Below are 144,179 nucleotides of genomic sequence, written 5' to 3'. Positions count from 1 at the left end.
AATAATTCTATTGTATACAAATATACATTGGAAAAACCAGATACTTTGCGCTTGCTCAAAACAAAAATACAAGCCAATTGAAAAGGATTTCAGTATAGTTTTAGATACCTTCCAACTTCACTGTAAGTAGGAATCTTGACATGTTTAAAGCTGTTTAGATACTACTCGTTCATTTTACATAAGCTTATATGATAATCTTTGCTTATACTTAACATTGAGTCTTTCTCTTGTACCACTTTAGATTCTTTTCCCAAGTATCCACTAGTTTTCAAAACCAATTTGGTTAAAAAGTGTTCATTATTCCATACACATCCTCTAAATGGACCAATAAATCAGCATGTTTCTTCATTTACAAGATAACTGCAAAATTCCCTATTCATTCATATATTAGATTTGCAAGCCACAAACATATGGTGCCTATGTAATGCTGTTTATTTTAAGAGATAGCCTTGCTGTCAAAGAGATCTGGGGAGTAGGACAAATACATAAAACAATACACCGAGATAAAGAGAGTGGATTACAAATCAGTACTCAAGGAGAACTCAAGTTTTGTTTGAGAGCCATAGAATTCACAAGCTAATACTTCCGTTAAAGCTGCTACTTTAAGCTTTTTCAGCAAGCGATTTGCTCAACTATCCCATTTCAAAGCAACAGACTACTACCTATACACCAAACATTCACAAATGGTAGGCTTGGGAGAGGGTGGTTTGGTAAAGCCAAGTATGCTGATGGGCAGGTTGAGCAGACCTATTTCAGGCTGGGATGCACTGCCTGGATCGGAGTGTGGTGGTGCAAGAGTAAAGCATATGCCTGCAAGCAGCAGATTAGAGTGTGTGTGTTAGGTGTGTTGTCTGCAACCATAGTTTAAACCAGGGGTGGGGAAACTTTTTTTGGTTGGTGGCCACTGACCCACAGAAAAGTCAGTTGGGGCCACACACAAGTGAGAAGCAAAGTAAAAAGCCCTGACTTAGAAGAAAGATACTCCCCACAATCCCCTTGCACATGAGAGTCTGGGGGGCCCAAGCTAGTAAATTTTGGGGTGCTGGAGTGCCAGCACAGGCTCCCCAATGCTAAGCCTCAGGGACCTGATTCAGGCAAGTGAGGGGCCATATCCGGTCCCCAGGCCTAAGGTTCCCACCCTTGATTTAAACAATTATTTTAAAGTAAGTGATCAGGAAAAAAAACCCACATAAAAATGCTGAGCCCAGAGTTGTTTACTTTATATCTCAGTGGAGAGTCACTGATATGAGTGAACTATCATCTGAACGTCAACTGCAGCCATATTCCACCTCCAGCTTGTTTCAGGGGAGTTGTGAGAGGAGACTGGGAAGCAACATTTGGCCCTAAGTTTGTGCAACAGCAAGATGGAATAGAAAACCCTAATCAATGGCCGCTGTGGTACAGAAGAAATTGATGCTGTGATCCCTCAACTCAGGGAGTCCAAGCTATGCTCTAATAATATTTACCTCTCACTAAGAAGGGTAAATTGGAGGAAAAATGAGACACTTCTAAGCTCCACCCACTAACCAATTTCACCACTTCACATGCCAAAATGAGACATTGCTCAGAATTGTGCTAATTTTCATAATCTAATAGCCCCTCTATTTTCTTCATGCTCTGATCATCAGTGATATGACTGAAAATTTAAATACCAGCATTGATAATCACTGCACACAGGGCATGTCAGCGACTGGTCATCCCAGAGGTGTCCCCTCACAGCAAAATGCAACAACTCCACCCCACTTCCTTGAGACCTTGTGCAGTAGCATTACTCTCCAGCCGCATCACACTCATAGCTCCATCCCCACTTGCAGGATAAATAGCACAGAAGGAGTGGTGTCTCCCCAACCTAAAGTCATGAACAGAAGATCCTTCTCTCCACCTGGGTTCATCTTCAGTCCCACACTACAAACAGGTGAGAGAGTAAACAGAGCATGAATTCTACCACCTTTCCTGGGCTCAGCTCTCTACAGGCTCTATAGAGCTCTTCCCCTTTCTTATTACAGAGCATTGCCTCTTAGGAACTGGTCCTTCTAGGAGAAAACCCGATCAAGCTGTAAACCCTCCCTACTTCATCTCGAGAGTCTTTCTACTTTTCTTTCTCTTCCCCAGCTAGACCGATATCCCCTTCTGTCTGACAGAGTCAGGCATTTAGGCATCTACTTCAGGACTTCCTTCTACCTCAATTGCCCTCTCCCTACATGGCTAGCCACAGGAAACATCTTCCTTCTGATACCTCTCCTATCAACTGATTTATCAGCTGAGCTCTCTTCAGCCTTTTAGAGAAATCACCCAGTTTCTTCCCAGCTGAGCCTACTCATTGCCGCAAACCAGATAATCCCCAGCTGACCAGTATCAGCTGGGAAGAGATTGTTGACCATCACAGGTGTGGCTGTGCCCAGTTTAGCCTTAACGGGCTAGCAAGCCTACAACAGACAGTTCATACCTCTCTGGTATAGGTGCAGACACCAGCTGCAACGGTTACATCTTTGGAAGCTGAGATTCTAGTGGACTAGTTGGAAACATGAGAACATGAGGGAGGAGGGCACAGTGAGCTCTTTTGTTTAGTCTCATTTCAAGTCCTTCTTGTACTGACCTGTGGAGACTCTTGGACCTGCTCTCACTCCCACTGAAGTCTGAGGCTGTGTCTACATTGGCATGACTTTGCGCAAAAACATGCTGCCTGTCTACACGGGCTGGGAGTTCTTGTGCAAGAACACTGATGTTCTAATGTGTGAAATCAGTGCTTCTTGCGCAAGAACTATGATGCTCCCGCTCAGGAATAAGCCCTCTTGCACAACTGTTCTCGTGCAAGAGGCCAGTGTAGACAGGCAACATGAATTTCTTGCGCAAGAAAGCCCGATGGCTAAAATGGCCATCGGAGCTTTCTTGTGCAAGAGAGCGTCTACGCTGGCACGGATGCTTTTGCGTAAAGGCACATCTCTTGCGCAAAAGCACATGCCAGTGTAGACACCCTCTTGCGCAAATACTTTAAGGCAAAAACTCTTGCGTTAAAAGTATTTGTGCAAAGTCTTGCCAATGTAGACGTAGCCTGAGAGTTTTGTTGCGGAGTTCAGTGGAAGCAGGAATGGGCCTTAGACTGGCAATCTTTCTTGAGTGTTTTCAAAGAAAGAAATGAATTTCACATCTCGTAGGCCACTCAGCTGCAAGTAAAGAATTACAGTCTGCAATAGTGTCAAGTGGAGTGATATATAGCCTGAGTGGTCACTAAAATTCCTAGCCAAACACACTTTCCTTGATTTTTCCTTCTGTGAATGACTGTGGCCTGAGCATGCTCAGTAACATTGTTGAAGCTGGCTGCCCTCACTCTGCCCTCTCTCCTCCTGCAGGCTAGGACCACTCTTGATTAAAAGAATGTAATTGTCATAAATGTAAGTGTGATGAGTTAGAGTCCAGACATATGCCTGTGTTATCCCTGCCCTATATCTGGGGTGCCTTATAATGCTTTGCAAAAGTACCTTCTCCCTGGGCTCTGTCCTAGAGTGTGTGGGCAACAAATTTATGGTCCAGTTGGGTGCCTTTTTGCCAGAGTGCTAAGAATTGGGAAAAGGAGGGGGTGCCTAAATGAATAGGGTTATGCCAGTAGCCCATGGAGCGGTAAAGATGGGCACCCTGGTGTGTAACAGAATTGTGTACGGGTAACACATGGTGCATTGCTCTTTGCATCAACACAAGCAGTCTTGGTGAGTGTGTAAAGCACAGATGCAAGTAGCCAACTATGCACACACATGAGCAATATACAGACTACAGTATGATGGCTTTATGCTCATGTAAACTGTGTTGACCAACATTTGTAGTGTAGACTTGGTCATATAAAAGGTGCATAGGTTAGATTACAACAGTAGAGCTAAATCAGTACAATTCTGCTAGTGTGGACACCGTTATGCTTATGCCAGTATAGCTTATTCCCAAGGAGAAAGTGGAATAAGAGATGCCCATATAATGCATACTAACTACTTATATTAATGACATCCTCAGTATAGCATGCATGATAAACTTATAGGGCTAGGTCTTCACTGCAGGCTTCTTGTGCAAGAACTTTTTGTGCAAGAGTTCTTACACAAGTGTGCATCCACACTGCCATGTGCTTTTGCGCAAGAGATGTGCTTTTGCACAAGAGTGTCCATGCAGTGTGAATGCTCTCTTATGCAAGAAAGCTCTGATGGCCATTTTAGCCATAAGGGTTTCTTGCGCAAGAAACCCCTGTTGCCCATCCACACTGCCTTCTTGCACAAGAGCTCTTTCGCAAGAGGTCTTATTCCTCATGGGGAGAGGACTAACTCTTGCGCAAGAAGCCCTCTTTTCCAATGTTTTACTGTAAATTTACTTGTGTAAGAATGCACGTGCAGTGTAGACGCTCCGCAAGTTTTTGCGCAAGGGCTGTTCTTGTGCAAAAAGCCTGCAGTGTAGATGTAACCAAATAGGGTTTTATTTACCAGTAACTGAAATAGTGATAGTGGCACAAAACCTGTAGGTTCTAGTGTTTATTAACACTTTGGCTACATCTACACTGCAGGCTTTTTGCACAAGAACGGCTGTTCTTTCACAAAAACTTACGAAGCGTCTACACTGCACGCGTGTTCTTGAGCAAATAAATTTACAGTAAAGCATCAGAAAAAAGGCCTTCTTGCACAAGAGTTATTCCTCTCCCCACGAGGAATAAGCCCTCTTGAGCAAGAGCTCTTGGGCAAGAAGGCAGTGTGGACGGGCAACAGGGGTTTCTTGCACAATAAACCCCTATGACTAAAATGGCCATTAGAGCTTTCTTGCACAAGAGAGCGTTCACACTGCCATGGACACTCTTGAGCAAAAGCACACGGCAGTATGGACACGCTCTTGTGCAAGACCTTTTGCACAAGAGCTCTTGCACAAAACAGTTCTTTGTGATCCTCAGATGAAAGTAGCTATTAAGGTAAAAAATATGAACATCTCTTTGAGTTCTCAGGCAACTGTTGGCTGTGACAGCTATGAATCATAGCAGTAAACAAGCATTGGGTCTCTGCTGGAATCTGGAGGAAATGGCTTACTGAAGGTTATTTTTCCTGTGCAGTTTTCATTACATTGTTGACATTAGAGTATATTTAGATTTGTGGCAGTGTCCTGTCTTCTCTCCCTCTCCTCCCAAGTGGATAATGAGTTTGAACTCACATGATGTGAGTGATCAATGATCAGATTTGAAAGGAGCTGTACAGTCACTGCTAAAAATAAACCCTACATTCGCTTGCGGAAATACAGAAGTGAAACCTGGCTTATTTATAGTGGGAACTACAGCAGCCCAGCGTCTCTCTTGAAAGGCTGATTGTTAGACTGTCTAGGGCAGCAACAGCAGCAGTTCAGTGGGCATCATTCCTGCCTCTTCCCCTCTAATCTGAATATTTCTCTTTGATTTGTAGCATCCCACTGCGACTCTGCCTTGCGGATCAGGTAGGGTTATTCTGACATCAGCAAGCAAGATAGTTTGGAACCATGAAGGGCACGAAGGCAAAAGGTAGCAGTGTGGAAAGGAATACGTCACAGCTCAGCAGCCAGTCTTTGTATCAAACTTCACTGCAAGTGCTGTGCAAGTGAATGAGGCAAAGCATATTTTCTCCGCAGGCTTGAATTTAAAGAGGCGGCCGAGGAGAGACTGGTAAAATAAATGACTCCAGCTCTGCTTCAACACACAGGTTCTGGCAATCAGCATTCATTTCAGCAAATCAACAATGTTTGTGGTGAACAGAATGTGGAGGCAGTGTGTGTTGTAAATTCACGTACTCCCTCAAGGGTACCTCACTGGGCAGGGAAGCTGCTTTGAATCACTCAGTATTTTTGATGTGATAATATTTTTAGCATTTTTTTATATCCAGCATAGCCTGATTATAGAGCCAGCGGGCTCCATGGTGAATTTGTCTAGAATGCAACTATTTATTCAATAAAAACGATGAGGAGCCCTGTGGCACCTTAAAATCGAACAGATTTATATGGATGTCAGCTTGCATGGGTAAAACTCACTAAGCCCTGCCCCCCTCTTCCCCCGGGAGACCAGCTTGGTGTTGTATGGACCTGGCACCCTTGGAACAAAGGAAGGATAAGGAGGGGCCAAATGTAAGGAGGTTGGGGGGAGGCTCCTTATACCCTGGGCCCCCCAACCTCCTTACATTCTGGGTTTTACACATGAAATCTTATGCCAAATAAATCTGTTAGTCTTTCAGGTGCTATAGGATTTCTCATTGTTTTTTCAGGTACAGACTAACATGGCTACCCCTCTGAGACTGTTCATATTACAGGTTGAACCTCTCTAAACTGGGAGTCTCTGGTCTAGCAACATCCATGTCCTGACAGGGACTGCAGGCTGCTGTGGTGGGGCTGGCGGGGTCAGGATCCCAGCATTGCAGCAGGCTATCAGTGGACAGGAGTCCAGGGAGCCAGCAGGGTAGCAGGGCCAGTCACAGGAGGGGGGCTGGCAGGGAGGCCAGAGGCTGGGCCAGAAGGAGCCAGGCTGAAGCTAGAAATGGACCCCCCCAGTCCAGCAAAATACCTTATTCAGGACCAGGGAGGTCCAACCTGTATAGTAAGGTACCCAATTAGTAGAGCCTTGTGTGGATACGAAATTGGTATCCATGTCCGCAGCCATATCCACAAAAATGAGCCACAGATACCCTGCAGATATAAAGTGGATAGCCGCAAATTTGCAGGGCTCTACCAATTAGGATTCTCAAGCCTGTATTTTAGGCATAATCATGTAGACCTAAAAGTAGCTGTAGATCTGGACACTCCAGCAAAAGCTGGGCAACACTGGAAAGGCGTTCCAGCTAAAGTCCTACCCCTCGGATCACTCTCTTAAGTGCTAGAGAGGCTCAAAGCCTCAAGCCACTACCACTGGGGCCATGTTTCTCTTTTCTACTTTGCTTCAGGCTCTCTGAAATATACTAGAACCATAACAGTTTGCCTTTAGAATGCACCAGACTGTATCCTAATAGCTGGTCTTTTACAATGGTTCCCAGACTACAATCCTCCCAGCCCTTCTTCCCCAACCCCGAGAACAATTACTCAGTCCAAAGCGCTACTAAAGGGCAATCAAGCCAAGCAGCCTTGTGAGAAACTAATGTGTTGTGTTGGAGGTTCAGCTTGCTTGCCAGCATCTATGACATTTGGAATTAGAGCTGTGAGTCAGGCTAGACAAATGGTCGTGCCACCTACTACTTTTCCATAACTAGGTTTTACAGTTAGAGAAAACAGTCCTTGTCCAGCTTGCCAGGAAAATAATGAAGGGAGAAAAAACAAAATAACCTCCTTTGGCAGGTTTCTTGAGCTTGAGAAACAGTTTCCTGGATGACTTTTCCTTGATTCTTGTTTTGAGAGATGAAAAGGAAGCCCAACTGCGGAAGAGATTTCCAGCTGGCAATGTATAATGTCAGTGCTACAACAGAGCTTTGCCAGTAATCAGGGAATAATACAGCTTTAGGGTAATAAATAAACTATTAATTGGGGACATAGCGTACCCTGACACATTCGGCAGCATGTTATCTATTTATTTTTTGTCAAGGTGTGAGGCATGGGGGAAATGAGAATTCCTTTTTCATTCTCCATTCATAGAATCCTAGGATTGGAAGAGACCTCAGGAGGTCATCGAGTCCAACCCCCTGCTAAAAGCAGGACCAATCCCAGCTAGATCATCCCAGCCGGGGCTTTCTCAAGCTGGGACTTAAAAGCCTCTAGAGATGGAGATCCCTCCACTTCCCATGGTAAACCATTCCAGTGCTTCACCACCCACCTAATGAAATGGTTTTTCCTAATATCCAACCTAGACCTCCCCCACTGCAACTTGAGACCATTGCTCCACATGCTGTCACCACTGAAAACACCCTCGCGCCATCCTCTTTGAAATCCCCCTTCAGGAAGTTGAAGGCTGCTATCAAATCCCCCCTCACTCTTCTCTGCCATAGCCTAAATAAGCCCAAATCCCTCGGCCTTTCCTTGTAAGTCATGTGCTCCAACCTCCTAATCATTTTGGTTGCCCTCCACTTGACCCTCTCCAATGCATCCGCATCCTTTCTGTAATGAGGGGGAGAGGGGCAGCAGAATTGGAAGCAATACTCCAGATGTGGCCTCACCAATGCCAAATAAGAGGAATAATCACTTCTCTAGATCTGCTGGCAGTGCTCCTACTAATGCACCCCATTATGCTGTTAAACCCTGTTGACTCATACCCAACTTCTCATTCACTGATATCCCCAGGTTCTTTTCTGCAGAACTGCTGTTTAGCCAGTCGGTCCTCAGCCTGTAACAATGTTTGGGATTCTTCCGTCCCAAGTGCAGGACTCTGCACTTGTCCTTGTTGAACCTCATCAGATTTCTTTTGGCCTAATCCTCCAATTTGACTAAGTCACTCTGGACCCTATCCCTTCCCTCCAACGTATCTACCTCTCCTCTAGCTCAATGTCATCTGCAAACTTGCTGTGGGTGCAATCCATCCCCTCCTCTAAGTCTGTAAAAACGAATACAGTGCACTGTGAATTGTACTTCATTGTGTCTAGAATTAGGTCTGGTCCACAGTCAATGGGATCCTCTCTTCCTTCAATGGCTTTTGGATCATGCCCATAATCCCCAGACACTGGGATTTCAGTCTAAATTCTTCTTTTAGACTTACATTAGCCATGTCTAATGGCAGATGTGAACAACTGGAAACTGACTCACTAGGAAGCTTTGGGCAAGTTGCAAAAGCTTTAAAAAGGGTCCAGTAATTTGATACTCTTATTTGGAATGCACCGGCTTGAGACAGCTTGAACCTGATTTTCCCAGAGTGCTGCTCATTCTAAGTACGCATCAACATCAGCGCAGAATTGCTCTGTTCCCCATAACATTTAATCCAGAGGTGTCAAGGTGGGTATTAAAAAACTTGAGGCACCCATAATTGGTGGGCACTGGAAGAAATGTAGGTCTTAATCTCTATACTTCAGTTTACTAATCTGTATAATAGAGATAATGCTTCCTTACTGCACAATGGTAATTTATGTTTGCAAAGTGCATTGAAAATGGAAGGCTTTGCATAAGTGTGAACAGAAGTTCATGGTTCATGCTTCGGCAAAACAGTTTTGCAAACTGGCTAGAGCTAAGTCCAGCAGGCTCTGTACAGGCAATAATGCAGCCGTCCTTTCTTAACCCCCCTGAAGTAGTTACCAAGAGGTGTCTTGTCTTTAGTCACGGTTTCATTTCCTGTTTGTTTTGCCTAACAGACTGGGTTAACAGCATACAGTCGGACAGGGTTCACTCTTAACAACAGCTAGACAGTCAGGGTATGCCTACATTACCCTCCTAGTTCGAACTAGGAGGGTAGTGTAGACATACGCTCACACAGCAACTATAGTAGAGCTTAATTCATATACAGCAGCCCCACATCCTTCACAATCATAACATAAAACTGTCCATATCAGAACAGACCTGTGGCCTATCTAACCTAGCTTCCAGTCTCTAACAATACCCAGCGCTGGATGTTTCCAAGGACGGCTCAGTCCCAACAGTGCAACTAACTGTGCAAGTCTCTGCACTCGGAAGGCCTATTTCTTACAGATACCAAGCTACAGGGAGGTTAGCTCCTGGGCTATTGTAAATGCTCCATTGGCCTTAATGGATTGAATCATGCCACCGGTGGATCTGACCCTGAATAGGCAACATTCTCTTCTTAGGGACATGCAGCGAGCCATCGTGAACAGTCTTACACACCTTACAACCATTTTATGAGCAACTGGCTACTAAGGGCATTAACTATAAAACACGAGAAGACTTACCTGGAGTTGCTTGAGTCCTTCAGGCAGGGGGCTGGCAGTGTGGGAGGTGCAGGAGCCAGGCAAGGGCTTGGAGGCTCAAGGGCAGGAGGCCAAGGGTGAGAGAGGTGAGGGAGTCAGGGCTGGGGAGTGAGGAGGGACTGAGGACAGGGGTGCAGGATCCAGGGGAGGAGGTTGGTGGGGAGCTCAGAGGAGGGGGGCTCAGGGATGCCAGCTTTTTCCTGGGATAGGAAGAACCACGCACCCAGCCTTCCAGCTTCTCCTTAGGGCCAGCCTGGAGTGGGGAGAGCCAGCCCAGTGCATCCACCCACTGGCTTATTTCTGGGGCAAGCCCAGCATGGGGAGGGCTGTGCACTCTGCCCACTGGCTTCTCTGCGGGACGGGGGAATGCACACCTCGCCCACTGGCTTCTCCCCAGAGCCAGACCAGGGCAGCAGGGGCTGCACAGGAGCCAGCAGCTGCTCCTCAAGGGCAGGACAGGGTGGCAAGGCCCATGCTGCCAGCCAGCGGCTGCTTGCTGGGGCTCTTGCTACCCTCCTGTGATCATTCATGAGTATAACTATCCCCTGTGCTTCCTACCCACTTGTGTTGATGCATGAGAATAACTGACCCTACTCGCCTTTCCCTTTCCACTTGATATGAAACAGTTGGATTCATGCACATCCCATTGTCCTGGCATAACCAAACCCTGACCTTGCTTTAAGGTATGATAAGAGGAAGCTGCATGCCAGATTTGGTGGTCCTAGCTCTTACCATTTAGGAGACGTTCTTAAACAAACAGATTCATGGACAGATGGACAGGCAGACAGAGGCACCTTGTGTTAAAACTATAGATCACAACTGTCAATAGAACAGTTGGCTAAGTTTGCCTGCTTGTTGGTTTCTTCTAGCCACGGTAATAGCCTTAGTTATAATCTGTTGCTTTTTTCTTCACTACACTTTCAGGCTAAGAAAGCATCTTCAATATTTATGTTTTAGCCAATAATAATGGTATGTTTACTTCTCTCAGAACTAACTGTCAATCATTTTCTTCTATGTCTGGATACTGCTCAACACACAAATCAAATGACAGGTAATTACTTGTCTGTTTTTAGTACATTTATATAAGAATCCTACGCTGTCTGTAGGAGTTCCCTAAGATGTGCCAGCATACTGGTTATTATTTTCCATCAGCATTTTCCTCTCCCAGCTCCATGGAGTTTCTCAATTTGCACAAGACTCGTGTATGCTGTGCTTGTTTTATGGGTGACATTCGCACTGGTGGCAGATGTTTTGCTGGAGGCACAAATGCAGACTAAAGCATAAAAATGTACAGAGCAGTAAACCAAAGAGGTTTGCTCTTACTCTGAGTGTCAATAGAATGTTCAGTTTGAAGGCAGCCATAGCATTATGTTGTACTGCGATCCTTTGAAATTCCCAAGCGAAGCCATGTTGGGCCAGGGTAGCACTTAGAAGGCCTTAAACGTGCTAGAGAATTTGTTCATGGCTTGGCAGTGGCATTTTCCCCTCTAAATCAATATTGAACCAACTGTCTGGGTCCCACCAAGGGTAGTCAGGACCAAGAGTCAGAGCAGGGGCATATCTAGCAGAAGTCAAGGTGTTTATCACCAGGTCCAGATCAGGGTTGATAGCAAGGATCCAAGCCAGAGTCAGGGTTCAGGGTCTGAGTCAGGAAACAAAGTCCAAATCAAGATGAGGTGAAGCCAGGAATTCCAGAGCAAGGAGCAGGACTGGTTATACAAATACTTCTTGATGTGCCCCTTGGTATTATATAGGGCAGGGCGCCAATCAGGAGCTAGGGGGCTGCTATCTGTCAAAGCCGTGAGGTGGAACTTCCTATGAGCTGTGTCCACAGCAGGTTGTGGGAGGTGGAGCCCAAGCTGGTTATAGCAGTTGTGGGGCAGCCTAGGGTACGTCTAGACTACCGCGTTTTGTCGACGGAAGTTTTGTCGACAGATACTGTCGACAAAACTTCCGTCGACAAAGAGCATCCAGACACATTGAGTTCTGTCGACAAAGCAAGCTGCTTTGTCGACAGAACTCCGTAGTCTGGACGCAATGTTACAGGCAATAACACCTTCTGTCGACAGAGTTCTGTCGACAGAAGGTGTTATGCCTCGTAAAATGAGGTTTACCAGCGTCGACAAAACTGCTGAGTTCTGTCGACGTTATGTCGACAGAACTCAGCGGTAGTGTAGACGCTGGTATAGTTTTGTCGACAAAAGTCCACTTTTGTCGACAAAACTAGGTAGTCTAGACACACCTCTAGAGACATCAGCACCCTGGTAAATCTACAGATCTAGGTTCTACATCTATAGGGTCTTTCTTCCATGCCTTCATTTGGTGCCAGGAATATTGAATTGCTGACTGGTAGTCTTCCATGATCATCTCATAGCACTTAGACTCATAGACTCTAAGGTCAGAAGGGATCATTATGATCATCTAGTCTGATCCCCTGCACAATGCAGGCCACAGAATCTCACCTACCCACTCCTGGAATAATTCTCTCACCTATCTCTCACATATTGAAGTCCTCAAATGATGGTTTAAAGACCCCAAGATGCAGAGAATCTTCCAGCAAGTGACCCGTGCCCCATGCTACAGAGGAAGGCGAAAAACCTCCAGCGCCACTTCTTGTATTAACCCTGGTGCTCTGATCAAATTTCAGCTTTAGGGTCCTCTCTCTCCAAATTCTTCCTGCAGTTCCAATCATGCTATTTTCATTCAAGTCCTGAAATATACTGTTGTAGGTGATGATAAACATCTGATGCACTTACCCAACATACAACTCCACTAATCTCTGTGGTGCTCATCTGCTTCAGAAAGGGACACATGTAGGGTTCTGATTTTCAACTGAGCTTCAACCTGGCCTCTATTTTGTTTCCCGCCTGCAAATAGTTGTGCTCCTATTTTTGTGCTGACATTAAGTTACCTGTGCAAATCAGGGGTTAGATGTCTAAGAACCATTACTGTCAATACACTGAGAGTATATATTTGGAAATGCCATTCTCTGGAGGTACAAAACTGCTCCCACAAAAACCAGAGGCCATTACTGAAAATCAGACCCAAAGGCTATGTCTAGACTACATTTCTCTTTCGACAGAGGAATGTAAATGAAGGACTTCAAAACTGCAAATGAAGTCCTGATTTACAAATTTTGTGCTTCGTTTGCATAATGGATTCCGATCATTTTTTTTTAAAAAAGGATTTTTTGGGGAAAAAATGCAATCTAGACACTGTTCTTTCAAAAAAACCAAACAAATCTCTTTTTGGAAAGAACCATAATGCCTGAAAAAATGAGGTTTACAGGTTCATTCAAAAAACGTTTTTTTCCCCCCCAAAAGAACCGCGTCTAGACCGTGTTTTTTTTTTTTTTCAAAAAATCCTTTGTCAAAAAAGTGATCGGAATTCATTATGCAAATGAAGTGCAAAATTTGTAAATCAGCACTTCATTTGCAATTTCAAAGTCCTTCGTTCCGTCGAAAGAGGAATGTAGTCTAAATGTAGCCTAAGTGTGTACCATCAGTTAAACACATCAGTGCAGAATGCTGAAGGAAAACATCTGAGAGGGAAAATATAACTGTGCTGGACTCCGGTGACTGAAGAAGGAAGAGAAAACAGTGTTAATCACAAATACTTAAGGAGTCATATTACAAATACCACTATATGATAAATGGGGCTTGTAGCCCTAATGATTTTTAAGATTCCTTACCTACCATAAGACCTTACTTTTAGTTGCTTATAACATTGCCAAACTTCAAAGCTGTAGACTGAAGTTTTCCAAACTGGGTGTCTCCCTCAGAAATTTGGGGAAATTTCAGTCAAAATAGTTCAGCCGTTTCTAAAAAAGATACAAAGGAAAAATACTTTAAAATGTTTTATAATGTTAAAAAAATTGACTTTTCCTTGGCATTTCCTAACTATTGAGTGCTTGACATTGCAAACTCCAGAAAGTTATTTTAAACGTAGTGTTTTTGTATGTGTGTACAATGTAGTATATATTTAAACAGTGTACTAAGTATATCTGCAGATGTTGCATCTCAAAGAAATCTAATTCTTAGTCCTGATGAATAACATTATGTTTGAATAGAAGCCGAGGGATGTTGCAAATAGACATGAGCTAATGGATACAGCATCTTAAAACAAAATATTTCTTTCCTTTGGTGACAGAGCAAAAAATAATCTAATCAGTAAGTGAATCTTTTCTGGATTCCCATGATCAGATTCCCTTTTTAATACCCAGCTCTCTTCAGATTTTAATAGGCCTATATCTCAGGACAGGTTTGACTGAAACTGCTATCTCTCATTTCTTCCCTCTTCCTTTTCTGCTTCTGCTGCCCTGTGACTAGCTTAGTGTTAAGAGATGGGATAGTAACATGAGAGGCAATTCATCACCTCAGGAATAAAAGAAAAAAGCTGGGGGGAATTTGGTGGGAACTCAAAACACTCACTGGCCGGGGGATGAGTGGGCAGCCTACAGCAGTGATTTGCAAAATGACCACCTGAGTCCTGCAGCTAGTGGTCTTTCCTGGATTTAATGGATCAGTTTAGTAGAAGAGCACATTGGGAAAAGCTCCTATAAGAAGGTTAATCCCCAATAAAGAGCTCATTAGTAACCAGGCAGTTCCAGAGAAAGCATCACCTCAGGAATGATATCCACTAGCAAAGAACACATGGGGGGGGGAGGAGTGTTTCTTTTTTCTTTTAAATGTGTTGCTTTTCAATTCCATTCATCTTATATGAATCAATGGGGGCCTCCAATTTACCATCTCTGGGCCATTCATTATTCTGCATACTTCAGCCAGATCCCTGTGGTGCATGGTGACACACTATTATTACATTAAGCACTGCGCCCATCAGTGTGGGAGTCTGTCTAGATTATGGCAGGCCAAAGAAAATCACAGCAGTAGTAGAACATCATTCCATCCTGAAACCAGATTGAAAATTATCCACACAGCACTCTATGGTGCCATTAAGACTTCAGTACCATGGACAGGTCAACTGAGCATGTTACCCAATTGAATAAAGTCAGAGGGCTACCATGGTCCAGATGCAGCAAAACCTGTCTATACTGCTGCTTTAGTGCACTGTAACTTTCTCACTCCGGGGTGTGAAAGAACACGCATCCAAGTGCTGAAAGTTAGTGCTGTAAAGCGCCAGTGTAAACAGCTTCCCAGCTCTGAGAACTCAACTCTCCTTATGCTCTCTCCCAGCACTGCTGCCTCTAGCACACTGCTGCACTAAAGTGGCTGCACTTTAAACTTAAAAGTGTAGACTAAGCCTTAATCATCCACAACAATGGGACTACTCACATAATTAAAATTAAGATTGAGTGCACTGAACTATTGGATAGGAGCCTATAGTATTAGCAATAGTAATCTGAATGATAATGTATTGGTACTAATAGAATTGAATTGTCTAGTTTCTAACTGTCCCTGTGTTATAACATCTTCAAAAGGAGACTAGGAGACGGAAAAGATATACAATATAAAAAGTTTCTCCTAGTTATATGAGGCAAACTAGCTATTATTCAAATATCAAGTATTTGTTGCTTCTATAACTTGATTTGAATTTCTGATGTTGATGACTCCATACATTAGAGTGAACAGTTTATGAGTGTTTTATGCCTTTTTAAGAGGTTAATTCCTTAAATGAATTTCAGTACAGTGGGCTAAAGTCTGCTTGTCTTCATTTCACATTTAGTCCCCTTTAATTCAACAGGAACACCTGCATTTGGGCTTATAAGGACAACCAATGGAGAAAGAAGTCTGATCTACTGGCCAGAGCATAGGAACTCCAGGAACTCCTGAGTGCTAATTCAAAAACTGAAAATAGTTTGTAACCTTTCTGGAAAAGCAGATGTCAATTGTCCCACTAGTAGCTGGTGCACACTGAGAATGAGAAGAGTCTTGCAGCTGAAGTGATAGAGGTCTATGAAGGTCTGCAGATGAACCATGCAAGAGGATCTTATGGCTGGATGTGATACAACTTGTTTTTCCAAGTTTTCTCTTTTTAAAACATGGCTATTGCATTCATACAATGAGAAAGCCTCCTTAAAAACAGGTTTATAGTTCAACACATTATAAGGTATGGAGCAAGAAGCAACCAAGTGCAAGTGTTCTGTGGTTTGGTCATTGTCACACATTTCAATTGCTGGTATCAAATGAAGGCTAGAAGCAAGGTGCTGGGGCCAATAAGGAGTTAAGCAATGGCAAAGATGGTGTAGAACGCCTGGCTTCCTTCATTTTCTGGCAGTTCTGCTTCCTGAAACGGAGCGTAAAGGTTGCCATGCAGTCCAGCAAACAAACTATTACAGCAGCTGACTCTCCCGGGGTGAGAAATGCATGAGTCAGAGGGAGTGCAATCTGCTAGGATTATGAGATGCTTTACTTTTCTGTGTTATGCGGGTAGTAAAAGAGAACATTAAATATTTCAAACAATGGGCTTTCAGAGACAGACGGGATCAAAAATGACCTTGCGCATTCGGATTTCAGATGAGGGCTTCATCTAATGGCTGAAGAGATGTAACCTCCCTAGCAGGAACCTTCTGGGAAATCTGTTCTGAGAGCCCAGACAGATTGTGTGGGTTTCGCTTTTAATGGAAATAACAGAGTAGCGCTTGAGAGTGGTGCTGAATTTCTACAGGTCAGTGTAAATGTGCCCTTGGAGCCTGGTGTGCCTCTTATCTGTTCATCTACACCAAGAGCTAGGGGTGTGATTCTCAGCTCCCGTATGCATATACTCTGACTAGCTGGCAGCAAGCAAACACAAATATAAACAGCAGTGTCACCTCAGGAGTGCCGGTGGCAGCATGCAGCAGCGCAGGCTAACCATCCAGAGTATAATCTGCCTGAAACTGGTGAATGCAGTGATGCTTTCACAGAGCGCCCAGCACTGAGTCACCTTGTTACTCGCCTGTCTCCACCAGGAGAAAGACTTTCTGGTGCAAACCCAAATGTTGACTCCCTGACTCCTCCAGTCTGCTAGCCACCCAGCTGATCTCCGCAAGGCTATACCTGCCCTTATTTTAACTTGTAGGTTAATAGACACCTTCCACTCTCCCACCCTCTGTGAAGTGTTCTGCTGTAGCGTCCGGCCTCTTATCCACTCACTCACAGACATACCGGGTCTTCTCCTCCCTAGGATGTACACACGTTTGAATGGTTCAATCCAGGATCAGCTCTTTCTATAATACCAAAGTACTGAGTTATATTTATAGTGAAAACACTTATGAATGTATCAAAGGTGATGTTATAAGAGCTACTGAGTAAGAATAGAAATAGAAAAGTTATACACAAAACAAAATCACATTCTTTCTAGAGACTAAATTTAACAAGTAACTTCCTGAGACAGGAGGTTACTCTCACCAAAATTTGCTTTACACTTAGGACTGTAAAATCCCATTTAAAATGTTAAACATAACGTTTAGTCAGTCAACTGGAATCCCACAGGCGCAGGGCCCGGCCAAATGGGAGCAGCCCCCAGCTCACAGCATGGCCCTCCCATCATGCTGCGGATTGCTCTGGCCAGGCTGGGCTGAGTCTGCCATACTGCGGGCAAAGCTGCTTAGGCCTGGCCTGCTGCACTGCACTATGGGCATGCAGGGCGTATGGGAGTGCAGGGAGTGGATGAACATGAACCTGCTTCAGCCAGGGGACATGCACCTCTCCTCTGGCTATCCCTGCTGGAGCTTCAGTGCCCATGGACAGGTGCTTCTCACATGGCCCAAGCTGCTGTGGAGAGAGAGGGCGGGAGTAGTCCTCTCTCTCCAGAGCAGCCTGCATAGTGAACTCCTCCTCCCTGCCACACCGCAGAACAATGATTGAAATGAAGCATGGACATTTTCATTTCATTTTCCAAAACCCCAAAATGAATTGAGTTAAGGATCTGAGCAAGGCTGGGTAAATCTTCTGTAAGACTTGTCATCCTTGTTGACATCCTTGTTGCAGCCTGCCCAGTGGCAGACTAGACTCAACATTGATAACATCAGGGAAGGAGGAAGACAGAGACACTTACCTGTTCCTGACCCCAACCCTGACACTTTTGTTCCTGGCTCACTGCTCCTGTTTCCTAAGACTCCTGGTTTCAGGGGGGTCTCTTACACAAGACTAAAGGTAGATAATTTACAATATTTGTATACCTTGCTTTGGTTCTGGGTCTCAACATTATGCCTGTTTTGGGTGTTAAATTACTGAGACCTTCTGCTCTGGCTGCCATAATGGTGTGTGGTAGTGATGACTGGGAGAAGGAAGTAGAAAACTGTCAGCTGTTCCTCCTACTTCCGTCTCCCGGTGTCATGACGGTGCTGTTTTCTGCCACGTGGGAGCCCTTTGAGGAAGAAAGTCTGCACCAGCAAAGGAGGGGTTGTGCAACTCCTGGAGCAGCTTGGTATGGTCAGTGGACCAAGTGGCCACTCTCAGAAATTCCTCTATGGCAGGCTGGTATTGTGTGGGAAGATGTGGAGCAGAAAAGAGTTCAGAGCTGGTCAGTACAGCATGATACTCCAGGTACATATAGAACATAGGGATCTATGTAGCTCAGCTAGGGGTTAGGAAGAAAAGATTTCAGTGCATTGTAGAAACAGGAGTGGAAAAGTACTGAAAGTCATGCCCCGATCCAAGCTCCTTAACGCTGTCCACACTGCAAACTGGCATGGATGTGTATGCAAGCTGCACAGGGCCAGCTCTAGGCACCAGCAAATCAAGCACATTCTTGGGGCAGCACATTTCCAGGTAAGCAGACACCCCCAGAACCTCCATGGTGAAGCCCTGCAGCAGCTCCATCAGCCCCTCCGGGCTGGAGATGCTCATGCCAGGGCTGGGCGGGGTGAAGCAGTGGGAGTGGGGTGCACGACACACGGGGCAGCCGGAGCTGGTGGGAGCCGCAGGGGTCGGACCCCGCCCTGGCCGCTGAGGGAACTGGGAGTGGCGCTGTGGGAGCCCGGGAGGTGGCGGCGGCTGCTCTCAGTTCGCCCACTCAGTGTGGCAGCAGCCCTGGCAGTGACTGTAGCATCCTCACCTCTGCCTCCTCCCCCAGCACCGGGGAGGGGTGGAAACCTCGCCGCATGCATGTGACCTGAGAAACCATGACAACCTCCCACCAGGGTGGGCCTGTGGAGCGCTGAGCACCCCCTACCCTCACCGGGGGCCACCCCCACCGGCTGCCCCCAGCCCTGGGATGCACATGAAAGAGAGGGGAAGGGATCAGACTCCAGGAAGGATGCAGCTTGGATGTCAGACCGGCCCCTGGGAGGGCAAGGGGCTCTCCCGGGTTGGGCAGGGAGGTGGGAGAACAGGTTTGCCCAGACTGGAGAACTAACTAATCCCCAAGGAGATGGGGCCATGGTGCCCCAGCTTTGGCTCTTCCCCCGAACTAGGCATGGCCAGGGCTGCTGCCCCCCAAGGCTTCCCCACAATGGTATAACTGCCACAGGGGAACCCTTTGAGGAGGAAAGCCTGTACCAGCAAAGGAGGGGTTGTGCAACTCCTGGAGCAGGCGAGCTTTGCACCCTGGCCTGTGTAGTAAAGCCATGGTTATACTGCAGGCTTTGGACCATTGAAGTTACTTCAGCATCCATTCACAGAAGTTGGTAATTGGCCCATAGGAGGTTAGGCTGCTAGTATGGGCAATGCATGTACTCACTGGGGTGCTTGCAGCAACTTAAAGTGTGGTGGTCCACGGGTAGGTATCTCAGGGTGTACCGTGCCACCATCCAGAACAATGCCTTTTATGACATTTTTGCAATATTTTGTGGAGGGTAATGACTTGCCCAGGGATTTCTGGAAGATAGGCTCATGCCAGGCCTAGGGCTGACGAACAGCCCCCCCTGCCTGCCCCAGACACACCGCACCTATTTATAGGGCTAAAATGCTGGGACAAAAACAAACGACTTTCTGGTGCTGCCTACCGGCAACAGAGAGAAACACCAAAAAGAATTAGAAAAACTATCTTGTACTTCAAATAAGTATTTTTTCACTCCAAACATTGCTATAGCATTACACATTCTTTTAACGCTAGCCAATTAGCCCGTCATAAGACGGGATTTTCAGGTCTCGTCTCTAAGTCGGTCTTCTCTCCTGAGCCTCCGGGCTACATCTACACTGGCCCCTTTTTCAAAAGGAGCATGCTAATTTTAAACTTCAGAATAGGGAAATCCACGGGGGATTTAAATATCCCCCGCCTGATTTACATAAAGATGTCCACCGCTTTTTTCCGGCTTGACTGGCCCGATCCTCTGGAATAAAGCCCTATTCTGGAGGATCTTATTCCTACTTTGAAGTAGGAATAAGATCCTCCGGAATAGGGCTTTATTCTGGAGGATCAGGCCAGTCTAGACGCTTTTTTCCGGCTTATCTACAAGCCGGAAAAAAGCGGCGGACATCTTTATTTAAATCCCATGGGGGATATTTAAATTCCCCGTGGATTTCCCTATTCTGAAGTTTAAAATTAGCATGCCCCTTTCCGAAAAGGGGCCAGTGTAGACGTAGCCCCGGTGTCTCGCTCTGTCTCTCTCTCAGTTCTCCTCCGCCTCCTGCCTCACTCGGGGGACCACGGAGCCCAAATAGCCGTTTGGGCTCCACATTCCCCGTGCTGCATGGGGAGCATGGAGCCCAAATGATTGCTTGTGCCACTTACTCCCACGTGGCGGCCCAACTGAGTGGCGCAGAAGTCAACCGAGCACCACGGCTGGAGGCAAAGGAGGGTGGGGCAGTGACATTCACAGCCGGGGGGCCCCCTGGAGCTGCTGTCACGCCGCACATCACTGCCCCGCTCCCATTCCCTGCCCGCCGTGGCGTTCAGCTGAATTCTGCACCGCTCAGCCGGGCCTCTGTAGGGGAGCAAGCAGCTGTTTGGGCCCCGCACTCCCCATGCAGCATGGGCCGCTCAGAAGGAACAGCCAGCATTCCCGGCAACACCACTCCCCAGAGGAAACAGCCAGCATTTCAGCGTTACAGACTCTCAGACACTGGGCTACTATATATCTGATTACCAGTATCAGTAGTGAGCGCAGTTTCTCAAAACTGAAATTACTAAAAAATTATTTGAGGTCCACCATGTCTCAAAATCATTTGTCAGGACTTGCATTAATTTCAATTTAAAGTACTATTGCAAAAAAAAAAAATAGATTTTACTGAATTAAGAGACTACGTAAGTATAAAAAACAGAAAAATTCAGTTCATATAAATTTTTAATTTATGAGAACAGGGAGCACCAGAAGACACTAACATTTTTCATTACAGTGTATAGTTGAACCCGAATTGTTTATAATTGTGATTGTTAAAATTAAATGAGTACACTAGTCGAAATTGTTTTATTTCACTAACTACACATTGGTTTTTTTTTTAATTTTAAACAGTCAAAAAAAACCCAACAACAACAAAACATTGCAAAGTGCAAACATATGTAAAAGCCAACCAAAAAAAAAGGGGGGGGGGGGGGGGGGGGGGGGGGGGGGGGGGGGGGGGAGGGTGCAGCCAAAAGATTTTTTGCTTGGGGCCGCAAAAAAAAAAATCTAGACCTGGCCCTGATGCTGCAGCCTTTTGGTTGACATGGTTACAGAGGCATGCTTCAATGTTTATTTACCCCCCATCTCTCCAGCCAATCTCTAGGGCTACTTATCCTCTACTCAACATGAGAAACATGCTTCAGGGGTTTCATTGTGGACAAGGCACTAACACACACATTGACTGTGACTAATGTGGCTCTAGCTCAGAGGCGGGCAAAAGGGCCTCCGTGGGTCAGATCCAGCCCACCAAGCAGGTTCATCTGGCCCTCAGAAGCCCTGCCACTCCCTCAAACCCAGGCCAATTAGGGCCCGGGGGGGGGGGGACATGAAACTTCCTCCCATCTTGAGAGGAGCACGCAGCACTTCAAAGAGGTCACACACTCCCCAGCCCTGATTGGCCTGGGGGCGGGGGAGCTGCACAAAGTTTCCTCTGCCCTGAGAGGAGCCCACAGCATTTCAAAGTGCCGTACGCCCACACAGGGTGGGGGCAGGGCAAAGGAAGCTTCACACAGCTCCCCCGCCCCCAGGTCCTGATTGGCCTGGGGGTAGGGGGAATGCACAAAGCCTCCTCCCACCAAAGTGCCACGTGTTCCTTGCCGGGCAAGAGGAGGCTTCCCGTGCTCCCCGACCCCCAGGCCCTTATTGGCTTGGGTTTGGGGGAGCATGGGAAGCCTATTCCCACCCTGCCAGAGGCAAGGGTGTCTAGTGGGAAGGGGGGGCAAAGGGGCTAGCCCAGAAGCATACTGGCCCTGCCCATATAGGCCCCACCCCTTCTGGGTGGCTGGGGGCCACTTCAAAAATTTTTGAAGTGGCTCCCAGACCAAAAGTATTGCCCACCCCTACTCTAGCTGCACTACGAGCCAGGCATGTGGCTTCCATCCCTGCCCTTGCCCCTGGCAAGCTAGCAGGAGTATAAAGAGCAGCATAGCCAGGGGAGGCCCAGTGTAGCCGTGCCAGATACCGACAGTGATGCTAAGAACCCTCACTGACAACTGCCAAAGGCTTCACTGTTGTGTAGCAGCGTTACAGGGCAACTCACCATAACAGGGCAACTCACCTCCGCTGGACTCTCCTTATTGGCAAGGGGGTGTGGACCTGCTGCTTTCTGCTATCCTAGCTATGTCCCTTTGTACTCTCAGGCCTTGCTTCAGGGCAGCCTGAGAGCTTGCCTGGCCAGAGCTTCCACAGCAATCCTTGCCAATTCTGGTCTAAGTCAGGGAGCCTCTAGCAGGTAGGTCCCTCCTGCTCCCCAGCTAGAGCAAGAGTATCTCTGTCTCCCCACCTCCAGGAGCCTTTATTTATACTGCCCTCAGCTGGGCCCTAATTGGCTAATTCCTGCCACAGCTGCTGGCTGCACAGCCCCAACCCTCTCCTAGGGCTGGGTTTAACCCTTAAAGGGCCAGTACAGAGCAGACTGCCCCCCCCCCCCCCCCCCCGCACCCTTCACAAGCAGCAACTCCTAACAGACCTGACAAACTCACTGCATCTAGCACAAGACTGGCATGACATTCATCCATAACTGATGTCAAGTGCGGTCTCTAATGAAAGCTTGTGTTATACTGATCCTCATAACTAGCTGTGGATGACATTTAAAGAGTTTTGTATGTGTATTTGAAACATATTTTTAAAGTCTAGCACCAAATGTTTCTTGCAGACAGTAGGTCAGAGGTCTAGGGGTGTTAAAATGTAAATGAAACATTGTAAGCCAACATAGCAGAAGCCCAGGTTACGTAGCCCTCGAATCAACAGGAAAGATTCACGTCTGAGAATGAACCACAGATGGCTGCCCTTTTTCTGGAGCAGAAAATGAACATTGGGGAATAAAAGAGGAAGGCAAAAGGACACCCCTTTATCTTGCACCAGAGGGTGAAATTCAGCAACCTGATTAAACTCATGAAAAAGGGATCCCAGCCTGCCCTGGTTGGAAGCACTGTAAAGTAGGGATGTAAAGGGTTAAACCGTTAACCGGTTACCCAGTAAGCCTCACCATTACTGTGACTGGGTTTGCTGGTTGAGGTTTACTGGGTAAGTGGTTAACTAGTGGCCCAGCCAGAGTGGGACAGCCTCCTGCCCACGGTGCAATATGGCAGGCCCAGTTGGGCCAACACAGTATTATTACTTTTTCTCACTATTACTTGTCTCTGCTGCTTTCTTGTGGGGATACAAAAGCTGGTTGAGAACACAGGCTTTGGAGACAAGTTATGCCACCTTGAATGCTCAACTGTAGCAACACTGTGGTGCTTTACAGCAAAATCGTGTTATGCAAGTAGATTGCTCAGCTAATTCCCAAGGACCAGAACATAATGCTTTTTCTCTTTGAACTGGTGGGACCCACAGCTTCCAACAGCAAGCCCATTCTAACAGGAGGGCTGTGGCAGAACCCCAGAGAGGGGGGCATGGGCAGGAACAGGGCTATAGAAGACCTGCTGGATGGGATGGAGAAGAGGAACCATATGCACTTGGATTTTCTCTGAGCAAGACAAGACCGTTCCCTTGTCCAGGAGAAAACTAGTTGATTTTTTTAGAGGAGGAAAGCCCTAATAGGGAATGGGAGCATTCCTTAATGGAGTGGTTAGCAGGGCTAGTGGCTCAATGCAGCATCCACCTGCTGTCAAAACCCCAACTCCAACTTATCAGGTACCTCTTTGTGCCCCTCTGCCACAGGTAGCCACTATGGAGCATGAAACAAAAAACAGGACTATGTAGCACTCTTTAAAGTGCTACATAGTCCTGTTTTTTGTTTCAGCTACACCAGACTAACACGGCTACATTTCTATCACTATGGAGCACGTGTGTCTTCCAGAAATCTCTCTGACTGGAAAAGAGGATGAAGCTAGGTTTTCTGGAATCCAGCCACAGCAGCCAGGAGCAGAACCCAAAATTGTTTGGAGGAGATGTTCCTGCATTTCCTCTAGAGATATTTTCACCCAGTATTCACCCCTTCTGAGATGGAGGAGCAGAAGTGGGCCAAAGGCAATAAATGGTGTGCGGTGTTCATTGTGCTCAAGTTATTTGTGCAAAATGTATAGTTGTTTTGCACAATACTGCAGCAACAATATTTTTCTAGTACATTTATTTTTGCAGTTTTGTTACCGGTGTATACATTACCCCTATTTACTGTGGTTTACTATTATTAATTTTCCTTTGACAATAAAGAACCATCTGCTATCTCATAGTGTTCATGGAGTTTACAATGTATCTGTTTCCCCTCTGGGATGTATGACCTTCCTTTTTGTTTAGATCTCATATAGACCACAAAGGGGGGAATCAGTGCCTTTCTTTGTTAATAGGCATATTGACTGTATAGACAAAACAAAAGAGAGAAGAAGAGAGCAGCGAGCATAGAACAATACACCAACCAGCATCAACAGCAGCTAACAAGTACCAACCTGATAACGCAAAGTGGTTGCCCAGCAATTATTGTCTTACTTAATGTGTGCACTGAGACACATGGAGACAGATAGCAAACATTATTTATAGCCACTCAAAATGGAGGGAAACAATGGAAGGAAGGTCCCTAAGTAGCTAAATATTTTTGCTCATTTACATATGCAGCAGGCACAAGAAAAGGATGATAGGCTATAAGTGTAACCTACACACCTAGGCTACGTCTAGACTGGCATGATTTTCCGCAAATGCTTTTAATGGAAAAGTTTTCCGTTAAAAGCATTTTCAGAAAAGAGCGTCTAGATTGGCATGGATGCTTTTCCGCAAAAGCACTTTTTGTGGAAAAGTGTCTGTGGCCAATCTAGACGCGGTTTTGTGCAAAAAAGCCCCGATCGCCATTTTCGCGATCGGGGCTTTTTTGTGCAAAACAAATCTGAGTTGTCTACACTGGCCCTTTTGCACAAAAGTTTTGCACAAAAGGGACTTTTGCCCGAACGGGAGCAGCATAGTATTTCCGCAAAAAGCACTGATTTCAGACAGTAGGAAGTCAGTGCTTTTGTGGAAATTCAAGTGGCCAGTGTAGACAGCTGGCAAGTTTTTCCGGAAAAGCGGCTGATTTTCTGGAAAAACTGGCCAGTCTAGACACAGCCCTAATGTGGTTCACTGTTCCATGCAGTAGCACTTAGACCACTTACAGCAACAGGGATGGTGTAGACGGAGCTTGGTCCTGCCTTGAGGGCGGGGGGCTGGACTCGATGACTCTCGAGGTCCCTTCCAGTCCTATGATTCTATGATTCTATGATTCTATAACAGATGAGAACAAGAGACCTCTACAGCATGGGCTGAGAGTCAACTGGCTTTTAGTTCAAGTTGTAGAGGCTCCTATACTAAGCTCCAGACGTCCCAGATTCAAATCTGCCTGGTAGTGGTTATATAAGCAAAAGATTGCTATCATCTTCTCCCCCAGCAGTGCTGTGAGGTATGCACATATGGTGTCCTTAATTTCCTTTGCCTACTAGGACCTAGGATCTGCAAGCATATATGCTGGCTCTGGCTGTCTGTAACAGTTCTCAAACCAGATCTGTCCAAGAACAGTCTGCTCTCTGCTCATAAATGTTGTGGAGTATGCAGCATTACAACCGAGCTTTCCATGTTAGCTAAGAAATGTCTGCATGCATCTCCAATGAGCTTGCTTACCAAAGGCTCATTCTTTGACCATACTTCAGCCACTTAGCTTGAACTTGAACTCCCTTTTCCCAGGGTCCTAAACAACACAGTGTGGGTTTCATAAGTCAAGTTATGAGCAGGTATGCAGGGTCTCCCAAAATAACAGTGCAGATACACTACATACAACAATTTTGCTTATGGGGAATAAAGTCCCTATTTCTACCTTCGTGTGCAGTCCTCATCTCATTGGCACCCTCGTCTCATGAACCTTCCTGTGCAATCCATGAGGCCTTGCAGAACAATGGAATACAGAACAGTGGAACCCCTTTTCTGTTCACATTTTCACTTGCCCATCGCAGTGGGGCAAACTGATAGGACATGAGTTCATAAGAACGGCCATGCTGAGTCAGACCAAAGGTCCATCTAGCCCAGTATCCTGTCTTCTGCCAGTGGCCAATGCCAGATGCCACAGAGGGAGTGAACAGAACAGGGAATCATTACATGATCCCTCTTCTGTCATCCATTCCCAGCCTCTGACAGACAGAGGCTAGGGACAGCATTGCTACCCAATCTGGCTAATCCATTGAGGGACCCAACGTCCATGAATTTATCTAGCTCTTTTTTGAACCCTGTTAAAGTCCTGGTCTTCACAACATCCTCTGGCAAAATGAAGAGAGATTACGATTTTCCCTAAAGCTGTTACACAAAGTCCACAGGGGTGGTGAGACTTGCACCCAAGCATCCTATGTCCCAGTCCACTGGCTTAAACACAAGACCATCACCATGTTACCATGATTCATTGGTGGCCCTGCACAGTTTGAAAGTCAATGCCTCGAAATAGCTATTATTTCTGGGACGTTACTTATGCCAACTACCCCTGGGTAAACTACAGTGTTAACCACCTCACAAATCACCACAACCATGACTCCAACAGTGACTTCCCATCTCCAGACTGGTTTGACAATGGACCTATAGTTGTCTGAGGCAACCAGTTCCACAGGGCAATACCAACCCCCTTCCCAAAAGGATGGCTTCCTTGAATGGAATGTGCTGGCATTGAAGATGCAAGCCTCCCACACACTTCCACGCAGGTCCTGTTTCTCATGTGAATGCATCCGATTCACAGTAGTGAATGCATCCGATTGCACAGGTGGAGGGATACAAAATAAAACCCGTTACAATTTTCTGAAACAGTTCCAGACTTGCTTCCCTGTAAAATGTATGGCATATGCCTAATGACTGTGTGTAAACGTTTCATTGGCATTCAGAGCTGGCTTGAGCCATTCCTGCACCCTGGGCAGTGGGCACACGAAGCATGCGCAGCTCCATCCCCTGGCGCACGGCTCATGTGCGGCCCCGCCCCTGGCGTGCTGCGCACCTTACAGCTGCAATTGAGTGTGCGATGCCTGATTGCAACTTTAAGAGGTGCTGCATGGCCTCCAGCCCCGGGCATGCGGCACCTGATGTCAGCTCTAAGGGCGCCGTGTGGCCAGGTGCGTGGTACCCTTTACAGCTGTCATCAGGCACCCCCCATAGGTTGGTGCCCTGGGCAGCTGCCCGGCTAACCCTTAATCTGGCCCAGTTGGCATTTGGTGGGACAGCATCACTCATAAATACAGATGGTACAACATTTTTGGAAGAAAGTTTCCCACTAGGAAATGCTGATGCAATGAACTCAGAAAAAGGAATGGTGTTTAAGCAAAAAGTGATAGTAGGTGGATGGAGGGGAGAGGAGGAAACAGCCAGGCCATGGATAGCTGTGGAAGGGGGCGAAAGGGTAGGTGGGGGAGAGGGGTGGGATGCTGCACTCAGAGGTCCATGCTTGTGTGGCAGCCTGAAGGAGAGGTCCATTTGTTTGCCACACAGGAAGGGGTGTCATGGGAAGGGGAGCTGTGATGTGGTCACTGGTGGCGGAGAGGACGCTGACAGCTGGCATGGGGTTAGCTCCGAGTGCCAGAGCGGGAGGGCATGAGGGCACGTGGAGAGGAGGCACTCAAAGTGGGGCCTCTGTCACCTCAATGTCTCACTGCGGCAATTCACAGTCACTAGCCTGATGTTGTTCTACAATTAAACAAGATTGCAGAGGGGGCAGTCTGTTCCCCAGAGCTGGTTTACTTGGGCCAGAGACTCAATGAGTCGGGCAAGAGGGGGGATTCCCTAGGGCTGTTCAGTGTGGGTATGTCTACACTACCCTCCTATTTCGAAATAGCGGGGTAATGTAGGCATACCGCAATTGCAAATGAAGCCCCGGATTTGAATTTCCCGGGCTTCATTTGCATAAGCCGGTTGCCGCCATTTTTAAATCCCGGCTGGTTCGAACCCCGTGCCGCGCGGCTACACGCGGCACGAACTAGGTAGTTCGAACTAGGGTCCTATTCCGAACTACCGTTACTCCTCGTGGAATGAGGAGTAACGGTAGTTCGAACTAAGAAGCCTAGTTCGAACTACCTAGTTCGTGCCGCGTGTAGCCGCGCGGCACGGGGTTCAAACCAGCCGGGATTTTAAAATGGCGGCGCCTGGCTTATGCAAATGAAGCCCGGGAAATTCAAATCCCGGGCTTCATTTGCAATTGCGGTATGCCTACATTACCCCGCTAGTTCAAAATAGCGGGGTAGTGTAGACATACCCTGTCTGACTGAGGCCAGGGAACAGATGGGTGGACGGAAGGAAATTTCTCTGGTTCTGGCTAGTGACCCGACTGGGGACCAAGGAACAGACAGGTGGCATGGAGGATTCTCTGAGGCTGGCCAGTGACTGACGGGCCAGAGAATGGATAAGGGATTACAGGGGCAGGAAGGGATTCCCTGGGCTGGCCAGTGACTGACACCAGGGAATGAGTGGAGGGTGGGTGATACCCTAGGGCTGGCCAGTGACTGACAGGGAATGGGATGGGGATGCAGGGATTCCCTGGGGCTGGCCAGTTACTGACACCATGGAATGGGGGACGTGCATGGGGCTGGCCAGTGACTGACACCAGGGAAGGGGGGGTGTATGGGGCTGGCCAGTGACTGACACCAGGGAAGGGGGGGTGTATGGGGCTGGCCAGTGAGTGAGTGACACCGGGGAATGGGTGGTGTGCAGGACAGATGCCCTGGGGCTGGCCAGTGACTGACAGCAGGGAATGGGGGGGGGGGGCGGTTGCAGGACAGATGCCCTGGGGCTGGCCAGTGACTGACAGCAGGGAATGGGGTGGGGGGGCGGTTGCAGGACAGATGCCCTGGGGCTGGCCAGTGACTGACACCAGGGAAGGGGGGGTGCATGGGGCTGGCCAGTGACTGACACCAGGGAAGGGGGGGTGCATGGGGCTGGCCAGTGACTGACACCAGGGAAGGGGGGGTGTATGGGGCTGGCCAGTGACTGACACCAGGGAAGGGGGGGTGCATGGGGCTGGCCAGTGACTGACACCAGGGAAGGGGGGGGTGCATGGGGCTGGCCAGTGACTGACACCAGGGAAGGGGGGGTGCATGGGGCTGGGCAGTGACTGACACCAGGGAAGGGGGGGGTGCATGGGGCTGGCCAGTGACTGACACCAGGGAAGGGGGGGGATGCATGGGGCTGGCCAGTGACTGACACCAGGGAAGGGGGGGGTGCATGGGGCTGGCCAGTGACTGACACCAGGGAAGGGGGGGTGCATGGGGCTGGGCAGTGACTGACACCAGGGAAGGGGGGGGGGTGCATGGGGCTGGCCAGTGACTGACACCAGGGAAGGGGGGGGATGCATGGGGCTGGCCAGTGACTGACACCAGGGAAGGGGGGGTGCATGGGGCTGGCCAGTAGTGACCTGCCAGGGGCTGAGAGCTATTGCCGGGCTCTGAGTGGGGCCAGCTGGGTACACCCTGGGGCGACACTCCGCTGCCTTCCCTCCCGCCCTGTCCCCGGCCAGCCCAGCAGCCAGCCGCAAGGGCTTCGCCCAGCCCAGCCGGCACTGGACACGGACACGCGTGTCGCTTCGGCGCAGACGCGCCCCCTGGTGGCCCTAGCGGTGAACGCCGCCGCTGGCCGCAGCCGGGAGGGCGCGTGGCGCGTTCTCCGCTGGCTCCAGCCCGCTCGGGGGAGTGGGCAGAGGAGGCGCCTTGCTCGGAGCAGGCGCTGCTGAAACAGATCCCGAGAGCTGCCCGGGACCGCGTGCGCCCCGGTGCTGCAGCGGGGACGCGTCCCGCGGGCGCCCACTCCCTGATGGCGGAGGAGACGCTGCCGCTCCACCTTGCACGCCCTCTAGGAAGCGACCCTGCAAGAACTTCAAGCCGGGAGCCGTAGGGGCGGAAAGGTGAGTGCCCGGGCTGCCTCCTTCATTGCTGGGGTCCTGCAGAACCTGGCATCGCGTCCTCTGTGTCTCGTACTCGGGTGTGACCCATCCACCGAGCCATTTCCCCCCAAATGCATCCGCGGAGACAACACATTCAGGACACCGGGAGGAACCAGGCACTTACAATCTAGCCGTGTGGATGTACCTCTTTGTATATGCTTATAGATATAGCTCAGAGCACCGGGACTACTGCTATTGTCTTTGAAAACCTGGTCGGTCAGAGGGGGCAGGGGAGAAAGGCTGTTAGAAAAGGGCAACGTGGCTTTTCTTTTCTGCAGTTATAGGGCACCCTAGTGAGCAAAAGTCAGCTCCCCATGGCTAGTTCCCCTGTGTCCTCCTTCTGTCGCAGAGTGGCTTAATTAGCACTCAATTTACAGTTAATGCAAAGTTCAGTGTGGAGAGAATACAGACTGTGTGTGATTTTTATGTGTGTACACAAGGGCAAATCTTGAAAAAGTATTTAGAAGTATGTGCTTCTTATGCATTTGTTTTAACTATGCAGTTGTTTTCATATGCAGATAAAACGCATATGCACACTGTGGGTATGTCCACACCACAGGGGAGATGGAAGCTGCCAGTGTTGATCTTCCAGGGTTTGAATGAGCAGGTCTAGTGAGGAACCTGAGAGGGTGCTCCGGTTGATGCCAGTAGTTCTCCTTCCATGAGGAGTAAGGGATGTCGAAGGAAGAGTGTGCTCCCTTTGACATCCTGCAGTGTGGACAGAGCCGAAAGTCAAGTTAAGATACTTCGACTTCAGCTACGCAATTAATGTAGCTGAAGTTGCATATCTTAATTCAACCTTATCCCATAGTGTAGACATACCCTGTGGAACCACACTCATTCAAGAAAAAATATTGTGTGGACACAGCAGTTTCCTTAACAATAAATGTCTGACATTAAGGTGCTTGAATTTGAGGGTGTAAATTAGAATATGCATAATTCTTTGGCTCTGGATTTGTAATCCACTATATTGGCATGGACATATTTCAGTGAGTGAAACTTCCTAGGAGATTGCTATATCTGAGCATATTAAGTATGAAATGTTGCATGCCTCGGAGATGAAAACTGTGTTGCTGATATCAGATTATCAGTTTTTTTGCCATGAAAAGAGAAATATGGTTTATGTGGGATGCAAGCAAGCAAACAAAACCTGTCAGTTGTGTTGGATAGGAAGGAAGGCACTGATAATGTGAGGAGGAGGATAGGGTGAGGACAGTGAGAAATGCGCTCCCAGGAAGTTTCACTCGCTGCAATATGTCTGTGTCAACAAAGTGGTTTGCTAATCAAGAGCCGAAAGTAGGAGTGTGCATAGTCTAATTTACACCTTCAAGGTCAAGAGGCTAAATGTCACAGATTTACCTGCCCAGGGGTTTGTATGAAGGATGTCTGAATGTTTGTGGGAACAGGGGATAGTTGGCTGTGTGCATGAACAGTCACGCATGAACCCCTGCTACATTAGAAGCTGAAGGCTGTGGTATTGATGGAAAGGTAATTTTCCCATGAGGGCTTAGATTTTGACATAGCTGTTCAGTTAACAGTCAGCTCCTCCTAGACTATTGAAGTGCATGAAATTGGAAAGAACAGCTGTTCTATAGTGGCAATCAGAACTGAAAATGTAAATATCAGTGCCACAGTTATTTGGGGGTTCTTAATTCCTCTTAGTGATCCTTCTAGTACCTACACTGGCACAAGTTCCCTGTGACTTGCACGGCCATTTAATTTACAGGTAAACTTTGAAGTATTGGTTTGAAACAAAAAAATCTTTTTTGGATTCCTGGCCATCCAAGGGACTGTCTTGCTTTCCCAGCACGTGGTATTTTGGCAGCAGAAATCATGTGAGGCAGATTACAGACTGGTGAGGGTCTGGGTCACCCTTGCCTGCAACCTTGGGTTCCTTTCAATGCCTTGCTGCAGTAATACCGCCCTGCACTGTTCACAAACAGCCCCCACTTTGCAGGTCATACCCTGCATGTCTGTGTGTAAGTGCAGCCTGCCTGCCATGCCTGGTCACACTCTGGCTCTCACCATCCTTGGTTCTACTGCAGGGTGACCCCAACACATCCCTCTGCCCTGAATGTCCCTCCAGATCCTGTACTGGCCAGTCTTCTCCAAGACAGTGCAAAGTACTTTAAGTCCAGTATTCTTTAAACAGAGTAAGACTCCTGCTTATTATGTCAAATAGTTATTCAGACACCTCAATGTAAACACACTGGATTAGAAAAAAGCAGTAAAACAGGTTGGTTAACTACAAAGAGAAATTTTGAGCACAAATAATGAGGCATAAAGCCAGAAATGTTTACCAGAAAAATAAAGGGAAGATTTATACTATTACCTACTTAAACAGTATCAGAGTCAAGCAGTTTCTTGCCACATGATTTCAAGTATTTTAGGGTATAACTACACAGCAGCGTTATTTCAGAATAACTTATATTATTCTGAAATAACAAAGAGCACATCTGCACAGCAAGCCATTATTCCAAAATAATGGCAAGCTGGAAGACGTCTTACTCTGACCCCTGTAGCCCTCATTTCAGAAGGAGTAAGGGAAGTCAAAGGAAGCCTTCCTGTTGTGTAGATCTCACCAAAAGTCAATTTAAGGTATTTTGACTTCAGCTATGCAATTGACGTAGCTGAAGTTGTGTAGCTTAATTTGACTTTTCCCCAGCTGTGTAGATGTGCCCTTAGTGACCAAACCCTGTAGGTCAGGACCTGTATGCACGGTGAATATTTCTTTGGTCACTTCAGATGCAGTGAATGGGATGGGAAAGGAGAGAGAGCGAGGAGTGTCTTTGGGGATTTGTCCCTCCTTTTTATAGTTTCAGACCCCCTCTTGACAAACATTTCTAAAAGGGGACTAGGGCATGGAAGAAACATAGAATCATAGAATACTAGGACTGGAAGGGACCTCGAGAGGTCATCGAGTCCAGTCCCCTGCCCTCATGGCAGGACCAAATACTGTCTAGACCATCCCTGATAGACATTTATCTAACCTACTCTTAAATATCTCCAGAGATGGGGATTCCACAACCTCCCTGAGCAATTTATTCCAGTGTTTGATCACCCTGACAGTTAGGAACTTTTTCCTAATGTCCAACCTAAACCTCCCTTGCTGCAGTTTAAGCCCATTGCCTCTTTATCTAATCTCAGAGACCAAGATGAACAAGTTTTCTCCCTCCTCCTTATGACACCCTTTTAGATACCTGAAAACTGCTATCATGTCCCCCCTCAGTCTTCTCTTTTCTAAACTAAACAAACCCAATTCCTTCAGCCTTCCCTCATAGGTCATGTTCTCTAGACCTTTAATCATTCTCGTTGCTCTTCTCTGGACCCTTTCCGATTTTTCCACATCTTTCTTGAAATGCGGTGCCCAGAACTGGACACAATACTCCAATTGAGGCCTAACCAACGCAGAGTAGAGTGGAAGAATGACTTCTCGTGTCTTGCTCACAACACACCTGTTAATACATCCCAGAATCATGTTTGCTTTCTTTGCAACAGCATCACACTGCTGACTCATATTTAACTTGTGGTCCACTATAACCCCTAGATCCCTTTCCAGACCTTCGCTTCCCATTCTGTATGTGTGAAACTGATTGTTCCTTCCTAAGTGGAGCACTTTGCATTTGTCTTTATTAAACTTCATCCTATTTATCTCAGACCATTTCTCCAATTTGTCCAGGTCATTTTGAATTATGACCCTATCCTCCAGATTAGTCGCAATCCCTCCCAGCTTGGTATCATCTGCAAACTTAATAAGCGTACTTTCTATACCAATATCTAAATTGTTGATGAAGATATTGAACAAAGCTGGTCCCAAAACAGACCCTTGCGGAACCCCACTTGTTATGCCTTTCCAGCAGGATTGTGAACCATTAATAACTACTCTCTGAGTACAGTTATCCAGCCAGTTATGCACCCACCTTATAGTAGAAACAGTAGTTCACTGTTTCTTACCTGATTAAGCTTTTTCTGTTTCCCCTCCTGCTTGATTATTTCTGTTTACTGGTTATATGTAAATTATATGCAGACAGGGTTTGCTAACTCCAGTTTGTTCAGGGCTGTGTTGAATAACATCATACCATAAAATCTTATAATGTCACATAGAATGTTGCTTCATTTTTTAATCAGGACAATATTGACCAGTAAATTATGAGTTTTCAGATGATACCTTATGAGACATGCCTTGTACAAAAATAATTACAATAGTTTGGAGGTTATGAATCCAGAGTTATATGCTGTCACACCTAGAGATTCTCCTGTAACTCGGATGGCTGGATTTGGCTAGCTGAATTTATGGAAGGGAATTCTAGCTGCCGTGACATATGTATGTTCTTAGCCTGTGACTGCAATGTCAGCTATGACTCAGCACCAGAGCAGTACATTTCGATTGATCTGCATCAGATTGGTTTGCACTTACACTTTGACGTGGAAACGGAGCAATTCAGCGTTATCAAACTGAAGCAGTTTGAGCTCCAAATCAAAATTGGTGGGAATTTCCATTCTGTGCTAACTTGCAAACGTTCAGTTTTCCATTATGATTCAGAATGAAAATAAGTGTAAAAAATGTCAGAATTTCCTCCTAAATAGCTCTAGCCATAAATGCACATTATGTCACTATTCTGATCACTACTGGGAACCAAACTAGGGAACCTCTCCAAGTAAGAGCATAAACCTCTAGAGCTTGATTTCAAGGACCAAATTCCTTGACTAGGAGCTGTAGCAGATCCATTTTGTCAGTGGCTTGTGCATAGAAGGGGGCACATGCTGAACAATGGGCTATCCAGCCTACTCAAAAAACTCTTCTCGAGTTCCTTGACAATGACTAAGGTGATAATGAGAAAATATTTTACTTGCCTGTCAAATAAGATGACTCGCTGCAGGTGAGTGAGATCTAGCAAGGCTGCTCTAATTCTAAATTTCCATGGCTTTTCCCCCCAGCCTAATGATGTGCTTTTCATTCACAGGAGGGCTTTTAATTTTCATGATGCATGTCAGCCTGTGTGGTACATATCTAACCTTATCGTTGGGATGAGAAGCACCCTCCTGTGAATCGGTAACAATGACACAGGGATGGCAGATTGCTCATGAGGGTGCGTGGGACTTTTTAAGTGAATGAGGCATAATTATAGTTTTCATCTCTTCTTTCTTGGACAGGGAATTAATTTGCTTTGAAGCCTGTAGGTTTTCTTTTTTCTTTTCTGCTCCAGGCCTGCACCCTGGGGGAAGATGCTGATGGACAAAAACGTATCGTCGTTTCCCAACATCTCTTCCACAGCCCTGTCCTTGGTAAGAAGAGAGGGCAACTGGACAGGGGCAGGAACTGGTCTCCGGGAGGTGGCTGTTGGCCTGATACTCACATTTATAGACTTGATCACTCTGTTTGGGAACACGGTGGTTTTTATCTGCCCCGTGGTGGAGAAGAGGCTGCGCACCGCAACTTACATGTTTATTATGTCCTTAGCCATGGCAGATCTCCTTGTTGCTTGTCTGGTCATGCCGTTTAGGTAAGCACCGCTTGTAAGGTAAGACCTGCTTGTAATGCATGTATTTGATGGTACAGTATTTGGTAGCACTTAACGTAGTGGCTACTATGTATAAGGCAAGGGTAATGGTCTAATAGATGGGGGATAGAAATCAGGATGCCTGGGGCCAACCAATCCCAGCTCTGCTACAAACTCACCATGGGTCTCTCACTTCACCTCCCTGTATCTCAGACTCTCTATAATGTACACTCAGGGTATGTCGACGCTGCAGCCTGGCGTTGGCTCTGCTTCAGCTAGCACACTAAAATCAGCAGTGTAGCTGTGGGTAGCACTAGCAGCTGTATACATACCAGTGGGGTCCGAACAGATTTGCACTCAGCCAGCTCCCATCTGAAGTGTAGATGTACTCTTGTTCCCTCAGGGACCAGTTTGGTGTTCCTTGCGAGCATACGGAAACCACTGGAGGCAATGGGAGTTTTGAGTGTTCAAGGAAAACGTGATCAGGCTCTCAGCTAAGTCCTGTCTTGAATTTAATAATGATAATATTTCCATTAAGATAAAGGTATTGGATCAGATTGTTTCCTTATTTACACTCATGTAAATTGGGAGCAAGTCAACTGAATTCCACTCAGTGGAGTCTGAAACCAGTATCAAACCAGTGGGAGAAAAAAAACCTGAGCCTTTATATTCGAGAAACCCATATAACGCCTGGATTTTTAACCTGACATACTTTAAAAATTATATCATCTTGTCCTATTTTTATCCCAGTCATTCCCTCTTTCATATTACTTCTACCCCAATCCAAACAGCACTAAAGGAGTGGAGTGGCGTTCTTGAAAAATAAATGCTTTACCTCCATTGGCAGACTAGAACATTTTCTGTTATTTTCAGCTATCTGAATCCGCTTGTGATTTATAAACTGAAAACTGAAAAAAAACCTGTTGTGTTGAAAACTTTTGAGAAGACAGAAGTGACCAGGATTATGTTTCAGGATTGCTTTCCTTTATTATTGCATCCTCACTACACTTTCACTGGTGAAAACAAATTTATGGCTAAAATTATTAACATGAGGATGAAAATACTAAGGAGGGATTAGACCAATTATTTAGACCTTTTAGTCTGGATTCACCACTACACTCTGCCTGTATTGCTCTCTCGTGATGCAAAATGGCCATAAAACCCAGTTAAACCATCTGGTTAAACAATTCACATCTGCTTCCAGACATCAGAGCATTGAAAAGCTGCCAAAGTCTACAAGTGAATCTGGCCCTTCTCCATAAGTTTAAACCCTGATGTATAAGAAGTAAGGCAACTATGTTAAAATAATGTGGATCTGAATGGATTTCCAAGCAAAGAGTGAGCGACAGTTTGAGTGGAAGCCTATTAATTGTCAGAGGAAAACAAAAACAGTGTGAGAAGAGAGTTAAAGTTACCCTTTCCAACAGCATTAATAGACTGTCATAGTAACTCAGAAAAATCTCAGTTCAGGTTCCAACTACAGCTGTTAGCAACATTTTCTGTAATCTGTTTCATCCAAGCTTCAAAGGTGCCACAAAACTTTAATCAGGAAGGTTTTGGGGCATAGGGGGATGAGTGAGTGTGATTCTACCGGGAGGTTAGCATACTTGGGAGTGGGAGGTGGGAGACCAAGGGTCAAGTTCTTGCTCTAACTAATTTAGAGTGCTCTGGGATGAAAAATTGGGCTCTAAATCTGGCAGAGGGGGGACGTTAACTCAGGGCTTCCTTGTTCTAGGCCAGTGGTCCCCAACCTTTCAAGGTTGCCGGGCACCAGGGGGCGGGGCCGTTCGCCCGCCGGGCGCCAGGGGGCGGGGACACTTGCGCCCCAGGGGCGGCCCCCCCCATAGCCGCATGCCCGGGGGCGCCCCCCCCATAGCCGCATGCCCGGGGCGGCGCTCCCCCCGCCATACGCCGCGCGCCCGGGGCCGGCGGTCCCCCCGCCATGCGCCACGCGCCTAGGGCTGGCGCTCCCCCCGCCATGCGCCCGGTGCCAGGCCAGCCCCGAGCACCTGGCGGGCGCATGGAAATGCCCCCGCGGGCGCCATGGCGCCCGCGGGCACCGTGTTGGGGACCATGGTTCTAGGCCATTACCAGGATCAACATGCTTCTGTTTTCATGCAGATGTTCAACAATTTGGGTTTCCTTCTAAGGCAGGACATAATCAAATTTCAAAACCTTGACTATTGCCACAAAATGCAATGGTCATCCTCTGGTCAGCTCTTCTTACAGACTCATCACTGCCACCACCCTGGGATCTCTTTCCGCCTTCAGGTCAGCTTTTTTGGCCATATGAAGCCCAACAGCACCAGCTTGGGGAGTATGATGGAATAACCCACCACCCTCCTTCCGGCCCATGGGAAGTCATTGGGAATATTGGGGATGACTTCACTGGGAACAGGATTAGGGACTCTATATTATTTACACCGGGATTCTCATTATGTGCTGGGGGAGTTGGGGGGAACAGAGCACACTTTTGGTATACAGGCCCTGTACGTGACATGGCCCCCGGACATGTCAGCAGGTGGTTCCTCACAGAATGAAGCTGGCCAGAGGTTCATGGCTGGTGCATGGTTCAGGATCAAGCCAAAATGGCACAAGAACAGGATCGCAGATGGTAGAGAGAGCGGGATCACGATTTGCTGCCTGACTCTGAGAGGCAGGGTGGGTAGAGTCAGGCAGTCGCTGGCAGTTACATACTCGCAGCAGTGTAAGGTGGTTGCCAGGCTGGGCCTACACACCCGCTGGCTTCCTCTGCGGTGGGGACTGGCTGTGATCAGAGCTCGGCTGTTGCGAGTCCCTCCTACTGGGAACACAAATTAATCGTGGAATCCTTGCGCCAGAGCTGAGCTGGGGCTTTCCTGATGGTGACCATGCCAAAGGGAGCCAGGGTAATGCCAGCCGGCTGGAGCAGGGAAAGCGGTGTCTCAGACAAAGGAGAACTAAAAGCAGCCATTACCGCGTCTCCAACGGGAGCGTGCTTCTAGCAGCCTCACTGCCCACCACTGCTTCCTCAGGCTCTCTGTTACCACCAGGTCCCTGTTTCAGCCCAGAGAAGAGGATCTACTGTCCCTCCGGCTTCCCTCAGTTTAGTCTCCCTCTCTGAAAACTCCACCCTGGAAGTGTAGGGCACTGTCTCCCCTGCCTTCTTCCCAGTGCTGAGGGCTAGGGTTGCCAAATACCTTCACAAAAATCCCAAACATGGTGGGGAAAAAAATTGGTTGAGCAAAAAAACAAAGCAAAACAAAACAAACAAAAAAACGGAGAAAAAAAAAAAGAGGTCGCTGGGGGAAAATGTCCCCGCCGGCCTTCCATCCAAGAAAAACAGAAAATACCAGACATTTTACATGTCCGGTATTTTCTGGTTTTTTACCAGACAGAAGACACAATTACCGGACTGTCCGGGTGAAAACCGGACACCTGGCAACCCTACCAGTGAGGGCTTCTCTGTCATGTCTCCCTTGGAGTTTGCAGTAGGGACAAGTCACCTGGGCCTTCTCTGGTGGTGGGTTAACAACCCCCATAACCTCCCCAGATACTGCAGGCTTCCTGCTCCCACAACAGACAAATCCTAGCCTGCCCTCTCCATCAGATGCTCTTCTTGCCCCATGCCTGGCCCATAAGCATATTGCAGTCCTCTGGCCTTCCCCCATTCTTCCTGAAGCTGGGACGGTCCCCTCCTGGACCTTCATCCTTAAGGGCAACAAGAGCTCTCCTTGGCAAGACCTTCCTACTTACCCTACTACCCACATGCCCTCTCTGCCTCCCACCTGTGACACAGCCTCCCTGAGTTGAGGGAGCAGACGTGCTAAAGTGAGCATGGCCATGCAGTAGCCAGGATGGGGGGAGGAGAGAGCATTTCCCAAGTAAGCTCACACTCTTCCCCCTCAAATTAGGAGGAAGTACCCCCCACAGCAGCGGGAGGGGCTTTCTTCCCCACAAAGGAGGAGCGAAGAATTCAGCGTTTTGAGTCAGCAACAGAACTGAACGCAGAGGGGGTGGAGGATTCTCACCTCTCAGGGCATGGAGGTAACCAAAAAAGCTGAGGAAACGGTCTGTGTTTACGTCTTGTATGGAAGAGGAGTAATGCTTGTAGGCTGAGAATACAAAGGGGCGGGGGGATTGTTGGTAGATGGCATTTCAAGTGGGGAAGTATTTCCATGACAACCAATGGTTTAATTATACAGCTAGAGAGAAAATAATCCACTCAGGTGAGAGACACCACAACGATCAGGAAAACGAGAAGGGGAACTTGCCAGGCAGGGTGCCATTTGGAGCTCTACAGGGGTCCAGCTATCAGAGTTTTATTTCTGGGCGGGGGGGGGGGGGGCAGGGGAGCTGAGCTACTGCATGTCTCAGGGCGTTAGGAGGCTGGAAGACTCGGACACAGCACATTAAAGGGCTGCAGACAATAGGCATCACTGTGATCAGCCGGCACCGAATCCAGAAACGTTTGCCTCCAAACTGCACTTCCGCCAACAGAGACTCTCCATGAGGTCCCAGCAGTAGAAGGGCTCTGTACCATGCAAATCAGTCACTGGGGGGAATGAGTTCAGAGCAATGTGTTAATGAGGAGCCCAGCACAACACCCTCGGGTTGGGAAAGGAGAGGTGCAAACACGCCTCGGGCAGCAACGTGTGCTCCTTCGTGGAGGAGCTGAGCCGCCACCGAAGGGTGCCCATCAGCTATTTGAGCAGTTAGCTGTATTGCCCGTGCACTGTGAGCTGCCGTTTTAAGGGGTGAAATGCCCTGCTGAGATGAGGCAGAGAAGGAGCTGGCTGGACATTCTGATTATGGGCAACCAGCACACCAAGCATTTTCAAATAAAGTACTCCACTTAGCAATTCTGAATGCGGTGCAATGAATGGGGGAGGAGGGGGTCTGTTGTTCCCTACATCAACTCCTGCCTCTCTCCCTCCCTCCCTCCCTCCCAGTCCCTCTTGAAGGCTTGGGAGCCACTATCCAGCAGCCAGTTTTTAAGAGTGGGGGCCCAGGCCTAAGGCAGGCTCTCTACTGGCCTTAGCTTTGCATGGCTCCCAGAAGCAGCTGCAGGTCCCTGTAGCACCTAGGCACATGAGCAGCTAGGGAGGCTCTATGCATTGCCTCCACCCCCTCCCCCGCCCTCAACGTGCTGGCTCTACAGCTCCCATTGGCTGGGAACTGCGGCCAATGGGAGCTGTGGGGGCAGTGAAGGCAGCATGCAGAGCCTCACTGGCCATTCATGTGCCTAGGGGCTGCCAGAACCTGACAGCTGCTCCCTGGGAGCCACAGTAAGCACCACCGGGACCCTTCATCCTGACGCCCTTCCCGCATCTCTGCCCCATACCTCAGGCCAGAGTCCCCTCCCAGACTCCAAACCTCTCATCCCCAGCACCACCGCAAAGCCTGCACCCTCCTCGTTCACCCCAACCCCCTGCTCCACGCCAGTAAAAGTGAGTGGGGGCAGGGCCTCAGAGAAGGGGTGGAGCAGAGTTGGGCCTCAGTGAAGGGATGGGAGAGGAGGGTCCCCTCAAAAATTAAAGTGAAAACAGGGGTCCTTGGGTTGCTAAAATGTGAGAACAACTAGGCTGGAGCATAATTTCAATATAAATAGATTTTGCCTGCGATATCACCCGTACTTATATCTCACACTGATTGTGCATCTTGACAAGCCATGTGCTTTTTGTGGATCTGCACATGCTACCCTTTATGGATAAATATCCAGTCAGATGGGAGCTTGGCATAACAACTTTGTCAGACTGGAAGTGAGATTTGCTTGCAAAGAAACAGGGGAACCATTGCTAAAGGTTCTCTGTGTCTCAGATTCCCAGAATGATGACATTCTCTGTTTGCACTTAGCTCAGGTACTATGGGCGTTCCATATGGGGATTTAAAGTCTATAGAGACCCTCTATCAAGCTGCATGGCAGCTTTGGGGTAGAACCAACATTGTCTTAGATGAGTGAGCTGGCTAGCATATTCCACAGGAAACAGGAGTGGAGTTAGTTTCCCCAACTCTCCAGCTTGGCTGTGTCACCTTTCACCTCCTGCATTGAGCAGAGAAGCTACTGCACTGTTTTGTTCATTAGCACATGCCAAAAAGCAGGAACCTGTACAATACAGTGGAAGGGAACAATCAGTTCTTTCTAATCAGCTTTAGGGAAAAAAGAGTGGGTTAGTTAGAGAGACAAAGGGACCCTCATACAAATCTTCATTGGATTTCAGACTAGTGATGCAGCAAGAAGGTTACAAAATATATAGCTCATACATACTGTCAGGCAGTATCTACATTTTCCAAGCATTACATAATACAGGTTGATCCTCTCTTGTCTAGTATCAGAGGGGTAGCCGTGTTAGTCTGAATCTGCAAAAGAGGTGAGGAGTCCTGTGGCACCTTATAGACTAACTGAAGTGTTGGAGCATAAGCTTTCATGGGCAAAGACCCACTTCATAGAATCATAGGACTGGAAGGGACCTCGAGAGGTCATCGAGTTCAGCCCCCCACCCTCAAGGCAGGACCAAGCTCCGTCTACACCATCCCTGACAGATGTCTATCTAACCTGTTCTTAAATATCTCCAGAGAGGGAGATTCCACCACCTCCCTTGGCAATTTATTTCAATATTTGACCACCCTGACCGTTAGAAAATTTTTCCTAATGTCCAATCTAAACCTCCCTTGCTGCACTTTAAGCCCATTACTCCTTGTCCTATCCTCAGAAACCAAGAGGAACAAATTTTCTCCTTTCTCCTTGTGACACCCTTTTAGATATTTGAAAACCGCTATCATGTCCCCCCTTAATCTTCTTTTTTCCAAACTAAACAAGCCCAGTTCATGAAGCCTGGCTTCATAGGTCATGTTCTCTAGACCTTTAATCATTCTTGTCGCTCTTCTCTGTACCCTTTCCAATTTCTCCACATCTTTCTTGAAATGTGGCGCCCAGAACTGGACACAGTACTCCAGCTGAGGCCTAACTAGTGCAGAGTAGAGCGGCAGAATGACTTCACAAGTTTTGCTTACAACACACCTGTTGATACAACCTAGAATCATATTTTCTTTTTTTGCAACAGCATCACACTGTTGACTCATATTCAACTTGTGGTCCACTATGACCCCTAGATCCCTTTCCGCCATGCTCCTTCCTAGACAGTCGCTTCCCATCTTGTATGTATGGAACTGATTGTTCCTTCCTAAGTGGAGCACTCTGCATTTCTCTTTATTAAACCTCATCCTGTTTACCTCTGACCATTTCTCTAACTTGCTAAGGTCATTTTGAATTATGTCCCTATCCTCCAAAGAAGTTGCAACCCCACCCAGTTTGGTATCATCTGCAAACTTAATAAGCGTACTCTCTATCCCAATATCTACATCATTGATGAAGATATTGAACAGTACGGGTCCCAAAACAGACCCTTGCGGAACTCCACTTGTTATCCCTTTCCAGCAGGATTTAGCACCGTTAACAACAACTCTCTGACTACGGTTATCCAGCCAATTATGCACCCATCTTATCGTGGTGCTATCTAAGTTATATTTGCCTAGTTTATCAATAAGAATATCATGCGAGACCGTATCAAATGCCTTACTAAAGTCTAGGTGTATGACATTCACCGCTTCTTTCTTATCCACAAGGCTCGTTATCTTATCAAAGAAAGCTATCAGATTAGTTTGGCATGACTTGTTCTTCACAAACCCATGCTGGCTATTCCCTATCACTTTATTACCTTCCAAGTGTTTGCATATGATTTCCTTAATTACCTGCTCCATTATCTTCCCTGGGACAGACCTTAAACTGACCGGTCTGTAGTTTCCTGGGTTGTTCTTATTCCCCTTTTTATAGGTGGGCACAATATTTGCCCTTTTCCAGTCTTCTGGAATCTCCCCTGTCTTCCATGATTTTTCAAAGATCATAGCTAAAGGCTCAGATACCTCCTCTATCAGCTCCTTGAGTATCCTGGGATGCATTTCATCAGGACCTGGTGACTTGCTGACATCTAACTTTCCTAAGTGATTTTTAACTTGTTCTTTGTGTATCCTATCTTCTAAACTTACCCTCTCTCTGCTTGTATTCACTACGTTAGGCACACCTCCAGACTTCGTCAGATGCATGTCATCTTGTCTCTTGTCTGGTACCCTCAGGATCAAACCAGAGAATTTGCCAAACCATAGAACATTATCTAGCAGCATTACCAACACTTCCACTGCTACCTGGCCTCTTAGAAGACATTTAGGGGTAAATTAGAGTGAAATAACAGCATAGAACACAGAGCCAGGACTGGTGGCTGTCAAACTTTATGGGACCACGGGAAAATTGGTCACACCCATGAAAAGTGAACATTCCAGCCAACTATAATCGTGGCGGACCATGCAGGGTGCCAGACTAGAGAGGTTCAATCTGTAGTACCAGACATCACTACTAAGAACAAGATAACAATAGGTCAGCTAGCAGTGTGGAATCAGATTGGCATCTATACTATGCCTCAAACTCTGTCCTTCCTGCAGTGCACTGATGCTACAAAGACCTGCGCAGGTGCTTCACTTTACACACTCGGAGTAGTTGCATCAACTTCAGCACTTGAACAGGGCTACTTGCAGTGCCGAGAGTTGAGCATGTGCATAAAGCTTTGCAGGACTGGGGTCTAAAGGACAGGTTTACAAATTCTCCCACTGAAATCAATGAAGCTGCTTTTGGAGTGAAGCACTACATTCTGAAATTTCACCCTTTGTTTTTGTTCCAATTCACAAATGAAAAGACAACATTTCCCATAGAAAGAAAATTCCAAAATATTCCACTTTAAAATAATCACATTTTCCATGTCTAGCTTTAAGGACAGCAGTTTCCATGGTTTGGAACCTGAACAAAATACATGACTGAGGATTTGATCACTTACTAAAATGCAGTTCAAAAACATGAGCTGTTGTGAAGCCTAGTTCTTCCATCTTGGTTCCACAAGTGTCTTCTGGAGGCACTGAAAAAGCCTGTGACAAACATATCAAACCAAAACAAAACAAAAATAAGAGATGATCTGCACTAAAACTGCAACAAGTCAAGGGCTTCCAATAAAACAGTGTTCCAGCTGGTAGCATATGTGAAATCTTAACTGTGTCCTATATCATGCTAAATAGCCTCGGCTGTCAAACTTGAAGATTACTCCCATTTGCCTCCTAGCAAAATTTCATGATGTCAGTGCAATTGCCATATTTTCACTAATCTCACAAACAGGGTACAACATTAACTTGGGTTTGGGGTAAATAGTTTTCTACATAGCAGAAAAAATAACCCCTCTTCAATTTTAACTTCATATTTTGTGCTCTCTTTCTCTCTCTCTCTTACCACCCCACAGCATAATTTATGAGGTGACAGGAATGTGGCTGTTCGGGAAGCTGTTCTGTAAAGTGTGGATCTCTTTTGATGTCATGTTCTGCACAGCGTCCATTGTCACATTGTGCTTTATCAGTCTGGATAGATATTGCTCTGTGGTGACCCCCTACCATTATTCCACAAGGATGTCACGTGGCAGGTGAGTAGACCTCTCAGAAGATTGTGGGAATGGGGGGGAGGTTTTAGGATGTCAGATGTTCCATCATCAGTCCCAATTCCAGGATTTAACAATTATCCTAAAACATGCTAACAGCATGTGAACAGGTCTAACTTGGAGAGATTGTCACTCCTGCTCTTACATCTCAAATTCAAATCTGAGCATTAACTAAGATAAGGAATTGACAGTGAGAATTATTCAGTGGTTAGCATGCTAGCCTGGGATCTGGGAAAGCCTGGTTTGATTCCCTGCTGTGCCACAGGCTTCTTGCGTAACCATGAGCAAGTCACTTAGTCTGGGGATGATAGCCCTGCCTACCCTCACCGATGTGTGTTGTGAGGCTAAAGAAAGAGTGTGAGACTGTCAACTACTACTCTAATGGAGCCCATACAAGTACCAAGACACAGGCTGCCAAGTCGTATCCTAAACTAGTATTTATGTAAAAAGATTCCAGGATTGTCGTTCTAAAGCCTAGAATGTCTTCACAGTCAGTGTGAAGCAATGGAAATAGCAACAAGCATGACAGAGGTCTTTTGGTTAGAGCATCACCAGGGTCAGGCACCACTGGGGTTCGCTGGCTGTAATTGTCCCAATTTTTAAGTTCTCAGACATTGACTTTATGAATTACACCCATGCAACATACAGGTACAGTTAAGTCATGTATGCAATCTCAGAGGCAACTCAATTAATCACCATCCTTATTCTACAGCTAATTAACATGCAACATTTTCATTGGTTGTGAGGGAGACCACAGAAATGGTGAATTAATTAGTCCAATTCACACGCACGCCTGACAACATAAGCATTCAGGTATTAGTTTGTTTATAACCAGAAGATTTACCGGGCGTTGCTTGGGACCTTAACTCAATTTTTCTTTTTTGGAAAACACAATGAAAATGCCCATGCTTCATTTAAATCATTGTTCTGGGGTGGGGCTGTAGCTCAGGAGTTCCGTATGCAGGAAAAGGCCAACCCCAGCCATCTCTCACTGCAGTAGCTTGGGGCCAGGTGAGAAGCACCTCTCCATGGTGCCCAAATCCTTCAGAGATTTTATGCAGATGTGGAACATACTATGACCATTCCAGATGAGCCATTTGCAACCACCACTCAAGATCTGATCCATATTTGATAAGCAACCCTTTCCACCATTTAAAGAGCCCTACTCCTATGCTTCTTTGGTGGAGAATATGTGATAATCCCATGCTGACCGGGCCAGAGTGCACTTCTGTGATTGCACCTTTTGAATTAGGAGCATGTTGCAATGACATGAATGGTAACGGTATAGGCTTGATACATCCCTACAAGCACTGTGGAGTCAGTGTGCTCACCAAATGTATGTTAGGAGGTAACGATGCCACAGTGGGTAGAATTAACATAAGAATGACCATACCGTGTCAGCCTAATTGTCCATCTAGCCTAGCAGCTTGTCTTCTGACAGTGATCACTGTCAAATACTTCAGAGGAAATTATCAGAACCAGGCAATTTAGAGTGATCCATCCTCCATCATACAGTCCCAGTGGCTGGTAGTCAGAGGTGTAGGGACACTCCAGACATGGAGTTACATCCCTGACCAACTTGGAGAATAGGTCCATCAATGGCTATCAGCCATGAACTTTTTTTTAAGCTCATTTATATAATTAGCCTTCGTCACATCCCCTGGCAAGGAGTTCCACAGATTGTGTGGTGGGTGAACTACTTCATTTTATTTATTGTAAATCTACTGCCTATAAATTCCATAAGGTGGCCCCAGGTTCTTGTGTTATGTGAAGGGGCAGACATTGCCTTTTTCATTCTCTCAACTCCAATCACAAATTTATAGACTTCTATCATACACTCCCCATTATCTCTTTTCAAAGTTGAACAGACCCAGTCTCTAATCTCTCCTCATATGAAAACTATTCCGTTCCACTAATCACTGTAATTGCCTCGCTCTGTACCTTTTCCAAATCTAACACACCTTTTTTGAGATGTGATGACTAGAATACTGGATACAGTATTCAAGGTGTGGGCATGGTCATGGATTTATCCTAACCGTCTTAACCCAGCAGTTCCAGCGGTGTGGGAAGTTTTAAGCTCCTACCAGTGTTCCATAGGAGAGGGTTACTAGCTACTGGGATGGTTTGGGTATGTCTGACTTTTAAGATGCCCAGGCCCTGCCCTTTGCAACCAACAAACTAGCTAGATCATTCTGGCAAGATAAAATCTCTAGCTAATAGTAGGGCAGAATGTGACCATTTTTTATGTAAACATTTATAAATGTGGTTGGGAAATTAAGAGTATCTCTGAGGGTCCTGCTAAGATGTGGCAAAGTGTTGCAAAGTGCAAACCCTGACACAGACTGGCTTAATTCTAGGTCTAATCCCAATTATCCAGACTTTGGAAATATTCAAATTTGGATCCAAACATTGTCTCTGAGGCTTCTCTACTGTATACTTACCTCTTCAGAGCAATTCAAAAACATTGACTGATCTCCACAAACATACCTGTGGAGTATCATTAGTGTTAGTGGCTTTCAAAGGATGATCTCAGAATAACCTGTGCTCCCAAGTTTTTACCTTCCTGATCTTCCATTTGCAGGTGCATTGTGATGACGTGTATCGTGTGGGTATACTCATCCCTCATTTCCTTCCTTCCTGTCATGCAAGGCTGGAACGAGATACCCGGTGTTGATTTTGATGCTGGCAAAGAGTGCATCTTTGTCACCAACTGGACTTTTGCCATTGTAGCTTCTGCCCTGGCGTTTTTTGTCCCTTTCATGATTATGTGCAGTATGTATTTCTTCATCTATCGAGCGTCACGACTCAAGGCCACCCGCATCGTGTCTCAGACCCTCGAAATTCACTACCATCCCAACAGCAAGAGGCAGAACAACCTGCAGCTGGAAAACAAAGCCACCCGGACAATTAGCATCATCATCTCCGTCTTCATATTGTGTTGGCTGCCGTATTTTGTGCTGAATGTCTGGCTAGCTGCCAAAGGTGCTGATTCCACAGGCACAGTCCTAGTCGATGCTTTCAAGATCATAACTTGGTTGGGTTATTGCAATTCTACTATCAATCCCATGCTCTATGCCTTTCTGAATCGGGACTTCCAACGGGCTCTGAAGAAACTGTTCATCTGCAGGCGCCGGTCTCAGGTGGATATCGGAGAAGATATGGTTTCAATAGCCACGTTTTCCAAGACCGCTCAAGATCCAGAGTACAGTATTAAAGTGCCAATGCCTACTGGAGTGCTGAAGAGCAAGCACAAACAATAACTTGTTCTGGGTTACTTGTTGCAGGATGTGACCGATGCAGAGTGTGTGGCAATTTATGCATTTTTTGTGGGGGGGAAGGGCAGAGAATTTATTCATTGATTTTTTTTTTTTTAAAGATTGCGTGCAAAATTACAAATTTACTTTTATTTTGGCTGTGATTCGGGTGAAATGCAAGTAACAGTGTGACTACAAATTGTCCTCTCCTCTCCCTTTGTGCTGTGAACAAAATTAGTAGTGCTTGCTGAAAGAACAGCAAAGGACCTTGATCTTGCAGCTGAGTGGCCATGGCCAATTTGGTTTGTTTTCCATTAAAAATATTAATTCTATATAAATAGCAAAAAAAAGTTGCCTGTGGATGATTCATCCTTCACATTGAAAAAGTAGGCATGAAAACATGAATTGTGCTCACCAAGCTCCTTCTAGCTTGGATGTACTCTACAGCTGAGTGTGATATGTGCTACCTCATAGCACTTCACTAATGGCCTGCAAAGGCCATTCACTTGTCCTTCAAATGTTTGTGTTATAAGCTCTACTTTACTTGCACTTTTTCAAGGTGACTGCTCGTGTATAAAGTTAATCATGCACTTTATAGGTCCTACCCTATGAATGAAATTCACTCTGGTGCAGAGGGATGGCCCAAGACGCAGCCTCTAGTGACCTCACCAGTGCATTGGTCTTGTGTTGGCTTTTTACATCATGGTAGATTTCACCTGTCTTCTTCAGAAACACACGTGTAGTATGGAAAGTTTATAAGCCCTGCAACTAAGTCTGAGAGACTTAAAATGAGCAAGTATAGAAAGGTAGGAGTGGCTTTCATGCACATGGATTGTGTGTTTAGTTTGTAAGATAGTATAGTGCTGATTCCAGGCAGTGAAGATCTGTGCTTTTACCACAAGGAGTCTCCTCATGTAATATATAAAAGGAACTTGCTGTGTCCCAGACATTCAGAAGGCTACCCAACCAACTTGACACAACGGGCTGAAGCAAATATGGAAACATTTGTCACTCCATAGAACTTGTGAGGCTTGCAGTTGTGTGAGATGTTCTAAGTGGTTTGCAATTGGCTAAATAAGTCTCAAGACACTGGAGAACCTAGTAAGGGACATTAAGAATCACTTATCACTACAAGGCTATGGAAACCTCGGGTATGGAGTTCAGCAGCTGCGTAACAGTACAACATTAACAGTTGCAGGTGGCGAGAGGAGGGATTTACCAGAGTTGGAATGTGGCCAGAGAGTGTATAACAAAATCTCTCTGCTGATGAGGGATGAAGTATTTTGGGGCTCAGGTGTGGCTGACAGAAACTCCGCCACAGGGGACTTCACCAGGAGCTGAGTAAGGTGTGTGTGTTTGGGGGTGGGTGGCACCTTGGATGGAAGGGACAGGAGTGTAACCTCCCCCACCCAGCCCTCAGCACTGCCTCAAGTACACCACACAGGGCTCCAGCAGCAATTTAAAGGGCTCAGGGCTCTGGCTGCTGCTGTGGTAGTGGCAGTGGCAGCCTGGAGCCCCAAACCCATTTAAATTGCCAGGCACTGGGGCAACTGGCCCCTCTCCTCCCCCTAGTCAGTCTGACTGTGAAACTAGGTAAATCTCTCAAGGCAGGCAACACATCTGATCCCTCCTGTTTTGACTCTGCTATAGTCTGGTTCCAGAATACCCTCAATCCCACTGCATTTTTCAAACAAAGCAGCTTCCTGAAGGCAATCTAGCCACCCACCATCCAGAACATTTCCACTGGCTGGAAACCAAAGTTCCCTCTAAGTTTTTCCATCCACGTGCAGAATAAGTTTGATCATGTGCACCAATGCACATGCAGGTGGGCACCACCAGTAGAAACACTGGCTGCTGGCTGTGGATGCTCTGCTAATCAGCTGGTTGGCCACCCAAGCACACAGCTTACAGGGAATATTGCTTTACACCACAAAGAAGGACCTTTCAGGGTACGTCCACACTGCAATTAAACACATGCATTGTCAGCTACTCAGGATATGGGGCTGCTTAATTATGGTGCAGATGCTCAACCTGAGCTCTGAGACCTTCCCCACTTGCAGGGTCCCAGAGCATGGGTTCCAGCCCAAGTCTGAATGTCTACACCACAATTTTAGACTCTCCAAGCCCAGCAAGTGCGAGACAGTGACAATGGCCAGCTGCAAATGTTTAACTGCGGTGTGGATACATCCTTACAGCCTGCTGTTACCATGGCATAAAACGGCTCAACTTTAGTCAGACGCTGCTGTCACCTGGATTCAGGGACAGACCTTTGACATCCATATTGTCTGCAGTATACCAACCTGACTCACTGAGAGTCTAACTATAGAGGCATTTTGTGGAATAGGGCAGGGGTTAAAGAGATGGAAAAGGTCCTTATCAAGGAGGAAGACTTCAAAAGATACCAGACAACCTTGTGAGTTACTGGAGTACAGAAAAAAAGCATCCAAACAAAAAGTATTTTTAGTATTAAAATTACTTCTCGCCTTCCATAACAAGCCTAAAAGCTTTTTCTTCAAACTTCCCCAATACACTCATCTCTCGATTAAGACCAGTCTTCAGAAATTTCAGGACAAAGGGAAATTCTCCTGAAAGTCAGTGTCCATCTCTGTCTCATGTAGCTCCTTGATCAGCCGATATTTTAGCACAGTTCAAAGTCCCATCTCAGTCTTAGAAGTTAACAAGAATCAAACTTGTCACAATGCAGACTATAAAATTAAATTTGGCACAAAAAATAAAACAAGTTGGAAGATGGGCTTTTCCGTCTCCCTCAGACCATGCAACCTGCCATCTGGGTTGCTTATCACGCATAGTTTTTGTTTTTAAAGCAAGGCACTATAAAGCTTTCAATAAAAAACTTTATTAAATCATTTAGACTTGAAAGAAGTCACAATAATTAATGCACTTCAACAGTATCAAGTGCATTCTGTACACTACCAACCCAAATGGATTGATTCTGCATTTTATAAATAAAAATGAACATATTTACAATGAACAATAAAGGCTTAGTATTAGGCAGTTAAATTAGCAGATTATACAAATGCCTACAGTTGATTTAGAAAAGTACAAATCTACAAGATTACATAATTTCCTTATGACTTAATTGAAAAATTGCAGAATTTCAAGATTTTGATAGATGCTTAATTTTTTACTATGGCTCTTCATAACAGTATCTATAACCTTTTTTTGTTAATTTGGAGGGGGAAGGTCATAAAAAACCTCCTTTTGTCCTCTACAGGATGTACAAAATGCATTCCCTAAAATCTACTATGGTGTGGCAATACAAGCCACCAGTTCTTCTAAAGACGGGCTATGCCTAGTGACCCTATGTACACCTGTGATACTTTCACTTTTGAAATAGTGCAGATTCCCACTTTACCCACCAGGGACAAAAACGGAGTCATGATTTTTCAAAGTTTCAAGATCACCTTCATTTCTTCAGAGAGCAAGTGATCTGGAAATATATTCACGAGGCTTAGAGACTAATTTGTTCTATAAAAATACAGTATTTTAATTCTATTTACATATTACATCTCTTTCCAGTTTCCCCACACTGCTAAAATTTGCTGTATCCAAACAAATGTAAACCGTGTGCTAGACTAATAAACCTATGAGAATCAAGGTAGAAAGAGCAAGGAAATGCAAAAAGTTTAGTTACTGGCTTTCATCTGGTCATCTAAAAATAGTGAACAAGTTTAACTGAATTCCATTCAAAATGTTTTCTACATAATGTGAGAAATAGAGAATAACTGTTTCAGAGATCAACGTTCTGTAATAGAGGATCCAGCCTGCTGAATAATCACCTTGATCTCTTGAGTATACTCAGGATAATTGTGCCCAATTATTTGCTTGGTTGTCTTGAATGTTTAATTCCAGAGGAACTCATTGTCCGTGACCTCTGCCTAAGCATTGATTTTGCTGGGAGTTCTAAGTCTTCAAATAAAGGATTTTCTATGATGTCTTCTGCCTCTGGTCTTTCAGTGGGACTTGGAGAGAGCATGTGCTTCACCATAGTGTACTACAAGAAAACAAAAAGATGTGCTATGTGACATTTCAGACAGCAAAATTATTTTCAAATGGCTTTGTTACTTCGTGTAACAACTTTAGTTTTGGATACCTGAACGAGTAGGCACCCCAAAATGTTTTTCTAGCAATTTTGTTCATTAATCCTTCGGCACAGAAGCCTAAAACCAGATTGACCCTTGGGTCTAAAGGATGGAAGCCCATTTGTCCAGTGAAATCTGGTCCAAGTTCTTTTATTAAAACAGAAGGGGCAAATAATAATTGCACATTTATAAACCCTGCAAATTCTTAGGCCAAGTTTCACTTAAGTGTGCACTTAATTAAGATTTAAGGAACTACCGATAGCTAGTCTTAAAAGAAACCTCAATCTGTCAAAGCATGATATAGGTAGATACACCTAAAGCAAGTATTTTAAATAGTTAAAACTAAGTATTTACTGTACCTTCAAGAGAGAAATAAAAAATGTTTAATCTCACTTCAGCTCCGTACTCCCTGCAGATCTCAGCCCTAGAAGTCAGGCTGAAGCAGCCAGGAGGGGAACTGGAAATGAGACTTGCCACTTCTCATGAAGGTGTTTTGCAGATAAGTCCCATTTTTAGCTGAAGTTATTCTACTTCTTTAGAGGAAGACAGATTTGACAGCCCCAACATATGCCATGTGATGCTCCCCCACAATTTTCCCCTTAAAAAGATCCAACTCTCACTGGATTCCCAAGGAGGTGTGTGAGAATTAACCTGCAACCCAAGTGCCAGATATCTAGAACTCTGTTTTCTGCATTATAGATTTCTGCAATATAGATTTAAAATACAAGACAACAGGAGGATGGGATGAATGGGAAAAGAAATCTGTTTAGGTGCATGCTCCAACATTAGCAAAGTCACAGCAATTAGACTACAGTAAAACTCCATTGGTCCGGCATCCAATGCTCCGGCATCCCTGATGGTCCAGCACCATCAGGAACCCGGAAGTGCTCTGGCTGCCGGACAACTGGAGCTGCTCTGCGCCAGACTTCCCCGATTCAGCCGCTGCTGAAACTGACCAACAACTGAATCGGAGAAGCTGGGGGCAGAGCAGCTGGGGTGCTGCCGTGTTGGTCCTGTAGTGCTGCCCCTCGGGGCTGCGGGACCAACCACAGCACCCCAGTTGTTCTTGGGGACGCCTGGGGAAGAGCAGCTGGAGTGCTGCCAGGTTGGTCCAGTAGCGCCAAGGAGCGGCGCTACAGGACCAACCCGGCAGCACCCCAACTGCTCTGCCCCAGGCGTCCCCAATTCAGCCGTTGCTGAAACTGACCAGCAGCAGCTGAATCAGGCCTGAGGCAGAGCCGGACTATCAGAAGGGGGAGCTATGAAGGGTCTGGGGTGGCATTCCCCACCCCCCACCCCAGGCCCCTCATAGCCCCCTCTTCCGATTGTCTGGCATATCTGATAATCTGGCACCCCTTGGGTCCTGAAGGTGCCAGATTATCGGAAGTTTACTATACACAGGAAAAGGTATCAGTCTACAATTTTTTTTAGTGATTTAAAAATCACTACTCCTTATTTAACAGATACAGCAGAGTACCTGAAATAGGAATTGGGTTTAAAAACATAACAGCTAAGACTACTTTTTGTCTTTGCTACCGGGTATTTTAGTTACTTTATAATATAGAACGAATATATTTACCTCCTGTGCATATTTTTGAGTAAACAATGGTGGAAACTTCAAACTTCTTACTTCACTTAATGTCTGTAATAATATCAAAAAGGGGTCATTAAACATCTTGCCCATTGAATTATTGTTCTCAAAGTTAAGATACTAAGTTATCAAAAAACATTATAAACATAAATTATTCCTGACCGAATTTTAGAATACTTTTAGTACTGCTGACAAACAAGAGAAAAAGTGTAGCGTTTATTAAGACTTACATAATAGTTTAGAATTACTATGCACTTCAATGCACATGGAGGTCACGGTTTCTTATGGGTCACAGTTTGCACTTGGACACATGACAGAAGAGCTGGAGTTTGTAATGCTAAGAAACCTAGCCACTTTCTCACAGTAATGCTTTTCTGGTCCAGCTTAATACAGTAAAATCTGTGTTATCTGGCACGCCCAGGGATTAGGGCGTGTCGGTAACCTACAAATTCTGGTTATCTGAAGGGGGGGGGGCAGGAGCCGGGATGTGGCCTGCTAAGGGGGCCACGAGCTGTGGGGGACAAATGGGCTGGGAAAAAGCCTGGTGGGGGGGGAAAGTGTAAGTGCGGGGTGGGGGGAGGAGTGGGGTCAGGAGGCAGAGATGGCCTGCCGGGGGGGCAGGAGCTGCAGGGGGAGCAGAGATGCTTGCTTCCAGCTACTGTTTGCCCCTCTTCCAGGTACATGCTGCATATATGTCTGAGGAGCGGCCTGGCCCTTAAAGGTCCAGTTTTCTTTTTTTTTTTTTTTTTTAGTATTTGCTTTTCCCGGCATCAGAAATTTGAGGCTTTCTACAGTTTTCTGGATGCTCAAGTTCCGGATAGCGCAGGTTTTACTGTACTGTTCACAGAGCAATATTATGGAGCGTGTACTGCTTGTGACACTTGGAATTATCTGTATTTCTCCTAGGACATTCTAAGTTAAGATAATTGGTTACATCTTGTCGAGCCAAATGGACACTCACACCTACTTCATGTTTATGGACTAATGAACAAATTGATTAAAAGTTTCAAATAATTCATTAGAAACCTGCCTTTTATCTCTATTAAAGTCTATGTTCACTTCATACAGAATGTGCTGGCTCCCTCTAGTGGAAAGACTTTCCCCATTCTAACTATACAGTTACAAATTATTATTAGCAGAACAGTCAACTTAAATTACCTAATTAATAGTAACCCATGACCCACTTGAGCATGTCTGAGAAAGCAGAGGATGCAGCAACTTGAACACAAAATCTTAAACTTAGTCAAATGCTGCTATCCAGGAATCACCCCGGTAAGCCATGCTTCTGGGTGGTGGCTGCCATTCTATCACTGCCAGGAAATGAAGTTTCATGGAAAAGGGTGCTGACATCTTGGGATTACACAGGGAGTTTTCTGAAGAATCCTGCTCTCTTTGTAAGGCTAATTAGATCAGCATTTGGTGTTTTAATTTAAAAGTAACCTGCAGTCCTGCAACCTCACATCTACCTGAGCCCTGCTGCTTGGATGGGGCAGAAGAGGCCTTCACACTCCGAGGCTGCGTCTACACTGGCGCGATCTTGCGCCAAAGCGGCCGCTCTTGCACAAAAACTTGCTGCCTGTCTACACTGGCCGTGTGTTCTTGTGCAAGTAAACTGACGTTCTACTATATAAAATCAGGGCTTCTTGCGCAAGGACTATGATGCTCCCGCTCAGGAATAAGCCCTTTTGCACAACTGTTCTTGTGCAAGAGGCCAGTGTAGATAGGCAACATGAATTTCTTGTGAAAGAAAGCCCTATGGTTAAAAAGGCCATCAGAGCTTTCTTGCGCAAGAGCGCGTCTACACTGGCAAGGATGCTCATGTGCAAAAGCACATCTCTTGCGCAAAAGCACATGCCAGTGTAGACGCTCTCTTGCACAACTACTTTAATGCAAGAACTCTTGCGCTAAAGAGGTTTTGCGCAAGATCATGCCAGTGTAGACGTAGCCTAAGTCATCAGTTTTCAGTTCCTTGTCTGTTGCCCAGGTTTTATTGGGGGTAAGGCACTACTGTCTAGCTAACAGGTCAGGGAGAGGCGTCTTATTTTTGGCTACTAGTGTTCAGTCATGTTCAAAGGGCCACTTGAACAGCCTTTCCTTGGCAGCAAGACAGGTGAGTGGGAGCTAGTTCATGGGGGAGAACTTGAGCACAGGATTAATTAAAATGCCATTCTGATCAGGATTATCTGAAGTCAAGGACAGATCACGCACACACACACCCACTGAAGAAAATACAATGAAAACAAAAAAAACAAGGGAGAGCTCTTCTCAGGTTAGAGATAGACTCCTGGGGCTTAGAGACAGACTCCTCCACTTACTGCATGTCAAGCTGGGGAATTAGTCTAGAGCACCCCTGTTTGCCATGCGCTAAGTGCCTATGTGGCTCCTGCTGCCATGCACTAACAGTTCTGTAAGGTGCTTTCATGGAGACTGCAGATTTACAACTTGGCTTTCCATTAATGGAATTGCTGGACAGACAAGCCATAGAGGTGGAACCGTGGATGCAACGTGATTTAGGGTCTTGTTCCTAGGACCGACTTGTTTGCTCCTGCATACATGGCAGAAAGTGGACAATGATCATATTCATTCACTCTATGGGCTTCCTGACTGAGAACAAGGGAAGTGTTTCAGGGGAAAATGTGTCCCAGTAAATTTAATGTCACTATTTCATATTGAAAAGTAGAATTAGAAGTGGCTTTGGCCACAAGTAACTCAAGTGGCATATAATTACCATTGCTCTCTTGGGAGCATGCATATGTGAGAGAGATTATATATTATAAAAAACCATAAATCCCCACAACTTTACTCAATGGAGTGCATTATTGCAATAGACGTGATGCTTTCAGGTCAGACCTACGCTCCAGGGCAGATCTCATAGAAAATTTCAGCTATGCCAAAACAGTTCATGTCACAAAAATAATTTAAGACTACCACACGTGTCAATATATAACCTTGGTGGAAACGACCACCTGACCTTGCCTACGCAGACCTTTACCAGTAAATACAGGAAAGGCTCTCCGTGGCCCTCTTTCTGCTGTGAATGAATTCTCAAGGATCAAGGAAGGGTGTTAGTGTATTTTTCTAAAACAGATTTTCTTAGCAGGACATTTAAGTGGGACTTATGATACAACAGATTGTAGCAGGCAAAAAAATTTAACCACTCCCAATCCATGGTTAATACAACCTATGAACAATGAAGAGTCACCCAGTTGCTGGAGAAGTAGGCAAAGCTACTTTAATATTAGAGTCTGCTCTGACTAGACATCAAAAAGAAAACCATCAGAAACCTTCCCTGGGAATTTTGGAGGAAGGGGAGAAGGAGGAGAGAGAAAACCAGAGGGGAGAAAGGAAGAAAGGTAACCAGTAGTCAACGGATCCAAGAATTGGGTTGCAACTCAACAGCTATCATTTGATCTTTGGGTTGTGCTAAATTCTAGTTCTATAGCTTCCCCTTCGATGGCTTTACACCACCACACCTGTCATGAAGAAATGAAGGCCTCATAATGCAGTTGCCCATATTTGCTCTGCTGTGCAAGTCCTGCATACTGCTCCATGACACTCAGCTGGGAGGGTGACACAGAAACATTTTTTTATTATACTGCAGCCAATTCGGTCACATCTTACTGCTATATCATAATAACCTCTTACAAAATATTTGATAATCCACTTTCAAACAGTACATTTAACCAGAAATGGGGGAACCGAGAATAGTATTTCTGCATAAATGCATACCTACCCTGACCCTCTCCATCTGAGTACTAAAGGGATAAAGCAGCTCAAACAGAATCAGTCCCAATGAGAAGATATCCACTTTGTGTGAATACGTGTTCCCATAAATCTAGAAAATACAAAATTAGGTGGTTACTTGCAGAATTATGTCAGGATGCATCTGTGCATGTGAAATCACTATGGACAACACAAACCAGCATTTAGTTAAACACACACAATCAGTTCTATACAGGGCTGAAGAGGGTGATTCATCAGGTACTATATTCAAATATTCAGATTTTATCTACCTGTCCCTATTATAAGAAGAAAAAGAAATAGTCTTTGCTCAGCAGCACCATTTAATTTTTACAAGTAACCTGTTCATAAGTTTACTGAAAATGCCAATATCAGATTTCCATTCCTACTGACAATTTAATAAGATGAGCAGCACAAAAACCTGAACAGATTTCTGATCACCTGAAGTTACAATCCTCCTCACCAATAAACAGATCAAGGTTCTACATCCTGGGAACCTGCTATATATTGGCCAGGAGCGAGGTCATTATTACCTTCAACTCCTAGGTGGGATTTTCAGTGGGGCCTCAATATGGTTTCCGCTTATATTCATGCAATTTTTCATGTGCACTTTTCCAGCACTACCACCTGCTGTGCAGTTGGTTTTCTGCTTGTGTGAACTCTGTCACCTGTATCTACAGACGTCAGTGCTGGAAAGATGAGCGTACAGGTATGTATACAAGTAGATGTTGAACTCCAATATCTAAGTATACACCATGAATGCCATGAAGTTGACTCAATTTTCTGGTAGTCAAAAATAAATTAAATAAACTTTAACAAGACACTATTAATACTTTACAAGACACTGGAGATATTTAAGAGTAGATTAGATAAATGTCTATCCGGGATGGTCTACAAAGTACTGGGTCCTGCCATGAGGGCAGGGGACTGGACTCTGTGACCTCTCAAGGTCCCTTCCAGTCCTAGTATTCTATGATTCTATGACTATATTTTTTTAAAGACAAGAAAAGGACTAAATCCATTCATGACACTGCACTGTGCAAGAGAAAAATCTCACCTGTTCTGGACTCATGTACAGTTTGGTCCCAACTTGTCCTGTGTGTCTGGCATAAGCTGGCATTGGAGTAAGAACTGATTCTTCCTCCTCATCTTGGTCCATAGCAGTTACCAAGCCAAAGTCCCCTATCTTTACAATGTCATCAACTGTGAAAAATATATTGGAAGGCTGGAAAGCCAATTAGATGAGAAAAACACAAATTACAAACATGAAAAAGGTCTTTAGCTCCCTATCTACAGCAATTAATTCAGGTAGACTACATTAAAGGTGAACTGCAAAATGAAGATCAATTTACTTAGCAGAGCATACTGAGAATCCCAGCTACTCAGGCAAAAAGCATTCAACATTAGCTGAAATCTCATTTTCTTTAAATCCCTTTAGCTCAAAGTCATTTGAGGAGCTGAACACACTTCACAAGTATCTATTATCAACACCTCTATGAGCGAAATATTTCTGGAGTAAGATTGGGGACAACTAATGGTGCATCCAAACTGCACACTTATTTTATTGGCATGTAGTGTGCCTTCCCAAGGAGCTCCCGCAGCATGGGCATAAATAGCAGTGCAGACAGTGAAATCTCCTGCTTGGATGAGTCAAAATATGCCTGAAGTCTGCGAGTATGTACTCAGGCATGGATTCAACACAGTACTTACTTGCTCAAGCAGTGTCTCCCTGTCTACCCTGCTATTTTTAGCAGTGGAGTGTCCTGCTGCCTCCCTTCCCCACAAGGAAAGACACTGGTGGGGGAAAGGTTCTGGCAAGCAGTGGGAGCTGCCGAAATCTCACACTGATATGTAGCTACACACACCAGCGTGAACACTGCCTGCTTTTACTGTGGCATGCAGCCTGCCATACCCTGCACACTGCCAGAATTAAGGTACACTGTAGACGTAGCCTGAGTCACAGAGCTCCTGATTCTCCCTTGATAGCATGTCTGGGTCAGGAATTGCATCACAAATCAGTGGCTGCGTCAGGAATTGGAAGCCTGTAGTCCTGACTCCCAGTTCCCTACTCTGACACACACATACACCCCTTCCCCCCCATACTTTCATCTGGGTAGTTTTGACCTAGATTTCAGCAACCCTCTTAACCGCATTACACTTACAAACATCATGGAAAGTTGAGAATTAAGTCCTGCTTTCCTACTGGCAGTATGCTGATTTTAATGGGAAGACCAGTATATCCACAATGGAACAAGGTAATTCCTAATTTAAAACCTAATACTTCCACGGTTTGTGAATGCAGTAGTGAACTACTAGTCTCAGCTTTGCCTCAGCCCCTGCTTAGTAAAACACAATCACTAGCAACAGCTATCGAAATGCAATGATCTCACAAAGAGCAGCACAGGAATGCCTAATAGCTTTTGAAACATAACTTTTTGTTGTGGATCTTTATCTATATGCACAATGCTGCACTCAGAGAAGATCTGTATAACTGGTTATTTCTAAATAACGTACTGTGAGTCTATTCTGTTTGGTCCGTGCCTTCAAAACTTCCTTCTGACATGCTCACAACAGACACGGGCTACTCTTCTGTTAACCCATGTATTCAACACATGAAAGGAGTTATTTTAATGGAGGACAGTTGGATTTCAAGAAAGGGACTAGAAGAAGCAAGGATAGAGGAGATCTCAGGAATGGAGTTATGTGAAGAGATGGCTAGAGGGAGCTGAGTTCTGAAGAGAGTAAGTAGATTTCCTCATCACTAGATAGGAAGTGCTTTGTTAATTCAGTAATCATCACTCCCAGGGCTGGTAAATGCAGCCTCAGGGTTTGTTTCCTAAAATGAATACCCTGTCCTTGAGTTTTAGCGCAGGATAATTACCACCTTGCGAATGTACAGCATCCTCAATCTACAAAGGTATTTATATGGCCCTCATCACCAGTCTATGAACACCTGTCAACTGAAGTGAATGGGCTCCCCCAACTTTCTCTTCCTGTACGTGAGGTATCAAAAATACGTATTTCAGACAGTAGTATGGAACAATGGGCACAGATTCCTCCACTAGTAATTTAGATACCACAGTTGAAGGATTTTTCCAGCTTACGGACATGCAGGAATCTGAAGACAAGATCATACTTCCTCGTCCAATACAATGAAAAGGAAGAAAACATTATGGATGGGGAGAGGGAGGGATTCTAAAAGGAAGGGGGAATTGGACCCTTAACAACTGGTTTTATTAACATGGCTCAATCCCTTCTAATGAAATCTAAATGTGACATCTCTCACCAATTTAGAAAATAGCATAAATTCCTTTTACCTTGAACCAAGGCCAGCTCTGATCAATATGAGCCTTAAATACCTGTATTTACAATGAACAGTTCTGCAATTACACAGTCACTACCTGTAACTGTGGGTACAAATTTAAAACCTCTTAGATAAACCACAACAATAGGTTAAGATTTGTTCCAGTACGTTTCAAGAACCACAGTAAAGTGAATAAACTAGCTTGTTGATTCTACCAAGAAAACTAATAAGCTTCCTTGTAAAATAGAATCCAGAGTTGCAAGATACAGCTTTTAGACATTCTTTATATATACTCTCAGGTTTTTTGGGTAAATAAAGTGGTCTGTTCAATGACATACCAATAATGCTTGTCATACTAAGCAAGAATTTAGAAACAGGAGAGATTTAGAATATTTTGTCCACCTCCTTGCCAGTGTCTGTAAAATTTTAAGGAGGTCCCTGAAAGATTCCAACTCAACTGCTGGTTTAGAGAGCAGAGCTTCAACTCAATTTCTGCAGAGCTTCAGTTATCTTGTACTGGAGAATCAGTGCAAACACTGATCTCAATGAAAAGTTCTGCAAAAGCTATAAGATATCTATAGTGTTATTATTAGGGATGTCAACATGTAGACGACTACACGATTAACCAATAAGCCTGAGTTTATCGGTTAATCTTGTCAACTACACACATTCCCATCTCCCCCCTGACTTGCTGCCTCTGTATCTGCATCTGAAAATTATCCGATTTTATTTCTTGGGATTAACATTTCTCTGATTCTTGGTTTAAAAAAAAAAAAAATCAGTATAAAAAAAGTTTGCTGGTCCCAAAAATATTTTGACTGGTTCCAAGTGTTTCTAACTCCTGGCAAATTTTTTGCTGTTGTAACTGAATTTCAATTAGGTCTGTAAAATGTTGGTAGTTTCACAAACCTTAACATTCTTTGCAATTGTCTCAATCTAATTAGATATTTCAGTTCCTTGCTTCAGTTGAGGTCAAATACTTACTTCCATGTTTGAGGAGCTATAAACATTGCAGATAAGTGGTGGGTGAGGGGGAAATAGTGGACTTTATCTTGTTCTTCCAAATTCAATATTTGCTCCACTTAATTAGGCAATGACAGCTCCTCAAACGAAAAGGACTTACCTCTGGTGTTAGCAGTTTTTTAGAATTCATTGGGAGAAGGATCCCCAGAGTGAATTAAAATTATACCTAAGTTTTTATATGCATCAGCAAATACTGGTGTTGTAAAATAGCGATTCTAACACTAGAAATTCTAGAGCTAGCAGCCACTAAAGTCAGTTCAGAATTTCAGTGAAGGGGGAAGGATACAGTGGGAAATTAAAATGATCCAATTTTAAATGTGAGACCTCAATATCTCAAACTACCAGAACTAGAAACAAACACTAACAACTTTCTCATGGAAAATATCATTCACTTCTAGTTCTGATGCTTTAATAGATATTAGACATCGAAACCCTCAGATCAGTTGTACTGGGTTTCTGGCACTGGTCCAGGACTTCGGCTGCAAGTAGTTTAATTTTTAGTTGTGCAGTTTCAGCACTTTTTCCCTTTTAGAACCAGAATTCCAAAGAAGTATCACCATAGCAAAAACAAGATAGATAAATAGTATTAGCTGGTTCACTTTGAATTGTAGAACTGATTTCAAAATGGAAACTAATCATGCCCTCTAGTTCAACAACAAGCTAAGATAAGATGTATCGTTCACTGGAAACAGAGTGAATGAAGGCAGGTTATAACGAATGCAGCTTAACTGTGTCTAGTAGGAATAAGCCTGTAGATGGGAAATCTTCATAGCCATAATTAATGGCAATATTTACCCCACCTGGACAAGTATTTCCAAAGCACTATACAAACATTGACTAATCCTCTCAATACCCTGTCAAGGCAGGAGATCCTGTTGAGGTAGCAGACAGTGAAAACACAGGGCTTGGCTTCACTGCAGTCATATCCTGAGGTATAACTCAAGTGGTACCTCTAACTCTCTCTCATACACATACAAAACCCAAGCTAGCTTAAAGTGGTGCTTTAAACTTGAGTTAATTGGCCCATCTGGGTGTGTGGGTTGAAGCTCAAGAGGTGCTGAAGCACAAATTAATAGTGCAGTGGGGAATCAGCTACTCCATGCTATTAATACCCTTTGTGCAGCCCATGCGTTGTTTTGCAATGTGACCATTCTCACTTGAGCCAGGTTAACTGAAGAGGAGTTAACTACAATGCACACAATTTGTGCTACCATTGCAGCAAAGACAAGGCCACAGAAGGGGAGAGAGAGGACATCTGCCCAAGGACACCTTGAGTTGAGACACAGCCAGGTGTACAATTCAGGAGCTCCAAGCTTTCAGTGGTGCACACTGCTCATTAGATCATGCTGGCTAGCCAAAAGGATAAGATCTGGATAGCATTCTTTATCAGTACAAACCTTGAGGTCCCTGTGCATTAGTCCTTTACTGTGAAGAAACTGAACTGCCTCAGCTATCTGCAGGAATATCTGAAGACACTCTGCTCTTTCCCTCTCCTCTATCGTGCATCTTCTACTCATCCAGTCTTTGAGGTTTTCCTTCCTGCACAGCTGCATTTGGATATAGAGGTACACTTTTGGTGAGGTGGGTTTGACTTTTTCTGCAGTACTTTTAGTAAAGTCCAGACTTAAGCTTGTAGGTCTTGGTGGAGAAACAGACAGAGAGCTTCCGGAAGGAGATTTCCTATTATCAGATCCCTTTGTACTTGTTGCTTTTTCTTCACAATGGCAGTAGTCACGTGAAGCATCACTTCTGTTACCATCCTTACTCGAAGTGTTATCACAGCCAGAATCCTCAAACACAATGGAGGATGAGGTCCTCTCTCTCAACTGCACGATAGGCCCAGCTGGAGGATAAAGTTCAATGGAGTGGCCTGGATCAGCATCATCAACAGTACTATCCTCAATATCGCAGTCTGTAAGGACGCTGTCCTGCAGGTTTAACATCAGATCTGTTGACTGGTGCAAGACCTCATTGTCAGTAGCAGAGAACTCCACTGGAGAAATCTGGCTCTCTGATGAATCGGACTGGCCACAGGCTATCCCCACAGAGAAAGACTTAACTCGCTGTGGTGTTGTAGCAATAACTTCAATGTGCTCCTTTGTAGACAATGGCTCTGTTCTAATTTTGAATGATGGACCGTCCATCGGACTGGGAGAACTGAATGGCCAATCAGTACTAAAAAAAGCAAAGTCAGATTAACACTACCGAATTGTGTTTAATCCTCAATTATTTAAGGGGATCTAACAAGCGTTCTATTAGGGTTCTAAAGTTTAAAATTACATTGTAGCAACCAAAGAAACTTCTAATCACACAAAGGCCCAAATGCAACAGTCAAGCAAAGGGTCTCCCATAGGCAAAACACAGAATTTTATCAATCGGCTAGAAGACTAAGGCTGAGTGAAACATTTTAAATAAGATTAACATATTTGTACAATGATAATTAAGTCTATCAACTTCAGTTTAACAACGTATTGCCCTCTCTATACTGGCAGGTCTCTGTATTCCTATTGAACAGAACATCAACCTTCCCTCCCATCACTGAACACGGTATCACTTTCAAACAGTGAAGAAATTGAATGTTACCTTTCATCTTTTATCCATAGTTCATCCATCTTCTCCTGCCATCTCTCAGGTGGTGCTTCCAGCCATGCGTTAAAATATCGAACAATACCTGGGTGTTCAAGTTTAGCTAAAGCTTTAACTTCACGCATCACCTTCTCACGAGCCAATTCCCTAGGATTAAACAAAAATTAACACATTAAGCAGCAGTCTTACTTGGCCATTTCTGAAGAGGATTTAAGAACTGACATTTAGACTCATAGACTTTAAGATCAGAAGGGACCATTATGATCATCTAGTCTGACCCCCTGCACAGTGCAGGCCACAGAATCTCACCCACCCCTCCCAGAATAATCCTCTCACTTATATCTCAGATATTGAAGCCTTCAAATACTTTGAAGACCCCAAGATGCAGAGAATCCTCTAGCTGTGATCTGTACCCCATGCTACAGAGGAAGGCGAAAAACCTCCAGGGCCTCTGCCAATCTACCCTGGAGGAAAATTCCTTCCCGACCCCAAATATGGCGATCAGCTAAACCCTGAGCATGTGGGCAAGACTCATCAGCCAGATACCCAGAAAGTTCTCTATAGTAACTCCTATCATCCCTCCATTGACCTATTCCCACTGATAATGAATGGACAATTAGTTACCAAGATCATGTTATCTCATCAAACCATCCCCTTCATAAACCCATCTAGTTTAATCTTGAAACCAGATAGATTTTTTGCCTCCACTACTTCCCTTGGAAGGCCGTTCCAGAACCTCACTCCTCTAATGGTTAGAAACCTTCATCTAATCTCAAGTCTAAACTTCCTACTAGCCAGCTTATATCCATTTGTTCTTGTGTCCACATTGGTATTAAGCTTAAATAATTCCTCTCCCTCCCTGGTATTTATCCCTCTAATATGTTTAAAAAGTGCAATCATGTCCCCTCTCAGCCTTCTTTTGGTTAAGGTAAACAAGCCAAGCTCCTTGAGTCTCCTTTCATAAGACAGGTTTTCCATTCCTCGGATCATCCTAGTGGCCCTTCTTTGTACCTGTTCCAGTTTGAATTCATCCTTCTTAAACATGGGAGACCAGAACTGCACACAGTATTCCAAATGGGGTCTCACCAATGCCTTGTATAATGGCACTAACACCTCCTTATCCCTACTGGAAATACCTCGCCTAATACATCCCAAGATCGTATTAGCCTTTTTCACGGCCATGTCACAATGGCGGCTCATAGTCATTTTATAATCAACCAGGACTCTGAGGTCCTTCTCCTCCTCCATTACTTCCAACTGATGTGTCCCCAGCTTATAACTAAAAATCTTGTTATTAATCCCTAAATGCATAACCTTACATTTCTCACTATTAAATTTCATCCTATTGCTATCACTCCAATTTACAAGATCATCCAGATCTTCCTGTATGATATCCCGATCCTTTTCTGAATTGGCAATAGCTCCCAACTTTGTGTCATCCGCAAATTTTATTAGGACACTTCCACTTTTGGTGCCAAGTTCAAGATTAAATAAAATTGGCCCCAAAACTGATCCCTGAGGAACTCCGCTAGTAACCTTCCTCCAACCCGACAGTTCACCTTTCAATATGACCCGCTGTAGTCTCCCCTTTAACCAGTTGCTTATCCACCTCTCAACATTCATATTAATCCCTATCTTTTCCAATTTAACCAATAATTCCCCATGTGCTACTGTATCAAATGCCTTACTAAAGTCGAGGTAGATTGGATCCACTGCATTTCCTTTATCTAAAAAATCTGTTACTTTCTCAAAAAAGGAGATCAGGTTGGTTTGGCACGATCTACCTTTTGTAAAACCATGTTGTAATTTGTCCCAATTGCCATTAGCCTCAATGTCTCTAACTACTTTCTCCTTCAAAATTTTTTCCAGGATTTTACATACTACAGATGTCAAACTAACAGGCCTACAGTTACCTGGGTCGCTTTTTTTCCCTTTCTTAAAAATCGGAACCATATTAGCAATTCTCCAGTCAAATGGTACAACCCTGAGTTTAGAGATTTATTAAAAAATTTTGCTAATGAACTTGCAAGTTCATGTGCCAGTTCCTTCAATATTCTTGGATGAAGATTATCTGGGCCCCCCGATTTACTCCCATTAAGATGTTCAAGTTTGGCTTTTACCTCGGATATGGTAATATCTACCTCCATATCTTTAGTCCCATTTGTTAAGTTACCATTATCCCTAAGCTCTTCATTAGCCTCATTAAAGACTGAAGCAAAGTATTTGTTCAAATATTGGGCCATTCCTAGATTATCCTTAACCTCTACTCCATCCTTAGTAATTAGCGGTCCTACTTCTTCTTCTTTTGTTTTTTTCCTATTTATATGGCTATAAAACCTTTTACTATTGGTTTTAATTCCCTTTGCAAGGTCCAACTCTACCTGACTTTTAGCCTCTCACACTTTATCCCTACATGTTCTAACCTCAATAAGGTAGCTTTCTTTACTGATTCCTCCCATTTTCCACTCCTTATATGCTTTCTGCTTTTTCTTAATCACCTCTCTGAGATGCTTGCTCATCCAACTTGGTCTAACACACCTGCCTATAATTTTTTTCCCTTTTCTAGGGATACAGGCTTCTGACAGCTTCTGCAACTTTAACTTAAAATAATTCCAGGCCTCCTCCACTTTAAGATCCATAATTTCTTTTTGTTACCTAGGCTCCTTGCATTGGTGTACAAACATCTTAATTTTTGCTGTTTGGCCTCATTCACATTCTTTACCCAATTTGGCACGGACGTTATACCTCCAATATGACCTATTAGACTAGTATCCACCCCACCCTTCCTCATGTTCATTCTCCTACCCCCAGCTATATCCTTTCTTACTTCGTTTTCTTCCCTCTCAGTGTTAAAATCTGGCGTAGAGATTACCTGGGCATCTCCCAACCGTCTCCCCCAAATTCCTAGTTTAAAGCTCTCTTAATCAGTTGAGCCAGCCTTCATCCTAGAAGTCTATTTCCCTCCCTACTTAGGTGAAGTCCATCCCTAGAGAACAGTCCTCTGTCCATAAATGCCTCCCAGTGACCATACTTCCCAAAGGCCTCCTTATAGCACCACTGCCTAAGCCATCTATTGATCATCATAATCCTGTCACATCTTAGTTGCCCTTCTCTAGGAACAGGCAGAATCCCACTAAAGATCACCTGAGCCTCAATTTCCTTGAGCATCCTCCCCAGCCTAGCATAGTCTCCCTTAATTCATTCCAGCGAGTATCTAGCCGTATCATTTGTTCCTACATGAAAGATGATCAATGGATTCCTTCCTGCTCCCTTAATAATCCTCTTCAACCTCAGTTCCACATCTCGTATCTTAGCACCTGGCAGACAGCACACCCTTCTATTCTCTGGATCAGCTCTGGTAACAGGCCTATCTATTCTTCTCAATAAGGAGTCCCCAATCACATAGACCTGTCTTTTCCTAGTGACAGTGAAATTCTCTGGTCTATCTCTAGCTTCCTCTGGCTGCAAGTCCTTGCCATTCCTATTTTCCCTTGTAATCCTCTTTAATCCATCCTGTATCCTCCTAATGCTCATTATTGGTGTTGTCTCCATTAAGTCTTCCGCTTTATCTATGGGACTAGCCACTCTTCTCTTCTTCCTCACCCTTCCATCTTCATTATCTACCTGCTGTAGCCCTTCTTCATTCTCCAGCTCCACATACCTATTCTTGAGCTCTATTTTTCCTTCACTGACCCATCTTTTCCTGCCTGGTTCTCTGAGTCACATGCTTCCACTGTCCATTTTCTTCACCCAGCAGTCCCCCCTGAGGCCCTTGATCCTGCTTCCATCTGCATATCTAAACTTTCCCCTTCAACCACGTCATGCCTTTGCCCCATCATCTGCTCAAACCCCCTTCTAAACTCAACCAGAGTTTCCACCTGCATCTCCAGTCCTCAGATCTTTTCTTCCATCAGCTCGATCAGGCGGCACTTCATGCAAACAAAATTCCTTTCAGGTACCCCCTCCAGAATCATGTACATACCGCAGCTACCACATCCAATCATCCTCCTTGTGTTCCCTACTACTTGGGCCATGGCCACTAATGCCTCTATGTTTTATCTACTTTCTCACCAAAATCCTATTAGTCCGGTGAACACAAAAACAAACCAAAACACCCCCTCCATAGCAAAAACAAACTCCAAACAAGTCCCACAATCCCAACTCCCTTTACAAACTCCCACTCAAACTCCACTGTTTACAGCTCTGTTTGCTGCTCCTGTGCCGCTGCCTGACTAGAAGGCTACCTTTATAGGACCCCTAATCAGTGAAGCCCCACCCCCTAATCAGGGCTCAGCTTCTCTCCCAGCACACATTTAACCAAAGCCAGACTATTATGAGTTGGCATATTAGTATTACTCTGCGCAGACCTGAGGAAGCTCTCTCCAATTCCTCAACCTCTGTCCCTGCAGTTCAGAGTGCTGCAGGGACCACAATTTCAGTGGTTATGAGCACACCAACTCACAACTATTTCAACTAAGAAGGAGCAGCATAAAAAGTCAGACTTCCTTAGTCTCATTCTGTCCTCGTTAGGTCTCTAGAGGCGAGGAAAAAGTTAGAAGGGGTATCTTCAGATATGCAGAGGATCCTTAGACACACAAGCTAGAACTAAACTGAAAGGAAATTAAAACTTTGCTGGATAAAAGTAAATTAATTTTAATCTCAAACTATTCCAGAACCAAGGACTATACAAGTGCTTAGAAAGTCGTTGTCCCGCTTAACTCTCCCCACCACAGCAGCAACAGAAAAACACAACCTTTAATTACAGTAAAGAATCTAGAGAATGAGTTATGCTGCATAATAATTTAGCATTTATAAATCATAATTCATGGATAGCACTTTACAAGACAGTAACGTTCATCTATACTTTACTGATGGGGAAGACACAGCAAATAGGGAAGATACCTCAGGCCTATGACTCCCAGACCAGTGTTCTAGTTACTGGGCGAAGTGCAAAATCTCTTTAGAAGACTAACTAACCAAAGTCACAATTGTTTCATTCAACAGCTAACTGTGGGACAGGGTAAAATTCAGAGACTTGCACAATTTTCTGAACAAAACCTTAAGTGAATTATTATTTTCATTCACAGGTTAATATATTTATTAAGAAAACAGATTTAATAGCTTAGCTCCCTCTCCCTTCCAGCAGGGCTATTTCTGTTCAATACCTGGTATAGTAGGGATGTTAAATTTAGATTAATTGGATAACTGAATAGTCGATACAATTGCACTGACTAGTTGATAAGGGCGTCTCTGCCTTTTAAGTGTAGCAACAGCCCAGGACAAAAGCGCTGCAGGGAGCACAGGGCCAGTGGGGGATTCAAGCAGTCCCCCACTGGCCCCATGCTCCCCATGGTGCTTCAAAGTATCAGTGCCGCATGGAGCTCAAGGTCAGCGAAGGAGTCCTCAGATGGCCCTGGGCTGCATGCAGTGTTTCTAAGCAGCAGACCCTGTGCTCCATGCAGCAGTGCCGCTTCAAAACGCCATGTGCAGCTCAGCCCAGCTGGGGACCCTGGGCTGCACACAGCATTTCAAAGTGATAGTGCTACACGGAGCCCAAGGTCTGGCACTGGGTTCCATGGAGCGCTGCCGCTTTGAAGCACCACCTCTTCTTCCCCCCTTACTACTTCGGATAGCAGGGGGAAGGGAGGAAGAGGGGGAAGCGACTAGACAAATAGCATGTTGACTATCCGATAAGCATTTGCTTATCAGATAATTGACTAGTTGTTCACATCACTGGGGTATACATTATAAATGTTAAGCTGACATAAGTTGGTTTATTCATTATGCATCCAATACAACCAAACTGGTCTCCCACCAACGTAAGCGATCTGTTACAGTGGATGCAGTAAAACCATTTCCTCAATGGCATGGAGTCATGATCAACCTACTCAGGTCAATACAGTGTAAGCGCAGACACTGTGTGACATGTAGTGATCCTAGCAGTTCTCCAATTGCTGACCCATTATGCCCTGAAACGACTGTTCAACTCACAATGATAAACATGACTGCCTAGGGGTCAGAAGCCAGAAACCCGCTTTAAAACTCCACACGTGTATTAGGAATGCCTTTTCTGATAGGCCACTTTGGCGAGCACACCTTGCAGATCTCCCTTTTCGTGTGCAACTGCCCAGCCAACCATGCCAACTACACACACTGTACACATTCCTGCCTGGAGTAACAAGAATACTAGATCTCCTAACAATGCGAGGAGAAACAGATTCTCTAGGGGATGCAGAAAAAGGGTTACAAAAAGGATCAGCAACAGTGCTACAGTAAAGCAAAGGTCTATGCCAGGTGTACAGAAAGTGGGAAGTGCAACAACCTATCTTGTGTTTAGCTGAAGACCCAGGACGAGTCTGAGACTCCACCATAGTCTAGCCCAGTGGTCCCCAACGTTGCGTGGCTGCCGGGCGCCCGGGGCGGGGCCACGCACGAGCCAGGCGCCCGGGGGCGGGGCCACGCACGAGCCAGGCGCCCGGGGGCAGCACTGCGCATGTGCCGCGTGCCCGGGGGCAGGGGCCGGCAACGCACCCCGGGCCGGCCCCGCGCATGGGCCGCGCGCCCGGGGCCGCCCACGAGCCACGCGCCCCAGGCTGGCACCACACATGTGCCCTGGGGCCAGGGCTGGGGCCGCCCACGCGCCCCGGGCCGGCCCTGCGCATGTGCCGCGCGCCCAGGGGAGGGGCCGCCCATGCGTCCCGGGCCTGGAGCCGGCACCATGCGTGTGCCACGCGCCGGGGGCGGGGCCAACCCAGATGTTCCAGCGGGCGACCAGAAATCCTCCGGCGGGCGCCATGGCACCCGCGGGCGCCATGGCACCCGCGGGCACCGCGTTGGGGACCACGGGTCTAGCCAGTCCCATCAGGTGAGTGCAGATGAGCATGATGGTGGGAGAGGGGGAAGGTAACACAGGTAAATGGGTGCATGCATTTTTCCTTAAAATGTTTAAAGATGGTAGTTAGGGTTGCCAGATGGTTTAACCAAAAATACCGAACACCCCCCTCCACACAAAAAAAACACTGGGGAAAAAATTCTGTTAAGAAAAAAAAAGGGGGGGAGGGAGGGGGAACCAAAGTTGAGGGGGAAAAAAAAAAGAAAGTGCCCAAAAGTTGTTTAGCAAAGCAAAGCAAAGCAAAGCAAAGCAAAGAAACGAATGAATGGGGGGGGGAGGGGGGAACCCCCACCAAACCAGAGTGGCTCCTTTAAGAAATGCTTTTAAGGCTTTTTGGCCCTAACAGGCTGCTGGTGGCCATCCCTCATCTTGTCTCCCTGCTCTGGGCTGGACAGCTCCCCTGCAGAACCTGGTAAGCACCTAGGTTTTTCACCTCCTGGCCAGGAAAAAAAAAAATAATAATAAAAAAAAATCAGAAAATACCTGACATTTTAGGTGTCCGGTATTTTCTTAATTTTTTTTACTGGACAGGAGGTGAAAATACCGGACTGTCCGGGTCAATACTAGACACCTGGCACGCCTAATGGTATATAGACCACCCCCAAGTTAACAAAAGATAGATATCAACTTGCCATATAAGAAGAAGTAGAGATACAAAGAGAGCAAGAGTTGGCATCTGCTTTTCATCTCCCCCCTCTCCTGCTGAATTAGGCGGGGAGGTAGGCTCAAGCAGAGCACTCTGTTTATGCACAAAAGGATCTCTTTTAATTCACAGGGTTAGAAAAACACCCAGTCATATTTATAAAAGAATAGCATGCACTGCGTAATTCTTAACAGCACCCAAAGCTCCAGGCTGAAAACAGTTCAACAGAGAACACAACTGAGTCTGACAATTAAAGAGCTCTTTCAAAGCTTCCTTCAGGCGCAGTTTCAAGTCAGGTTCCTTAACTGGTCTTTGTGTCTGGCTGCGGAAAGCATGAAGTCACTTCACCTCAGCTTTCCACCAGTTTTTCCCCCTTTTCTGCACCGATACTATGCAGGACACAGCAGGCAGCTATAATCATAACCAGTGGGCTATTTTTCTCACTCAGACCCAAACTAGAGAGTAAACACTGCTAGCATCTCTTATCCATCTATCAAAAAGCCCATTACTGATTTTACAACCGCTCAGCCAGTAGTTAAACCTTTCAATAGTACTGTTGATGTGGCCAGCATATTGCTTCTTGAGCATGGTGTAGGTGGGGTCTCCCAGAATCATTACTGGCACTTCAAAATCTACAAAAGTAGCCCAAGAGCCAAGCAAGAATGTCTTTGCTTGCAGCTTTCTAAACAATCTGTTGCTTTTAAAGATGTGAACATCAAGCACCACCTGAATAGCAGAAAAGCAGCTGTCTTAATATGCTCTGTTGCAAGGCGGGCTGATGACCAACTAGGGACATATGTGCTCTTGCCCCACCGCACTCTGGGAACTCTACTGCTGCAAATCCATCCACTATGTCCTGCACATTACTGAGAGTCACAGTGATGCACAGTAGGATGATTAATGGCCCTGCATGCTTGCATGACAAGCAGAGTTTCTTCTATTATTTTTGTTATGGGCACCAATATAACAAGTCATTCTGCACACAGTGTGAAGGGAATGGTGCTAAGGGGTTAGCATGAGGGAGGCTGTTCAGGGCACTGGCTGCCCTGAGCAGAGAGGAATACCTATAGACCTCTCTCACCGTAGCAACTTGGGGCCAAGTGAGAGGCACCTTTCCATGGCTGCTGCAGCTCCATTGGGCACAGCCATGGAAGGAACCCCTGTCCCTCGGTTGCAGCAGCTCTGGATTGGGCACTGTGGCCAGGAGAGAGGCATGCTCCTCTGGCCCTGAGCTGCCACGGCCAGGGGAAGGATACACCTCATCCCTGGCCCCAGCTTGGAGCAGCGGCAGCCCCAGCACAGAGAGAACTTAATCAACAACACCTCTCACTGAGTTTTCCCAACTCCCAAAACTCCAGCATCTGAACCTTTCAGAGTGCAAGTGCCACCTGTTTCTTCATGGCCCATACAGCCCTCATTCTGGTGTCCAGATACTCAAGGACAGGGGCCTGCTCAGCACACAGACCCAGGAATGTGGCCTTTCACCTCCAAAAGCTTTGCAGCCACTGCTCATTGTCTCAGCCCTGGATTACGATGCACTCCATCAGTCTATGCTTGTTTCCCAGACCCAGATGTGGCACTCCAAAGTCTGCAGCTGATCCATGAATTCAGACAACCTTGAATTGTTTTTCACAGTGCCACTCAGCAAACCATCATTGAAGAAATCCTCAGGTCCTCCATTGCTACAAAACCTCCTGAGGATGTGCAAATACAGGAGAATCATATCCCCCATATTTGAAACCATTAAAAGAATAATGCAGAGCACTACAAGCTGCAGGCCTCTGTCAGAGATTGCAGACATCGAACAACACTGCATGGGTTTGTAAAAAATTTTTTTTTTTTTAAAGGCATGAAAATAAGGATGTTATTATGAGATGCAGAAAGCTACATGCTGGGAAATCCCTCCTTCAGAGATCTATAGGTGAGATCTTATGGTTATCTCACCAAATATTTTAAAATGTGCCAAAAGGCATTGCAGCAGATAGAGAGTGGCACACTAGGATACCTACCTGTGGTACACAGCACACTATATCGACACAAGCACTCCCACTGAGCACAAGCAGAACTCCTGCAAGCAGCCATATATACAAGCAGTGGAATAACATACAAATTTCAGCAGCTGTACATCAACATAAGTTGCATCAACCACAGTTTGCAGGGTAGACGTGGGCCCTAATTTGAGATTCCCAGTAGCAGAGTCTCTCATCTCACACTAAAATGAAGTGCTGCAAGCTCTGTGTAAGGCAATTCAGCAGCTTGGCATGACCATCTGAGGCTGAAAGAAAGGCAAGGGTTGAGGAACTAGAAAATGAAAAGGTTGGATAGGACAAAGTGGGAAGAGTGTGTGGGAGAGAGAAAGGGCACAAAAGAGAAGGAAAAGGGGAAGCAAAAAAAGGTAGGAAAGGAGGGGGGGAGGGAAGCAAATTAATAGTGCTGCAAATAATAAGAGGTCTAGTCTCCTTTCCTCATGGAACCTAAGAGAATTCCTCTATGGTACTGGAATTTTCTTGAGAATCCCATTGCAAATTTAGGCCCTGATGGCATTTCACGCAAAGGGTTCACCAGTCTATGGGAAAGTTTGTCAACCACTTGACACCAAGACAACCTCCAATAAAAAAAAAATGCATCATTCATCTTAACCTACTGATATTAGGGTATCAGTTCAACAGCAAATAAAACTGCAGACCATAACAACTCATCCTTTCTACTATAGAGAACCTCATTCATTACCTGTTAGGTAGGCGGATCCTTTTGATAGCATAGTTGCAGTCATCTACTTTGTTTCTAGCTTCGAAGACAACTCCAAATCCTCCTCGACCCATACACTGAATTGGCTCAAAATCTGTTAGGTACCTGGATGAAAAAAAATTACTAGTCAACATTTTGTATGTCAATTATTGCTGTTGAAGTCATGACCTGCTGTGCACCTAGAACAAGTCATTTCACCTCTGTTTCTCCATTACCCTGGTCTATTAAGATTGTATATTCTTTAGTGGGGAGCTGTATGATGAGGTGCTTGCACAGTACCTAGCACAATCTCTATCTCACATTTGCACCTGCAAGCTGCAGCTAACACAAATTATACAAACTTTCCACAATGATGTATCCAAGAAGGATCCAAGACTTTGGAGCGCAGGTGGTGTTCTCGTCCATCCTCCCTGTTGAAGGGAAAGGACTGGGCAGGGATCGTCGAATTGAGGACGTAAATGCGTGGTTGCGCAGGTGGTGTCGCAGAGAGGGCTTTGGTTTCTTCGACCATGGGACTCTGTTCCGGGCACAAGGATTGTTAGGAAGAGATGGGATCCACCTAACGAAGAGAGGAAGGAGCATCTTCGCGGGCAGGCTTGCGAACCTAGTGAGGAGGGCTTTAAACTAGGTTCGTCGGGGGACGGTGACCAAAACCCTGCGGGGAGTGGGAAAGTCAGATACCGGGAAGAAATGCATAGAGCAAGGAGCGAGAAAGGAGGACCCCAGTTTCGAATGGAGAAGATAGTGCAATCAACTGGTTACCTGAAGTGTTTGTACACTAATGCGAGAAGCCTGGGCAACAAGCAGGAAGAACTGGAGGCCCTGGCCCAGGCCAAGAAATATGATTTAATTGGGATAACAGAGACTTGGTGGGATGACTCGCATGACTGGAGCGCTGTCATGGAAGGGTATAGATTGTTCAGGAAGAATAGGCAGGGGAGAAAAGGAGGAGGAGTTGCACTATATGTAAGAGAGCACTATGATTGCTCTGAACTCCAGTATAAAGAGGGAGAAAAACTTGTTGAAAGTCTATGGGTCAGGTTTAAAGGAGCAAACAGCAGTGATGTTGTGGTTGGTGTCTGCTACAGGCCACCGAACCAGGTGGATGAGGTAGATGAGGCTTTCTTCGAACAACTGAGCGAAGCTTCCAGATCGCAGGCCCTGGTTCTCATGGGGGACTTTAATCACCCTGACATCTGTTGGGAAACCAATACGGCAGTACACAGGCAATCCAGGAAGTTTTTGGAGAATGTTGGGGATAACTTCTTGGTACAAGTGCTGAAGGATCCGACCAGGGGCCGTGCGCAGCTTGACCTTCTCCTCACAAACAGGGAGGAACTAATAGGGGACGTAGAGGTGGGTGACAACCTGGGAAGCAGTGATCATGAGATGGTAGATTTCAGGATCCTGACCAAAGGAAGAAAAGAGAGTAGTAAAATACACACCTTGGACTTCAAAAAAGCAGATTTTGACTCCCTCAGAGATCTGATGGAAAGAATCCCCTGGGATGTTAACATGAAGGGGAAAGGAGTCCAGGACAGCTGGCAGTATTTTAAAGAAGCCTTATTGAAGGCACAGAAAGAAACCATCCCGACGCGTAGCAAGAGAGGCAAACCTGGTAGGAGACCGGATTGGCTTACAGGGGAAATCCTTGGTGTACTTAAGCACAAAAAGGAAGCTTACAGAAAGTGGAAACTTGGACAAATGACTAGGGAGGAGCTTAAATGTATAGTTCGAGAATGCCGGGGGGTTATCAGGAAGGCGAAAGCGCAAATGGAGTTGCGACTGGCTAAGGATGTGAAGGATAACAAAAAAGGTTTCTACAGGCATGTCAACAAAAAGAAGGTGATCAGAGAGGGTGTGCAGTCCCTAATGGATGAAGGAGGTAACCTAGTGACAGAGGATGTGGGGAAAGCTGAAGTACTCAATGCTTTCTTTGCCTCTGTATTCACGGACAAGGTCGGCTCCTGGACTCCTGTGCTAAGCGACGCAAGATGGGAAGAAGATGGACAGCCCTTGATGGGTAAAGAACAGGTTAGGAACTATTTAGAAAAACTAAACGTACACAAATCCATGGGTCCAGACTTAATGCACCCAAGGGTACTGAAGGAGTTGGCAAATGTCATTGAGGAGCCTTTGGCCATTATCTTTGAAAAGTCGTGGAGATCGGGAGAAATCCCGGATGATTGGAAAAAGGCAAATGTAGTGCCCATCTTCAAAAAAGGGAAGAAGGACGATCCAGGGAACTATAGGCCGGTCAGTCTTACCTCGGTTCCTGGAAAAATCATGGAAGGGATCCTAAAGGAATCCATTTTGAGACACTTGAATGAGAGGAAAGTGATCAGGAATAGTCAGCATGGATTCACAAAGGGCAAGTCGTGCTTGACCAATCTGATTAGCTTCTATGATGAGGTAACTGGCTCAGTGGACATGGGAAAGTCAGTGGATGTTATATACCTTGACTTTAGCAAGGCTTTTGATACGGTCTCCCACAATATTCTTGCCAGCAAGTTAAGGGAATGCGGATTGGATAAATGGACGATAAGATGGATAGAAAGATGGCTAGAAGGCCGGGCCCAGCGGGTAGTGATCAACGGTTCGATGTCAGGATGGCGGTCGGTTTCTAGTGGAGTGCCCCAAGGTTCGGTTCTAGGACCGGTTTTGTTCAATATCTTTATTAATGACCTGGATGAGGGGATAGATTGCACCCTCAGCAAGTTTGCAGATGACACTAAGCTAGGGGGAGAGGTAGATACGCTTAAGGGCAGAGATAGGGTCCAGAGTGACTTAGACAAATTGGAGGATTGGGCCACTAGAAATCTCATGAGATTCAACAAAGACAAGTGTAGAGTCCTGCACTTGGGACGGAAGAATCCCAAGCATAGTTACAGGCTGGGGACCAACCAGTTAAGTAGTAGTTCTGCAGAAAAGGACCTGGGGGTTACAGTGGATGAGAAGCTAGATATGAGTCAACAGTGTGCCCTTGTAGCCAAGAAGGCTAATGGCATATTAGGATGCATTAAGAGGAGCATTGCCAGCAGATCCAGAGATGTCATTATTCCCCTTTATTCGGCTTTGGTGAGGCCACATCTGGAGTACTGTGTCCAGTTCTGGGCCCCCCACTACAAAAAGGATGCGGACGCATTGGAGAGGGTCCAGCGGAGGGCAACCAAAATGATTAGGGGTCTGGAGCATATGACCTACGAGGAGAGGCTGAGGGACTTGGGTCTGTTTAGTCTGCAGAAGCGAAGAGTGAGGGGGGACTTGATAGCAGCCTTCAACTTCCTGAAGGGAGGTTCCAAAGAGGATGGAGAGAGGCTGTTCTCAGTAGTGACAGATGGCAGAACAAGGAGCAATGGTCTCAAGTTGTGGTGGGAGAGGTCCAGATTGGATATTAGGAAAAACTATTTTACTAGGAGGGTAGTGAAGCATTGGAATGGGTTACCTAGGGAAGTAGTGGAGTCTCCATCCCTAGAGGTGTTTAAGTCTCGGCTTGACAAAGCCCTGGCCGGGTTGATTTAGATGGGATTGGTCCTGCCTAGAGTGGAGGGCTGGACTTGACGACCTTCTGAGGTCTCTTCCAGTTCTGATTCTATGATAAGGGGATGGTTGGATGAAATAACATGATCTTGGTAACTAATTGACCATTCATTTCCAGTTGGAAATAGGTCAATGGAGGGATGATAGGAGTTGCTATAGGGAACTTTCTGGGTGTCTGGCTGGTGAGTCTTGCCCACATGCTCAGGGGTTAGCTGATCGCCATATTTGGGGTCAGGAAGGAATTTTCCTCCAGGGTAGATTGGCAGAGGCCCTGAAGGTTTTTCGCCTTCCTCTGTAGCATTGGGCACAGATCACAGCTGAAGGACTCTCTGCATGTTGGGGCCTTCAAAGTATTGGAAGGCTTCAATATCTGAGACATAGGTGAGAGGATTATTCTAAGAGGGGTGGGTGAGATTCTGTGGCCTGCACTGTGCAGGGGGTCAGACTAGATGATCATAATGGTCCCTTCTGACCTTAAAGTCTATGAGTCTATGAGTCTATGTATGTGAGCTTAATATAAAGATTCTGGACATTTAAAGGTGAATCCTCAAAGTAAAAAAAAACAAAATCAAGACTAAATCCACATTTAATGGATTTAATGTGTTCTTAATCCACATTTGCTAACCTGGATTACAACAGCTGTAGAAATGTAAATTCATTTTTAACTTGGATTAGCAGCGAACGTTTAACTCCAGGCTCCTGTATAAACTTTAAATTGAATTGCTAAGCCAGGGATGGGCAATAATTTTGTAGGCAGGCCACTTTACCAATATTGGTAGTGGTTGCAGGCCGGAACCAGAAAGGGCAGGGCCTTAGCCAGAAGGGGCAATTCCCTCTCGGCACTGTAGGAGGGTGGGGGGACTTTGTGAGCTTCCCCGTGGGGCGGGGGAGCATGCGAGGTCTATCCCTCCTCATGTCTGCCAGGGGCACGGGGTGCCCAGAGGAAACTGACAGTTTTGAACAGTTGGAGGTTCCCTCTGGCACCGGGCACCCCTGCTGAGGGAAGGAGACTTCATACGCTCCCTTCCTGGCCCCAGACCCTAACTGGTTTGGGGTTACAAAGTCTCCCAAACCTGCCCTGTCTAGAGGGAACTGCCAACCACTCTGAACAGCTGGTGGTTCCCTCTGGTGCTGCACGCCCCTGTTGTGGGGAAGACTCTTCACATGCTCTCCCACCCCTGGGTCTCAATTGATCGGAGGAGGGCAGGGGGCACAGCAGGATGGGCAGTATCTTGCCCACTCCTGTGCTAACCCATGTTAAGCCATAATGCTGTCTTCACTATTTTAATCCAAATTATCAATACTTTATTTTTGGAGTGAAGACATACCCTTAGTTTAAATTTTCATTTGAATAAACATAGCTCTATCACCTTGTCATATAACAAGTGTGCGGTTTTCCTTTGTAGCTCCTGCAAACTAATCTTCTCAAGGGCAGCCCATTTCCTCAGAATCTATTTTGCTGCACATCCTCTCCAAATTATCCATTTATGAAGCCGCATCTCTTTTCTGATACAATCGTCTGTTGACTCAGATCAACCATTTTCCTTTTTGCTCTAGTCCTGATTTTAAACAATTCCTACCTTTACTAGGTTATGAATGGACGGGAAGTATTCTAGTAATATAATCCATTTCCCTAACTTCATGTTTTCTCCCATCAGCAGATGACAAACCCATATGCACCCCCTTTCCACACTCCTCAATCAAGAGCAGAGTTTCTTATAGCATTAGCTTTAAACACCATCTCCCCTGCTTTCACATGTGAAGTATCATCATCAGTTCTCCACAACCCTTGTATACAAACACAGCAATAGAGGAGGTAAACACTGAGGCTCTCAAGGGTCATTTTCTCTCTCCACATGACAATAGGTAATATTAGGAGATATTTAAGAGTAGGTTAGATAAATTTCTATCAGGGATGGTCCAGACAGTACTTGGTCCTGCCATGAGGGCAGGGGACTGGACTCGATGACCTCTCGAGGTCCCTTCCAGTCCTAGTATTCTATGATATGATTCTATGATTAGTCCAAACACACACATGAAACTGGTCATATGATCTCATAATGATTGTTTAGAGCAGTGTTTCCCAATTGGGGTTCCACAAAGCAAAACTAGTGATTCCGTGAGGAGCTGGCACTCCCCTGTCCTCTCTGAAAGAGAGAGAGAGAGCAGGCTAGTCAGCAGAGGCATGCGAGGAGCCAGCACTCCCCCTCCCCCTCCGAAAGAAAGAGAGAGAGAGGGCTAGCCAGCAGAAGCTTAGGGAGGTAGGGCAGAGGGAACAATTGCTCCAGAAATGCTGGACAGCAGTGACCCCACGTGACCCACAGCGGGGAGGGAAGCACTTCCCCTCCCCAAAGGAGCCAGCCCGTGCTGCCTGAATAACTGGGGCTGTGGCACCAGCAACTTAATTCCAGGGCCTTTCTGTGTGGTGCGGGGGAAGGGAGGAAGTTCAGGAGACCCAGGGCTGCGCAGCTCAAACTATGTAGGCAGCGCACTCTTCCCTGGGGCTCCCCGCGCCCTCCCCCACAGGACAGCATCGCAGAAGTAAGTTGCTGGGATGCAACAGCCCCTGCTGCTCAGGCAGCACTCATGCCAGCTGTTTGGGGAGGGAAAGTGTAGTTGCATACTTCCCGGAACCCAGAGGTGCTGCAGGATTGCCAGGTACTGGTCCAGAGGCGCAGTGAGGGGGGAGCAGGCAGTTGCCCCTGGGTGCCACGCTAGGGGGGCACTGGGCTCACTTGGGCTGCAGGAGGAGGGAGGTGCTGGGAACCAGGTGCTGGACTCAGGAGGAGGGAGGGAGGGAGCCAGGGACAGAGAATCAGCGCTGTCCACATGTCTGCATGGTTTGGGGGAAGGTGCAGTGAAACGGAGCTCAGCTGTGCTGTGGGGGAGACATGCAGGGAATCAGTGCAGGGCTCAGCTGGGCTGTGAAGGGCTGCAGGGAACTGGTGCTGCAGGGGTGGTTTTGGGGGAGGTGCAGGGAACCAGCGGGGGTGGGTAGCTCAGTTGGGTTGCAGGGTATGGAGGTGCAAAGAAGCCTAGTGGGGGAGGGGCAGAACCAGGGGCCCTGAAATGACCTCACCTGGTCCAAAAATTCCCTCATCTGGGACCAGTCAGGTCCAGAGGGTGCCAGACCAGGGAGCTCCAACTCCCACCCTGCCCCAACACCCTGCCACCGAAGCCAGCATCTTTCCACCCAGCAGCACCTTCTCCCCAGCCCCAGCACCCACTTTCACTCTGTCCCCTGCCTCCACCAGCACATTTGGGACCACATTAGTGAGGCCTGGGGGTTTTTTTGCATCTCACTTGTGTGGCCCCAACTGACTTTTCTGTGGGTCAGTGACCCCTGACTCAAAACAGGTTCCTCACCCCTCTCACAAATAAAGACAATGCTAAAACCTTTTGAGTTTGACATAATATTTTATTTAAAAATGAAGCCTGGCCAACAAGCCCCCTACTGGGGCCAAACCCCCATCTCACTGCAGCATCATAACATTCCTGCACCATCTGACCCCAAATCTGAGCCTATCATACACTGGAACCCCATCCTGAGCCTCTTATATCCCCAAACTCCTGCATCCCCACATCCTCAGTCTTTTGCCACAACATTCCTGCACCATCCACACATCACAAATCTGTGTCCTGAGCCCGTCATACTCTCAAGCTTTTTGCCCTGAGTCCCTCCCATATCCAGCTCAAACTCCTGCACCCTCACATCCACAAGCCCATGGCTTGCTCAGCACCCCAACCTTCCACCTGAGCCCAACACTCCCCAGCATGGAGCCCCTTCCCCAAGCTAACATTCCCTTCTCCTGCATCCAAATTCCCTCCCAGAGCTTGTACTTCTCACCCCTTCCCACACCCAAATCCCTCATTCCCACCCCAGAGCCTGCACTTCCTGTCTCAACCTAGTGAGAGTGTATAAGGGCTGGAGATAGCAAATGATGGAGAGGAGGGAAACAGAGAGGATGAGGCCTCAAGGAAGGGGTGAGGTGGTCTTAGGAAAGGAATGTGATTTTCATGTATTGGTGGGTTTCCCCCCCCCCCCTTGTTTTTTTGCTTGACAAACCTAGGGGTTCCTTAAAATTCTGAAAAGCTGAAAAGGGTTCCTCGGCCAAATAAAATTGGGAAACACTGGTTTTAAAATGACCTTATCTGCAGTCTCTGACTGATAATGTACAGATAAGGACTCATAGTATTAGCTATTTTAGCAATTGCCAATCTTCATCTGTAACAGAAAAATTAAAATCGTCTAGAATCACCAAACTTTTAAGTCACACAGAATCATTAACCAGCTTGGGAGGTCGGTAACATAGGCAAGGGAAGGCAGAGCCCACCCAAACTTGTCTACACAACCGACCGCCTAAGACTGGGGCTGCAGTGTAGCAGCCTGGCTCCAGCCACCAACCCGGCTTTTCCCGCCCGTAGGGGAGGGATCGGGCTGCAGCTCAGCAGCCACAGCTCTCCATATGGCCCGGAAGGATTGTGCTGGGTGTGGCCTCAGGCAGAAGGGGCAGGGCTGGGGCTTGCCCTCCCCAGCTGGCCTTTCACCCTACACCCATGTTAGCCAGCTTTTCTAGGTACAACTAGTTCTCACACTAAGACAGATCGATCTCTCTCTCTCTCTCTCATATATATTTTCTTCAATTGGGGATAATTTGCTCTCTCACCTTGACACATATCCAGAACACGTAATGTCATTCCAGCTGTTATCTTTAACTTCTCCACCAACCGGCTCATATTTACTGTCAGTCTGACATTGTGTTTCAGATTCCTTCCGCTGCTGACAAGGATCACAGAAAACACAAACAAACTCTTTACACCACTAAACAAAACTGAAGCCAGCTGATATTGTCAAACGAGGAGATGAAATAACCTCAATATAAAGATTTCCAAAGATTACAAAAACCAGTAAAGTAATGTGATGCACTTTCTGCAGTTACTAAGTAAATTCTTCATAGAAGCCAACAGCTTTCTATTAAATAAGCTCTTAAAAAAAAAATCAAAGCAGGTTTTCATTTCCGCAATTTAATAATTTAAGGTCTGTCAACTACTTATACTTGCACATCTGAGTCTAGAAAACAAACCGAGATGCTTACTCTGTTGTGAGGATGGGGATGGAAGAGCTTGCGAACGATGTAAGTTGTTGCTACAATGCAGAATAAGATGGTGCCAACTATTTCTTTCCACCAATGCAAAAGCAGAACTGGATCCTTTTTGCGGATATTCTTGTAGTTCATATTGTCAATAAAACGAACAGTGATCTGGGTGCTTCGTTTGTTCCTCTCTCTTTTGTAGTATGGCAAATAGTAACCATTGTCTGTAAAGAAAGAATATAAGTTTGCTTACCTCAAACTATCAAGCAGTTGTATTTTTGGACAAATGTATCTGTCCTCACAAATGTGAAATACTGCACCAGAAATTGATTTTTAAAGAGCTGTAGCTACTTACAAAAAAACAGATCTCTGTTTGCTCATATTGCTAAACTGTAAGAGATTTTTGTGGTACCGATCAAATGTAAATGATCAAACTACTATTCAAGTTCAATTATCTGAAGCCATAAACTCCATAGCAAGTAGTCTCCCATACAGAGTTAATGAACTCTGAAAGCATAAGCGCTTAAGACTTCAGTGCATGAAGTTATTGCACATACAAAACTTTATACTCCAACACCGAACCTCCAAAAACAGAACCAACATTCAGACAATACTATTTTCTATTTGTAAATCAAATTTCTATTGTACTTAACATTTAAGAGCCAATACATTTACTTAGCTTTCTGGGTAAACACTATCCCAAATTCTGAATAGTGTGCTTCTGGTAGTAACAGCTGCTGTTTAATGAACAAAAACCAATTCACTGATGCTACATACCATATGGATACTGCAGAACTGAAAGTGCTCCGTTACTGTACTCTTCATGAGAAAACTTGTCATTGCTGAGACATTTATCAAATTCATCAGATCCCACCAACACAGGAGTCCTGGATGGAGAATCTAGGAAGAGACAGGAAATTCCCTTTTAAAAGCTAAGAGTGTTATAACAACCCACTGTTTCCTGACTGGAGCTTGTTCTATGATAATTCCCGTTGTGCGATAATAGAGAATATAAATACTTTAAAAAAAAAAAAGGACTTGATTTTCATGCAAGTAAAATATTAAGGATGAAATATTCCAAATATCCCCACAGTAATCTCCCCCCACGATCAGAATTTAAACAAGTCAAATAAATGACATTCATGTCACTACAGTCATTTATTTCTTTTCTGATGGGACCAGAATGCCTATCTGATTTACTGGCAGTAGAAGGTTTGATTATTAAAGAAGTCTGTCAATCACTATGACAAATCAAAGGCACTTCACCTTCAACATTAAGATTAAAAAATGTGAAAGCACAGAAGCAGGTTTTGAAGGGGAATACAATCTTCCACTTAATTCTGCAGTTAGTAGAAGTCACAAGACACTTCTTGTCACATTCTGCTTTGAAAAAAACCCAACACAATTAATGAAACTACAGCTTGTCACTTACGAATTAAAGGTTTCCACTTGATTGTGGGCAACGGGATAATTGCGTTGTCATTTCTGGATTCCAGAGCCTTTGGGTTGGTTGGGAACTTCTCAGAAATTCTGACTGAAGACTGAAGGTATAGCTGACCTCTGTACATTCCTGAGTAATAAACCAGAGAGCATATTTGACTTCAGATTTAGCTCTTCCCATCCCCCAGAACAAAGTTGCACAACTAGGAACACAGTTTCAAGACTCCGAGCATTTCAAGAGAAAATGAAGGATTTAAAACCAACCTTTTCCGTACAGCACAATTGACTCTTTGCTTCAGAAGCAGAGAACAATGTCTTAGCCATTTACTGTTCATTCATTGCTCCCACACCAACTAAGGCTGGGAGTCATGCAGACCCAATGACCATTGGGAAGAGCATGAGGGTTCCTTTTAAGTAAATGAAGCATTTCAGAGGCTCCCCAGCCAATAAAAAACAACAACACACACTCAACCCTCAAAGAGGGTGCTATCAACACTGAATTGTTGGGAGCAACATTAGTACACAGCATGGGAGACAGGATATCATCGTAACCAAGCATTATTTAATGTGGAACAATGTAGACTCCATCACCCCAACATCATTAATTCTTAGAGGTGCTGAAGAAAGGTGGCTGCACCCTCCATTTCCTGTTCCTCACCCAGAACAACTCTGGGCATAGTCGCCCGAACCAAGAACATACAAAGCAATTGCTAGAGTGATGCAAAAGGCCTCTTATCCTAAACCAAGAGGCAGAGCAAAATCCCAGACCCTGCTAGTCCAAGAAGTTTGAGGGACTTTTGGGTATTTACAAACCAATCCGTTCAGCTAAAGGAAAGAGAAATCCATACGAGCAAGTAACAGAATATAGACTGTACAGTTTCTGCTATTTTCAAGAGAAAGTATTTGAAAATGCATTTCTTTATATGAATGGTAACTAGCCTAGATGAATTTTAAGAATGGTTACTGTTCTCTTCATTCTAAAACACAAGCAACGAAAACTGCCCTTTAATTGCTTTGGACCCTTACCAGCTACCCATATTTCCCTTTCAAAAATATTAATCATGCTATTCACTTTTTGTCTAAAAGCCAGCAACATAAGCTGACAAAGCCCCAGCAATAACACTAATAATAACATTGCTGTTACCTGTTAAAATGGGAAGGGTAGGATGCAAAAATCAGTCAACCTCAGATTTACATTTGTCTTTTTTGTACATATAGCAAGATGACATAGTAGCTAAAATGCCATTGCCTTGTCTATGCAAATGCTCTCACTACAGACTACCATTAGAAGAGCAACACGGGTGTTAGCCCTGGTGAGAAAAGAGAAGCAAAATAAAATGTCTTATATAAACAGCCTCAGAAAGCCAGTGTATTTACCCAGAGAGTAGTCAGCGGTAAGAATGTAATGGTGCTACAGAGAAGGAAAGGTGATGGCACAATACTCAAAGCAGGTACAAACCACACCAAATAAATTCTGACATTTGAATGAGACTTAATTTACAGAAATTTCAGCCAAATGTTGTATAGGCTAACTAAGTCTCAGTCAATGCAAAAAACCCACAATGTGACTAAAACCAATGGTCTGAAAGAAGAGTAGTAGTTTTATTGCCTGATACAGACTATCAACTAAATCCCAGTTTTTAAAAAAAAGCTTTAAAACTCTCAGTCCAAAAAATGCCATGACTGTACATAAGCCCACATTTCAGAGCACAAAGCAGAAAGCCTTTTATGAGGGATGTAAAAGAGTAGTTGAACAGTCAACTACCCAATAAACCTGGACTTATTGGGTAGTCGAGTCGACTACTCGCATTTCCCCGACCCTTGCTGCCTCTATATCAGAAGCAGCAGGGGAGGGGATGGGAAAACAGGAGCCAGTGCTGGGGGGAGCCAGCTGGCTTAAAAGCCAGCTCCCCATAGCATGGTCTCCGTGGTGCAGGGGAGGTAGAGCCATGTAGTGAGAGCCACCCAGCAGTGTGAGCTATTGGGGCTGCCATGAGGCAGGACTAAGCAGTCCCGGTTCGCGCTGGCTCCAGAATGTTGCAACTTTGCCCTTTAAATGTATTAAGAACCTGCCAGGGGCTGTGCACTCAGCTCCTACTACATTTAAACTGCAAAGCTGCAGCCGACGTAGCAAGTGCCCCTCCCATCAACTAATCGAGCAGTTGATGGAAATTCCATTGACTACTCAATTAGCTGATTAATTGCAATTAATCCCTATATTTTATAGGTGAATAGGCTTAAATAAAGAATAATAAAAATTACAACCTTACTCTGTCACTATCAGTTTGGTCAAAACGATCAGATGAGTTATTCATGTTTTCACTAGGGCCATACTCTCCCAACTGGAAGAATACAGCAACTCTTTCAATCACAAGAATTTTTCAGATTTTTAACCAAGTTGGATATGTGTGTGTTGATGTCCTTTGGTGTTCAGTTTCCATACATATGCTAGCCAAAGGAATTACTGATAGACATGTGCTGCTGAAGCATCAAGTTCTACACAAAAAAGTACAGAACATTCATGGATCACACATTTCAGATTTGTAACAGTATTCCTGCCTTGGAAATCAGATTCATCCTACCAGGGAAAAATATTCATCAGGGTAGCTTCTTGGAAAGTTCATAGGGGCAGGGATTCCATTATACAATCAAAGTAAGGAGGCAGATGACAAAAAAGGCATAAGAATCAACAGCTGGAAGTTAAATGAAGAAAATTGGAACTTTGAAATCAAGCATGTATTTACAACAGTGAGGGTGATTAACCAGTGGAACAAACTACCAGTCTCCTTAAGTCTTCAGATCAAGACTGGATGCCTTTCAGGACAATATTCTTTAGTCAAATACAGGTTACTGGGCTCAACACAGAAGTAACTGGGTGAAGATCTTTGACTTGTATTCCTATAACTTTAAACAACTGGGTCTACTGATGTTTTCAGAAGACTGAAAGAAGAATAATGTTAAATTGAAGGCACTGCAATTGATATCTCACCTAAATAGACACTAGACTCCGTGGCTCCTCTGGCAGCTTCCACAAGATCCTCTTCATCTTCCAGGACCTCACTGTTAGCGGTGTAACTCGTATCATCAAAAAGACTGATTGGAAAGACTTTTCCATCTCTAACCAGCCAAGCAGAAGCAATCGGAGTGCAAAACTGAAGAGTAAGGAAGGAAAGGGTAATGTAAAATAACTTGATAAATTTACCAGATATTTGTAATTCTTATGCTTGAAAATCCATGATTCAGTTCATAGCTGTTCAATAGCTCAAAAAACCCCACACTTCAATACAAAATCGTACAAGGAGATATGCAGTTTTTTCACCCAAGCAGATGTGACCTAAATTAAAATGCATGACATTTTCCTGTAATACTGTAAAACTTAAGTTTCCATAAAATGTAATACTTCCCCATCTCCAGTACCTGGTATTCCCATTCCAGATGTCCTCCCTGCTTATTAAAAGCCATAACCTTCCAGTCTGCTACTGAGACCTTTATCACTGTATCCTTCATCACAGCCTCCTGCTCTTCCACATCCGAAATGATTTTAGACTCTTCTCTGTTTATACTGGATTTAAAATTGCTCTCAATAAATCCCACGCTAGTTTCGATGTCTGGAACATAGCGCAGTTCAAAGTGACCAACACTAAAATTCCACCTTAAAGTTAAAAAGAAAAAAGATTTCTCGAAAAGAGGTTTAAAAGGGAGCCCCAACCACCCATCTTAGAAATCTGGAAATGAAACTTGATAAGACATTTTACTAGCATTTCTGCAGTAAATTCTGATAGTCCTTTGAACTAAAATGCACCTCTAGAGGGAGTATTAACACACTTAACTTTAGCATTTCCAGAATGCAAGCCACAACACAAATATACAGTTATTTTCAACTCAAAATGACTTGAAGCTGAAGTAACTACGAGACATCGAAGTGTAATGCAGGAAGGAGGAAGGAGAAGCAAATATTAAGGATTATAATCAGACTACTAAATACTAGTGTAGCTGTTTACCAGGAAAGATAATAGTAACAAATACATTAGGATGTAAAGAAACAATACTTTAAAAGCTATGTCTGCAATTTATTGATAAGAACATCAGTGTAACTAGAACTGCTCATCCCTTAATCTAACCTATTCAGAAACTAGACTGAATTGTTGTAGACAGACTATCTCATCCATGTGGCTCACAATAGTGCTGTATCCTAGATGCCAGAATTAGTTTTATAGTACAAATATACAAAGGCAGAAATGTTGAAAACTATTCTCATTAATGGAAAGACTGTTAAGTATTTCTCTGATACAATGCAGAACAATGTTAGAGTGGTTTAGACACTCAACATTTGGATAGCTGTTCACCTTGAATGACAAAAGGGGCAAAATATTTATTCATAAGTAAGAATACCTTTGTGTGCCCAAAGATATCTAGAACTATAGTGTAAACTTTCCAGGGCCCACAGACTGCCTGTATAAAAAGGAATACATTTATATACAAGGTATGTTCAACTTTTAACTTTTTCTACTGACATTTATACAAAAAAAGCTTCTATTTTGGACCAAAACGAAAGCTACCATATAAACACTCCACTGGAGATGCAGTGTTGCCTGAGAAGGAACATTGCTTTTTGATCTCTCTCTCTCTCTCAGATAGAGGGACTTAGATGAATCAGATGCCAGAATGACTCCTGGGAGCAATGAAAGAAGAAATGAGGCAGCTACTGGTCAGTACTAATTACAAAAAAACCCAGAGATTCCCAGCTTCCAAATTACAGCCAAGAACTGCTAACTTTCTGGGCAGGCTGCGAAGTCCACTTTTGGCTTTTTAGGTAGAATTGGACGTGGGGTGTAGAGAAGTTTTATTATCCTCATATTAGTTTGTGGATATTTACTGTGTCAATATGAGAGGAGTCCTTTTACTATATTTTGTTCTATGTATTTTAACCTTATGGAATAGAAAAAACTTTTTAAAAAGTTTTTTAAGTTGAAATATAGATAGTGTAGGAGAGGAGTGAGGAGAGTCATTTTAGACTTGATTTCTTATCAACAGGTAATATCTGAAGGTGGAAATAATCATGAAGTGATGGATGTCATCATTCTAAAGAAAAGAAGGAGAGAACAGGAGAATAAGGACACTGGACTTCAAAAAAAGCAGGTTGAACAAATAGAGAACTGGTACATAAGGTCAAATGAAAGGAAATCTAAGGGAAAAAGATCAGGAGAACTCAGTTTCTGAAAGCAACAGTATTAGAAGCACAACAGCAAACTATGCTAATGTGGAGCCATGATAAAAAGGGGCCAAGATAGCTACTTCAGGAGCTCTTTCATGATCTGAAAATCAACAGAGAAACCTACAAAAAGAGAAAATAAAGACAAACTACTAAGAGGAGTACGAAAGAATAGCACAAGTGTGTAGGGACAAAATGAGTTGTATCTAGCAAGGGACAAAAAAGAAGAAGAGGATCAATATATTAGGACCAAGAGAAAGATCAAGGAAAGTGTAGATCCTCTACTTAACAGGGAAAAAAAGCTGACAATATTAAGAAGTTTGAAGTGTTTGCCTGTTTTGCTTTGTTTTTCATTAAAATGGTTAATTGTGACCAGATGCTTAACACAACATTAACAAGGAAGAAGGAACACAAGTAAAACTGGGAAAGAAAAGGTTAGGGGATATTTTGATAAATTAGATGTACTCACAAAGGCAGGCCTGATGAAAGTCATCCTACAGTATCTAAAGAATTAGCTGAAGCAGTTTTGGAACCTTATCAACTCTTTGAGAACTCCTGGAGGACAGGTGAGGTCCCCAAGGACTAGAGAAGCGGAAACACAGTACCTATTTTTAACTAGGGGAACAACGAGGACACAGGAAAGGATAGACCTGTCAGCCTAACTCTGATATTTGGAAAGATATTTGAACAATTTATTAAACAATCAAACTGCAAGCTCCTATAAGACAACAGGGGGATAAGGAATAGCCATCATGGATTTGTCAAGTACAAATCATGCCAAACCAACCTAATTTATTTCTTTGGCAGCGTTAATGACTAACGTATAGAAGGGAGCAGCAGACGCAATACATCTTCATTTTAGTAATGTTTTTGACAGTTTCACATGACATTCTCATAAGCAAACTAACGAAATAGAGAGTCTAAATTAAATTATAATAAAGTGGGTGCACAGCTAGTTGAAATACCATAGTCAGTTACTGATGGTTCACGCTCTAAATGAGAGGGCATATCAAGCATAGCCCTAAACTACTGAGTTTCTTCACTGCCCAAGTTGAGAAAGAGCTTATAAAATTGGTAAATACCACCAAATGGGAGGGGTTGCAAGCACTTTGGAGGGCCACATTAAAATTTAAAGTAACCTTTCCAAAATGGAGCACTGGTCTGAATTCAACAAGGTGATAGTCAATAAAGTCAAGTGCAATGTACTACACTCAGAAAAAGTTAAAATCCAATGCACAACTACAAAATAGGGAATAATTAACTATGTGGAAGTAAAGCAGAAAAGGAACTGGGGGGTCGAGTGGATCACAAACTGAATATGAATCAATGTGAAACAACTGCAAAAAAAGCCTAATATTCTGTGTAGTGTATAACAGAAGTGTCATATGTAAGACGGAATTGTCTTGAATTGCTCTATTCAACATGGGTGAGGCCTCAGCTGAAGTACTGTGGTCTAGTTCTGGGCACCACACCTTAATAAAGATGTGGATAATTTAGAGAGAGTCCAGAGTAGAGTTACAAAAAAGATTTTAAAAAGCTGACCAAGGAGGTGGTTAAAAAAAACTGGGCACATTTACTTTTGAGAAAAGACGATTAAGAAGGGACCTGATAAATCTTTATATACCTTAAAAGGCTGTTTTGAAAATTGATTATCATCCTTTTCATTATGTCCACTGACAACTAATGGACAAGTAATGTACATAATGTGCAGCAAGGAGTTTTAGATTACATCTTAGAAAAAGCTTGCTAACTATAAGGTTAAATTTAGCTCAAGGAAATTTGTGGATTCCCATCAGAGGAGGTTTTTACGAAGAGGCTGGACAAACACCTGCCAGGGTTAGGCTAGGTTTACTTTAACCTGTCTCAGCACAGGTATTTGACGTGAAGACTCTAAGTTCCTTCTAGCCCTCCATTTCTATGATCCCATATTAAGTAAGTGCAATGGTGTGACTACATGTGCACTACAGGCAGTCCCCGAGTTACGCGGATCCGACTTATGTCGGATCCGCAGTTACGAACGGGGATTTCTTGCCCCGGAGAACTAGAGCAGCGGGACACCTGGTCCCGCCGCCCGCCTTCTCCGGGGCGAGAAAAGCTGCTCCCCGTCTGCTGCGGAGCCAGCAGACCAGGGAGACGAGAGCAAAGCGGCGGAGCACCGGGGGCCGGACCCGCGGCCGCTTCCAGATCAGCTGGAAGCGGCGCGGGTCCTGCCGGGTGCTCCGCCGCTTTGTTCAGCGTCTCCCTGGTCTGCAGACCAGGGAGACGCTGAGCAGAGCGGCAGAGGACCCGGGCCGGACCCGCAGCGCTTTCAGCTGATCTGGAAGCCGCGGGTCCGCCCGGGTCCTCCGTGGCTTTGCTCAGCGTCTCCCTAGTCTGCTGGGGGGGGGGGGGGCCCTAGTGTCCCCACAGCAGACCAGGGAGACGTGGAGCAAAGCCGGGGGCCTGTGGTAGAGCAGGTGGGGCACTGCCGGTTGGTCCCGCAGCACCGCTCCTTGGCGCTACTGGACCAACCCGGCACCACCCCAGCTGCTCTGCCCCAGGCGTCCTGATTCAGCTGCTGATCAGTTTCAGCAGTGGCTGAATCAGGATGCCTGGGGCAGAGCAGCTGGGGTGCTGCTGGGTTGGTCCAGTAGCTCCGAGGAGCGGCCGCGCTACTGGACCAGACCAGCAGCACCCGAGCTACTCTGCCCCAGGCGTCCCAAAGTCAGCCGCTGCTGAAACTGACCAGCGGCTGACTACAGGAAGCCCGAGGCAGAGTTGCTCTGCCCTGGGCTTCCTGGAATCAGCTGCTGATCAGTTTCAGCAGCAGCTGACTTGGGGACGCCTGGTGTTCTTACCTTGAATCTGTATGTAAGTGGAACTGGTGTCCAGATTCAGCGGCTGTTGAAACTGATCAGTTTCAGCAGCGGCTGATGCCAGTTCCGACTTACATACAGATTCAACTTAAGAACAAACCTACAGTCCCTATCTTGTACGTAACCCGGGGACTGCCTGTATTCTGATCTCCATGGCTTTGTAAGGAGTACAGAAAAGTTGTAATAAGTGACCAGCCAAAATAAAGGACTTTGAAAAACAGGCATTACATTATAAACAAATTAAATGTTTTTATTCTATAGGGTTACATTGAAAATGACAAGTGTAAAACCTGAGTATAAAAATAACCAAAAGATTATCGAGGTGGGGAAAAGAACACTGAAAAACAGCAATAAAATTGAGAACAATTTGCTTAAATTGGAAAAGGACACATTTCAATTTGTATATTCAAAACTACTGTTATCAGTCAAATACTGTTAAGAGTGGTATCTTCGGAAAGCTGACTAGATGTATTTAGGTCCAATGAAAAGTCATTCCCATTTGATATAAGAAAGGTAGAGTAAATGTCGAGGGAAATCCTTTCCTACTTAATTATCTATGACCCAAGCTGGAGTCTGATGTTAAAGAGGTCCTCAAAATGGCAGAAAGCACAGGGTTAGAACTCAAATGGCAGAAGCTGACAGGTCTTTAGTGGGAAGGCTAAAACCCCATTAATTCCCACTTTAATAGGGGTAAAAAGCATGTCAAATCCAGAAACAATAAGCATTAAGGATGTGTGTTTGTCTCTGTGCATTACTGTCACACTGTCTTAAGAAGAGCTCCAAGACCACAAACTGTGCTTGTACATACTTCTCATTGCCGCTACGTGGCCCAACAGCACGAACTGTTTTCTGGGTTCGATGCAGGAGAAGAATATCTTCTTGTTCTGTCTCATCATCATCCCAGCGGCGACAGCCTATAGCTGAACAGATGTACTTCACCTAAGGGACGAGATAAGAAATTCACATAAACTTGGAATTTCAAAAGGACACCAACATGAAGCAAATGAGGTAGCTCAATTATGATATTTAGAGTTAACAAATCTTCAGAGACATGTTATGCTCCTTTACAGCAAAGTTATTTGGAGACCTTGGACAACATTTAAAAACTGACCAGTGATTTTGGGGCTCTTCATTTTTGGGTGGCTAATCTGATACAATCTGACACACCTTAAATAGATCAGTTTTTCAGATGATGGGTGCTCAGAGAGCTGCAATTTTCAGAAAACACTAATAAGTCTCTGATTGGGGACCCATGATCACTAAGCACTTTTGAAAGTTTTGGTTATAGCAAATTCTTACATATTCTTATGTGACACATACAGAAATCACACCACCACCATGATTAATATTCTCCAATTGTATCCTGACATTTATTAAAAATTTAGAAAATCCCTTCAGTAAGAAACAAAGAGCTCCATTCTCATGTCACATTACTTTCACATCAGTGTAACTTAAATGATTTCTAACTTGCTATTGCTGATTTAAACCAGGGTAACTTATCAAGTGTTGGAACAATGTTCTGTCTACGAACAGGTAACTCTCCTTCAATACTGCCTAGCTAGCCTGGAAAGAGATTAAGAGCATCTTAATTTACCTGCTGCGGTAATGCACTGACTTAAGCATTTCTGATCCTAAGGGACCTAGACAGGAATTCAGAAAATAATTCAAGTCTTCCAAGAAGGTAATCACCGTCAATACACCCTACAAAATGCTGTAAGTCACTCTAGCTCTGTGGCCAAGGAAAGTTGGGCACTGCTTCTTGCTCAGAGCTACTTTGCTGCATTGAGTTCTAGCCAGAAGTTAAAGTAGAAACCCAAAGAGCTCTTTTCCCTCCAACGCGGCAGCAAACATCATCTGCAGAACAGACAGTCCAACTGTCAAACAGATAGTCAAAAGGAACAAATGGACTCCACCCACTGCTGCAATCCCAGGTCTTTTAAAGCATTATCTTTAGAGACTGCTGTAAACTATTCCACCAAGGTGTACTACATTCAACCTGCTGCACTGAAGCACCTGGTTGGTTTAAAGAGAGCTGGTCAGGAAAGCACAGAGTTTCATGAGAAGTTTTCACAAAAGTTAAGTTAGTTCAAAATAGAACTGCTTTGTTTTTTCAATCCTCCACCTGATTTCCCATCCTTCAAGAAGTCATTCTCAAGATGGTGTTTGGTAAAAATTTAGTTTTAGCTAAGTGAACTTTTAACAGTCATTTGACAGATATTCAATACAAATTCTGAAGACCCAGAAAGGTACACTTTTTTGTAAAAACAAAATGTATCAACAAAGTGGACATTTTTTATGAATTTTCATAAAAGTTGCTTTTTGATAAAATAAATTATCTTCTGCAGCAGTCAATGTGGGTAGTTCTACTTACTAAAAGCCATAGAAAATAAGTAACAGTTCCTGTAAAAAGTACTAAAACCTTCCAGAAATCAGCACTAGACTGGTCAGATTTTGACATGCAACACACCCCTTATTTTTCAGCTTGACCTAAACTGTCTTTTTAGATTACAGAATAGAAAAATCTAAACTGAAATTTATGTACCATTTACTTTTCTTGAAAGTTTGGGATGCTGAATTATCTACTAGGTTATCCATCAAACATAAATGTATACCAAATCCAGCCACCAGTAGAACTTGTTGATCAAAGAAGTTGCAAAGTTCCATGGAGTTTTACACTAGAATTAGATCTCCAGTTCTAAACCCTTTCCACCACCCCGCAACTCCAATTTTAGAAATAGTTCTTAAAAAAAAAAAAAAAAAAAACAAACCCACAACCCCCCACACAGAAACACACCGACTTCCCCATTGTCAACATTACCTTCCCCGAGTATGAGCTCAGCCCGTATGTGGTCAGGGACTTTCCCCCAACCAAAACGACGTCATCTCCAAATTTGTAGGATGACTCAAGCAGAGATTCAACTGTGAAAGGAACAGCTTCCATACTTTCTCGATCACGATCCCACTGGAAAAGATCTCCATCCAAGGAAGGAATGATCATCTTATTCCCAAATACCTAAAAGCAATGAATAAAACTGAGTATTGAACATTTTTTCCAAATAGAACACATAATGCCAGGGAGCCACATGCATTTTTCTCAGAATCCAATACGGTGTTAGACAACATAACTTATTTTTTTCCAAACCATTAGAAAGGCTATCAAATCAGCATAAATAAAGTTAATTGAGTGTTTGCTTGTACATTTAAACCAAAGGCACAAAAATGATAAAACTTGCTATGTTCAATTTCAAAAAAAGGGGGGGGGGGAGGGCTAGTACTATGTACCAGGTTTTAAGAGATTGCTAAATCTCTCACTACGTACAAAAACGTTTTTCCTGCTGCACGACAGAATGACATCATCAGGCTCTCATGGCCAGAGAGACAGGGGATGGTGAGTGTAGCAAGCAGCGGGTGCAGCCCCCTAGTGTATTATAAAGTCTGTTGATAGAATAGCGTTCATCTAGTTTGTGTAAAGTATGATACTAAAGGGAAGCAACAATGTCTTTCTGTAGGAAGGTAATAGCCATTACTACAGCAGGTATGTGAAGCTTTCAAAAGAGTTATATTAGATATCACATTGCTTTTGCCCTTTGCTGTTTTCAGAGCCCACTGTCTGCTACCTATGATTCCTACATTTCCTGCCAGTATGATCAAGAGAGTGAATCCCATGAAAAGCAAAATTGTGAAGCAATATGGGAACTCTAATTTATACCATCATGCCTGCTACATACCTATACATTATCCTATAAACCAGTCACAGTAATATTTAGGCTTAAAAGGGTTAAATTCACAGTCTGTGTTTTATTCCTGAGTTTCTGGCTTCCTACACAATTAGGTCTAGCCCCTCCCCCCCCAACCAACCCAGAAACGTCCACCACCACCACACATTATACATTCTTCTAAAAGTAAAAATACTGTTCAACTAAATTTAAATTATTCCCTTTTCAACATATGGCAGGTCAAATAATTCTCAAGAGCAGAGAATTCTGTCTCCAGTACACTCAGATTTTGATAATAGGTCGGAAGTATGAGTCATCATCAATGAGCATTTGGGGACTTATTAACAATCTTATCACCCTGATAGCCCTTAACTAATTCCATGGAGCCACAATGGCTCTGCTATGTCAAGAATAGGTAGAAACTAACCTGCAATTTCCAATATGTGAATTAACATGACAAACCTTAATGCTATTTCAGAACCTGTCTCTGTTGTCAATGCCCAACAACGTGATTTAATTGAATATATGTCCTATGAAGTGCAAGCGCAAAGAAAACATCTGGTATATGTAGACTAGTGATCGTCTAACAGAATCAGGGAAGATCATGCTTTACATTGCATTTTTTAAAACAGATACAAACTTTTACAAAACAAATCTAACAAAATACTTTTCAAGGCTTCTGCTATATTGTGAAGCTGCACAAACCATGCCCAGTAAATTTAAATATCACACCACTCCAGGTCCTCCTTAAGGGACTTTGTTCCAGGCTATAAAGTAGTGGTCTCCAACCTTTTTAAGCACAAGATCACTTTTTTCAATGTAAGTGTAATGTAAGATCTACTTCAAACCTACATTACCCTTGTGTGGCTTCCTCTCACCCCTTCTCCAAGGCCTCACTCTGCTCACTCCACTGCCCTTCCTCCCCCAATCTCATTCACTTTTACCACACTGGAGTAAGAGCGCAGGCTCTGGTCTTGGGCCAGGGGGCTCTAGAACTCCAGGGCCAACCCCACCACCTTCAGGGAGTCCCTTTATCCTGCCTTCCTAATGCAGGAGCCTGGCCCATCCCTGGGGCAGCACTGTGTTTGGCTGTCCCACTGCTCTCAGGGTAAGCAGGGCTTGAACCAAACACCCTGTGCTCCCCAGGTGAATGTTGTATCCCCTAAATCACACAAGAGCCCACCCCACTGCTCTGCTCTACCTTTGGTGGGTCCCTTATGCTGTGTTGGCTGTCTGGTCTTTCCCAGGGCACGGGGGGCTGAGACTTCAACAACAACCCTGCCCTCCTCAGGCAAGTGTTGTTTCCCATGTCCACTCCAGAACCCACCCCAGCTCTCTACCTTCAGAGGATCCCTTGTTTTGTATCTGGTGGCTCCCAGGGTGGGGGGCTTGAGCTGTCTAGGGAGTGGAATGGGACTTGAACCCACCATGCTGTGTTCCCCAGGTGAATGCCCTAGCCCTAAGCCTCTACAAAACCCACCCCACCTCTCTACCTTCAGAAGGTCCCTTATCCTGCCTTCTTAATAGCGGTGTCAGCTCCATCCTTGGGGCAGCCAGTGCTGGCTCCCTAGCTGTTGCCTGAGTGTGCGGGGCGGGGGGAGGATTGAGCACACCACTCTGTGCGCAAGAGGCTAATGCCCTATTCCCAAGTTCATTGAAGATCCCACTACACCTCTCTACCTTCAAGCCCCTCCTTCCCCACCCCCTGGTTGTGGGAGTGACCAGACAAAGGATAAAGGACCCTCTGAACGTAGGGAGGTGGGGTGGGTTCTTGAGTGGACTAGGGAATACAACATTTGCCTCGGGAGCACAGGGTTGAGGGCTTGAGTCCGATCACCCACCCAGGCAGCGGCTGAGCACCCAACACTAGCTGCCCCATGGATGGATCTGGCTTCTGCATTAAGAAGGCAGGATAAGGACGCTCTGGAAGGAGGGAGGTGGAGTGGACTGGGGGGATAGAGCAGATGCCGGGGGAGGGCAGGGTGGTGGGTTCAAGCTCCACCCTAGGAGCAACCAGAAAGCTGCCCCAGGGATCGAACAGCAGAAGTAGGGCAGGCACACCCCTGCCCTAGCCCTACACCACCCCTGAAAGCAGCTGGCATGTATAGCTGCAGCTCCATGTGCTGTCCCTCATCTACAGGCACCAACCCCACAATCTCCACTGGTCACAGTTCTTCATTACTGATCAATGGGAGCTGCAGCAGTGGTGTCAGCAGGCAAGGACAGCATGTGGAGACCCCCTGCTCTGACATTCTCAGGGGCTGTAGGGACATGCCAGCCACCTCCAGGAGCACAATCAACCACAGGGATAATTACTCCAGACATGACAGAACAGGCATTTTAGAACTCACTACTCAAATAATTAAATGTAAGCGTAAGAGAGAAATGAAAGTTATGAAGTGCACAGACCGTCCAGTCAAAAACTAAAGCTAACCCGCTTTGTAAGCGGCAAAAGTAGTAACAACACCTCATGTATGTGCTGGGTCAGGAGCTGAGAGGGAAGGACAGTGTGTGTTTGTGAGAATGACAGAGACATACACTGTGTGTGTGTGACAGATGCATTGCCAAGCATCCTCCATCCCCTTCTCTCTGTATGGAGATGGGGTAAGGAGGGGGTGGGGGAGGGACGGACACCCTGACATCAGTGTTCCCTTCCCCCTCCCACACCTTGCACAGCAAGCAGGAGACTCCAAGGCAGAGGGCAGGAGCAGCACAACAGTAGGTGGAGGGGCAACTGAAGTTCCAGTGCTTGATAGCTTCCGGGCCAAACCAGTCAGGATCACCTGTCAGAGGCTCCAAGATCTACCAGTAGTTCCCGATCTACTGGTTGGTGACCACTACTATAAAGCAATTCAGTGACTGACCCTAGGACACAGCCTGACATCCTACTTCCTGAGCCTTGCCACTAGACAAAACAGCCACTTGGGCAGCCTCTACACTAGAAAATTTTTGCAGAAACTTCCATTTGTGCTCCTACCAATTCAGCTGTAGTCAAGACTTTAGTGGTTCTTCACATTGACTATTTATGAATTAAACCTGCAAGTTAAAATTGCCTTACATACACAGAGCCTTAGTAAAATTTAAAATATTTTTAAAAAATCAACTCAGTAACAATAAACTGATCTTACTCTCAGTAAAAATGAAATCAGCATTTGTATATGGTCTCGCTGTGCCATCAATGATTTTCTTCAATTATATCTGAGTCTACAGTTCAAATTCTAGCATGACCAGAGCTTATTAAATTCAACCAAAGTGAAATTCACATTAGCTTTTTTTAATGCATGAGCAAGACAGCAATTAAAATAATCACACTGATAAAGCAAGCCCTAAACAAAAAAGTACCCCATTTGAGAGGTCAGGACTTTTGTACTGATCAAACCAGAAAAGCTTTATCTTTGTGTGTATCAACCTCTACTCATCTAAAGACACTCCCCATGGAGCAAAACAACTTTAAAAAACCCACAGAACTTTGCTCAAACATAGATGCTTTTGTTCATAAGATCTTTCCTGTGCATAGTTATTTCCTAAAAACATTTAATTGGCAGGCATAATTAAAATATGATTCTGCTAATGTCTGAAGTACACTACAAAGCCGAGTAAAATACATTCCCTAATTCCCAGAGTTAACAAAATAAAACAGAAAAGACAAAAATGGGATATCTAGTTAGGGAACTGACAGTGAGAAGCATGAAAAAATGCTGCATTTTGGTTTACTGCTGATGTATAATTAAAAAAAAGCCCATATAATAACTAAAGCAAGAAAACAAGTACTTATGCAATACAGATCTACAGCATCATGTGGTTAAATAGAAAAACCAAGTAATGAGAGAATTAGCAGTTGTAAATTGCCATTTAAAATGATGAAAGAAGATTGCTCCCATGAAATACAGACTTAAATACTTGCAAAATCATCTTCTCAAAATAAGACTAACAAAGACCATATGCATTCTGGTGTCAAAATTGTATTATGAACAGAATTTGAGCAAATTTTAAGGAGTTTTTTTGCTCAGTACAGAGGAATTACTAATTACAAACATATGTTTCGTAATATAAGTTTGTTTGTTAAAATGTATCATGCTGTAATTTTTGGTGAAGGATTCCAAACTATTATTTGAAGTCATAAAGCCTTACAAATGTACAGTTTACAAGAATGGAGTGAATCCAGTGGTCCATCACTGCTTGTGAATTTATAGACATTCTATTTTCACCCATGCAACTAATCCCAGCATTGAAGTGTTGTCTTGGGTTGGTGTTACTCTGCTTTGCACATGCAAACTTGAATACTAAAACATTTAAATCACTTTCTCCCAGAATGTACAAGTCTCAGCATATCGGTAAAGAGCAGGTGAGAGACTGTTCGATCTTGGCAGCAGGTGCTTGAAGGAAAAAGCACGAACACAGACACACACAGCCAGATTGTGGAATCATTATACTTATGAACCTCTTATTCATGCATTTACAGTCAATGGGACTACTCACATGAGAAAGTGCTCACTCCATGTAGTACATTTGGCCATATACATATTTACATCAGTATATTCATGGAGTAAGAAATAATAAAACTGAAATACTATGATGTTGCAAGTTCTACATTTTAATCAGTTATTCAAAAGAATTAATGCAGAAATAGCTTCTGTACTGTCATTTCAATGAACTTCAGAGACCAAAATGGATTTACAGTATTACACCATCTGTTTGGCAAGAGGTAAATCTTAATTAGGGAGGACACTTGATTTTTTTTTTCTAGAGTGTATCTGTACTCAACAGGTGTGAAGCAGGTTTGATACAAAGCTTTTGAATTTCTCTGTTTACAACACCTGCAGCTTAGGAATGATAGATATATGTTGAAAATGTTTTAATACCATCTTACTTGCAAGGTCAATACAAACACAGAGAATTAGTACCAGAATTTGTACTAGTTCTCTGCACTGTTACCCAATGTACCCGAGGAAGTAGAAAGGGACTATTCCTTGAGAGCAACAGAAATCAGCATCGGCATTCAACTCAGGTAAAGAAATGACATCACCCTCTCTCTCAAAAGCATTACCTCACCTCCTAATCCAAGGAGTGAGTCACACAGGCAGTCAGCTGCAAATCTCTTGGCACAGCAAATGTAGGTTACCAAGATGCACTTATGCATTCCTCTGATCTGTCAATGTAAATAGCTATTTGTTCTGCTTCACTGGTCAGCAATATGGCACATAATTGTTAAGTGGCTTGTCTTTCAGAGGTAACACTTTAAATACACATTCTAACTGTGGAGTTCAAGTAAGAGTTTTTAAGTTGAAATTCAAACATTGGCTGGCAGTATCATCCCAGGCAGCCAATTGGAATCAGTCTCTGAACAATCACCAAGCAGGATGATGAGGTAATGCAATTTCTACAAGCTTTAGCAAAAAAAGCAAGAAGGCATAACAACAAGAAATGGCACATGCTACCAGGGAATTCATTGTCTAGACTGTTGACTGGAAAAGGAGGGCATCACGCCTGAGATTCCAGTACAGGCTGACAGGGAAGGAGTAAAGCTACCATTTCATTTTTAGGAAGGGGCTTACATGAACAGACTTCAAAGGAATCTGAGTGCTAAAGTTTCTATAAGTTATTGAATAGAAAATTATTCCTACATTTCGTTCTATGACCAAAGTCTTGCTGTAGGAAGCAGTGTCACAACACGTTCATGTGCAAACACAAGAGCTTGATGGAATCTGATGCCAGAAAAAATGTCTAAATGTTCCTGTTTCAGATTTGCTGAACTTCCATATGATAACAAAAATATAGAAGACAAGTGAAGTAAAATGTCTTTGTTAGGGTAATTTGACGATTCTAAAGACAATTTTTTAATTTATATTTTTTTGTTTTTCAAGTATATTGTGTTGTGATTGTGAATGACTTCTAGCTCCTGACTGGCTGAGCCTAACCACTATAGTCAATAACGTTAAAAATATAAATATAAACAAACTTGTTTCTCTTAGTGATTGGTTGAACAAGAAGTAGGACTAAGTGTACTTGTGAGCCCTAAAGTTTTGCACTGTTGTGCTTTGGAGTGCAGTTATGTACCAAAAACCTCATTTGTAAGTTGTGTTTTCACAATGAAGATTGCATTACAATACTTATATGAGGTGAACTGAAAAATATTATAATGTTTAAGTTCAACTTTCATGATAAAGAGATGGCACTACAGTCTTTGCATTAAGTGAATTGAAAAATGCTATTTTTATTTTTATATATTTAAATATTTATAATAAATACAAAGTGAGTACTGTATACTTTGTATTCTGTGTTATAACATAGGTTTGAAGCACAAAAAACATCTAAAGATTTATATAAATGGTATTCCATTATTCTGTAAGAGCATAATTAAACACACAGTTAATTTTTTTATCTCTTGACAGCCCCAGCATCTGTAAAACCTAACAACATCCCTTCACATACAAGATGAATATGTCACACACAAAATTATAAGACTTTATATACAAATTAAAACTAGAATTCAGTGCCATCCTTCCCTCCAAAAACATTCCTATACAGCCTCCTAATAGACGTTTTAGGGGCAAATAATTTTAAGAGCCTGACAAATCTGAGTACAGCTGTATAACAGGGGTGCTCCTGATGGTAGGGGCAGAGGTTGGCAGCCTGAGGGCTCATGCCTAGTTGTGTGTGTTAGGTTCTTTCAAAAAAATAAAATTAAATAAAAAAAAATCCATATTTCAGATTTTTTCCCCCCTTCCCATTCTTTGGTGTGCAGGGAAGGGGTTTGGTCTCCTTTATCTGATGCCTCAGGGTTGGAAATGGGACAATGAATAGGGTGGGTCAGTGTTCTGTGAGGCACTGGTGGCAGTGGCCTGTAATACACAGGAGGTAAGACTGGATGATCTGATAGTTTCTTCTAGTTTTCATCTCTACGATTCTAAGCGATTATACTAAAATAACTAGCTGACTCCACTTCAAGCTACGTATTTTGATGCAGGAATGAGACACATTTCTGCCTCAGACTTGGTGACAAAAAAAAAAAAAAAAAAAAAAAAGTGATTCTGAAGCATACTAACTTATGTCCCAAAGCTGTATCAACAATTACACCATGTACAGTGACAGTGCATTAAGAGCTATTCTTTGCCCAACATATGAAACAAAACAGAACCTTGATTATCCAAAATGGAGTTTTTAGTTGAACAGAGATCAGTTATCATAGACAAGGATCAACCTAAGACAAGGACCACCATCCTGGGTAAGATCAAGAGTCCTTTTGGCTCAGTACTCTGTCCGACAATGGCCAATGCCAGGTGCCCCGGAAGGAATGAACAGAACAGGGAATCATCCAGTGATCCCTCCCCCGTCGCCTTTTCCCAGGCCTGACAAACAGACTTAGGGACACTCTCCCTGCATATCCTGGCTAATAACAATCAATGGGCAACTCCTTAAATGTTCATTCATAAAGAACTTAAAACAATAATTCTACCCTGTGATGAGGTGTCCACGTCGTACTGGTCTGAAAGGGATTAAGGGAGCCATGGGAAGGCTGCACAGAAAGCAGCCAGCAGGAGAAGCACTGCAAGGAGCAGCTAATCAGGGCTGGGTAGGCCCATATATGAAGAGATGCAGGGCAGAGTGGAGACAATTGCTCTCTGGAGCTTGAGGAGGAAGAACTGGCTGCCTTGCAGAAGGAAAAAGCAAGCAAGCTGGCACCTTGCACAAAATGGTATTGGGCAGCATCAGGGAAGCGAGAGTGAGCTCCCAACCGACTGCTAAAACTAGTATATGGAGGCCCGAAGATATGGATGGAGGAGGTGCTGGCTCAGAGAAATAGACTGGAGAGATTGGACAGATGTAGCATATGGATGTCGCTGGGCTGGGACTGGAGAAATGTGTGGGCCTGGGTCCCCCTCCAATCCTCACTCACCACTAAGGAACAGGGATGTGAGTTACTACTCACTTTCCCACTCCCTACTGCTTCTATATCAGAGGCAACAAGGGTGGGTAGGGGGAGGAAGGAGGAGGAGCTGGTTGCGGGGGTGGGGGAATTGGAGGCAGAGCTGCAGGTTCCCATGGGCCATGTGAGCTAACTCCACTATGGCTCTGCACTTTAAATGATCAAGGGGTCATTTGTGACTACAACTTCTTATGTCTCTCGCCTCCCCCCCCCCAATCCATTCCATATCCTCGCAGAGCAGCATGTCCCACGCCTGCCACAACCAGGGGCTGTTCCAGTCTGGCTGCTCCAACCGCATGGAGCTACTGGCTCCAAGCCCACGCAGGCTGGGAGTTGGCAGCCGCATAGAAGAGGGGAGGGAGGCTGCCAGCTCCCAGACCACACAGGGTCACAGGCTGGGAGTCGGCAACCCTTCCCACTTCTCTGTTGACACTTCCGCCCTTCACGAGGCTGCTGACCCCAAGCTCAGGGTAATGCTTACATTTAAAGTGCAGAGCTGCAGCATCCCAGGGGCAGCGCGAGGTGGGACTGTTCAGTCCCGGTTCACGCTACCCCCAGGAGCTACCGTGGGGTAACCCTCTGCACTTTAAAATGTAGGTACTAGGATTGCCAGATCGTTTAAAAAAAAAAAAAAAAAATTGCAGGGGCCAAAATGTGATTGTGGCCCCTTTAATTGCCGTGTGTCCCAAGTAGGATTCAGTCAGGCACAGCATGAGTGCTCCCAGGGCTAGCTGGGGGCTATGCCGGGGAAAGCGGCAAGTGCTTCCAAAAAAGGGGGACAGCAAGACGTATTGGTGTGTACCATCACAAAAAGAGCACTGCATTATGCTCATGCATTCGAAGTTTCTCAGGTTACTATCTCAGTGACATCTGGTCAAACCCAATGGTTTTCTTCCTCCTCCTGCTCAACTGCTCAATTTCAGTAGTCTTAGGCACTATCTGTAACTGGGGTGGCCAAACATACTGACTCTCCAAGCAGCATATGATAATCTTCAGTAGTTCAGGAGCCAGGGCACATGACTTAGCACTTCTGCCCTGCGGGAGGAACCTGCCAGGGCTTCACACCTGCTTCCGCTGAAAGCCCCAGCCAATGCCTTCTACAGGGCTAAAGCCCGAGACTTTGGTCCCTTGTAGACAAAAAACCCTACTGCACCACCCCACTGCAAAGTAGATGTCCCAAGCTCTCCCCATCCCAAAGCATGGTAGCTGGAAAAAGGGAAGGGCATGGGGAGGGGAGGGACACATTAACTGTGAAAGAGCAGCAGTTTGGCCAACTCAGTCTATAACCACAGCATATAAAAAGTCAGAAAAGGCATGAGATCAAGTATTCAGGGGTGTCATTTTAAGCTTTACAGGCTGTGTATGACAATGTTATCACCTCTACATTAACATACCACCTCTCAAAATTATTACATGCCCCCCATCTGCTCTCCATACTCAGAAACACAAGCTTATAGAATACAAACTTTAGAAGTAGGTCAGTGTTTCATTCCATTACTACATTATGAATCAATTATTAAGAATTGCTACACTGGTTTTTTAAGTTGGATATGCAGAAATGGAATTTACACAGCAAGTTCTTAATCTATTATAGTTTAGAGCAACCAATGTCACCTTCTTAAGGCCTGAATGAAAATACAAGATACATGGCTGTAATAGTACTACATCACAAGATTCCAGGACATCAATCAACATTATAATGTTTTCAGGATTACTTTGAGTCTCTGAACTCAGTTCGACCACACATATCTGAGACCAGAGGAAGCACCTCTTGTCTTTCTATCTGGCAAAATCAGCACTAAGACCACAGCACTCCCAAGACCACAGGCCTCTAAAGTGCAAGCAGATTCTGTACATTCACATCGTGAAAGTGTAACAAACCCCAACAGATCCACTACAAAGCAATTAGATAGAGGTGCATATCCTTTCACAGAGGCTTTAAGATGCACATTCTCATAAAAAACTAACAGTGCAACACTGATGACAATTACTCACCTGTATCATTTTGCCTTTTTCTTCCCCTTTTTCTAAAAACAGAAACAGAATGCAAGTCCATGCTTTATAAGGCAGAACAGTACAATAAGTTTATTGCATGGTATGCTTGTGTGCTTGACCGAAATAAATCCATTTCTAGGTTATCTTCAATTAATTTTAAGACAATAAATGTGTCTAAAAACAAAATCATGCAGGTTGATGGCTGCATTAGTATTCAGCAATTACCACAGTAAAGCTGACAATCAGCATGACTGACAGCTGTAAGTACTCTGTTTTTCAAAACAAAAGCATCTCATAGTCCTATATTGCAGGCTGTTTGCAAACAATGACATGTGTCTGTGCACAGCTGAAACAAACTGAAGTGAAAAACAACTGTGCAGACAGGAAAACACATTTTCAGACTAGTAAAGCAAGTAAAAGGAGAGTGCAAATAAAGTATAACATACCAGTCTGATCTGACTATAGGTTAGATTTAGCAGCCAGTCTATACCTTACTACAGTAAGATGTGCATACATACCAGAGGGTGCCCCAAAAGGGAGGAAAAGCAAAGGATGGTTGTGTAGTTAAAGCACTAATTTTTAATTCAGAAAATACAGGCTGTTTCTGGCTGTCAAACTTCCAGTATGACACTGAACAAGTCACTTATGAGTCTCAGCTCTCCTATTTACCAAATGATCACAAAGAGCAGTTCCTCATTTTTAATACACACCAGGTTCATATAGTCCTTTCAAGGTCAGTTTCACACCTGACATTCCATGCAAGAAATCTTTAGGTTAATATAGTACCTAGTTTGCCTACCTATTGACATGCAGACTATTGCAAAGTGTAACATATACAGCCTTGTCTTGTAAATTAAGCTGCTCTAATCATCTTGTGTCAAAGGAATTACAGACAAGAAACAATCAAGAAAACCAAGAACTAACCATTAAAAGGTGAACTGGAAGTGTTTATTAAAAAGTGATACCTTAGTAACAGATGGTTACTCCCCCCAAAACAAGAGAAAAAACACTTCCATTAAATTTAAAAGAACTGAGATTTCACTCTGGAAGTTTTACGATGTGATAGCACTGTTACAGTTAAGATTACCTCACAACTTCGGTTTAAACCCTTCCAAATCCTCTAAAACGGACATATTTAGTCAGATTCATATCAAATTTGTTGTGCCTCAGGATGGTGCAGTATAGGGTTAGTGACTCAAATTTGGAGTCAGCTAAGCTAGAGAACATGGAGCTACAAGTCGTGAAAAAAACAACCAGAGCTAGAAGCCAGACTACTGACATTATGCATGCCAGAATGGCCTCAAGATAGTGCATGGCACCTACTAAATCTTTGGGGAACCCAAATTGAGAATGGCAAAGAAAACACACTTTTTTACAGTATGCACATGCCAAAACAGAAAATAGCTAAAGGATTTCCATTTCGACCGTTGTATATGCATTAACGCAGGGCTACTCAACTTTGGAAGCCCCGGGGGCCACAATGATACTCATAGCACATGTTGAGGACCACAACTTAAGTGTGGTTGCATATATATGCGAATATATATGCAAATAGCTTCTTTCACACTGATGGGCATGAATACAAAGATTGAGGCAAAACTACAACACAACACACAGGCCCCATTTAAGTCAGTTCAACTGATATTAATAAAATGCAAGATTTCCACCCATATGACAGCACTTTTAATGAGCTAAGACAGTCCTGGAATTTAACTGCTGAAACACATATCAACAGAAGATCATTATATTGATTACTTTTTTGTTTTGGCTCCCAACTGCGGGCCGCATGCTGAGCCCCACGTAAACCCAAGCCGCACCGCAGGCCGCAAATAGACGGGCCGTGGGCCACGTGTTGAGTAGCCCTGCAATAAAGCTCAACTCTTGTAAGTATTCTAAAATCCAAACAGTTAATCAGATTACGTTTAAGTTTCATTTGCCTCATGAGTGATCCAGACTTGGGTTATTGGACAAAGGGGATTCCAATCTATAGGGCTCCCCATAAAATTAGTTTCTTTCCACTGCCTTGTACTGTTCCACTGAGGTACTAATAACTGGATGACTCACATATCTTGTTGAAACTGAGGGCTGTGAATTCACCTTTCAGTTAATCTAGCCCAAGGTATATTAATCACAAGCCCGACACATGTTAAAGAGATTTTTAACTGGATGGCCTGAGGTTGCTATAATTTGTGAGTCAAGGATGGCAACTTATTCAGGGAAAAGAGGAGATGCAATCAATCTCTTTCAGGAAAAAAGTAGAAATACTTCCTAGAAGGGAAGACAATAAAGGGGTAATCGAGGGGAGGGAAGTGGTGAGGAGAGAGAGACTGGAGGTTCAGGGAAGCTGGGGGGAGTGGAGGACAATAGGAAGGAGGTGGGGAATCAGTAGCATAGGGAACATCTTTTAGCCCCATTTCTCCCCTTCTGTGTGTATGTCCAAATAGGGAGGACTGTTGCCCCTCTAATGGGTCTGAGCCCTCCTCTTCCCTCATGAGCTAGAATATGGCAGGGGGGGGGGGGGGGCTTAGCCTTCTGGATGGTGCAACTGCTGAATTTTTAGCGGTTACACATTTACATTCAGGGGGGTAGGGGGGAGCTGGTGCTCGTGGGAAAACTGGCTTTTAAGCCAACTACTTGCGAGCACTGGCTCCCGCCTGCCCCCCTGTTCCCCTCTGCCCTGATAGAGAGGCAGCAGTGTGTGTGTGTGGGGGGGGGGGGAAGAGGAGCAGGAAAGCAAAGCTGGCTTCCTGTGTTTACCGGCTCCCAACCAATACAGAGGGAGCAGGGGAGTGTGTAACCATTAGGATTAACCAATAAGCCCAGGTTTATCAGTGAATCACGTAACGAGTGCACGCTAACTTCCCAACTTTGGACCCCACACCTACCATCATCATAATCACCATGTTTGGGGCAGCTTGCCTTTTTGGGGAGAGACTGCCTCCCTGCCTGCAATGTGAGCTAGGATCTGGACAAGTTCTCACTCTCTGAATGTAACTGAAAATGAGCATACTTCATGCAATCCTGTCTCAAAAGTATTCTGAGGAAGAAGTGGAGGAGAACATCCACTGACATGAATGGAGCAGTTCAAATGTGTCAGGACTATTGTTTCCAGTTGTATTTCTCCGTAAGGTGGTCTTATAAGAATGGCTATCCTAGAACAGACCAACGGTCCATCCAGCCCAGTATCCTGTCTGCCGACAGTGGCCAATACCAGATGCCCCAGAGGGAGGGAACGCAACAGGTAATCCTTACATGATCCCCCCCGTCACCCACCTCCAGAGGAACAGAGACTAGGGACACTATTCCTACCCATCCTGGCTAATAGCGTGCTGGACCTATCTAACTGTTTTTTGAACACTGTTAAAGTTCTAGCCTTCACCGCATCCTCTGGAAAATAGTTCCAGAAGTTGACTGTGCGTTCAGTGAAGAAAAACTTCCTTTTGTTTGTTTTAAACCTGCTGCCTATCAATTAAATTTGGTGAACCATAATTCTTAAATTGTGGGAATAAGGAAATAACTTTTCCTTATTCACTTTTTCCACACCAGTAATGATTTTATAGACCTCTATCATATCCCCCCTTAGATTCCTCTTTTCTAAGATGAAAAGTCCAAGTCTTTTTAATCTCTCTTAATATGGGACCCGTTTCAAACCCTTAATCATTTTTGTTGCCCTTTTCTGAACCTTTTCCAATGCCAAGATATCTTTTTTGAGAGGAGGTGACCACATCTGCATGCAGTATTCAAGATGTGGGCATACTATTTTTATATTATATATATATATATGAGAGAGAGAATAAGATAAAAAAGGGATAGAGAATAAGACAGAAATTAATGATTCCTAACATTCTATTTGCTTTTTTGACTGCTGCTGTACACTGAGTAGATGTTTTCAGAGAACTATCCACAATGATTCCAAAATCTCTGTCTTAAGTGGTAACAGCTAATTTAGACCCCGTCATTTTATACACATAGTTGGGATTATTTTTTCCAATGTGCATTACTTTACGTTTATCAACATGAAATTTCATTTGCCATTTTGTTGCCCAATCACATAGCTTGGTGAAATCTTTTTGAAGCTCTTCACAGTCTGCCTTGGTCTTACCTTAAAAAACAAAGGTTGCCCAAACCATATTCCCTCTCTCCTCTACAAGCAATGCCTCAACATGCATATGACACACACTCACTTTGTATTATATGTCTGCAAGGGGTTAACAGCACCAAGCAACTTTACTATGCATTACTGTAGTTTGTCATCACTGAACTTATATTAAAACAGCAAGAGAGCGTAAAAGTCCTTCCCTTCATCTGCAGGTCACTTTTAATGCTCCATGTTATTGCTAGGCCATTCCACCCAGAGAAAAGAACTGTTATTTAGCATAGGAACAAAAGATAACATGGTGTTTTAGAGAACAAAAGACTTCCTCTACTGACTCTCCAAAAAAAAAAAAAAAGGGGGGGGGGTTCATCATTTGTTACAGTGAGCAAAATTACATTTTTATTTTTAAGCATATCCATGGGCCATTTTTAACTCTACATAACTGATGACTGCAAACAATTCCTAACAACCTATAGATATTATAGCTATCAAGCCAGACAATATATCTGAAAGGCTGTGTCTATATTAAATTTCTCCCTCCTTTAAAAATCCCCACTGTTGCCATGGTAGAGTTACCGCTGGGGTAGCAAACATTGGGTTATCTTGGGAAAAAAAAGTCTAGTGCAGACAAAGCTAAGAATCAAAAATCAAGGAGCAGATATAAAGTCTTACCTCTGGTTTACTGAGGCTGGATGATACAAGGGAACCAGATCCCACATCAAGATCCCACTGCTTTCTGCCACTATTTTCAGGATCTAGAGCAGCAATTCGTCCATCCAAAGTGCTGATAATTATTAAAGATCTGCCAATCAAAAAAACATTCAAAGTCAGGTCTAAAGCATTAGAACTAGTTTGTTTTCTATAGATATGCCTAACCATATTTTCTGACTTAAGATAAAATTGTTTTACATGAACCAAAGTGTTTACATTTTGTATTGTATCATTTAACTTGGCAGCTCTAGAAGAATTGTAAGTTGTAGTTGGATCTCACATTAACTTGTTTTATATGCCATGAAGCAACTTCTGATCATTTCAAAAGGTCACTTGGAAGCAAAATAACTTAGAATCACTGCTAAGATTACGGAAAACATAAATCAATCTTCCTACTTGAAGTTCATGTGATTTGTGTGTCCAAAGGTCCCCTCCCCACCAAAAACAACACTCATATATGATTTTCAAAAACAAATAACCCATTAGGTCAGCACGCAAGTAATACTGCAGCTTAGAATAAGTAAATCTGCCAAAAACTTGTGTGAAGCATGGAAACAAATTTGGTTGCCAGAAAACATCTTAGAAGAAATGAAGTATTAAAAGATGACAACACACGAGTGCTAAAGCAGTCATTCATTTGGAAATGAAGGATACGCCTACACAACAAATGGGCTGGCCTGTTCTAGCAAGCCTAAATCGAACAATAACTGTAAAGATGGCACAACACTGGTATCATTGCAACAAATAGAATGCAGACATTGACCTTGGGTACACACTCTGCTCACTAGCCCTCTCTGAGGTCCACAATGTGGTATACTCACTGCTATTGATATCAGTGCTACTTGGATTTAAGGTGGCTCAAAGCACTGGTCATTAATAATCTGTGCATCTACCATTCTGATCAACTAGTCAGACCTCTTGAATTAATTCACTGTCTAGTGGTCAAAGTGCTGACCTGGAAGACTGTGAAGCCTAGTTCAAGTCTCTTCTTTGCTACAGAAAAAACGTGTATACTTCTGGTTCACAGTCACACATTGCCTAGTCTACATTTGAAATTTGTACTAAAGCTAAGGTAGAATAAGGCAGCCTGCCTGCTAGTTAAGTGGTGTCTCTAACTGACAGCATTTGATAGCTCTAAGCTCTGAATGGTCTGGAACCTGCCAATGAGAGGGTGTAGCCACATGAGATACTTAAAACCAGAAGTGGCTTTTGGGCTACAACACAGTTAGTTTAAAAAAGGAAGGGGTGGAGAAGGGTAGTGTCGACAAAGCATTCTTGAAGGGCCTGCTACTTTGAAACTTATTCCATCCTAACCTGAAATGACTGAAATCAGTTGACCTTTTGGACATGCTGGAAGGCTTACCTATTTTCATAGGTTTTGGGGGGATACGAGCACATAGCTCAAAGGGGTGTTTGTCAGAAAGACACCCTATTTTTCTGGCTGGATACTGTGCAATGTTGCAATTTTAAAATTCAAATACTCTACAGCAGTGGTCTCCAACCTTTTTACACCCAAGATCACTTTTTAAATGACAGAACAAGCCAACATCTACCGCCCCATCCTTCCCCCAAGACCCCATCCCTTCCTTGAAGCCCTACCCTGCTCTCTCTATTCTCTTCCTCTCCATCACTTGTTATCCCCAACCCTTACACTGCTGCTTTTTTTCCCCCTCCAATTATTCTGTAGGAAGAGGTTCTCTCAACATTTGACCTGTCTAGACTGGACCAAATGTCAGAAAAAACCCTTCTTTTGGAAGCCCCCTTATTCCTCGTGGAAGGAGGAATAATAAAAAAAGTAGAACAACCACCGCATCCCTGGATGCAGGAGAGTTTTTCTGGGATATCTCTGGAGTTCTGAAAAACTCCTGGGCTGTGTCTAGATGGGCCAGTTTTTCCAGAAAATCAGCCGCTTTTCCGGAAGAACTTGCCAGCTGTCTACACTGGCCGCTTGAATTTCCGCAAAAGCACTGACTTCCTACTGTAAGAAATCAGTGCTTTTTGCGGAAATACTATGCTGCTCCCGTTCAGGCAAAAGTCCCTTTTGCCTGAAACTTTTGCGCAAAAGGGCCAGTGTAGACAGCTCAGATTTGTTTTGCGCAAAAAAGCCCCGATCGCAAAAATGGTGATCGTGGCTTTTTTGCGGAAAAGCGCATCTAGATTGGCCACGGACGCTTTTCCGCAAAAAGTGCTTTTGCGGAAAAGTGTCCGTGCCAATCTAGACGCGCTTTTCCGAAAATGCTTTTAACGGAAAACTTTTCCATTAAAAGCATTTCTGGAAAATCATGCCAGTCTAGACACAGCCCTGCAGTCTAGCTGTACTCTCGCTGTGTTGAGACAGGATGTGTAGGCTCTGGGGTGGGAATGAGGGATTTGGGTGTGGGAAGGGGTGAGGGGGAGACGCTGGCTCGGGGAGGGAGCTCCAGACCAGGCAGTGTTGGGGTACTAAGCAAGCCGCAGACTTGTGGATGTGAGGGTGCAGGAATTTGGGTTGGGGTATGCGAGGGGCTCAGAGCAAGGGGTTCCAGTGTATGGCTCAGATCTAGGGTCTGGGGAAAAGGGGGCGTGCAAGAGTGTTATAATGCTGTGGCCAGATTGGGGCTTGGCCCCAATTGGGGGTTTGTTGGCCAGGCTTCATTTTTAAATAAAATGCTATGTCAAACACAAAAAGTTTCGACACTGTCTTTATTTATGAGAAGGGTGGGGAACCTGTTTTGAGTCAGGGGTCACTAACCCACAGAAAAGTCAGTTGGGACCACACAAATGAGATGCAAAAAAATAACTCCTCCAAAAACCCCCAAGCCTCACTAATGTGGCCCCAACTGTGCTGGTGGGAGCAGGGGACATGGTATTGGGGAAGGGTGCTAGTGGGTGCTGGGGTAGGGGACAGGGTGCCAGTGGGTGCAGGATTCTGTGGCGGGGGACAGGGTGCCAGTGGGGACAGGGTTCTATGGCTGGAGGCAGGGGAGAGGGAACAGGGTGCTGGGAGGGCAGGGGACAGGGTTCTGCAGCAGAAGGCAAGGTACTAGTGGGGGACAGGGTTCTGCAGCAGGGGACAGGGGAGAGGGGACAGGGGGGCAGGAGGGCACAGGACAGGATTTTCTGTAGCAGGGGACAGGGTGCCAGAGGGGACAGGGTCCCCTGCACCTGCCTCCTCCCAGGACTCCCCCATCCTGCAGAGGAGGGAAGCCCTGTCGCATGCCTCCTGCAGGGCCAGCGCCCTGCCCCCACACGGGGCTCCCAGCTGAGTTGCACCCCTGCCATTCCTGCCCCACGGCCCGACCTCCCTATACCTGGGCTCTGTGGTCCAGGAACATCCATGGTTTGGATGCTGCCAGACCACAGAGTCCCAGTTAAGGGAAGTACAATCCGTACCACTGAAAAAGTAAACCCTTGTAAAGAATTTATCATATTGTTATTAATAAGCTGAACAAACATTGTAACAAGCTAGAATATGAACATATGTATGTATATACAATATATCCCCACATACTTTTGCAAGTTCAGCAAGTGAAATGTTTGTTTTTTGAATCAAGAAATACAGTTTTTAATGTGTAACCCACACACCTAGTGGGTGTAATTCACTGTCCCATGTAGTGGCACTTAGATCACTTATTTCTCACTGTAAGGAGTGAGATCTCTACAGAATAAGCTGAGAACATGTTGGGCGTTATAGGTCAAGCTGTAGAGGCTCCTACACTAAGCTCTAGAAATCCCAGGTTCAGTTTTGCCTCCAGGTGGTTACAAATGCAACTAAGAAAGCATCAATTCTTTTGCCAAACATATGACCACCACAGCTTCACTCAAACTTGCTAGCAGTTTTATAAGCTGAATATGATAATTACTGCTATAAGGTACAGGAATCACAACCAGGCTGATAATGTATAAGTTGAACTTCTCTTGTCCGGCACCCTTGCAACTTGATTGGAGCCAAACCAAAGAATTTGCCGGACCACAGGACATCAATATTGTCCAGCAGCTTTAGCAACACTTCCACTGTTTACTGGACTCTTGAAGACATTTAGAGGTAAATTAGAGCAAAATAAAAGCACAGAACGTGGAGAGCCAGGACTGGTGGCTGTAAACAAATTTTATTTGACTGCAGGAAACTTGGTTATACCCATGGTAAGTGGACATTTAGCTAACTAAAATCATGCCAGACCCCAAATATTGCTGGACCAGAGAGATTCAACCTTTAGTGTATCTGTACTTAAGCACTTACACTGAGAACTACAGTATAAAGAACAATTGTGCGAGCATTGGAACTGTACGTTTCCCATAAACAGATACTGTTAAAGATGTTAGGCTCCAGACCAGCTTTGTCACTTGTGTGAAAAGTCTGTTATCTGTGTGGGCTTTTCTGTATTAATTTGAGAGAATAAATTCTTTTCATTAGCTTTTAAAAATCTCAAATTCAAAAGCTAATGAAAAGAATTTAAAATTATAAAAAACGTGGACAGTCTAATAAATTTCAAATGTACTGATATATTTCTCATAAGTGCAATCCTCAGCTGGTTTTGGGGTATTCGACTATCAAGCATATAGAAGCTGGTATGAACATGTCACTTTGTGCTGGTGATAATGCAAGTAATAGGGTCTGGTGTTTTTAGAACAACTTTAATTTCAAAAGTTCTCAGGTTTAACTAAAATACAAACTAAAGGGAGAACGCAGTCATAGTGAATCCTCCATTCATTAAACATTCTCGATCAGATGTCTGAATCAAGTGATGCATGCAGAATACCTACATCCTCTCAAGTCTATTAATGCATCTGAGTAACAGTTTTATTTGAAGCATACTCAAGCAACACAAGAGTTACGAACAGAAATGGCTAAACAGTCACCTTATTTCTTAACAATTCTATCTTTCACTAAGCATATTCTACTTGAACTGTGATCACTGCTTTAAGAATCTGTTACAGTATTCTGTGAAAATCTGATGCAATACCAATTATAAATGTGACAAAAGAAAATTTTCAGAGAAAAAACATGTAATCTACCCAGTTTATAAATCCTTTTGAGAAAAGCTATTAGTGTCTTTTTGAAAGGAGTATTAGCAATTTAAAAATAGCATGTGTAAGAATGTTTTAACCTAATGCTATCAGTAGCACCAACATGACTAAAAAAGTTAGAGGAAAACTTTCAATTTTTTCATATTACTTCATGAAGTAGTTCACACTTTAATCAGTTCCATTATTTCCTGTGTATAGTCTATTTACTCTGAGTCTTTCACACAGATAAAGGAGAGATTTTTTTTTAAATTTCTACTGGTCAAAATTAAGAATTTAATATATATGAAATCCCAGGAATATTGTTTGACAGCAAGCTAAAGATTTGTATCAGAAATATCTCAAATAATTCAAGGCTGTGAATGTGGTGTAAAGCATTTAAGTTCAAAGTGAAACAATACACCAAAGATTAGACTGTAACATTGACTTCTCCTGAAGCCAAACCTTTGCTTCCAGATAAATGAAGCTCTCTCAGACTTACATATATATGGCTGAGCTGGTATTATCTTGTGATTATAGCATGTTCAAAGTAATTACAGTTTTGAAGAAAATATTTGCTTAGTAGATGAGGCTTGTAATATAATGTCCACTATACTGTAGCTATTTAGTGGAAAATGTTTTATGTACAATGACATTGAAAATAATTTTGGGGTAGCAAACAGATGGTAACAAAAGCAATTTTAAAACAAGCATGTGTAACTGGTGCACAGTATTTGTTTATTTTCCATTAGTATATGAATGAATTCTACCCTAACTAAATCCTGTTGGCTACGTCTACACTGGCCCCTTCTCCAGAAGAGGCATGCTAATTTCTAACTTTGGAATAAGGAAATCCGCGGGGGATTTAAATATCCCCCGCGGGATTTAAATAAACATGGCCGCCGCTTTTTTTCCGGCTTGGGGAAAAGCCGGAAAAGAGCGTCCAGACTGGCGTGATCCTCCAGAATAAAGCCCTATAAGGAATAAGAGATCCTCCGGAATAGGGCTTTATTCCGGAGGATCACGCCAGTCTGGACGCTCTTTTCCGGCTTTTCCCCAAGCCGGAAAAAAAGCGGCAGCCATGTTTATTTAAATCCCGCGGGGGATATTTAAATCCCCCGCGGATTTCCTTATTCCAAAGTTAGAAATTAGCATGCCTCTTCCGTAGAAGGGGCCAGTGTAGACAAAGCCTTAATGTTGCATCTTCTCAGCTATAGTTAACTCTTTTTAGTGGAGAGGCTTGAGTTCATAATACATGTAGACATGTGAAACCAATAAAGCTGTTAAAAAAAAAAACTTCATAGCTAGATAATTTTGGGAAGGCTCAAGTTAGGGTCTCTCTTGAGAAAGTAGAGACATACCGCCTATGGGATGAAAACTAGGACATGGACCAAGTCACTTGGTCCACGGCATTTGTATCTGCAGTAGAGACAAGCTTCAAAGTTTGTGTTTAAGGAAACAAAGCAAAAACAACCAATATCTATACTGAGCAGCCAGGTCAGTCCCAACACTTTAGAATTAACATCCCTTCTTCTGTTCTTTAAACCAACAAATTAAGTCATAATTGGAACTACTATGGCATCTTCTCAGGCACAATATATAAAAGATTCTGCAAGCTGTCTTAAGAATAAGAAGTCGGTGAATAGCAAAATATTCCTCCAATTTCATAACCTTTGCCCCTAAACACATATGTATAACTTTTTCAACACTTGCATAATTGAACTTTACAATTTAAGACTATTTACTGTCTGTTGCAGAGAGGAAAAACCCCCTCAAAAGCTAGAATATAGGATGCTCACTGTATTAACAGTTTTTGCATCACCAATATATTTTAGCATTAATACCCCAAGTACACATACATTCAAAAGTGCCCTACTATTTTCTGTTGTTCAAGAACAAATGAATAAGTGTGACTCCTGATAAGAATCTGCATCTTTCAAGCACAAGCAATTAACATTATAAGACTATTATACTGCACGAATCAGAGAATGGCTACCTTTAGTGTTCAGCTTTGAATTATTAGGCTGAATATTTTATACAGAGAGATCTCTCAAGATTTTTTAGTAATTCAGTATAATATGCATTTTGTTAATTTTAAATTAAAGAACAGAAGGTTGTTTTCCCCTAGCTAGAATGAGAAGTGCAGCAAGCTATGTTATCATTTTTAATGAACCAATGCACAAAACAACTCTTCACTGTTTAAGAGAGAGGAAAATCTTTACATGGCACAGGATGTGGGTTAGCCAGACAGTTACTTGTAGAAACCGAATTATTCTCAAATCTACGAACTCAAGGTTTCAAGTCTCTAACTTCAAAAGGAAGCCTGGAAGTGTACTTTATTAGCAGAACAATTAATACTTGATCATACCCCTTTTGCTCCTGCAATGCTGCAAGACTATTAGTTATTTTTTTCAGTTACAGACTATTATTACAATGGAAGGATAACATGCAGGTGTTTGGGAGAGGGCATAGGCTAAAGAGACTTTCAAGGCTTTGTCTACATGACATAGCTTTTAGCCACAAAGCCCTGTGAATAAAGGTTGGGCAGTGTAAACACTGTCTGCCAATAGCTTTGGCACTATTTACACTAGCACTTTCCGTTGCAAAGCATTGTAGTTGGGGAAGAGAGAAGGGAAGGGGTCAGCATCTTTGAGTGACAAAAGCTTGGGAGCTCAGATGCCACAGTGTTCAAATCAGCAAATTACAGATCCACAAACCAAGACACTTGAAACAAGGCACAAGGTGGAAAAGTTTCCCAGAAATCAATTAGGGAAGGAGACAGGCTGACAGCTAGCACTTTCCTACCCTCAATGATAAGAGAGCAGACAAGCCAAGGGGAATGGAACTTACTACTCCTAACATAAGACCAACAAGGCTGGGGCAGCAATACACTTCTCCCCATACGGGTTGAAGGGGAAGACCCCTAAATCTAGTTGTGGATGCTAGCAAGACACTTCTCCACAGCACCGTGTCTGTGCCTCTCCTCTTCCTCCCTGCGGGTCCCCTCCCCCCACACCAGTCCTCTTCCTCCCTGCAGGGCCCCCCCACCGCACACACCTCTCCTCTTCCTCCCTGTGGGTCCCCTCCCCCTACACCTGTCCTCTTCCTCCTGTGGGCCCCCCCCACCACACACACCTCTCCCCCCACCACACACACCTCTCCTCTTCCTCCCTGCGGGGGCCCCCCCCACCGCGCACCCCTCTCCTCTTCCTCCCTGCGGGGGCCCCCCCCACCGCGCACCCCTCTCCTCTTCCTCCCTGCGGGGGACCCCCCCACCGCGCACCCCTCTCCTCTTCCTCCCTGCGGGGGACCCCCCACCGCGCACCCCTCTCCTCTTCCTCCCTGCGCCCCCCCCCACGTGCACACCTCTCCTCTTCCTCCCTGCGGGTGCCCCCCTGCGTACCCCTCTCCTCTTCCTCCCTGCGCCCCCCCCACACGCACCCCTCTCCTCTTCCTCCCTACGCCCCCCCACACGCACACCTCTCCTCTTCCTCCCTACGCCCCCCCACACGCACACCTCTCCTCTTCCTCCCTACGCCCCCCCACACGCACACCTCTCCTCTTCCTCCCTGCGCCCCCCCACACGCACACCTCTCCTCTTCCTCCCTGCGCCCCCCCCCACACGCACACCTCTCCTCTTCCTCCCTGCGGGTGCCCCCCCCCCACACGCACACCTCTCCTCTTCCTCCCTGCGGGTGCCCCCCCCCACACGCACACCTCTCCTCTTCCTCCCTGCGCCCCCCCCCCACACGCACACCTCTCCTCTTCCTCCCTGCGCCCCCCCCCCCCCACACGCACACCTCTCCTCTTCCTCCCTGCGCCCCCCCCCACACGCACCCCTCTCCTCTTCCTCCCTGCGCCCCCCCCCACACGCACACCTCTCCTCTTCCTCCCTGCGCCCCCCCACACGCACCCCTCTCCTCTTCCTCCCTGCGCCCCCCCCCACACGCACCCCTCTCCTCTTCCTCCCTGCGCCCCCCCCCCACACGCACACCTCTCCTCTTCCTCCCTGCGCCCCCCCCCACACGCACCCCTCTCCTCTTCCTCCCTGCGCCCCCCCACACGCACACCTCTCCTCTTCCTCCCTGCGCCCCCCCCCACACGCACACCTCTCCTCTTCCTCCCTGCGCCCCCCCCCACACGCACACCTCTCCTCTTCCTCCCTGCGCCCCCCCCCCACACGCACCCCTCTCCTCTTCCTCCCTGCGGGTGCCCCCCCCCACACGCACACCTCTCCTCTTCCTCCCTGCGGGGGCCCCCCCCCACACGCACCCCTCTCCTCTTCCTCCCTGCGGGTGCCCCCCCCCCACACGCACACCTCTCCTCTTCCTCCCTGCGGGTGCCCCCCCCCCACACGCACACCTCTCCTCTTCCTCCCTGCGGGGCCCCCCTCCCCCAGGACCCCCCTCCCTGTCCTTTGCTGCCCCGCACCCCCCGCAGCCCCGTCGGTGCCCCCGCCCCGCCCATCCCCCTGTCACCTGGCGCCGCGCCGGGTCTCCTCCTCCTCCTCGGGCTCCTGCTCCCCCGGCGCCGCGGTCGCCGCCACCCCCCCCTCATCGTCCTCCACGGTGACGTCGGGCCCGGCCGGGAGGGCGGCAGGAGCCGCGGCCGCCCCGAGCCCGAAGCCGACCTCCCCGCCGCGGGCATCGCCCCGAGCCGGCTCGCGCGCCGCCGCCGCGCCCAGCAGCACCAGCACAGCCAGGGCCGCCAGAGCGCTCCGGCCCCGCGGCGCCCGCATGGAGCGGCCCCTCAGCCCGGCGCCGCCGCCCGCTACGACATGAACCTTCGCTCCCGCCACCAGGACTGGGGCCCCGCCGCGCCGCAACCAGCCCTGCTCGCCCCGCCTCCCCGCGGCCACGTACCGGCGCCCGGCGCGCAACCTACCGTGCTGCTCCTCTCCCTTAGGGCAGGGAGGAAACCCATTTGACCATCTTGATGTCATTCGTTGTCGTTCCCGCTTCTGATTGGTCTAGCTGGGCTCGACCGAGCGGGCGCAGTGACGATGTTTGTCAACACACCTCTGACCAATCAGAGTTAGGCTCCGAGCCGACTCCTTAAACAGAGTGACCAATGGAAAGCACGTCCTTCGTTTCCTTTCTCTGTGATTGGCTAGTCCGCCCCCCCAACTTGTATCTGATTGGATAATTCGGAGACGTCGGCGGTAGCGCGGCGATTGAGGTCGGCTATCTCCGCCTCTTCCTGATTGGGCAACTCTAGTGTTTCATACGTGGCCGATTCTGACTGTCGAAAGGGCTAACTCGATGGAGGAACGTGGGGCAAACCAAACGGATGGAAAAAAGGGGGGAGTCTTAAAGGGACTGAACAATGGACTTGCCCGCTCTCAGAGCAGGGCGGGGGTGGGGCCTGCAGAGCCATAGTCAGGGTATGCCCTGTCTGTGTCCCTGCCACCCAGCCTCAGACTCTGACAGGGCGCCCTAAAGGATCATGGGATTGGGGTGACACCAAAGCAGAGAGCCAATAACATGACCCAGAGAGGGGGGCTCTGCAGCTTCTGTTTTCCCTGCTTCTTGACACCCCCCTAGGGAGGGTCCAGGACAGGCAGAGGAGCAAATTCAAAACTGAGACAGGAGATTACTGTTTTGGAACAGTGTGCAATTAGCCGGTGGAACTCCCTGCCACAGGAAACTGTGGAGGCCAAGAATTTAGCAAGACTTAAAAAGGGGTTGGAATTTTATCAAGATAAGAACAGCCAAGATTTATCATAATTAGGGATAAAATAATGTCAATGGTTGGGATCTTAAACGTATGCTTTGCGGCTTCTACTGAGCTCTGATCATTAGTAGGATGAGCTTTCTGTGGTGGGCAGATAACCTTACCTCTACCTGCTTTAGTGTTTTTATTCCTTCCACTAAGCATCTTCTGGTCCACTGTCAGAGACATGGCTCTGGCCTATCTGGACTTCAGATCTGATCCAGTAGGTTGATTCCTATGTTCAATAGGGGAGGCCACAACACATGGTACCATAACAACATGGCCTCTCAGCCTGGTAATACCAGTTGTTGCTGTGACAGAACTGGACATGGCCAGAAGATTGTGACGTAGCATCAGCGCAGGATGTCATGGTATTATGACAGCCCAAGGCATCAGCCTAAAGTGTGGGGCATGTCTATGATACTGACATCTTGCACCAGAGCAGGACAGCTCAGGATTCCCACAGGAGAATCAGTTTGACAGCTGCAAGCCTCACAATGCTCTGTGTGGAAGGAGTCTTTATTTCTTACCTGTCTGCTGTACCACACAAACTTGATATATTAAAATAGAGTGCTCTATAAGAGCTATTTATTAAACTATTTATTAAAGTGGGTAGTTAGCCTACTCATGATATGTGGTGTGACATTTAGATACTTTGTTGCAGTGTGACACAATGTTCCCTCCATTTTTTTCCATCCATCCACGTGTGGTATACGTTTTATGTGCCCCAAGGTATGTGCAGATGTGCACCACGAATAGAAATACATGCTGCTGGCAGTGGGCAGTTGTTGGCACTCTGCTAATCAGCTGTGTGGCATTTGAATCTCTCCTAGGAGGCCATCCAAGTGCACAACTTACAGGGAACATTGGTGTGATAACATTTGCTATGGTTTCTTAACATATTGTAGCATGTTGTGATGCCTTTTAGACACATCAGTGTATCATGATGTCATTCAGTCGCTTTGTCACACTGTTGGCTATTGGATGTATTGTTGCAATGGAGTGACATTTGGATGCATTGTCAGCCCATTGCCTTCTGACAGATTTTCCTGGTATGATGTCACTGCTTTGCCTTGCAACATTCAGACGTATCAAAGCTATCTGAAAACATGTAGTCATGTCGGCACTTGTATTGTGGTGTACTGATTCTTAGGCTTTGCACACACTACAGAGTTCAGTCAACAAAAGGCAGCTTTTCTTAACAAAACAGTGAAGGTGTACCCACTACAATGCTATTTTTTGCAGCAAAATTATAGGTAAAATGTAAGTGTAGACATCACTCTTGGTTTTGTCAGTGTAAATGGCCTGCTCTGGTCAGCAGTTTGAACTCTGCTGCCCTGCAGCCAGGTAAACAAGCCTTTTAGTCTTCCCCCTGTAAGGCCTGGGATTTTTTGAAATTCCACTTCTTGTTTGCTCAATGGAGAGATCATATTGCATCTTCCCAGCTGATCATGGTGGTTCCACACAGCAAACACTCTCCTTGAATCACTGTGGAGCTGTTGGATCTGCTGAATATATGGATCAGCTGCACTCCAGTCGGAGGAACTGCAAGAAATCTAAGTAGGAAAATGGACAGATTTCTCCTGGCTTGTGTGACAAGGGGTACAAATGGGACATGGTGCAGAGCCAAATGAAGATAAAGACGCTGAGGCAAGCATACCAGAAAGCAAGGGAGACAAATCATCAATCCAGTGCTGCACCCAAACCCTGCAACTTCTACAAGGATCTGGATGCTACCATGGTGGCAAGCCCATCTCCACTTCCAAAAGACCCCTGGATACTTCTGTGTGGCTAGAGATGGCAGAAAGTGGACCTAACCCCAAGGATAAAGTCATGGATAAGGAGGTGGAGTTGAAGGATGTTGTAGAGCCCACAGCATGGTTGCCAGGCGAGGCAGGGAGTCAAGAACTTTTCTCCACTCCAGATGTATCTTGTTAGTCTCAGCAGTACAACTCTGGTGAGCAAGAAGCAGGCAAGGATAACCCTGATAAGTGATCTTTTTGTGTTGATGTTACTTGGTTATATGCTGTTCATCTTTCCTTTGTCTTGTGGACTGTAAAAATGGGTAAAGGAATAGAAATGCTGTATTTGAGTGTGCTACAAATTCCCTATGCAGTTAAGCAGTGCAGTGGAACAATGTGATGCACCCCAAAATTTCATGGGAATCCTCAAGAGAGATATCTAGGAAATTTTCCTGGAGATACTCTCCAATCCTCTAGTAAAGGCTCCTGGGCAGAGCAGTTTTGTTCCTTCCCCCATCAAATGACTCTGTCCTGCGCCATTTAGAAGTCACTTATGCAGGGACCAAGGCACTTCTAGGAAAATATGGATGTAAAATCCCATTTAATTAGTTAACCGGTTAAATGTGATGTTTAACCAATTAAAGGGGGGCCAGGTAGGGACTGATCCCCCCTGCTGCACGCAGGGGCTGCCTCTGTCTGAGATGTACCCAGGCCAACCATGGACAGCGGCTGCTCTGGGTATCTGGAGCAGCTCCCTGTGTGTGGCAGGCACTGTGGGCTGGAACAACCCTATATCCACGGCAGATGGAGAGTTGCTTCAGTCCCTACCAGGTAACTGGTAAACGGTAAGCATCACCCACTAAGGGCAGTGCTTACCAGTTAACCTTTCTCATGCCTACTGGAAAACATCATGTGGACCAGTTCTGAAGTTGCCCGAATTCAGTAGATGCCTTATCCTCCCTACCTTCATCTTGAGTGCCCCAACCCATGTAGGCTGAACTCAATATGTTTAGGATGTTCACTAAAATCTGTGCTTGCCAAGGGTCAGTGAGAAAATGTGTGGTATGTTGTAAGAAGTGTATTTGACTATAATGGTTCAATGTTATGCATGAACTAACAAGCATGCTTCTGTGTATTGTTTCTTGTGCTTCTGTGGACGTGGCTTTCAAGGGAACCTCTGACATACTGGAAGAGCACCTCCACCAGATAAGGAAGTTACAAAGAAGCACATCTTCCAGGAGGTGGTGAAATCCTCTGAGGCAGAGAAAAGAGAGCACAGGGAGCAGAGAAAAATGGAAAGGCAGGACAGAAAAGAAAATCAGGAGATTATTCAAAAGGCCTGTGAGTGGATGGTAAAAATAATGGAGGAGTAAACTGAAACATTGAGGTCCCTAACCAAGCAAACTACAGTCAGAATAGATGTATGAATTCCCTCCCTGAAGTTTGTAAAGAACTATTTTCCATGTCCTGCCCAAATTCCTCCCACACTTTCTGTTCAACTTTCTAGTTCAACTTTCCAAAATATCTTGGTATCCAATTTGATCTACCCCTTTGAACATTTTCCAAAATGATACCTGGAGTTACCCACAGCTATGAGAACCTGCCTTCACTATTACCTCCTTTCCCACCAACATGGTTGTGTTCCGGGAAGATGGCTTTCCACATCCGAAAGTTCTGTAGCCACTGCTTATCATCTCAGACCCGCATAGCTATAGGATCCCAAAAGCAATGATCCATCATATGCTATTGCTCCACGAATGCCCAAAATAATCTGGTGTTTTTTCTTTCTAGAGCACACTGCCGATCAGGCAACTCTGTTTCCTATTCAGATTGGGAGCTCATGATATACTGCATGGCCATCCGTGACGTGTTAATGACAGTTGTAGCAACACTAGAGAGCCGTGTGGGATCTATCCTTTCACAGAGATGGTGGGTGCACAGTACAGAGGGTCTAGGCCATTGAAAAATTCCGTGAAACACCGTCAGAAGCCCATTGAATGCTGGGACAGAAAACAATTCACCATGGGACACTGAGCCTGTACCCATGATGTGCTGGGATCTAGTGTTAGCTATAGATGGTGGCAAGTAGCACAGTGAGAAATCTACCCACAGTGCTCTGCCAACAGAGAGATCATAGTGTGAGCATGTAATAGCAATGTTATTATAGTGCTTTTTGATCATCAGCATAACTTTTGTTGACAAAATTCTGTAGTGTAGACAAGGCTTTAGACATAGGTTATGTTAAGATGACATTTACACACACAAGAGCATAGGTTGCTAGGTGTCTGGTATTCTACCGGACAGTCCAGTATTTGCATTCTTTGTCCAGTAAAAAAAATCAGAGCATATCAGACATGTGCAATGTCCGGTATACTCTGATTTTTCCGGCTGCACACCGGACAGAAGCCTGGCGTGGGTGGGGGGAGCGGCTGGAAGGCAGGGCCACCATTGGCACTGGGAGCCTGTGATTGCGCAGAAGCCTGGCGGGGGCGGGGGGAGTGGCTGGGAGTACCAGCTGGGAGTCCGGGCCGCGATCGCTGCTCTGGGCAGTTCACAAGCCTAGCTGGCTCCTAGTGCCGATCGTGGCCCCGCCTTCCAGCCATTCCCCCAATCCCCGCCAGTCTTCTGCAGAGTCCCAGCTGGGAGGCAGGGTTGCGATCGCTGCTCTGGGTGCCCCAAAATGGGGGAGCTTATTATTCCGCGTTCTTTTTTTTCTCGACCAAAAAATACCACATGTCCGGTATTTTTTGGGAGACCATCTGGCAACCCTACAAGAGCAGCACTGCTTTGTGGTATGAAAGTCTTTAGACAAAACAGTGAGCACAAGGTATTAAATAGAACACAGTACTAACGGGCAATGCTTTGAACTACCATGTCCACAGTTAACCCCATTACACTTAACACTCAGTCCTATTCCATAGAAAATATAGCATCTCATCTGAATTCTGGCAACCTATCTTTTGCCCCTTTGTACTAACAGGTAGCTCAGGATGTTTATAGATATTAGTAAACAGAAAAAGTAATAAATTTCAGATTGTAAGTGAACTTCAAATTATTGTACTTGCTGTTAAGAGTTTGTTCTGGTTCATAAAACTTTTATTAGCCCAATAACAAAGCAAACTCCAACAGCATTGTGCAATTTAAAACTGATTGATTGCCTCTTCTGGGAGGTTAATTCAATAGATGATGTGGCAATGATAAATGCAAGGCTTTAAAAAATAGTCTGTACAGATTGGTGTTACCTCCTTAAAAAAATGTGCCAGGAAAACAAAATTTCCTTTTGTGTGATGGAAATTGATTTCAGTCCTGATGGCAAATACAAGATTAATTTTGATCCAGTATTGTACCAACTGAATATCTCTGACCACTCATTTTTCTGGAAACTATAACCTGCAATTACAGGAAGTTCTTGTCAGTTTAAAAGGTATTTTCTATCTAATTTACCATCTTCTTAGGGTTTATACACTGTGCCTCAGATGGCACATGACCAGAATTCATCACAGAATTTGGCCTGCTGGTTGGAAACTACCATGATGTTTCAGAACTATATTTAAATAGCTGTTTTCTATAACTAATAGGAATATGCAGTGAAAGAAATAATGTGCCATCTCATGGCCTTTCCGTGTTACAACAAGTGAAAAATACATTAATGTACTTTGAGACTCTCACTCCTAGGGTGTGTAAATTAATACTGATCAGACTGATGATCATTAACATAATACATTCCATCCAGAGGAATTCAAACATAATCTACAACAGTGTTTCCCAAATGGCGTTCCGCAGAATCCTGGGGTTCTGCAAAGTGAAAATAAGTACTCTGCAAGAAAATGTCATTACAATAACATTTTATGATTAAAAAAAATAATTAATATTTAATGTGTTAGTTTTTTAGCTTTATTTTTTGTACACATTAAATGTGATTTTTGTTTTTAATTATGTGCAATTAAACTAAATGTTGATCTCATGACCTTGTTTAGCATTTGTTTATTATTATCCTTACTTATATGTGGTCTACTTTTTCAGCTCCATATGTAAGACTGTTATTAGGGGTTCTGCACAATTCTTTCAAGTTTACAGGGGTTCTGTGGCCAAATAAAATTGAGAAACACTGATCTACAGAGTACGCAGATAGGACTCATTGTACCCACAACCGCTGATAGCCTGACATATGCAAGAGGAAATACAGCAACTTTTCAAACAGTGCAAGACCAAAACACTATGTAACAGAGACAAGAATTAAAGAAAGTTGTATCCAGTTGATACATTTCTTGTAGGCAAAATGAAATTAGCTACACTGGAGTATGGCAATGACACAAAGATTAAAGGGACACTAACATTTGTAAAACTAGTTAATTAAAAAAATAGTTTGAAGTATTTTCAGATAAAGCTTGGATCTCCCTGGTCCGGCAACCTTGGGACCTGACCAGTCCCGAACCTGGGAGTTTGCTGGATCAGGGGAGATCATTGCTGGCCCCTTGATGCAGCCTCCAGGCTCTCCCAGAAAGGCTGCCAGCCTCATGACTGCTGGCTCCCTGTCCCAGGCTCCCCTGCAGGTCATTGAGGCTATGTCTAAACTATAAAGATAAATCGATATGCAAATTGCGTATCTTTTTCCGATTTACCTCTGAAAGAGGCTTTTCCGAAATTTGGCCTCTCTACACAGGGCCAAATTTTGAAAAAAACCCTCTTTCGGAATATTCCTTCTTCCTCATGACACAAGGTTTACAGGGATGCCGACAAAACGCGTCTGCTTTTCCGACATTTTTTTTTGGAAAAGTGGAAGCATTCCTTGGATGCAGCAGAGCTTTTCCAGCATACTTCCAGTATCCCAGAAAAGCTCTGCAGTCTAGACATAGCCTGCCTCTGCTCCTAGCACCAGGCTCCCAGCTACCACGTTACCTCCACTCCCAGATCTAGCTGGGCTCCTAGACGCTGGCTTCCCTGCCACTGGCCCGGCTGGGCTCTTGGATGCTGGTTCTCCTACCGCTGGTCAGGCTACACTCCTGGCCCCGGCTGGGCTCCTGACCGCCAGCCCCACTGCTGCTGGACTCCGAGCTGGCCCCTGCTCCCTGCTGCTGGGGCTATCTGGTCCAGCAAACATCAATGGTCCTGACAGACCACAGGTATTGTTGGACCAGAGGGTGCATTTAGACAGTGGCGCTATTTTGGGATATTTCCAGTATCCCGAAATAGCTATTCTGTGTCTTTTAAACAAACCTGTTATTTTGAAATAGCTTTCGAAATAATGGGCTCACTATTCTGACATCCCTGTAAATCTCATTCCATGAGGATTAAGAGACATTTCAGAATAGCACTCTGTGATGGCGTGTTGGGGTCCCCCGTCTCCTGCACCCCAAAATGGCACAAACAGACCGCACCAGCCGGTGGAATAGAGGAAGTTTATTGCCTCTCCAGGATACAGCACAGCACAGATGTAATCTGGTCACAGAGCTGGGCTAGGATGCCTCAGGCCCCCTTGAGATGGGGGAGACTGGGCCCCTAAACTCCAGTCCCTTTCCCTAGGCTGTCTCCTCCATGCTCCCAGACACCAACTCACTCACCCTCCTCCAGCCCTGCCCCCCAGCCAGGGCAGCATTCCACCTTCCTTTGTTCCTCTCCATGGGGGGTGGCTGGCCATACTCGTTTGCATAGTGACTCATCCTGTTTTGCTGGGTCGTGGTACCCACGGCAGCCAGTGGGGGTTACCCCAGAGCCAGCAGCATAGAAACCAGCCAGGTACCCCCACTACGTCACACACTGTATTTTGAAATACACTCAAAATAAGCTACACAATTTGTGTAGCTCAAATTGAGTAACTTATTTTGAGCTACAGGTGCTATGTAGATGCACCCAGAAACTATGTCTACGCTGGCGGCTTCTTGCGCAAGAAGGGCCATTCTTGTGCAAGAACAGGCAGAGCATCCACACGGCCTGCCCGCTCTTGCACAAGAAGATTTACAGTAAAGTGTGGGAAGAAAGGAATTCTTGCGCAAGAGCTATGCTCTTTTCTAACAAGTGTAAGCCCTCTTGTGCAAGAATTTTTGTGCAAGAGGGCAATGTGGAGGTGCAGCAGGGGTTTCTTGTGCAAGAAAGCCCTATGGCTAAAATGGCAACCAGAGCTTACTTGCGCAAGAGAGTGTCCACGCTGCCATAGATGCTCTTGCGCAAAAGTACATCTCTTGCGCAAAAGCACATGGTCATGTGGATGTGTTCTTGTGCAAGAGTTCTTGCGCAAGAAGCTGCCAGTGTAGACATCGCCAGAGAGTCCTGGATTAGAGTTATTCAACCTGTAGTAAAGCCTTCCCCTAAATCCCTTATCTTTGTGTAGTAATACAGTCACACAGGTTTGGTTTTGTAAACTGTTTTTCTCGTCTCAGTTGTCATGTGAGAGATTGATATGATGAATCATTAATTTGACTTGCTAACTAACTAACTAAATCACAAACTGCCTTGTCTTCCCTAGGATTTTACCTGGTGTTATTTATCACATGTAAGCTAACTCAAAATGAGAAAAAACCTTTGTCCTTATGAACACAAGGCCAAAGAGGGAAAGCAATGATAGGACTGACTAAGGACATAATGAAACTGATTATGCACAAAGTGCTGTTACATGCATAAAGTAGGTGGAAGGAACAAAAAGAAAAACAATTCTTTTAGTAAAAGGAATTGTAGGTATCACTTAAAACACAACTAAAAATAACAATATTCAGACAGAAGTGTGATTTTTCAGTTCAGGTTTCTTTATACACCCTACTCTTGCAAAGTGGTGGGCTTGATTTGAATCCTTTCTAAGCCCTTTGAGACCAGGTGCTACATTCATGTTGTGTTTGTATAGCATCTAGCATCATAGGGTCTGATTCATGACTGGGGCTCCTTCAGATGACTAAAATACAATACAAATAAAATAGTAGTATGGAGTACAAACCTGATAAACTAAATCATGGGTTTGGTCTATTTAAAAGTTACCCCTTTTAGGAGTGTGATTATTTTGTTTTTACCAAAACGATTATACCAGTAAAAGCCCTAGTGAGAATGCAAACATATTGGCTGTGTCTAGACTGGCCAGTTTTTCCGGAAAATCAGCCGCTTTTCCGGAAAAACCTGCCAGCTGTCTACACTGGCCGCTTGAATTTCCGCAAAAGCACTGACTTCCTACTGTAAGAAATCAGTGCTTTTTGCAGAAATACTATGCTGCTGCCATTCGGGCAAAAGTCCCTTTTGCACAAAAGGGCCAGTGTAGACAGCTGAGATTTGTTTTCCGCAAAAAAGCCCCGATCGCGAAAATGGCGATCAGGGCTTTTTTGCAGAAAAGCGCGTCTAGATTGGCATGGACGCTTTTCCGCAAAAAGTGCTTTTGCGGAAAAGCGTCTGTGCCAATCGAGACGCTCTTTTCCGAAAATGCTTTTAACGGAAAACTTTTCTGTTAAAAGCATTTGTGGAAAATCATGCCAGTCTAGACGTAGCCCATTAGGTTTAGACACCTTCCTGTTACAGCAAGGAAAAGCAGGGCTGATGCAGAACGTACTCATTTTTGGAGTGTTAGCCAAGCACATGATCTTACAAAAGGGATGTTTGTCACTTTCAGATAGATCTAGGTTGAGCTGGAACTCCGGGGAATGGGGGGATGTCAAAAAGAGCACCCCCATCCTATACAATGTATAATTTATATGTTGATATAATTGGAACTAAACAAATACGATGAAGTTGTATCTACACAGCAGTATTGCTGTGATAACATCACACTTGTGCATCCATGCCTACCTTGCTCCATCACTATATTGATATTACTGCATTGTGATATCTGGACTCCTATCTCATAATGGCTCAGTAAAGGATAGAATTGGGATGCACATATTATGTGGGTCAATGCACACTGGGATACCCTACTGCATAAACAGCTTGGAGGAAGGAGAGTCAGGCTGGTTACAGAAACAGGTCTGTGCACACTGAAAAAAAAGTGCACCTACCAATCACAGGATGTACCAGCCTGAATGCTAGCTAGAGTGACACATGCATACCAAGTGAGTACAATCTTGTCAACCCCAAGATAACAAATCATGAATCGAACCTCAAACGATCCTGAGACTCTTAAAAATCATTACATTTAAGAAATATACAAGTTATGTAAAAACACAAAACTGGCATAATAGTAAGACTAACGATTCTCTAGCTAGCTCAGTGCAGATGCTTCAGAGGGAATGAACAAAACAGGACAATTTTGAGCGATCCACCCTCTGTGTTGTCCAGAGCTAGCTTCTGGCAGTCGGAGGCTTACAAACAGTCAGGGCATGGGATTGTGTCTCTGACCAGCATGGATAATAGTCACTGCTGAGCTTGTCCTCTATGAACATATTTAATTATTTTTTAACCCAGTTATGCTTTTGTCCTTCACAATATCCGATGGCAATGAGTTTCACTGGTTGACAACATTGGGTGAAGAAGTACTTTCTTTTATTTATTTTAAACCCACTGCCTATTAATATTGGCTTCTTTTTGTTTTCCTTCTCAGTTTTGAGACTTGGGATTTACATGTTTAACTGTTTCTCTACAACAGCGGTTCTCAAACTTTTTGGGCTCCGGAGCCCTTTACATGCATAAAAATTTATGCGGCGCTCCAGTGGTCCACTGATTGTATGTGTTGTACCTATCGATGTTTCCAGTTTGTCAACCTCGCGGAGTCCCTGGAGTTGTCTCGCGGAGCCCGGGGGCTCCGTGGAGCACAGTTTAAGAAACATTGCTCTATAATAACACTAGAAACTGACTTAGAAAAGAGAGAAAGATGAGAGTCTCATGTAACAAAATGATCCCAGAAGACGGGGCTTTAAGAAAAGCACTCAGTATCATTAGACTTGTGACAAATTCAGAGGAACAGACTGTGAGTACTGGGCTTATATGTACGTGAGGTGCTGCAGCTGTGCCATTGTACAGGTAGGACCTCGCTGGTCTGGCACCCTTGGGACCTGACTGATCCGGAACTAGGTGATTTGCCCGACCTGGGGAGGTCCCTTCCCTCCTGGCCTGTGCTGTCACTGGGTTAGGGCTCCAGCTTGCCTCTGCTGCTGCCCCAGCCTCCTAGGGCTCTTGAGATAGAATCATAGAATCATAGGACTGGAAGGGACCTCGAGAGGTCATCGAGTCCAGCCCCCCACCCTCAAGGCAGGACCAAGCTCCGTCTACACCATCCCTGACAGATGTCTATCTAACCTGTTCTTAAATATCTCCAGAGAGGGAGATTCCACCACCTCCCTTGGCAATTTATTCCAATATTTGACCACCTGACAGTTAGGAATTTTTTCCTAATGTCCAATCTAAACCTCCCCTGCTGCACTTTAAGCCCATTACTCCTTGTCCTGTCCTCAGAAACCAAGAGGAACAAATTTTCTCCTTCCTCCTTGTGACACCCTTTTAGATATTTGAAAACCGCTTTCATGTCCCCCCTTAATCTTCTTTTTTCCAAACTAAACAAGCCCAGTTCATGAAGCCAAGCTTCATAGGTCATGTTCTCTAGACCTTTAATCATTCTTGTCGCTCTTCTCTGTACCCTTTCCAATTTCTCCACATCTTTCTTGAAATGTGGCACCCAGAACTGGACACAGTACTCCAGCTGAGGCCTAACTAGTACAGAGTAGAGCGGCAGAATGACTTCACGACTTTTGCTTATGACACACCTGTTGATACAACCTAGAATCATATTTGCTTTTTTTGAAACAGCATCACACTGTTGACTCATATTCAACTTGTGGTCCACTATGACCGCTAGATCCCTTTCCGCCATGCTCCTTCCTAGACAGTCGCTTCCCATCTTGTATGTATGGAACTGATTGTTCCTTCCTAAGTGGAGCACTTTGCATTTCTCTTTATTAAACTTCATCCTGTTTACCTCTGATCATTTCTCTAACTTGCTAAGGTCATTTTGAATTATGTCCCTATCCTCCAAAGAAGTTGCAACCCCACCCAGTTTGGTATCATCTGCAAACTTAATAAGCGTACTCTCTATCCCAATATCTACATCATTGATGAAGATATTGAACAGTACGGGTCCCAAAACAGACCCTTGCGGAACTCCACTTGTTATCCCTTTCCAGCAGGATTTAGCACCGTTAACAACAACTCTCTGACTACGGTTATCCAGCCAATTATGCACCCACCTTATCGTGGCCCTATCTAAGTTATATTTGCCTAGTTTATCAATAAGAATATCATGCGAGACCGTATCAAATGCCTTACTAAAGTATAGGTATATGACATCCACCGCTTCTCCCTTATCCACAAGACTCATTATCCTATCAAAGAAAGCTATCAGATTAGTTTGGCATGACTTGTTCTTCACAAACCCATGCTGGCTATTCCTTATCACTTTATTACCTTCCAAGTGTTTGCATATGATTTCCTTAATTACCTGCTCCATTATCTTCCCTGGGACAGATGTTAAACTGACCGGTCTGTAGTTTCCTGGGTTGTTCTTATTCCCCTTTTTATAGATGGGCACAATATTTTCCCTTTTCCAGTCTTCTGGTATCTCCCCTGTCTTCCATGATTTTTCAAAGATCATAGCTAAAGGCTCAGATACCTCCTCTATGAGCTCCTTGAGTATCCTGGGATGCATTTCATCAGGACCTGGTGACTTGCTGACATCTAACTTTCCTAAGTGATTTTTAACTTGTTCTTTGTGTATCCTATCTTCTAAACTTACCCTCTCTCTGCTTGTATTCACTACGTTAGGCACACCTCCAGACTTCTCGGTGAAGACCGAAACAAAGAAGTCATTGAGCATCTCTGCCATTTCCAAGTTTCCTGTTACTGCTTCTCCCTCCTCACTGAGCAGTGGGCCTACCCTGTCCTTTGTCTTCCTCTTGCTTTTAATGTATTTATAAAAGGTCTTCTTGTTTCCCTTTATGCCTGTACTATTTGATCTCATTTTGTGCCTTTGCCTTTCTAATCTTGCCCCTGCATTCCCGTGTTGCTTGCCTATATTCATCCTTTGTTATTTGTCCTAGTTTCCATTTTTTATAGGACTCCTTTTTTATTTTGAGATCATGCAAGATCTCCTTGTTAAGCCAAGCTGGTCTTTTGCCATATATTCTATCTTTCTTACACAGCAGAATTGTTTGCTTTTGGGCCCTTAACAACTTCCCTTTGAAATACTTCCAACTCTCCTCAGTTGTTTTTCCCTTCAGTCTTGCTTCCCTTACCTACAAGTTCTCTGAGCTTATCAAAATCTGCCTTCCTGAAATCCATTACCTCAATTGTGCTGGTCTCCCTTCTACCTTTCCTTAAGATCATGAACTCTATTACTTCATGATCACTGTCCCCCATACTGTCTTCCACTTTCAAGTTCTCAACTAGTTCCTCCCTATTTGTTAAAATCAAATCCAGAACAGCTTCTCCTCTGGTAGCTTTTTCAACCTTCTGAAACAGAAAGTTGTCTCCAATGCAGTCCAGAAACTTATTGGATAGCCTGTGCCTCGCTGTGTTAGTTTCCCAACATATGTCTGGATAGTTGAAGTCCCCCATCACCACCAAATCTTGGGCTTTGGATAGTTTTGTTAATTGTTTAAAAAAGGCCTCATCCACCTCTTCTACCTGGCTAGGTGGCCTGTAGTAGACTCCTAGCATGACATCACCCTCATTTTTTACCCCTTTTAGCTTAACCCAGAGACTCTCTACACAGCTATCTCCTACGTTCATCTCACTTCAGTCCAAGTGTGTACATTTTTAATATACAAGGCAACCCCTCCTCCCTTTTTTCCCTGTCTGTCCTTCCTGAGCAAGCCGTACCCTTCCATACCAACATTCCAATCGTGCATCCCATCCCACCAGGTTTCTGTAATACCAATGATATCATAGTTGTATTTATTTGTTAGCAATTCCAGTTCTTCCTGCTTATTACCCATACTTCTCGCATTTGTATATAGGCATCTAAGATACTGATTTGATCTTGCCTCCCTGTTGTGCCCTGACCCTCCTTTCTCCTTCCCATTATAGGCCGTAGTCCCCCCCATTTCCAACCCATCTCCCAGTCCCGCACATTCAGCACTTACCTGTGGGCTTTGCTCACCTGTCCCCGTCGAACCTAGTTTAAAGCCCTCCTCACAAGGTTAGCCAGTCTGTGTCCAAACAAGGCCTTCCCACTCCTGGAAAGGTGAACTCCATCTCTGCCAAGCAGTCCTTCCTGGAAGAGCACCCCGTGGTTAAGGAAGCCGAAGCCCTCCTGGCAACACCATCCTCGCAGCCAGGCATTCACCTCCAGGATGCACCTCTCTCTGCCCGGGACAGGAAGGATCGAAGAGAATACCACCTGCGCCCCATGTCATCAGCCGCACTGCTTCTGGGGCCAGAGCACTGCAACCAGAGCTTCGCAGCTGGGGCAGAGTTCCGCAGCCACCTGGCTCTGTAGCCGGAACCAGAGCAACGCAACCAGGGCTGGGGCGGAGGACTGGGCCAAAGCTCTGCGGCTGGGGCCAGAGCTCCCTGGCTGCCACTGAGAATGCGGCTAGAGCCAGAATGGGGTCGGGGCCGGAGCTCCATGGCCACCGCTGGGTCTGGAGCTCCCTGCTGTGCTGCTTGTCTACACTTGGGCCTGGTCAACACTAAAAAGTTAGATTAACCCAGCCACATCCCTAAAGAGTGTAAAAACTCCACCTCCAAAACAATTGTACTTAGGCAGAATAATCTTTGGGGCAGGCAGCACTAGGTTGAAGGAAGAATTCTTCTGTCAAACTAGCTATCAGTTCTTGAGGTGGATTAACTACAGCAATGAGCCTCAACATTAGTAGGTCTTCACTGACGTGCTATAAGAGGGCAGCTACAGTGCTGCAGCTTATGCTGCTGTAGCATTTGAAAAGTGTAAACAGATTCTTGGACTTAGCAATGGTGAAGCTCCATCAGAATCTACGTGCTGATCATAAATAACGATAGTTTAGGACAGGCTATCTAGGTTTGCACCCACTGAAACCCAGCCATAACCTATCTTGCGCTTCAATGAAGATATTAATTGAAAAGGCTGCTACAGCTGCAACATTTCAAGTGTCAGCCTGTCTCTGGCGGCATTTGTGCTCCCTGAACACATACACAGTGAGGCATTCTTGAAGCCAGACCCTTCAACACCTACTGCAAAGATAAAAGCAGGCTCCAACATTTCCCTTCAGTTCTCTATCTCCATGAAGACCCCAGTTCAGGACAGCACTTAAGGACATGTTTAATTTCAAGTCCCCTTGAAGTCAGTGGGATTTAAGCACCTCCTTATAACTAAGCCTGTGTCTAAAGTGCTTTGCTGAATTGGTGCTGACACTCCAGAACTGGGGCGTGCTATTGTTCCCTCAGAGAGGGAAATTTATGGATGACAGCAGTCTGAATACCAAGCCGCCATCTTCAGGTTAATGCAACATGGAAGAAAATGATTTTTGGTAGCTGGCTTTTTCCAACAGAAATTCCATCCCATGTATGTATTTGCATTGTAAAATATACAACTCTGCAGGCAGTGCACAATTCACTGGAAAAGACCTCTTGCAGCTAGCAGAAGAAAGTCTCTTGCAGCTAGTTCTGCCTTTTTCAGACAGTGACTCCTTAATAACAAGTCAATGACATCTTGCATAAAGGAAGGCTGGCTTGAATCAACCAAGTTTTATTACTGGACAAAAGAGGCTCTGCTGGAAGAATGCCCCATTGTTCAAAGACAGGCATTCCAGCATTGCTCATTGAGCCATGACAAACAGGATTATTTCGAGTCCCTAAAAATCACAGCAGCATGGTGGAAAGTTCTCAGCAGAAACTGTAAGGTACATCAAGAAGTACTGAAGTACGTCTGTGATGCATAGAAAGTGAAAAAAGCAACAGGGGTTTTCTCCTTGTCAGAGTCAAAGTAAACGGACATTTTCTGATCACTTGTGGGCTGATTTTCAAATGCTGAGCACCAGCAGCTCTCATTGACTTCAATAGGATTGTGGGCACTTGGCACCTCTGAGAACCAGGCTACTTTTATTTAAATCCCTAAATATGGATTTAGAAGCCTAATTTTAAGGACCCATGACTGAAAATGTTGGCCTTTGAAATGCTGGCCTTAAATATCAATGGTTGCTTCCCCACTAATTTCCCAGCTTCTTGGCCAGGATTCTCCAGATTCTTAGCCAGGAGGGTTTGAAGAAAAGATTCCCTTCCTCCACCTTCACTGCCTAAAAACCTTTACTAGACTTTATAGTGAGCCCAGGCATCCTGGGACAAGACTGTGGAACTTTGGTCAATGGTGTGAGGATGCAAGTACCAATATGTTCAGGAAAGTTTATAGTCATATGCCTGCCTCACTCCTGCATCTCCATGTTTTGATATAAGGATCTCCTGCTACGTTCGGACACAGCACTGTGTGTTGGTGTTTTAGCTGCATGTGAATTAGAAAAGCAGCAACATGTTAAAACTTTCAACTCCAAAGGTTGTGCTGCCAGAATGGCTGGAGCATACATTTATTTAAAAGCTTTTAACAAATTGATAGGCTAAATGCCAAACTATGGAGTAACCTAGAATAAAATTGTTCAAAAATTCCTAAAGGATTTAAATGCTTTAATTATATTGACTGTCAATAGCATTTAGGTGCCTAAACCACTAAGGCACTTTTGAAAATGTTGCCCTAGACTCAAGTATTTTTAAAGTAGATTTAATAAAGGTATGTCATGTTCTCACTGACAACAAAAAGGTCTGAAACTTTTGGATAACTGATGTTCAGCAAAATAGTGCTATTAACTAAGGTCTGGTTTACACTTAAAACATTTGATCAATTGCAGGAAGGGAGGTTTAGGTTGGACATTAGGAAAAACTTCCTAACAGTCAGGGTGGTTAAACACTGGAATAAATTGCCTAGGGGGGTTGTGGAACATCCATCACTGGAGGTATTTAAGAGCAGGTTAGACAGACACTTGTCAGGGATGATCTCTAGACAGTGTTTGGTCCTGTTGTGAGGGCAAGGGACTGGACTTGAGGTCCCTTCCAGTTCTATGATTCTATGATTCTATAACGTAGCTACATTGCTGTGCAAAATTGTGCAGCCTGAACTTTGTAGTTGTCAGCCTAACCCTCAGTGCCGATGCTGATAAGCTGAAGGAAGAAGTCTGCCACCTTATTGGCTGCCTGTTGACGAGGCAAATGAACTATACAGGGGGAAAAATAAACCCTTAGGAAGCATAGACACTAGGGTGCTACAGCAGTTGCTGTTGTAGCAGCTGAAGCGTAGACAACATGGCCTAACACAGGCTACCAGGGGGACATAGTGTACATTCAGGGAACTAAAATACAGGACTATGTAGCACTTTAAAGACTAACAAGATGGTTTATTAGGTGATGAGCTTTCGTGGGCCAGACCCACTTCCTCAGATCAAAACCAGATCAGGGAACTAAGCTTTTCAGAAGTAATAGAGAGGCAGCCGTGTTAGTTTTTCCTTTTGTTTTAGCAAGATCAGACTATGTAGTACTTTAAAGACTAACAAGATGGTTTAATAGGTGATGAGCTTTGGTGGGAAAGCTCATCAGCTATTAAACCATCTTGTTAGTCTTTGAAGTGCTACATAGTTTTCCTTTTGTTTGAGCAAGCTTTTCAGAGTAAGGGAATGGGGGGGGGGGCGGCTGACAGTTTCACACAGCCCTTCAGGGCACATATAAAGGAATGCTGTATCCCAGAGAGAGGCAGGTGGGGAGAGGGGACGGTGTATAACCATCTGAGGCCATGCTCGCCCTTGACACCCTCCTGCACAGTGGAACATGGACAAGTGGCAGAGGAGCAGCGCCAGCCACAAAGGCGCAGGGTCTCTGGCAGCTCATCCCATCCTTCCCCCGGGGCTGGCCCACCCTGCAGGGGAGAGCTGCCCTTCCAGCACCGAGCTCTGCCTAGCACCCAGCTTGCACCGAGCTCAGCCTCTCTCCCCAGCCAGCCCAGCTAGGGGCACGAGCCGCGGCCGGCGGGCTGCATTGTGGGAGCTGTAGTTCCCCCTCCCCCGCGCGCCGTGCACCCGCTCCGGCGCGCGGCACTACAACTCCCAGGCGCCACCGGGCCGTGCAACCTGCCGCGCGGCTCCTTCCTCGGGCTGCAGCGCGCGCGCGCGCAGGGCCGCCCGGGCCGGGGGGCGGGGCAGGGTTCGGCATGCGGCGCGGGAGCCTGCTGGCCCGCGCGCTGCTGGCGGCGCTGCTGCCCCCAGGCGGAGCAAGGGCAGGGGGTGGGGCGGCCCGGGCTCTTCCGTGCGGGCTGCACGTGCCCTTGCCGGAGCGCAGGCCGCTCAGCAGCCGCTGCAGCGACATGTCCGAGGAGGCGAAGAGAGCGGCCGCCTGGGCAGCTGTCGATAACCACGTGAAGGTGAGTAGGGACCCGCAATTTTGCACCAAATCCCATTTATTGGGGTGGGTTGCACTAGCTCCTTCCCCTCCCCCCGCGAGTTGTAAAAGCGACCCCCCCCCTCCCTGCTCCCCAGCAAAATGCTTTGCAACTTGCCTGCCCCGTGGGACGTGCACATAATCCTGCACTCCAGCACGTGCAGGCGGGCAAAGACTGTGTGTGTGTGTGTGTGTCTGTGTGTGGGTGGGTGGGGAATTTGTTGCATTATGAGGTTCTGCCCTTGCAGCTTCCGAGCGTGAGGGGCATGGCATGGCGTTACCCTTTCCTGGCCGTGGGCCTCCTGCACATGTGCTGGCAGGGTTGTTGCCAAGCCTCAGTGCTTCCGAAGGAGTCTTCCTTTCCTGCATCACAAACCCTTGTCTCCTTCATATCCCCTGGGACTCCCATGGCTGCAGCTCCACTGCATACAGCAAACCCCCCCTTTCAGCTGTGTGCCTGACAGTTTTCCATTCTTTCCTTGGTACAAGTTGTCTGTTGCAGGGTGGAGCGTACTCTGTAAATGACTATTTTGGCTGATCTGTGTTGCAGTGCTAATATTTTTCGTTTTCAGGGCAGTACTAAAATTAATTATTTTCCACACAAGTTGTGGCCAGATACTGATATCTTCCAGTATTCTCTGACGGCCCTTGCTCAGCTCCGTAAGCATTCCACAGGTGCTCATCATATTTGTATCTGAGACCTACACAGATTTAATGAACTGCTTTGTGAATTAGCAAGGTACTAACCACATTCTAGTGCTGGGCCCTGCAACCTTTCAGAAGTGGCGTGCCAATATTTAGTGTATTCTCTTCTAGTTACGATCTGCATGCCATTGATACTTTTTAAAGTCAATAATAATCCTCCTTACATTTTAGCAGCTTCATTAATCTCTCTGAGTAGACTTAAGTGTGTGCTGCATCCTCCTTCATCCCCCTCTTGTCCCCACATCCCTGTGCCTCCAGTGCACACACTGGCAGGGCAGCAGCGCTCGGACTCTCAGCTCCCTGGGAGCAGTGCTAGGTGAGGAGGCCAGGGGGAGAGGGCTGGGCCTGGCCGTACAGGCTTCCAGAGCAGAAGGCGGCCGTGTGCCACTGAAAATCATCTTGCATGCCACTAATGACACGTGTGCCATACGTTGCCAACGCCAGTCCTACAGGAAAGATAGCTGAGGCAAAACAGCAAAGTGACCTGTGGAAAGTAGGGATGTTTGAATGTAAATGACTAACCGTTTAACCAATAAGCAGATTAATATTGGTAAACAATGTTGTTTACATTCAGCGAAGCCACCTCCCTCAGAGCTGGGCAGGCACTAGCTGCCCCCTCTGCTCCCGGGGAGGAGGCTTAGCTGCCGCAGGGAAACTTCCTACATGAGAGCAGAGCTGGGCGGGCAGGGGCTGGCAGACCTGTTCCTGGGGAGGCTTCGCAGCGGGCAATCGTGTAGTGGCTGAGATTTTAGGCGTTACTCTAATTACACAATTTTTAACATCCCTAAAGTCACATAGGAATCTGCTTTAGATCTGGCTGTTTGGTACTGGCCTAACTGAAACACATTGAGCCTCAGTCAGTTTGAAAACAAAATCATCCTGGAAATCAGAACTGAAGAGTGAAGGTGTGTGTGCTGTGTCAAAACTAACATGCACTAAGTACAATTTTTATTCTGGTAAAAGAAGTGTGGCCTTTTTAGAGCCCTCCTGGGGCTCTTGTACATTTCAAAGGAGGAATACAGGAAGTCCTGCTGACTCCGGGGCTGCATGTGAGTACCAACTTTGAAATGTAAAAGAGTCTCCAGCGGGGGGGCTCTTGTGCATTTCAAAGTGGCAGCGCAGCGTGGAGCCCGGCGTCAGCGAGGGACTCAGATTCACTCACTCACCCTGTGCTCCATGCTGTGCTACCGATTTGAAATGCCATGCGGAGCGGAGGACAAGGAGCCCGGCATCAGCTGGAGAGTCCCCAGCTGACTCCGAGCTCCACATGTGGCAGAGCTGATCCTGGGCTCCGCTGTGCGGCGCAGCTCCTTTGATATGTCGAGGCAGCATTTCATAGGGGCAGCGCCACACAGCTGAACCAGGGCTCAGCTGTCCGGCGTTGCCACTTTGAACACCTCCTCAGCGTTTCAAAGGGGCAGCCGCATAACTGGTCCCCGGCTCAGCAGTTCTGCACTGTCCCTTTCAAATGTCCAGGCAGCTTTTCAAAGGGGCAGGCCCCACAGCTAAGCTGGGGATCAGCTGTGCGGTGTTGCCCCTTTGAAGTATCCCCTCTTCTCCCCCCCCCCCTTTGCTTCCTCTATCTGATAGAGGCAGCAAGGGGTGGGGATCGACTAGTTGATGAGTCATCTGACTATCCAATAATCTTTTGCTTATCAGATAGTCGGCTAGTCCTTAACATCCCTAATGCGAATAGCTTATTTTGTCTGTGTCCAGAAGGAAAGCTTCTTGACTCCGTTGACTTTCCGTGTGTCTGGTTAAAACACATGATCTGATTTAGTTTATAGATAAAACCAGGTTAATTTTGTAGTACAGGTTGGACCTCCCTGGTTCGGCACTCTTGGGACTTGACTGGTCTCAAATGAGGGAATTTGCCGGATCAGGGGAGGTCCCCTGCCCCTGGCCTCATAGCACACTGCCCCTCCCTCCTGCTGGCTCTGCTCCAGTTCTGCTGCTCTCTGGGGACAGAGCTCCCAGCCGCCATGGCTCTACTTCTGTCCTGCCTGGCTGGGGCTTCCCGGTGCTGGGTCAGGGCTCCGTGGCTGCCCTGCTGTGCCACACCCAGCTGGGGCTCCTCAGGTTGAGGCTCACCAGTCCCTATGGTGCGGCTCTCATGCTGCTGGACTCCTGGCTCGCACGCCAGGGCGCTGGGGCTTTCTAGTCCAGTAACATCCGTGATCCTGCCAGATCACGGATGTTGCCGGACCAGAGTCCTGGATTTAGAAGGTTCAGCCTGTAGTTGCTTCTTAAGTCTTTTGAAATAGTAAATCAATTGGTAGGAGCTCTTGCAAAGGTGTTAGATGGTCTGCTGGATCTCCTTGTCTGTCTGTCTCCTTCTCCTGTTCTTGATCTTAAGCTTCTCTTGGAGGATTGCAGTTTCATTCTTTGTTGTCCTCACCTGATCCACCCGCCGCAGGAGTAGAGGAGAATTCAGGCGTCTGATTCTCTCTTATTTTTGTGGCTTTGCTTCCCCATCTGGGAATATACAGATGTGCTTGTCTGCCATGACTCCTCTTGCAGAAGAATCTCCAATGAGTGTGTAGAGGTGAGGGATGTAGCGGCTGGGGTAAGGTGAGGGATGTAGCGGCTGGGGTAATGTGAGAGCCCCCAACCTTTGGTCATACTTAAAGAGTTTAACTTTTGTTAATATCATTTAAGGGGTTAGCTAAAACCTTAACCCCTCCTGGCGTGTGATCTTGATGCAGTGTTCCCACTGGCCAAAACAAGCTAGCTCCATCCTGAGCCATTCAACTCCAGTCAATGCATCAGCCATGGGAGTGGCTTGGTATGACGTTAAGTGGAACAAGACTTGTCTACCCTTGAAATGTTAGCACTAGGTTGCTATAGTACTTCAGTGTAGACGCCCACTATGGTGACGGGAGGCATGTTCCTATCTCTGTCGTTAATCCACCTCCTCAAGAGGCGGTAACTAGGTTGATGGGAAAATTCCTCCACCAACTTTTTGCTGTGTGCGCTAGGAGGTTAGGTTGGCTTTGCTACCTCACAACCTAGCTGGATCAATTTGACATTTTAATGTAGCCAGGCCTAAGGAACGT

The 144,179-nt window shown here is 45.1% G+C and overlaps 3 protein-coding genes across 6 annotated transcripts in view; 2 read left to right on the top strand and 1 right to left on the bottom strand.

Annotated features, from left to right (window-relative positions):
• Positions 1-35,362: 35,362 nt before the first annotated feature.
• LOC102447960 (histamine H2 receptor-like) lies at positions 35,363-48,694 on the top strand. Its single transcript, XM_075930965.2, has 3 exons — positions 35,363-35,655; positions 44,970-45,146; positions 47,743-48,694. Exons 1-3 carry the CDS (start codon positions 35,378-35,380, stop codon positions 48,419-48,421), a joined length of 1,134 nt encoding a protein of 377 aa, XP_075787080.1. The 5' UTR covers positions 35,363-35,377; the 3' UTR covers positions 48,422-48,694.
• A 2,157-nt stretch (positions 48,695-50,851) lies between these two features.
• EIF2AK3 (eukaryotic translation initiation factor 2 alpha kinase 3) lies at positions 50,852-121,623 on the bottom strand. Of its 4 annotated transcripts, XR_012904441.2 has the most exons (18): positions 121,093-121,449; positions 111,593-111,722; positions 96,005-96,199; positions 93,995-94,125; positions 88,537-88,771; positions 88,109-88,271; positions 85,112-85,249; positions 84,457-84,579; positions 83,683-83,903; positions 83,254-83,366; positions 75,029-75,151; positions 64,761-64,910; positions 63,575-64,352; positions 58,908-59,075; positions 57,843-57,944; positions 57,583-57,669; positions 54,098-54,160; positions 52,359-52,430 (listed from the first exon to the last, which is right to left on the bottom strand). XR_012904441.2 is itself a non-coding variant. In XM_025185612.3 (17 exons), exons 3-17 carry the CDS (start codon positions 96,182-96,184, stop codon positions 52,254-52,256), a joined length of 2,865 nt encoding a protein of 954 aa, XP_025041397.2. In that variant the 5' UTR covers positions 96,185-96,199; positions 111,593-111,722; positions 121,499-121,623; the 3' UTR covers positions 50,852-52,253. The 4 variants fall into 4 exon arrangements, 3 of the variants coding, with proteins under 3 accessions (XP_025041397.2, XP_075787077.1, XP_075787079.1); XM_025185612.3 differs by lacking the exons at positions 57,583-57,669; positions 121,093-121,449 and adding an exon at positions 121,499-121,623 and having other exon boundaries at positions 50,852-52,430; XM_075930962.2 differs by lacking the exon at positions 57,583-57,669 and having other exon boundaries at positions 50,852-52,430; positions 121,093-121,448.
• An 18,539-nt stretch (positions 121,624-140,162) lies between these two features.
• The window catches only part of RPIA (ribose 5-phosphate isomerase A), a 24,086-nt gene continuing 20,069 nt past the window's right edge, over positions 140,163-144,179 (top strand). The window contains exon 1 of the mRNA XM_006111603.4: positions 140,163-140,401. Coding sequence (XP_006111665.3) covers positions 140,192-140,401 — 210 coding nt within the window. The 5' untranslated portion in view covers positions 140,163-140,191. The remainder of the gene's footprint in view (positions 140,402-144,179) is intronic.

Source organism: Pelodiscus sinensis, chromosome 4, assembly GCF_052426305.1.
Source record: "Pelodiscus sinensis isolate ZL-2025 chromosome 4, ASM5242630v1, whole genome shotgun sequence".
Taxonomy (NCBI): domain Eukaryota; kingdom Metazoa; phylum Chordata; order Testudines; family Trionychidae; genus Pelodiscus; species Pelodiscus sinensis.
Note: the sequence above shows the minus strand (reverse complement) of the source record. Positions and strands in the feature narration are given on the sequence as shown.

What these genes read in the sequence shown, in the direction of transcription:
- EIF2AK3 (XM_075930962.2), bottom strand. Translation starts at nt 121,352, where the DNA reads ATGCGGGCGCCGCGGGGCCGGAGCGCTCTGGCGGCCCTGGCTGTGCTG. An exon ending in GAGACCCGGCGCGGCGCCAG is followed by an intron (nt 111,723 to 121,092) that starts GTGACAGGGGGA and finishes TTTGATTGGCAG; the next exon opens with ATCTTTAATAATTATCAGCA. An exon ending in TGAGCTCATACTCGGGGAAG is followed by an intron (nt 94,126 to 96,004) that starts GTAATGTTGACA and finishes CTCGTCCCTTAG; the next exon opens with GTGAAGTACATCTGTTCAGC.
- LOC102447960 (XM_075930965.2), top strand. Translation starts at nt 35,378, where the DNA reads ATGCTGATGGACAAAAACGTATCGTCGTTTCCCAACATCTCTTCCACA. An exon ending in TGTCTGGTCATGCCGTTTAG is followed by an intron (nt 35,656 to 44,969) that starts GTAAGCACCGCT and finishes ACCACCCCACAG; the next exon opens with CATAATTTATGAGGTGACAG. An exon ending in ACAAGGATGTCACGTGGCAG is followed by an intron (nt 45,147 to 47,742) that starts GTGAGTAGACCT and finishes TTCCATTTGCAG; the next exon opens with GTGCATTGTGATGACGTGTA.